Source organism: Diadema antillarum, unplaced genomic scaffold (assembly GCF_040938485.1).
Source record: "Diadema antillarum isolate AM-2024a unplaced genomic scaffold, OU_Dant_1.0 scf00000074, whole genome shotgun sequence".
NCBI lineage: Eukaryota > Metazoa > Echinodermata > Echinoidea > Diadematoida > Diadematidae > Diadema > Diadema antillarum.
Genome location: NW_027270963.1, coordinates 1992335 through 2110059, shown reverse-complemented (window position 1 = coordinate 2110059; position 117725 = coordinate 1992335). Strand labels below are relative to the sequence as shown.

General features: G+C 38.9%; 1 protein-coding gene across 1 annotated transcript; it reads right to left on the bottom strand.

The window, feature by feature from the left end:
* Positions 1-56931: 56931 nt before the first annotated feature.
* Positions 56932-115592, bottom strand: LOC139717286 (calcium-activated chloride channel regulator 3A-1-like). Its single transcript, XM_071628778.1, has 16 exons — positions 114390-115592; positions 76933-77191; positions 76559-76685; positions 71243-71394; positions 69873-69986; positions 68981-69151; positions 68243-68420; positions 67151-67272; positions 66003-66159; positions 64766-65034; positions 64139-64313; positions 61603-61787; positions 60088-60271; positions 59241-59357; positions 58491-58673; positions 56932-58137 (listed from the first exon to the last, which is right to left on the bottom strand). The coding sequence occupies exons 1-16, from the start codon at positions 114725-114727 to the stop codon at positions 57866-57868; spliced, it is 3003 nt and encodes a 1000-aa protein (XP_071484879.1). The 5' UTR covers positions 114728-115592; the 3' UTR covers positions 56932-57865.
* Between the last annotated feature and the right edge of the window lie 2133 nt (positions 115593-117725).

Genomic DNA, 117725 nt, shown 5'->3' with positions numbered 1-117725 from the left:
GATTATGAGGATAATATTTCTAGGAAGCCAATCTTATGATGTTAAACTGGAGAAGTTGTCAGGAGAAGAAATGGAAAATGGGATGGGATTTCAAAGGAAAGCGAGAATATTGAAATCATGAGCCAGACCAACAAACAAATAAACGACAAGTGCAATAAAATAATGGAGAAATAATGCAAGGTACTCCATAAAAGGGACACCAGATACAGAAAAAAAGAAGAAGAAGAAATCAAAAGAAAATGCGAATCGATGCAACCTTATCTGTTGCCTCTCTTGGTTTTACGTCAGGTGAAATCTCTAGGGCCGGATAGCTTGCCTACACGTATTATTCATTGCGGGTCCATTTCTCCCTTCATGTCATTTCTTTTCACTCATACGCGCACTAGGGTAGTATGCAGAGGTGGAAACATGTTAGAGTTTGCATACGATTTGGGATGCCGAGCCATATGTGTCGCGCACTTGTGAAAATTAACATTTTATTTATTTCCTGTCATTCATGTTTCCTTATTCACTGTAAGAATTTCTTTCCATAACGAACATGTATATGCACACATATACAGACATACAGAAAAACAATGACTCCATCTTTTTCCTAAAGTTGAATGGTATGCTTGCTTCGAGCAATCTTCATGGAATATGGCGGGCTGACATTAAATCTACATACATGTATATATATATATATATATATATATATATATATATATATAATTATAAGAAGAAAGAGTCTTTTTTAATACAAAATTTTCAGCCTGCTTCAGGCCTTCGTCAGTGTAGTGTATACTCTTTCTTCTTATAATTACAACATTCGAAATCCAACACGTGGAAAGTTCCAACATGAACATATATATATATATATATATATATATATATATATAATTCTTCGTTCAGGATAATGCCTCGGGTATATCACGTGACAACAAGGGATATGGTTTATTCAATTTTGGCTGCTAAGCCATGTCAGCCATGTAGCAGTTTGGCAATACTGATAGCATTTGATACCAAATATTATCTACGGATGATGTGAACTTATTTTCTTCAAAATGTGGACGCTAGCAAAGGTGGAGAGGTAAGGACTCCATCGTTTCGCGCAGTTTAATGTAACAAAGGACATTGATACTGGTGTCGGACATAGTTCTCCCGGTCTGAAAAAAGGTATCTTATCTCAAGGGATGAACATAGCTTAGTGCTAATTATGATATCCGCCGCTGCAGTATTATACCATAAACCAATATCTATATGATAAATCCCTGAAATGGCTTTAAAACGTCAAATCATGCCTTGGAAGTGCATATTTCCAGAATATAAAAATAAAAAATATGTATATACACTCAGCAAAAAAAGAAAGTAAACACTTTTTCGAGTTCATATTTTTCATAGAAGATTTTTATGCAAATTAATGTATTATATACCATATTAAAGGTAATTTAATTGCCTATCAAGCTAGTAGGTTAATACAAAAGGAAATCTCATGCATGGGTGAACACATTCGTTTTTGTCCTCCAAAGCACAAAAGTAAAAATTGCAAGAATTGACATGTTGCCTTTCATTTGCAAATGCCCTTCACGATAACAATGATAACAAAAGACCAGTTTAACACAATGAGAGACATTAATAAAATAGCAAAAATAAGGTTTTGTTCTCTTTATCTCTTTATAACCTCCATCAAAAACAAAGTGGGAAAGTAAAGGGGGAAAATAAGAATTTTCTGTCAACTCAAACTTCAAATGATATAGGGAGTAATATGCATAAACATGGTTAAATGAACATTTTTTATTTCATTTTTTAAAGAATTCATAACACAAATTCAAGAACTAAACATTATTGACAATTTTCTAATTTGAAAAAAGAAACAACTAAAATTTCTGCCATTTTTGTTAATTATTGCTTCTTTTCTTATTTCATTTGAATTTAGTTTTGACAGAAGATTCTTCATTTTCCTCCATTAATTTTAATCTTCATTGATCTTTTGGGCTTTAAAGATATCATAGAGATCAAAAGTTTATTTTCGCAAGTTAATTCATGTTGCTTTTTGTGTGAAATGTTTTGTTTGTTCTCATTGTTATATGGAAGAGCGCCTACGCATGAATGACAACTTGCTCAGTTTTGCAATTTTTACTCTTGTACCCTGGAAGAGAAAAACAAAGGTATTCACTCATGCGTAAAGTTTTCATTTTTGTTGATATACCGGGTTGATAGCCAATTAAATTATCTTTAATATGGTGTATAATACATTAACTTTTAGCCAAATATTATATGATAAACATAATCTCGAAACAGTGTTTACTTTCTTTTTTTGCTGAGTGTATATATATATATATATATATATAATACAGCTGTAATATGTTTCATCAAGGTAAATATTTGAATGGCATTTCAGATCGACGAGGACTTCTCTTTCTTCTTTTTTTTTGTGCCGATCTTCTCTTTGTTTTCGTTGTGTTGAAATTTTATCAAATAACAACACCCTTTCTGGGACAGTTTAGAGGCACGTCAAAATAAACAGGATAACAGTGGTAGATACAAAAAAGATAGATAGATATATAGATAGATAGATAGATAGATAGATGGCAAGAAAGAATGAGGAAGGGAGGAAGAGAGAAAGGGAAATGAGGAGGGAGAATGTAGGGAGAGGTATTGCAGATATAGAATGGAAGAGGCGCGCAATCTTCTTCAACGTTGGCGCATTCGTGCGTAGTGCCAACATGACATTTCGGCTCAGCGCAAAACATAATAAACACTAATGGCGAAGTTTGCGGTCTTAATTCCACACGCTCTAGTTGCGTCACTGACATGTGTTTATCGCTGAAAGGCTCGCCGTTCCCCTGTCTGTGGGTAATTCTATCCTCGATTCTAGCCACTAATGGGATCATGAATGTTTCGGGACGGTGGGGGTATGTCAGGATGCATCAAAGTAAAAGATAAAGGAAAGAACTGACAAACAAAATGTCAATAACTCGTCATTCAAAGACTAAGAGAGAAATGTCAAAAGAGTTTAAAAAACAGGCTACGGTCACATCGAGCTGACTGTTGTTTGCAAGCATGTGAAATATATATATACATATATATATATATATATATATATATATATATATACACGTAATATATTAAATACATTTATATACAGATGTGTAGAGAGATATAGATAGATATATTTGTAATGAAACCATGTCTCTTATAGTAAATTAGCAAAGACAAGAAGGGGAGGAAATTGGAAAAAACGGAAAAAGGATTGTCTAAAGTTCTAGCTTTTGGTGTGATGTGATCCTGTTTCATGCATGAGGCTATTAGGTTTCATTGGCGCTGGGCACTACTGAGGGATAGGGGTTGCTTTCTCTTATGAATAATCTTTGCACGATTATATAAGTAGTCAACCAGCTACCTGTATAACAAATGAGTGCCTCTGGTTTCTACCTCCGCCCTCTCTTCCCTTTTGAACTTCTTCCCTGTCCTGCTTGCCCCCCATCAGAGTCATTTCCTGAAATTCCCTGAAATTCTCATACGTACTTTCTGACCTGTGGAGAGAATGATGTTATTCACATCGTTCCTATAAGAAAGAATTCTAAATCTAAAACCTTCATCGCAATTTCAAAAAAAAAAATGCTATCCTTGTCTATAGTCTTGTATACAACACAAAGACGTACATTTGAGAAGTATGATGGAAGTTCTCGAACCTATAGGCCCGCTGTATCCAAGAATACAGACTCATATACACTAAAATATCGTAACTCTTGATACATAATCTAAACCTCTAAAGGACCAAGCTTAAAAAGAATGATAGTTATTGGCATTTTACATGTTTAAGACGGTTTGACGAAATTTGTGACAATTTCTTCCATGAAATACCTGCACCCTAAGTCAAACATAAATTCTACCCACAGACGTAACCCTATCCCTAATCATAATCCTCACATCAAACTAAACCTTAAACCTATCACAGCCATCAACCCAAAGTCCTGGGAGAAATTAAGACCAGAGCAATTGTCGTGTCAGCGCTTGAGACCGCCAATGATCAAGGCAAAGTTAACGGTTTCACCAAGGATGCATTATACCTCACACTTCATATGAATTGAGAGCGCCTTTATCGATCATTCAAATACGACTTTAACAGAGACTTAGCATTTCTCATCCCCTCGCATGGAGGAAAGCAATTTAGAGTCGCCCAGAGAATAAAACATCACCGAGGGGACGATTTGAAGCTATCTTGGATGGAATACCTAGACAGCATTTGAACTGCAAGAGTATGCTGGAAGAGTGCGTGTTAAAGTGCGAAACAAAATCAGTAACAGTCTCTTGCAAATGCAAGATACATGCAAGGCAAGTGATAAGATGAAATAAGATAAGATAATGTAAGAAAATTGATAACTGCACAACAAACAGGATGTCCCTCACTTTATCGCTCTGAACAGAGTAAACGAAACGGTGACATTTCCGTTGATACGATCTGAAATGAAAAGAAAGAAATTGTATCTCACAGCAACTTAAAGGACAAGTCCACTTTCGCAGACATGTGGACTGAGTGAATGCAGCAATATTAGTAGAGCACATCAGTGAGGGTTTGATGACCGACAACCCGTTAAAAAGTTATGAATTTTTGAAGTTTCTGCTCAGTCACTGCTGGATGAGAAGACTACTACAGCTTGTGATGTCACGTGTGTACAACGATATAAAGAAAACACATAAAAAATTACACATATTTTCACTTTTCTCGCAAAATAAAAGAACGCTTGACTTGCCTCTTTCAGAAGGCAGGGGGATTAATATCACCCTTCACATACGTCAGCGACAAGTTGAGGAAATGTGCACTTTTTTAACAAAATTAAAATTTGTGAAATTCTCTTTATATTTTTCTTATATCGTTGTACGCATGTGACATCATACATTGTAATAGTCTTCTCATCCAGCAGTGACTGTGCAGAAACTTAAGAAATTCACAACTTTTGAACGGATTGTCTGATTTTCCCCAAACTTTTACTGAAGTGTTCTAATAATATTGCTGCATTTACTCGTTCCACATGTATATGAAGGTGAATTTGTCCTTTGATGAATCAAGATTTCAAATGCTGCGTATGTTCCGTATACACCTCTCTACTCCTACTGACTATCATTATTATCTAGGGTATGAGAGGATAACCTTCTACGTATCATTCAGCTTGAGTAGGGTAAAAGGAGCAGCGATATTTCCGTTGATACCGTCTGTCATAAATGAGCAAAATAAAAAAGTATTTCACAGCAAATTATGAATCAAGTATACAAATGCTGCGTATATCCCGTCCAGTCTATCCATAACTATCATTATTTATCTAGGATTTGAGAGTGGCATTTAAAAGTATTTAGTCCCGATTTGGGGCACATATCTGCAGAGCCACTAATTTGTCATGTTGGTCCCATAGACGACTGCTTCAGATCTCCAGTCTCAAGCCGTTTTGAGTCAGCGCGAGTAAACTCAGTCCATAGCAGTTCTCTCTCCCTCTCTCTCTCTCTCTCTCTCTCTCTCTCTCTCTCTCTCTCTCTCTTCGTTTCTATCAGTGGCAGCAATCCAGGCATTCGATGAAACCGAAGGGTGTTTTTCTTTTCTTTTTGTTGTTGTTATTTTCCCCTCAGACATCCTGATATCTGTACAAATTGCTTCCCTGCTTTGCTATTTCTTTTATTTGCGTTTCCACGAAATACATCAACTATGCGAACAGGGGTTGTAACCGGCCTTTTCTTGCCTACTTCGAAAGCAAATTTGTTTGAATTGTCATCATGCACACATTTTGCGCGGAAGGAAATCAACAGGAATATGTTTGTTTGTTTTTTGTCCAAGAAAATGCAATGCCCTATGACATTTCATAAACATATGCTTTGATGAGAGACGTTAGTGGTCAATTGCCATGGAAAATCTGCTCTCCTTCCAATTTTACAGTAAAAGAGTCTTATAATATCAGAGTGAGCAGACAAATACCATAGTAACGATCAGTCTCATCAAATTTGCTCACCGTCCAGGGGCGGATCCAGAATTCCGTCAAGGGGAGGGGGAGGGGGTCGCAAAAGCAGTTCATTTACCACTTTCGGGTTTAATCAGCTGACAAGCAAGAAAAAAAAGGCCTCAACAGGTATTTTCTCGTGCCTCTTCTGGGTTTCATCAGCTGACAAGGAAAACAAGACTTAAGCGCAATACAATCGGCTGAAAAGGATGGCTTCTTTAAAAAAAAAAACTGAAGAGGGCCCACGCGCCCCCTTTCATATTTTTTCTTTTATTTAAAAAAAAAACGGAAACAAAATTAAAGCCCCCGGTGCGTCCCCTCCTGGATCCGCCACTGTCATCAAAATATAGTTTTAGAAACGAAATCCATCAATCCGTTTCTCCGATGTAACAGTTACAATTTCTACAATCATGGCGCTTCATCTATTTTGTAATGTGGACATAACAAACGGAGATTGATCAGTTATGATGGATGGATTAGTTCATAAGAGGATGGGGAAAATAAGGCAATGTATTCACAAACATGTACAATTCTAAGATAAAGAGGTGTTGCTTGACGTCAGTCTCTTCCCGTACTGATTTAATGTCGGCATAGAAAAAACAAAAACCAAAAGAGAATAAAACTCCTCGTGGCATTATAACACCAGTGACGCCAACTCAGGAGAAAGAGAGATAGAGGGGGATGGGACAGACAGGCAGACAGACAGACAGACAGACAAAGAAGGAGAAGGAGGGAGAAGGAGAGAGACAGGCTGTCAGAAACTGAGGACAATACGTATATCGCTACATAATTATGTATACATAAATTCGTCTATCAATCTAGCGCGCAATCTCTCTTCGTATATTCTATCATTATGTACTCAATAATACAGCGCTAACCACTAACTGTTTTCTTTGATGACCCGTTCGGGCCGTTACAATCTTTAAATCTGAAGTTTTGGTCGCCCGAAAAAAAGGTGAATATATATATATATATATATATATATATATATATATATATATATATATATAGAGAGAGAGAGAGAGAGAGAGAGAGAGAGAGAGAGAGAGAGAGAGATGAACATAAAGATATGAACATAAAGTAAACAAGTTGAGTAAGAGAGAGAGAGAGAGAGAGAGAGGCAAAAAGACATCATCCTGCTACTAGCCTCCTAGAGTGCCTTCGTCGTTTCGAAATGGAATTAGGTCAGCGGATGGACACATGTGCGCATAATCTGCCCCACAGATACCATTACTATTTTTTGTTTGAGGCAAGCCAACCACGCCACACGTCCGTGAGAGCACGAAAGGTTGATAGAGGATTTTTGTCACAAAAAAAAGGAACCACCACTAAAAAACAAAAACAGGGGTTGACGCTGGGCGAAGCGACGAATGCTGCTCTGAGAAAATGGACAAAATATCGGACCAATTTGAGTCCTTCGAGGTCCGCAAACTTGATCTACTTCACTCTAATATCTACAGCTTAGATACGAAACCACCCCAAGGGTGCTTCGAGAGGTTAAGGTGACAAGCTGAAAGGAGGAAAAACAACTGAATAAATATGACCATTATGGAAGAAATGCTCATTCCGATCAACAGTGCGCCTCGACGATTCCATGTCGTCAAATAAATAGTGCAGCTGTAGAAAACGGTTCAACGTACTAAAACAACTCCATCAATTTGTACAATTTTCGCGCCAATGGTCCCATAAGCTGCAACGCCAACGCGTTTTCTTCTGTTCTTCTCCACCATCTTTCCCTCAGGGGGAAATGTTTCTGCAACCTTTCCGTCGTTCGCTACAGTACTGTGAAATTCCATCATTCTCAGTGACGTCACAAATCGCCACCCAATCCGTACTGAACAGAGCTACACAGAGCAATATTACTTTCGACCACTCGGGAGACAGCCACAAATTCGTTCTAGAACATCATATCCAACGAAGCCACTAAACGGCTGTAGCGGAGACCAAGATGAAAAGGAGAAAAAATGTGTTTATATTATGTGGAGCTGACAGAGCAACAACGCTTTCGATGTTCCTATAGCAAGTTTGGTCCATTGCGGAAATTTATCAATAAACCAAAGCGCGACTAAATGTCAAGGTCAATAATATACAATGCAAGCGACTAAATACCATCCATTTTCCACTAGGAAAGGGTAAAAAGGCGTCCTTACCGTCCGCCCGCCTACGAACGCTAGGGGCGGAAATCAATAATATTGGGAAAGGCACGGTACATTAGTCGCGAATGTTGCGAACTTCACCTGGTCTTTGTTGGAAATATTGATCGCTCAGCTGGGTGTGTCAATATGGTAAACATTCCTTTTCCAAGAATTAATGCAGAGAGATGATAAGCAACAACAACAACAACAACAACAACAACAACAACAACGACGACGACGACGACGACGACGATGATAACAACAACAACAACAACGGTAGAAATTCACGCTATTCCGGTACGGTTGTTCCAAGCTGGAATATTTTGACGAAACTAACACTTAAGTTTTTATTGTCATGGTAATCCATCTATACCACCTACTTGCACAGAACATCTTGGATAAAAGAAAATCATGTGGAGAGAATTTGTTAAGTACTTCCTGAAAGCTTGGAAAATTTAATGCATGAACAATGTGTTTAATTCGTAGAAGTCGTAATGGTAAATGAGTGAAGGTTTGATTTTGGTTCCAAACGTTATCTGTGATGATAATCATAACAATGAAGCACTTTCTCAAATTCTATGATGATTTAATCATATTACCATCTCATTATGAATCACAAATTCAGTGATTGTTTAACTTTTTGACATATCAAAGGGACAACAAAGCAAAACATCTCACCAGAGGTCATTACAAAATCACCAACATTTCAACAGAATTAACGTATCAGATTGTAATAGTGTTTCAGCTCCAGATTACAAGTAATCTTGGCTCAAAACGCTTAGACATAAGAAATGATACAAACATAATATCATCTGCGAGCGAGCTACTCCAGAAGATTCACCCGTTTCCTGGAATAAAGACAAGTCTCTGTCTATAAATAATGCTTCTTTGACGCTACAGGCGAACAAGGGTCTTCCGCCCTCTACCAGGTCAGAAAATAGAAAGCAAGAGATCGTTCCATATTCAAGGGATTTACGGCGCTCTGCGGGGATTTGTAACAGCGACCGTGCTTTCGGGAATGATAGATACTTTCGTTTCTGGTTTAGGAGGCCCGCAGATTTCGTCTTCTAGAACTTCTAAGGTGTCTGCCAGTACTGTTCCTTACGCAGTTCTTTCCTTTCTCTTTTCCGCGATGAGTTTTAACAGACTGTGAGCTCTTCAGGCCTGTTTAATCTTTGTTCTTCTTTCACCACACTTATTTTTCCGGTACTTTCTCTCATAAGGCATTCCTTAAAGTTAGTCATTTTTTTTGGCTTACATGTTTACTTTGCGTTATTTCCTTGTTTATCCCCAAAGAGGTACAATTTACGTGATAAGAAATTCTCCTGCAACCCTTTTATCTGCTAACCCTGCAAAAGATCAGAGTATTGCATTCGTTTCTTGCGACCTGTGAAGCTCTAAAAATTCCACAAATTCTTCATTAATTTGATGTCCACTTTTAATGAAACGTAACTTGCTGTTTGAAGTCACGTGTTCATCACGGTCACTTTGAATACGGAGTACCTTTTCACTTTCGTACAGTGAGTCCGTAAGTGGACTTTGAAGTGTTCATTGATAGGATGAGCGAATAAATATAAATAGTGATTTGAACCTCTCTTTATGTCGTTAAACTTTCCAGGGCAATGCTTTGTTACAGCCATTCGCGATGGAAACACAATTACACTAATGGATTCCTATCCGAAACAAGCTGCCATGCGAGAAGTCCAGGAAAAAAACACAAACAAACTAAAGAGACACAGATGAATATCACATATTCATTTCATTTGCGTATTGCTCTTTTTTTTTCCATAAGCAAGTTGGCATTGTATCACAGCAACCTGTTGTACTGCACTCGTTCCTCAACAAGGCGCCAGAACAGATTTGTAGAAGAACGAGGAACCTCCATGGGGACAGAGAAGCCAGCAGGGAAGAAAAGTGATAGGCTGCCATGCATTACGCGTTCATTTTTCATATCTCTTATCACCTCGGTAAGTTGAGTTTCGAATTCATTCTACGTGGATACCGCAGGGAACCAATCCGATTCTCGTGACCAAGGAACCAAGGGACCCAATGGCTTTTAAGTTCTAATCGACTTTATGTTAAAATTGCTTTGATGAAAAGAGCAAAAGTAAACAAACAGAACTGTGAAAGTTTCACTAAAATCAGCAAAATATATTATAAAAAGCTAAGAAATGTCAAAGTTTTATATGCTTTCACTACAAGACGATAAAGGTATAAAAGTCACTGAGGTAAACTGTATGAAGTAATGATGCAATGACGTAATAAGTCTCACATTTGCTAACTGTTTGCTCGCATACATATTTTTTCAAGACTGCAGGGAGAAATTTAATTCTTCACAGCTGCTTCAGAGTTGTTGCGGAGTTAAAGCTGCAAATCAGAAGGACCTCATAGTTGCTGTATTAGGAACTTCTTAGGGACAAAAAGATAAGGGTTGTTAGGAGATGGCAATATCGTCTCTTTAACTTTGCAGAATATTTTTTTTTGGTGGGTTTATGACCAATGGCATATTTCCTGAAGAAATGTTAATTCAAATTTTGAATAATCTTCTGATCTTTGATTTGATATTAAACAAACATCTATTATTCTTATTGGTTGACTTAAAGACATTTCTTATGGTAAACCTGAACATAATAGCATCCCTAGGAAGTATCCTTCCAAGGACTATGTTTTGCCTATTTGCCTTAGTATTAAAGTGTCTGTCAAATAAAATTTTACTATTAAAGTGTTTTGTTTGACACACACTACCACGATTACCAACGTGTTTGAACCGGGGCCTCTCGATTGGGGATCCATAGCCGTGTCAACAAGGCCAAAACAACCAATGACGTAATGAATGATGTATACAGTAATGTGATCGGTGTGATTAGTACCGTGTTGGACATTACCTTCGGAAAGTTCCGGTATTAACACCTGCAGGCACTTTCTGTACCTTCATTTAGGTTAGAATCGTGCATGATAAAAGGATTACCCACGTCTTGTGTTTGAATGTTCGAATGATATCTCTGTGATTGAACTTGAGACTCTCTTTGCTGGAAGGGTTCGGAGACATGGAGGCACATACTACAGCAGGTGATGAATTTTAAGAAGAAGGATGAGCCGGACATATTCCCAAATAACGTTGCACCATTTACTGAGGTGATTTAGCAATCAATGAGCACATATCCAACCCATATGTATGACATATGAATAACAAGAAAGTATAGTACGAATAAAAATGCAGTCGTAGGTGCATATGCTACTGCTCTGTGCGTATGTGTGTGTGTGTGTGTGTGTGTGTGTGTGTGTGTGTGTGTGTGTGTGTGTGTGTGCGTGTGTGTGTAGGTAGGAGGGGATGGGGTTGCAGTTACCACTTTCTCCGGTTGATCAAGCAAAGTTTCTTAAGACACCTGGCCACGCATTGCCAAGGTGTACGATTAAAAAGATAACAAAAACGCGACTAAAACAAAAAGAAAGAAAGATAAGGAAGCCGGATGGATTTCCTTTCATCGAGATGATAATATACATCACCTCGGAAGCGCGCTATACGTAAGAGCAGTTGCCATGCCAACGGAGACTATACCCTGACAGGCTGCTCTCTCTCTCGTGAGATCTCCAGAAGCCTGGATCGAGATGGGCAGCAGGAGTGGAGACAAAGAAGGCTTTATGTTAATAATATGACAGAATACATACTCCATCATCTCCAACGGAAACCTAATGGATCAGATGATAATGACAAAACTACACATACAGGGAAAAACACACACACAAAACGTTAAAAATGTAGAGCAAATTCATGTTTGGTAAAAAAAAACAACGTGGTACATTTTTGCCTTCTTAAACACTGCTGCAACTTGGCGTTCAGGTCTATTTCAATCGTCGCGAACAGTTTCAGAATGTACGCACGATCTCTGACTTATGCCTGATGAGTTGACTGCAATATCAACCATGAAGTTAGCCTAATGCAATGCTTTTGCTGTGACTCTTTTCGAAAGAGCACCGTGATTTAATTTGCGTTCAAACACACGGCCTCTTAATTTTTAGCAAATTTCCACGGCAATCAGTCATAGACGTGGCACTTCGAACTGTTATGTGTTGACGTGCAAATATTCCCAATGAGCTCGAGTTCTCTACGTACTGTAAAAGTGGTTTCTTTCGCGGTGGTTTTATTTTCGCGCTTTTCGCGCTATGAGGTTGAACCGCGAATTTAACATCACGCGAAAATGTTTCGAACTCATTGCTTATTACAACGCTATCATTACCGACCGCGAATTTAAACACACGCGAAAAAGTCGGCACCGATGGAAACCGCGAAAGTTTTTTTTATGTCCTCATCGTTGTTGCTAATGGCAGCACGATTAAGTAGTCTGTTTTAATGCGAGTCTAAATAACCAAGAAATTTTGAAGGCGCTTTTTATAGAGAGCTTTAAATCGTTACAGATTTATCAATCTAATCAAGTCTACGCTAAACTTGCTGACTCACAGCATAGTCAAGGTGACTAATCAACTGACTAAAATTAATGATCCAGAATGCTAGATAGTTCATGAAAAGCGACAAAAATAGAAATAATTGAAATATGAAAATATTGGTTGAAAGTAGCGAAGCTCTCTTTACCGCCTCACATTTCTGTCATTGGATTGTAGAACTCGTAATATAAAAATTATCTATTTCAGTTAGAAAAAAGTTTAAGTGAACACTGGTGAAATGCATGCATATGACAATGAAAATATAATAACAAGTTTGGTTTCAAAAAGGGGGAAACACGGTTACGATTACACTGTCTCTTCCTGAAAAAAAAAAGAAAAAGAGAGATTTGAAACCGCTGGAAAGACTAAATAATTCAGCGGCTGCCATGGCATTAATTGTACATAGAGGATTTATTTGAGCGCTTCGTGGAAGAGGCTCTCTTAAGTGTTTCGTAAGGAGCTAGACCCCATTAGCAATTCCCTGCGAACAAACGTTAATGTAGTCCGGGCACGGGGAATCATATCCAATGTAACATGTCCTGTTTTCTACCACCATCAGGCATCCATTATTCAGGCGGTTTTCCATCATAAAATGCTCCTCCACGATTTCCCTGCGAAATTGCACAAGTTACCTTTGCGGTATACCAGGATTTTTACAGATGATATTTAAGTGTTGAGTGTATTCTTTCTGTTGCTGCTGTAATGAAATACCTGGCTTGATCTGATACTTTGCTATAGCCAAATAAAAATGGTTACTAAACCCATTATAAACTACAAAACATGTAGAATTTTTTTTAGAAGAACTACAACAGTTTAAATCAAGACTGACGTTAAAATCGGGCGTGAAACAAAGTTGCCCGTTTTCTGCTAAAAACTTAAACCGAGTTTAAACCAAGGTTTAGTCTAAAGTGGGTTTAGATCTTGGTTTACAGCGAAATACGGGCAAATGTGTTTAGGCAAGTTTTGATATCCTGAACGTCGTATTTCTTGCTTCCCTATTTCTATAGTGAGTAATGATTCTTTTACATGACTTTAATAATGTAAGAAAACTGTGTAATCTTGTAAAGGTTTTTTGAAGTAGGCCTATTGCATTCTTGGTGTTGAGGAAAGTAAATATCTTAGGTCCCAGTGAGTGACCAAACAAAGACATTTCAAGCAAAGTCGCGGATTATTTACAAGAAATTTGATACAACATAGTTCCTAACAATATTTCGATGGTCCTTGTACAGAACTTCAATGGTCAAACGCCAAAGAAAACCAAGCTTTCAATATCACAATTCTAAATTGTTAAATTATTTGAGAATTTGACACTTGGCAATGCTTGGAGCACACTTCATATTTCGCATCTCAGCAGAAAGAGTTTGGTACATGTAAAATGTTTCAGAGGCAAGGCAACTGATATTTCAATAGAAAAAAATTGAACAAAACTCGATTTTGGAAAGTAACAATTGCAGAGAATCAAATTTGGATAAAGACAGTGTAGCTTAATCGGGTTATTATATCTTATGTACATTAATAATTAACATATTACTGACAGTTGTTGCAAAGTATGATCATACTGGGAGGCTACATTTCTTTAAAACCTAACACATGTATAATATACATAGCAACGCATTCTTGAAACCATTCATATTTCCTACAAGGTTATGGGTATTTTAATACACAGTGGCTCAGTTCAGACTAAAATTAATTCTGATCTTTAATCTCTATGGCTTCTTGCCGATACAAGACGATAACGCATGAACGATGCGAGAAATACGCTTGATGGTAATCAACCCTTGCACAAAATAATTTAAAAAAAACGAGGAGAAAGTAACTCATTTGTTGGAAAAACAAAGAACGATTTTCCCGCTTACTTTTGAGCCATGGCGTGTGCACAAACTTGTGGGCACGCACGCGCGCAGACTCCCGTTAAAGTTCACTGGATGTCAACGTGCGAAAGGTGTTCCGGAGACACTGCAGCAGATAAACGAGCATTCCGCAAGACTCAGGAATGTGCACTATTGTGTGGGAGTGAGAAAAAACTACCAGATCTCAACTCCGACGCCCACGCCCCATCAAGGTAGGTAAGATTCCCCCCTGTCTGGAGGATAGCTTTATTCCTCATCTTACTCCCTGACCGAGGACACCCGCACAACAGACAAGCCTTAAGCGTTCCTCCCTGTGGATTCCTTAAACCCCATTTTTTTCCCTTTCTTTTGCAGAGTGTCGCGCCCACGTTTTCCGGTCTACGACGGCGATTGATCTCGGAGACACGCAATACATGCTCGACCTGTAGGTTATTTGCACTGACATTACACCCAATGCACCACCACCATCACCACCACAGACAACAACAACAACAACAACAACAACAACAACAACAACAACAACAACAACAAAACGAAAAACAAAGCGAAACAAAATTAGATTAATTTGAAGGCGACAAAATGCATGCGAAATGCCACGCTGTAAGCTAGGGGTAAAACACGGACCCTCTTTCACTCGGGATGCTCTTTGAAGGCGACTATTACCGATGAGTACGCCGACGCTCGGTGAAACAAATATTGAAAAAAGATAAGGTGAGATCGTTGATTCTATGCAGTATATAATTGAAACAAATTTTCTTGAGATGCATTACACGTTAAAGTGTAGAAAAAGAAAATAAAAGTCTAGGAATGAATCTTTCCTGATGACCAAGGGACAGAAAATTCAAAGTGGCTGTCTTCCATAGCGTGCCGATGCGTCTCCCAAATAATTTGTAACACCATCGAATCACACGACGACCAACGCCGATTGATTTATTTGATGAACGAGACGCTGGCAAAGAGAACCTCCCCAAGGTTCGTAATCAATTTCGTCCACACAGAGCTACCACATTATTATGGACGACAACAAAAAAACAACAACAAAGAAACAGAGACAACAATATTGTTGGCGCAATTTCCTCCGCCTTGCTTCGGAAGGGTTACATATCATTATCTGCATAACCAGCGACAAGTGTAGATGAGTTTCAGCGACATACCTCCTGAAGCCAAAAGCAGCCTTCCGCGATGCTACCACTCTATGATATGTCGTGACTGCTGGTACAAGAAGAATATACACCGTGTCTACGTTGTAGTATGAATGACAAGCTTGGGGCAGAATGGATGATATATGTTGCCTTCCTTGCCGGCAGAAAGACGTATGCGTCAATTCGGGAAGTAGCTATAGAGAAGTTGCCGTGAGGGGGTTGAGCGACGCAGCCATTATCTCATTGGCTTATCCTCATTATTTTTTTTTTTCAAACGTAGATTGCAGTGGAATTGGCCAAAGCATTTCATGACAGTGCTGAGAAAAAATGGCTATTTCTCTTTCAGAGTTTTTCGATCATCTTGCGGTTCGCCAAAAATCATTTCCTACCGACGGGGCACTTAGGTATTCTGTGTGGACAGCCCTTTGCGGTGTTTACACCAGTGTACGTGAAGATTGATAATTCGTCACGAATATTGGATGGTTTGGCTGCGTCACGGACAAAAAGTACAAAGACAACATCGTCCATTGCCATTCCAATATTCTCTTCTCGGTGCTGATTTGCTGCCACATTTCAAATAAATCGTAATGTGACGATAACAGCGTATTTCCACCTGAAACGTGAAGTCGTCAACAAAATGTCAATTAAACAAAGTCCGTGTTTGTTTGACTTTTTGGCTTGCATTACACAACACGGGGGCCCCCTATAAAATGCGATCTACGGCTGGCCATACTTTAATTGACATGTTGACTTGGAGAAAGTTCTCGATCTGCCGTTGACGTCAGCGGACGGTCGATGTATTCAAAGGTTGGCACGCGACATTCATGACTGAGTAAGGAATTATTTTCTTTGGTCAGTGTAGCGAGGCATTTGTGCGAGGGGCTCTCGGCGGTCGAGGTGCGATGATGATGATGATGGAAGCGCTGACCAATCGGTTCTTCTATCTGTGGTCACTTTTCAAAGTTTGCGTTACAACAGTGCAGGAACTCACTTTAGAGTGCCTGTATAGGTCGTGATACATTTTGTAACTTTGATGCCGATTTAAACTTAGTTTGAATTTCAACAAATCTATTCCAGCATTGGCGATCGTGATGAGTTACTAAATTAATTATTACATAATACTTTTAATCTAGTGTAGGATGAGAACATACAGCAGTGACTTTACAAATATGTATATACAGTGGACTCCGTTATAACGCCTACGTTCCGTTTTTGTAACAATTGACGACAGGAACTCCATTAATATTGGTCGTATTTTTTCACGGATAGTTTGCTTCTTTTTCCCCTCCATAAGTTGTCAAGTTAGTCACGGACACCAGCACTGAATTTGACGCCATGTCAGTCGCTCGAGACTGGCATGTAGTCATTACAACGCAATTAAACTTTTAATGAATGACGTCATCTTCGAGAGATCAAATTAAGACAAGACACCCACTGCGTATTAGCATCAATCCATACGAATTGCGATTAATTTTGAGTGAGGGGCATCGCTCGCCGTCACGTTCTCGAGTTTTCTGTCGCATATTCTCACATCTTGTTTACAGATATCTGAAACCTGCACGTCTGTCAAAAGTCAATTTCCTCGTAGCATGTATCTTTGTATTTTGTACTTCAAGCACTCGGCATATCTTCTCTTGTAAATTTCACTTTACTTATCGCGTCTGCTGGACTTTACTGTTACCATCACATTATCTAATCTTGATTATCTGTCACATGAGATATCGATTTATGTGTAAGAAATTGACGATATCCATATGAAGAATTTAGTTGCAAAACTAGTTAATTCCATTCTTGCTATTTTAAGATATTTGTGACTGTAGCCTTTAAAAACAAAGAAAATATGGGGTATTTTTGTTTATGAAGATCGTTCTTTGTTATGTAACAAGTGAGGTATCACAAGAAAAGCTTTATTTTGCTCCCTTTGAGTATGTTCTTAGTTTAAACTGTTTAAAAATGGCACTTAACCGTTATGCGACCAAATTCTTCATGAATAATAAACGTGAATATTACCTTGTATAGAACCATTACAGTTATGATGGACATAATATATCCTATCAAATTATATTTGATGACCTGAAAAGAGGAATGCACTAAACAGAAATAAAAAGGCAACTGTTCTGCACAATAATACACCATTTACATTGTGTACATGACGATACGACCAGGACTTTAAAACAGGTCTACGAAATCCATTCTAAATGTGGGTAATAATGCATATCACAAGTCCCAAATATTCTAGTGTATGTTGCATGGCACTGTGGACTTCAGACTTTGCCTTCATCATCTTTTTTTTTACTCCCAAATAGTTTGAATTAATTCACATTTAAGCACCGAACTCATCCAACTTGTCGAAAAACAGAAAGATTCTCTATATACAGCCTGTATGAAATATTGATATGGGTAACCCTTTCTGTGCCAGGGACGTTGGACAGTGTATACAACGCTATGGCCCGAATTCACGAAGGTGGTACAAATGAAACCATGGTTTAAACCATGGACAAAAACCATGGAGCGCCAAGTGTCGCATGGAATATTTCGTTACGAAATCAGTCATTTCGCCGATGAAATGATTATTTTGTAACGAAATGACAACATTCTATAACTAAATGAACCTAAACTGAACATTTCGTCCATGAAATGATAATTTTGTTAACGAAACGGTCATTTTGACGACGAAATGACCCGATTTCGTAACGACACTTGGCGCTCCATGGTTTTTGTCCATGGTTTAAACCATGGTTTTGTACCACCTTCGTGAATTCGGGCCATAGAGTTCAGGTAAACACCCAGCAGCGCATCGGAGACGAGTGGTCTGTCACGAGCCAGCTTCGTATTATGATGACTTATAGGAACATCTTCTTTTTGTTCAAGTTCAAGGGGAAATAGGGACTTGCACATAACAGTTTGCTGTCGTCGCATCATGCAACGTGAAACAGAGACAGTATTTTTTTTCCACGAAAGTCCACTTAAGATTGAGAGCACACAATCTTAGCCTAGCTATTAAAAATTGCAGTAATTCATTCACTCTGGCTACTTAATCTGATTGATCCACACGGATTTGCTGATGTGCATAATAATTTCTGAACTCTGGCCGTGTGTTCGAAAAAAACCCACAGGTTTTGGTGTTAATGTTGAAAAAATATAGAGAACATACACACACTCACCACACACACACACACACACACACACACACACACACACACACACACACACACACACACACACACGAACCACACTACAACAAACAGCTAGGTGACGTAATGTTCTCTTTTACAACCTGGGATTGTTCTGGGATAAGAAGACATTCTTTCCAGGACGTTCAACGTGACAGCAATTCTTTAAACATTAAACTTTCAATTACTAGCTCGGTAGTGGGGTTCTGGTTTCAAATTTGGTCTCGCCGCACAGGTGCAATGCCATCCAGTAGCTATATATTGCAGCCATTCATCGATTATTAAAGTGTAAAACAATGAGCTATCATTACAATTAGATGGATGTAAGACGGATAGAATTCCAATAAATCGATGGAACAACATCAAAAGATAACATCAGTCCCATGTATTTGATGTTTTCGTTAGTGGGTTGTATCAATTTGCCTTGACTGAAACTGCTCGTTTGTGTGGATGGAGTAATTACTCCATTGCTGCCACCTTTTTTGCTCAAAACTCCATTTATGCTAAAAACATCACATCTAGTAAACAAGGTATTTTCGTGTAGAATTCACGATGTCAATATCAATTATGCAAATTGTGTAAATTTTGGTTTGCGTAAATGATTTGCGTAAGTGTGCGTGCCAAATTTCGTTCGCCAATGGATATTCCAATGGTGACCTTGCGCTGACACAATTGTTTTAGTCCTTGGACAAAAGTTAAGCAGTACATTAGATTCAAATAATTCAAATTAGAAACTTTGCGCAAAAGCATGGCATTTATCACCTTCCTTTGTCACGCTTGATCTGATTAAGCACTTGGCTTGGATTAGAATCCAGGCCGTCGGGGTCTATTTTTAGCTCATGCCATTATTCATATCAAGCAGAATCGTGTATGTCAGTCGTGTGTTCCAAATAATCAATCACTAATTATGCGAGCTGGGGGAACAGCTTTAATTGACGATCAGCTCGAGACGTTTTGCCGGGAAATCCTGGAGAGCCCTGGACATCAGAACGAGTTATATTATAAATTGCAGAACTCGCCAGAGGATGCTTTCTGGACTGAAAAACGAGGTTGTCAGCCAGCGGAAGTGAAAGTCTTAGCCTTCCTTGGCGTTTTGCGACGGGGATACATGAGTTCAAAATATGTCTTAAATTTCGTTTTGCCATTGACAATATCCTACGTATGGCTAGCCTGTGTTCGAGTTGTGAAGAGACCGAAATTCTTGTAATATATTCAACATCAAGAATAAATACTATAAGAATTCATAGATTTCGCATCGTTTAGACCCTTTCAACTCCGTTGTTATTGTCTTCCCCTGGTTGGTTTAACCTATTTACCGGATATTACAAGAGGCTGCTCAACGTTCGTCTGTTGAGGTATAAGAGTCGTCTTCTTACCCGCCGTATTTACCACATCCACATGGCTCCGGTAAAGTTTGGATGGCCACTATTTTACATCTCAATAGGAGGACTAAAAGTTCATCGTCTCTGACGAATGCACTTTAACATTATCGTTTTGCTGAGAGGAGGGTATTATTGTTTCGAATCGTTGTGCGTGTGAGTCCTACGGGCACGTGATATTGTCAGTTCACCACCCCCCCCCCCATCCCCAATCCCCCATCACCATCCGACCCCCTGCTGTGGCTCTCTATACCCTTTGGTGAAGATCCAAACGGTAAAAGGCTCTACCTAGGACAGAACGCATATCTAGCTCACTATCTTAATCAGTAGTATCTTTTACAGCTTGAATGCAATTTGACTAACTTTTTCTGCTCCCGTCTGCATTTCATGAAGATGGAAGGACTTTAAACTACCAAGATTTGACACCCTTCATCCCTTTTATTATTTTTCCATAATCCCCCCTATTCTATAAAGAAAGATGACAAAATGACATAGATTGTTTTAGCAGATTTGACTTGCCGCATTCATATCAAAGCAGGAATGCAGCAGCAGTAACGGTATATGCGCGTTGAGGTTTGTTTCATGTTTCATCTGGCTTTATTTCTGTAATATTCAAATACCAAAGTATGGCCTTTGACCTTTGATTTCTTGAACTATGGCAATACATTGTACAAATACAGATTTATATTTAACACTTTGTCTGTTAAAGGGTCCATGCCGATACAAAAGTTTTCTTTGTTGAAAAAGAGGCGCAAACCGTCCTCTCTGCACGAAGCCCCTCTGAATTGATCTGTTCTTGCGTCTGCACCTGCACATAATACTTTAAAAATCTTACCTCTACAATTGTCACGGTATTAGAAACTATCGACATAACAGCTGTCTGTTCATGCTCTTCAGAAGTATTCTCAATGGCCTGTATGAAGGACAAAAGTCCCTCAGCGTTAAGATGATAAAAAGCTGTGGTTCTTTCCGGAGTTTGATATTACCCATTGTGCCCTGCATGCAGCAAGAAGTATGTGAGCACTGGCGCCGCCACAATGTGGAAGGAAGTGATTAGGCCAACTACAAAAACGGAAGTCTGATTTCATTAAACCTATTATTGATCGAGTTACTCATCTAAACTATAGTAAATGAGCTTACATTGCGAAGTTGAGTTGCTAGAATAAAGTAGCTGTCTGTCATAATTATGATTGCCAATCAAAGTGAGAGAGAAGACAATGCTATCAAGCTTTAAGTAGTTTTGCCACGTATACCTTCCTGTCAGTTAGAACGAGCTATATTACGAATTATTGGGCGGATGAATGTGATAAGCACGCATCTGTAGAGGATATGACACATTTACAGATGAACCAAACTGTATCTCGTGACACAGAAAACAGAAGAGGTGGACATTGAGGGAGAAAGAGAGCGAGAAAGCTATTAAAGGGAGAGATAACACATTAAAATAGTCTTATTTCCACATGCTGATTAATTCTGGGTGTAATAATTGATAACAGTATTCAAAATAAGCAACTACATGTTCAGCGCATCAGTATCTGTATCACTGACGTATGTTCAATCCAGAATAAGTTAATCCTTTAATGACTTGAATGCATCTAAGACTGAGTTATGGCATTTCTTATCTAATTTGCTCTTCCTCCTCCACCTTCCTCCTCCACCACATCACTTCGTTGTAAGTGTGAATTGCGTCTCAGCAGCTCGTCAACTTTTAAATTAGTGGTTATCATCGACAAACATTTTCTCAATGTCGGATCAGTACCTATTGTAGACTTGCCACATTTGAAACCAAAGCCATAAGAAATATTTTTACAAGAATTCAACATAAACTCCTGTAACAGTTCATGCCTTGTCCCATGATAATAATTTAATGGTGTATACTATGGCTACCAATACCCCCCCCCCAAAAAAAAAAAAAAAAAATCCTCGCTTACGAGATCCAATCACACCTATCTTATGCAAACTCCACTGGTTATCGGTTGAGAAACGCAGCATCTTTAAAGTACTCACAATGTCTTTCAGGGCAGTGAATAACCTTTCTCCATCTTACATCAGAGAACGTATTCACATTAATCCAGTTCGTTTCCTGTACTTCCCCTCACTAAATCTCCTGTCTGTACAATCCGTTAAAACCCAAACATATGGCAATAGCCTTATCAGAATCTGCCCCTGTTCTCTTAAATTTCTTCTCTGAACGAAAAAGGGAAAATACCTTTAGAGAGAGGGGGGACAGAGAAAAGAGAATATGAGAGAGAGAGAGAGAGAGAGAGAGAGAGAAAGAGAGAGAGAGATGGAGAGAGATTAAGGGAGAGAAGGGAGAGGGGGAGAGAGTGAAAGAGGAAATGCATATAAGCCCCCGTTCATGTCCCATTATAATATTTCAATGTTTGTTTGTTTGTTTGTTTTTTACTGTGGTTACCCCCTCCCCTCCCCTCCCCTCTTCACAATAAGGTGTTCTCTTAAGACATCCAACCACACCTATATTATGCAGACTTTACTGAGAAACGTATCATCTTTATGATACTCGGTGTCTTTCAGGGCAATGAATAAACTTTCTCCACCCTATATCATAGTATTTATTCACCAACATACCCGAGCTCGTAGCTTGCACTCCTTCTCACTAAGCGTCCTATCTGTGAAATCCGTTAAAACCCAAACGTATGGCAATAGAGCCTTATCAGCATCCGCCCCTGTTCTCTTGAATCCCCTCACTACCGATAACAGTCTTGGAAAATACCTTCATTTCCATCTTTACAGATTGTTCGCAAGACCCACCTGTTCACACACACTCGCACACAAAAGTATGGATTGCTAGAATTTTCGTTTGATTCTCTCAAAATCCTTAAACTATTTCATGGCTTAATAGCAATCATTTCACTTTTCACACACACACACACACACACACACACACACACACACACAAACATATATATATATATATATATATATATATATATATATATATGTATATATATTTGTCTATGACTTTTATCACTTGTATGTTAAGCGAATAGAGAATATGATAATTATTTTGGATTATAATTATAAATCACATTGATGATGATATTTATCATTATTATTGTTAATATTATCATTATTATTGTTATTATTATTGTTATTATTATTAGTAGTAGTAGTAGTATTAGTATTAGTATTGTTAGCATTATTATTGACATTATCATAATTACTATTATAATTATCATTAATGGCACGATCTGCAGTCAGCTATGATTCATACCTATGGTCTTCACAGACAGAGGGAGATCTACTGCTGATATGAAGCAACCGTAGGTATCACACCTTCCACTTCAACAACAACAACGATCTACTAGCCTTAGACGCGATGATCACGACTTTTTCGGCCGCACATCAGTATTATGAAATCATCACCGTTTTATTGTCAAGTCGTAGAAAAGAGCCGTTGTTTTCTTGTTTTCTTTTCTTTTCTTTACGGAAGATATAATATATGTAAATGCAACGGCAACAGCAGCAACAGGAGTGTTAAGTCCTATTCATAATCTTACAAATCATTAAAGTCCTCTAAGCGGGCAGACGAAAAGACTGCAGACTGCATGTTTCCGTTACCACTTATCCAGTTAAAATCAGTCGTATTCACGCCAAGTACCGACCGAGATTTGCACCTAATGGCTGGCGCCTAGGCTCGCCCGTTATGAAAGCCAGTCTTGCTCACTTTTTTTTGGGGGGGGGGGGGGGCGGGGGCGGGGGAGGGGGGGGGGTGTAAACACACCATAATGCGTGAGAGGCTTCACTTTAGTTTGATAACACATGGCGTCAAACTGAATTGTAGATTGCAAGATTCCCCATCATTTAATAAAAAATTGACAAAGGAAAAGAAAACCGCAAATCGTGTAGCGTTACTGGAGTGGTCCCCCAGGAGTGGTCCATTACGAGCGTGAGGTTACCAGTGTGTATGTGTGTGTGTGTGCCTCTTATGTAGGCCTACGTGCATACACTTGCATCGTGTTGATAGTCTGGTCACGTGTTTACGTAACTAGGTCCCACTCTAACCTGTTGATTGGTTCAACTTTGCTCGTCCCACTTTTCCTCAATCGTTCTCCTGAAACCACTCCTGGATAATGATGTGTAAATGTCGTGTATGTAACATGTTAACAACGAAAAAATGGTAAAAAAGAAAAGAAAAAAAAAAAACAGACGATAAACCACAAAGCGCAAACCAGAGATCATAAATCATTTCCACTCCCGTCGCTCGAGAACAGACACTAATTAGCAAGCGGGTGCTTTCTGCAGTGTGTCACCATACCGGGAGACTTAGGATTTTTTTTTCTCGTTCCAAAGATCGAATCACCGTTTGTATTACCTTTTTGTTGGCAGGCAATCTATGAAAATATCGAAACATCACTTATTGTTGTAACGCATACATAACTTATAAAAAGATCTAGAAAGAAACCTACTCACGTCTATTTCTTATATATATATATATATATTGTATATAAACATATGTATACATAGGGAGAGAGAGATTGATAGTTTAACAAAGAGATGAGTAGATACTTCTGGTATTTATGTTTTATTGTTTGCTTGTTGTTGTTTTTTGCAATGGTGTTGCAAGGAACATATCGTAGAAGGGAAGTTCGTGGTTTGCTGAGCTGTTCTTTCAAAAGAAACTTTTACATCCTTTTCTCTCTCCATTTTTTTTTTTACACCAATAGATAAAAAGTATCAGAGCCGCTGAGCTCCTTTCACGAATCATCTAACATATACTACTTTGGTTCGATCCATTTGGGCCAATATTGTGAATATTTCCTTTATTTCCTGACTTGCTCATTTGAAAATTTGCACAAATTAACTACAATTCTATATATAATTATATATATATGTATATATATATATATATATATATATATATATATGCACATATATATATTCATATAATTATATATGTTTAATTACACACACAATATATATATATATATATATATATATATATATATATATATATATTAATGTATACATATATATATATATATATATATATACATGTAGACGTGTGTGTGTGCTCTCATTTCTTGTATCTCTCTTTCTCTCTCTGCAACTGCTACATCGCTCCTCCCGTCCCTAAAACGTGATTAATGTGAAGAACAACATGATCTATTATTTTGCCCACTCCTGCCATCTTGTACAGACTTCATTCTGCAGGCTGGCTTATTCAGAGAAACACACAGTATTCGCTGATTACGGCCGAGACCCATCAATACGCCCTTACTGATTTATTTACGATGGTAATAATAATCACGATGAGATCTCAAGACTCAGCGTCTTGCCAAAGCAGGTCCGTGTCTGATGCGATTATCGCTGGCTTGATTTCCGCTCCGAAAAAAATCTATACACATTGAAGCCACTGTTTACCATTGGGAGCAGGGATTAAAAAATGTTCGAGTTATCACATTTGATGTATATGCGTTCCATGCCAAAGACCAATTTTTCAACTCTTGCGCTTTTCCGAAAAGGAGGAACAGTGAAAGGAATATCTCACACACACACGCACATACACACACACACACACACACATACATATATATATATATATATATATATATATATATATATACATATATACATATATAAATTGTTCAGTTGTAGCACATAGCATCTTACCATATAAACATTTCGCAATAAAGCAATAAGTATAAAGAGATAGCACTAATCTTCTCAATAAACCACAACTGTAGGCGGTTTATTCTAGAAACGATTTTAATAAAACTATTGTTCACGTTTTGTATACCTAACCATACATTTATTACACCGTTTAACATTTTTGCACTGGTTGTTTATATCCTTAACTCACATCATTTTAGATCTATTTTGAAGCACTAAGCTGGTTTTGTTTTTGTTTTTGTTTTCCATCTGCAAATGGTAAATAGTGGCTTTAAGCATTCAGAATCTGCGCAGGGAAGTTAATTAAACAACTGGGATTTTAACGACCCGTGCAGCCAATAGACAAACCAACACGACGAGTGGGGCCATGCAATAATTGAACAATTTTGCGTACAGGGGTTAATGGATTATTGGTGCCCCCATCTACGATTAGGCCATAGGTTAGAGACTACGTTGTGTATAAGTGTAATAACGTCATTTCAATCAGTTTTATTGATAGATCAATAATACCTTTCGTACAGGACGGACACACATACACACACACACACACACACACACGCACACACACACACACACACAAATACACACAGAAACCAACATGAACTCATATACACACACGACACTGGCCGTGCAGAAAAGTAAGCGTTGAATATACAAAGGCAAATGATTGTGAATAATGTCAATAATAATAAAAAATGATAATGCTAGTAATGATGTTAATAGTACAAACGATAATACTTTCACTTAATGACAATGATGTATAGAGTGAAGGAGTGTTGCTTTAGTAGGACAGATGAGCTCAGACCGAGTATTTCATGTAATGATTTTTGGTGGGTTTGAACAGAGACGTTTTTTGTTTATATATATATATATATATATATATATATATATATATATATATATATATATATATATAGAGAGAGAGAGAGAGAGAGAGAGAGAGAGAGAGATCGTTGATGACCGAACGTACGCGGTGCATCATTGTGGATAGCATAATGATTATAGTGAAAGAAATCAGATTTGAGGCGGACATTGCTCAACGTCCGCCTCAAATCTGATTTCTTTCACTATATATACTTTTTTATAATTACATAGAATGTGTGTGTGTGTTTATATTCATATGTGTGCTTCTATATGGTTTGCTTGATAGATACTGTACATGTTTTGTTTTGTGTTATGTAATCGAGCTTTTAAATTGTTTTAGCATGTATATTGTTATTATATAATACATATTATATGAAGAGATGATAATAGCAATAATAGTACTTCATTGGCAGGTAACTGCAGTGTACAGAGGATCCTGCCGTCACTGTCACGTATTATAGTACTTCACAACATCAATTGTTTACACGCGGGGTAACATCTTATCCAAGGGACCACGGGTGGGGCTTGTGTTTATAGCCCTACGTCACGGGCTGTAATATCTTAAAGTATAGTATGATAACACCAGACTAATACGCCATGATGATATCGAGTGGTGCAGATAAAAGAGAAACCACACTGGCTCGAGAAAGTAAATATGTAAAAAAAGGGAAATAATAATGTTAACAGCAATAAATGTTGCTCTAAGATTATAGTGATTGAGTAATGAAGGAACACTATTTTTCTGTTTTCTTGCATTTGTTTACTACCCCCTCCCCACAAAAACACAACAACAACAAAAGCAAAAACAAATGTGTCAGTGGTCTAGTAGATGCGCACTGCACGTCCAACGAGGTCCCTGATGGGCACTTTTCTATCCGGTGCATTAGTATAAACGGTAGGAAGCTAAGCACTATCAAAAGTGGAAGCAAGATAGGCTAATTCTACCAACGGCTTAATAAATTCTGTTGTAAAGCGTTTTGAGCCCCACGACACACATTGACTTAGTGGATATGTAAAAAAAAAGCGTTACATTGACACGTATACTGTCGTCAAAACAATACAAAATCAAACAAAAACCAAGCAAGAAATACAAACAAGAATTGTCTGACGAAGGTATCCAGGAGAGTAAAGATTCCATCTGTGTCTGGACTTCATGGAAGACACAGCAATGACAGGTTTGGATCCAAAAGACAGTGTCTTTGACTGCAAGACGGCACGAATGAGTGGATGTCTTTCTATCATGTCGAACTGCCGATTGGCACATAGAGTAGGTTCGATTTCACTTTGTCGCCCAAGCAAGAACTGACAGGCCATTAGGGTGTCTTGCTGACATGTCTTTATCAATTGAGGAATCATTTCTCAAGGATGGGGCAAGTGCAAAACTCTTCGAACACCTCCAGCGGAAGTGGTGACATCTTCGAATATAAATTGACAGATGGTAATAACCTGAGCCTTTCAAAGTATAAAGCCAATGGCAGAAAAATCGATATTATGTATAAAACAAATAATGAACGCATTCCAGCCACAAGGAAATTAATTAGTGTCTTAATGTCTGATAATGAGATTCCTGCGCTCTAATTACAGTTTAGATCTGATGAGTCCAGATTACCCTAATTAATTCATTACAACGCATTATTGTCAGGGAACGAGAACCAACACGGCCTTTACAGAAATATACTGTGATTGTCATGTAACACTTTGTGTCCATTCGTATCGCAGTGTCACAGCCAAATTTCGTAAAGAATTAGGATTTACACATCAGATTTCTTTCCTCCAAAAGTCGCAATAACAACATGCTTGCTCTGCACACTTTGACTGGTCTACTGAGGTTTCTAAAGTTTATTGTTCTATCATTATATAAATTCCTTCTGGCTGGTTCGCAAAGAAAACATTTGCCAAGTTTGGAGGTATACTATTATGCACGTGTAATCTTGTAGCAGAAAAAGAGTGTCGGATATGTGATCGAAATCCACAAAACAGAAAAACTGGAATTTGATAGAAAACGAAGTAGAAGAAGATATATTGGAAACAAGGACAAGAATATATCGAACTCTGTATCCTTATCTCACAAGGGTGTTTTCCCCCAATTATTCATCTAAACTGTAAACATCAGGGCTGGGATTAATGAGGAGAAAATGAGAAAGGGTATGGAGGAATTCAGTGGTTGAAGCTAAACGAATAAAACGAGTGGCAGGTAAGATGAGTACATGGATAAAGGGATTTGGAATCCGATTTTGGAATCTCTTTCTTTCTGGGAAATGGCTATTGATAACCGATTCTTGCCTAGATTGATTTAAAAGACTGCGGGTTACTGCACGTTCTGCGGGACGGTATATTCATGTAGTGGCCCACATTGTATTCGTAAATCAAGAAGGTCTGTAACCTTAAATTCAATATTTCAATTGAACTAAGTAGGATACAATTCTCGAAAGTTGTTATACAATGTCTTTAATTTCAGAAACATTCTCACAAATGAAAGATCCAGCGCAGGTCATGGTGCATATTTTCGGCCTCTCTCTCTCTCTCTCTTTCATTATTCTCTCTCTTAAGTTTAATTTGCTTTCCTCTCATCTCCAAAATCGCAAAACCTATCAATCTTTGTGAAAACGAAAAGATAATTCTATGGAATGCAAAATCAAGAATTGCAACATTTCATATTTGATGGAATCTGCCCAGGAATTCATCCTCAGCAAACATGACTACCTGGATGCTTTAAAACGATGAAAAAGAAGGATATCTATTAAAGAGTTGTAATTTTAAACACTTCTTTTGCATTTTCCGCACAAAAAAAAAAATGTCTGTTGAATCAATCGTACTGGTGTCATACAAACTGCACAGCCAATTCTTGATTGATGTTGATAATCAACCATAACATACATCGCATTCACGAATGAGGGATAAACCTAGTATGCAAGGCTTTACCGGCAGACTCACAAGCAGATACTAAATGACCCCATCCAGGCGTCTATTTACCATTATCGTGAATCGAGAGTGAACATGTCAAAGTGACACACAGACTTGAGCGTGCCCGGCTTTTTGATATCACCAAGGAGGTTTATAAGAGTTGGAGTTCCAACTGGCTGTAATTATTCAAACAGTTGTCAGATTTCCATTGATATACAAAAGAATTTCACAGGTGCATTTGTGCCTTTGATGATCGATGTTCGAAGCCGCCGTCTTGCTGAGCAATCTGAAGATTCATTTTGAACGTTAACATAATATTGGCCATATTTTGCTTATCTATTCATTAAATGAAATGAAATTTCACTTAATGATAAAGCATGTAAAACAAAAGTCAGTCCCGTGCAGAAATTTGTTCAAAAGTGTAAATCAGAGCTGTATCATGTGAAAATGTTTAAAACTGTACCATCCTGGAAAGCCGGTTTTATCACTTTTCCACTTAATTCCGACAAATAAAACTAGCATGGAATAATCTTCAAGTATGATTCTTTATTGATAGATATATCAGATTAGTGCCCGGGTATGCCCAGTCGAGTAATTTTTATCTTTATTTCAGCATTTTTTGCGCAATTTCTATTCGCACATCCTCGTGTCTGTACCACCTATCTTTTATAAGAAGGGATAGCGAAAAGTAATTACCATCACAAAGACATATCTTCCTTAGAAAGTGGCTGGTGATTATGCAATGAGACACGAGTCAATTGTCTTACTATCTGCGTGGCAGATCCTGTTTGACACATGCTTCAAATATTTTTGAGCGGCGGCATCGAACATCTAGTAAAGGAAATAAGACGGTTGTGACTCCATTCTCTTGAACTGATCTGGTCACTAACATGTTACCTTAGTCCCATCGAAGCGTTCGTGTGTGTTGTCAATGCAATTTGCAGAGTACCGTGGAGCTCTAAATGGCGTTAGCTTCATTATCAGAGGCGGATCCAGGAATTCAGTGAAGGGGGGGGGGGGAAAGATATTTCTGGTACCACTTCCGAGTTTAGTCAGCTGACAAGCAAAAAATAAAAGCCAATTTTAAAGATGGTTTCTTTAACAACATTAAAGAGGCGCACGCGCCCCCTTTCATTTTATTTTCCAAAAAATTAAAAGGGCGCGTGCCCGGTGCGCCGCTCCCTCCCCCCTCTCCCCTGATCCGCCATTGATTATGCCCCATATTCTTAAAAATTTATTGCAATTGATCAAGTTACTTTAATCATCATAATTCCGCAAAATAGGAATCCACTGATTTAGTGTTTTCGACTGGCATTCAATTTCCACATGCTTTGCAATGCAATGAATTTTTAATACGCTCTTACCAGGAGGCCCAGAGCGCTCACAAAATTACATTTTACTATTTCTTCTATACATACACTGGAGGCAATGCAAGTCTAATCAAAATTAAGTGATATCAAAATCCCCTAAAAAAAAATCGAAGCATCGAATTATCACATACGCCATGGTACACACAATAATTATGTGTAAAGGAGTTTATATAGAAAACAACAATAATAACAACAACAACAATTTACCAGATGAGGGACTTACTAAGTCCTTCGAAGGAAATGATTTATAACTATTCAAAATTTGCAATACTTGTTGTCATTCAACATCAATATTATTTCTGATGACGGTATCAACATATGAAGCGATACAAAATACAATGTACTATGAACCAATTACGAGGAAGGCATAACAGAGACAACGATTAAATTCAGTAGACTGCTCGCGGAGTAGGGGATTTCTCTCGTTCGTTTTTGAAGATTTTCAGCTTTTTTAGAGAATGGCATGATGTGGAAAACATGAACTGGAATCATGCAGTTTTTTAATGAATGGACACTCGCAAGTATCGAAGGAAAGAAAGGACTATTTACCGTTTGTATAGACCTTTTCGTGGTGGAAATTCCCGCAATTGTGATGTAACACTCTCTGTGCCCAGGTTCCGCTCCTGCCTGCTCAACATACGATGTGAAGAATTACATCGTCAACATAAACGCCTCGAACCAAACATATTCTATCAATTTCTATGACAACGCGAAAATTAACGTCCGCAAGGTAACGTCGCTGTCAAAAGTTCCCAGGTAAGCATAGAAACGTAACGTAGTCATGGACTTCATTTGAATAAAGTATTTTGTGCTTGCCGGTGATTCGTCACAATAACCTTCTCCTGTGCTTGATCATTCCGAAACATGCAGCATATCAGCCGAAGCGCATGCGCTGTGTCACATGTGTAGGACATCCAATTTGACGTGATTGAGCTCGAACACCTGATCCATTTGTCATCAAACTTGGGTTGCCTTGACACTTGCTCACTCACAACATCCACGCATCTTGTAACATCCGAAGTCATCCACCCCTCCTCCCTCTGTCCGTGTCTCTCTCTCTTCCTCGCCCAGGCCTCACCCAGTGCTCACCGCCCGGGGTGTGTTGTGGTACCAACGTTGTCGCAAGCCTCGTAGCAGCAGGTGGTGCAGCTGAGCGCGAAACACTCATCACATCCCCAGCGAGCTCATCAGTCAGGCAAGCGCTGATTAGATAGCAGTTACCATCGACATTAGCACTGCAGTACATTCAGCGAGGGGATTCTCCCTCCTCCTCCTCCGCAGCGAAAATGGCGCCCTTTCCTCGATATGTCCGCCAGGGACGACCAACCTACTTGTCACTGTCATGCTATCAAAGGAGTGAATAATTAATTCAGGGAATTCATTCGAGGGTGCGATTCAGTCCGCCACAGCAAGAAACATGGTCGAGTTGGATCGTGTGGTTTACACGGTCTCTGATAATCACTGTATCAGGGTGTGTATACAATCGTAACCTGGGAGAGGTACGTCTATACAATAAGGGGGAAATGGGAAAAAAGAAAGTGGATGCAAGGGAAACCGGATATGGCCAGCGATGCAAGACGCACATAAAGCAAAAGGTGAAAAGCGAGTTTCTTGATTCCATGATGAGGACTCTCTAGGGGGAGGGGAAGGGAAAGGAGGGGATTGCACGTAATACCATCCACCAAGGTCGAGTGATGGTAAGAGTAGAGTATGCTTTAAAATAGACCAAATGTTTAAAGGCATATATCACAATTTGCAGATGGCAGATGAAACAAAAACCCAGCCTTAGTGCTTCAAAATAGTTCTAAAATGTGAGTTAGGCGTAGAAACAACAAATGTGAAAAATTTGATCATTATAATTAATGTAAAGTATTGATGAATATACAAAATGTGAACAATAGCTTATGATTTTAAAAAAAATGTTTCCAGACTAAACCGTCTGCAGTTATGGTTTAGTGAGAAAAATAGTGATATTTCCTTATATTCAAGGCTTTATTGCGAAATTTTCATATGGTAGGATGTTTTGTGATACAAACACATTTGCATCAAATGTGATATCTCGAACATTTTTTTTTTAAATCACTGCTCCCAATGGTAAACAAAGCCTTTAAAGCCCAATGTCAATGAAAAACATGTCTCTCATGCAGTTTATGATTCTTGTGTGCTGTCTTCTAAAGCAGGATACAGCGCCTCACGTTTGCCTGCCGGGAATTACTGCGTCAATGACTCTGTAATGTTTTTTTAAAGGTTACCTGAAAAATGAAACATTCACTGATACCTCGAGAAGACCTTCTTAGTTACCTACAAGAATTCATCCGACTCTCGTCATCAAAGGAAACGTTTTATAACCACTTGCCTATGCCATGAATTTGTAAAACCTTGCTGCTTCGTCATACGTACTTGCGAAAAGAACCCGAACATCAACATTTCATCCTCTCTGAACATCAAGCGTTTGCTCAGCGGCTCCGACTATCCATTACCTATTGTCTTAGCCATCGACCTTTCACATCATGTTATAACGGTCTCTCTCTCTCTCTCTCTCTCTCTTCTCTCTCTCTCTCTCTCTCTCCTTATTTTCAGCACGAGAGCGACTTAGTGTTGGGGTTTGCCCGGGGTTTTGTCTAGGGGTAGTTGGGGTTTTTATATTTCTATTTTGTTTTGTGATTGAGTGGTGAGATTCCGCATAATTATGTAATACCGCATCAATTATGTAATTTGTTTCATTGTGCTTTGGAGAATGCATCCTACACAGAATTCCTCATTATTTTCAGCATTTTCATGTAGTCATGAAATATTTGTACCGCACGTATTAATTGCATAATTATGCAATTCGTTTATTTTACATTCTGATATTATATGCACATACTATCTGTAAAATTCAAAATTTTTATGTTTCTGTTGGAGATGTATAAAATGAATAAATCAATGAATAAATCAATGAAAAGGAGATGAAATTGCAGTTAACAAAATAAATGCATGCAGTTCAATGATGTTTTTGAGGATTTGACAGAGGATGCCACTTAAACGAAACTATACTTGGTATGTTTATTATATGTAGTAAATGACGGGAGATCTACATTACGCAATTTACAACTTTCCCCTTTTGTTCAGTTTTGATCTTTTCAATCGCTTCTAACCTATACGCACAGTCGTCTTATAGAAACCTCTTATGAGATAATGGTATAAAATTAACTTCATCATTTCAAGGTCATATTGATATAATCTTTATATACTTCAGACGGTCTATTTTCTTTCTCTCCCTCTCACTATCCATCTTAATATATGTTGAATATCTCTCTGTCTGGACATATATTTCTATCCCTCTCGAAGTAGAAAATTCTCATGCTCTATTTTTACTGGTGAGAATATTGATAAAGATTGTTATCTTTTGAAGTACATATTATACTCTCCTTCATCGCTCTACTGTAGAGACTAGTCCCCATCTGTCTATGACAGAAGGAGAAAAGAAGAAGAGGAAGATGAAGAGGAGAGAGAGAGAGAGAAACGAGAGAAGGAGAAGCTAGCCACGGTTTGTTTATCAAGGAAAATGAGGATGAAGAAAGTATGACGAAACGTAAGAGAGGAGTCTCCAGTTACTCGCGCAGACATTTTACGCTGCTTCACTTCCAGCAGATAACAGAAGAGATTAAGTGTGCTATGATTTCGTGTTCTGATATCTTCCTAATTGACGGCTGAGTGTCATCAAGATATTTGTTGTTAACGTGTTTGGTTTTTTTTGTGTGTGTATGTCTTTGGATGCTTGTGTGTCTTTTCCATGACAATTTTATGCGCAAATGTCATGGCAAATCCCCTTTCCCTCTTCTCGATCGGATAATAAAAGCACTTAACCAATAGAAAACCATTCGTTATCCCACATGCTAATCACAAATGTGTCGGCTGTTGAGTAGATGTGATTGATATGGAATGCAGTGACTGTGACGTCAGAGGGGCCTTGATAAGCTATTTGTGGGCGTATGCTAATCTAATGATCTGAAACTTAAAGGCTGCCTGAAATCCAATACCAATCGTGAGTCGATAATGACTTCTGCCAGCGTGGATAGGTCTTCAAGTCACAAATTCAGTAATTGATTAATTGAATTTATATGTGCAACTTTTCTTTCTACTCATTAAGTTTGTCATCACTACTGCAAATGTCGTTCTTGCCCTTCGTGACGTCATCAGCTGAAATAAGCATAACAATGCACAATAATAATAAAATGCCAAATGAAAAAAAAAAGACTAAAAATATACGCCTTGTCAAAACCACGAGCCCCAGCTCACAATAGCAAGACCGGGTACGTACAATACAATTCCAAACCTTTTCATGCCATGCTAACATTTCTGGAACATTTCCTAATACATAGTAACGATGATGGTATCATAGTACTCTCTTATGTGTAATTCAATGGCACCTGTCTCGCTATTGTGAGCTTGTGCACTAGTAAAGGTAAGATGCATACCATATTGAGCATCATAATGTTTTCATCAGCTGAATTTCCTCTTGATAAGATCATCAAGAAAGGCAAAAGAGTTGATTTTTTTTATGGGTGCAGTCTAGTGGATGCAGAAAAAATGAAAAGCAAAATGCTAAATAAATCCGCGAAAGATGTCTCTATCAAATATTTTCAGAATTTGCGATTTGTAGACTTTTTAACATCAGCAGGAGTTAACATGTAATGGATGTCAGGGGACCTTTAACTATATGGATTGATAATTTACTCATGTAAAATGTCAAGGCAATAGACAATTAGCTTCAGCAAGTGCAATGTACTTTGATTTAAACAAAAACTAAAAACAAAACAGTAGCCAAAGGAAATCACGTCTTCCTATCATGCCGGAGTTAATTTTTCTGGCTCACCTTTCTTCCCCATCTCATTCCCATCAGAATATACGTAATTTTGTGCATTATGACGTGATTAAAGTACAAGAATGCCATTGTTCGCGTGGGCAGTACATAAATGAGATCAACAAATCATAGGCCGCCATTTGCCCCGGCGGGATCGACCCTCGTGACATAAGCCGCTCTAATTTCGTCATGTAAACATTATCTCCCGGCGATCGCACGGGACACTCTATAGGGTGAAGTCGTGCATGGCCAAGTACTTGGAGCTTCATGGGTGCATACACACCCACGCACATACTAGCATGCAAACACGCACACACACACACGCACGCACGCACACAAACACACACACACGCGTGCACACGTACACTCACACACACACACACACACACACACACTCACACACACACACTCACACACTCACACACATGTACACACATTCGAATTTGCATTTATTCACCCAAAAGCGTTCGAACGATACCGTTTCACACCTGCATGGAGATGAACACTATAGGGAAATTTCCGTGACCAGCGACCAAGGCTCACGTACCGGGCAGGTATCGAACGCAAGATCGCTGACCTAAAAGCACGCGCGCACACACACGCACCCTCAGAATCAATGTATAATTATAATGAATGATTATAAAGTGTGTGTGAGTGTGTGTGTAGGTGGATGGGTGCGTCTGTGTGGGTGTGTGTGAATTCAGATGTTCTACACATTCAAATGCACACATTCGATAATACTTAGTTTACAATATGTATCATTTCTACGTATGTTTATATACTCTTTATAATTATCATGTACAAGTATTGCAATAGGGTGTACCTCACCCGACCAGCGTTTGCTTCTTCTAAGCGCTACCCAAAAGAAATCTTTGTAATATCTTACCACTTTTTATGCGAAATAAATGTTAATTGAATTGAACTGAACTGAACTGAATTGAATTGAATTGAATTGAATTGAATTGAATTGAATTGAATTGAATTGAACACACATGTACGTTATCGACGGGTAATGCAAAGCAAATTGCAATATGTGAGATTTTTTCAGATCATACGGCTTGTGCTGTGAACCCAACGGCTAATGTAAACCTCTGTGTGTGCCTAAATCTGCTTTTCTGCGCGGTTTGTGGGTGTGCGTTTATTAAGTACTTCAGTCTTAGTTTTTGCTTTTTTATTTCAAATTCACTTACTTCGGATCATATTCATTTTCCTGTTTTGCCACTTTTGAGTTCAAATGTGCATGGTGTATTCACTAAATATCTAGCTCAAGTTAACTTTTGAGTTGAACACAACTTAAAGTATTGACACGAACACACACAATCTATTTTACATAGTCATGCCTATGTACTTTCTTTCCGTTCTAAATTGTGGCGAATCTGGTCTGAAAGTGTCCTTGAAAATGTTAAAGAGGACTCGTTACTGATAATGCAATGCAATCATAGCCACGTTAGCATGAACATGAACATGCTAGACTCCAACGGGTTAATGACGGCAAGTTCATGTATAATTGAATCCCATACCCATTTCGGGCACTTGATAGAAATTGCCTGGCACGATTAGCCCATAAAGCTAGATGATGACACTGACTCCAGCGGGGTTTTATGAGACAGCCACTTGCGACAGAAACGATCAAATAATTATCCAAGCGTATTTTTCTCAGAAAATGAAAAAAAAAACAGCAAGAAAGAATATGTAGATGAAACGAGACAACCGGTAATCTTTGTGCATGAGCGACAAACTCTTGCGCGTTGCATGCAATTCTAGTCGTAGTCTTTCATCATAATAGAATTATTTCAGTGTTATAGTTGCTATCATGCAAGCAGATCAGTGTTGATGTCAGCAATGCTCGGGGAACAGGTGTCTAATTAAGATAAAAGAGGTTTTACAATCGTAAATGTAAAATTGACACACACACACACACACACACACACACACACACACACACACACACACACACACACACACACACACACACACATACACACACACACACACACACACACACACACACACCTGCCCGAGTTTTGCGGTGTGAAGAGAGCGGACCAGAGACAGTGTTTGAGACGCGTCGCAAAAAACGGATTTATGAACTCTTTCGGATTTCGTGTGGTACTTCTGACTGCCCTGATGAATTTAGGGCAAAGCCTCTGACGAGAAACTACAGATTAACCCTCTAGGTGCTTTGAGTGCCAATGGGCAGAGAGAAACCTATAGCATTGTACAAACTATCCGGAGTCTCCGGCACAGAAAGGGTTCAAACGTTGTGACCTCAAGCTTCATTTAATACTGTACTATTTGTATGTACACTGTGTGTGTATGTGTGTGTGTGCGTGTGTGTGTGTGTGTGTGTGCGTGTGTGCGTGTTTGTGTGTGTGTGTGTGTTTGTGTGTGTGTGTGTGTGTGTGTGTGTGTGTGTGTGCGTGTGTGTGTGTGTGTGTGTGTGCGTGTGTGCGTGTGTGCGTGTGTGCGTGTGTGCGTGTGTGTGTATTTTTCATTTGTTCTATAAAACAGAGAATAACGATTTCCACGTTCTGGTCAATATCAACACAAATTTTCTATTTTACTGACACTTTTCACTCTGAAGGAACGAGTGTGTCTATACCGGAGAGAAAGAAGAAGAACAACAAGGAGAAAAAAAAGTCCCGTTTGGTTGTTTTATAGTGCCCAGGCACCTGCAAAATGGCGACACAAGAATACTCCCCTGCTGTGTAAACGAAACGTGCAGAGAGAGAGGGTGCGGCTGTGATGCCCGTATCAATTGACCAGGGGTAATAACTGTTCGAAGTGCTGTAATCGATGGTTATCAACGCTTCTTTCATATTCATTTCCTTGCAGTTTGACAGCAGTTTCTTTTTTGAAGAATCGCCAAATGTGTGCTTTTAGTGATTTCAATTGAAAAAAAAAATAAACAAAAGATAATCAGGACGGACCAACGAAACTGGTGCATAGTAGCTCAAACGCAAAATGAGAATCATAGTACGTACGTACTCTCAGACGCCAGGTGAACATTTAAAGAGGTTCTTAGCGTATAATTATATTCATCATATTACAAAAAAGAAAGAAAGATAAGACCTTAATTCTGGAATCAGAGCTAGCTGCTTTTAGCCATGGAGACGATACTCCATTCCATATTCTGTTACCAATAATGATAATTGCTAACGATAAAATAACGATTTTTTTTTTGGTAAAAGCATCACAATACTTACTTTCATGGTGACACTAATTGAATTACCGAACTTTTGAACACAATAAGGTATATCTACAGAAGGAAATGTAATTACCACACTCGTGAAAATTATCTGCTTTCATGCACAAAATATGTTCACGATGTTATACACTTGTTCAAGCAAACAAAGACACGAATCCCCCGAAACATACACATACACGCGCGCTCGCACGCACACACACACACACACACACACACACACACACACACACACACACACACACACACACACACACACACACACACACACACACACAGCAGGATTACCCACATTTTTCTCTTTTATAATGTATTCCAGTCACATATCTGGCTCAGACATGGCCCTAAAGGTCGCCAAACCACTCTCCGCTCACGACTTCTTGAGTGTTAACATCATTTTAGAAGAGGGTGACAATCTAAACAATATGGCACAATTTAGCAAAGACATATTTTACGCATATCCCCCCCCCCCCCCCCCCCGTTTATGCATTTATGGCGGCGTTGTGAATTTTACCCAACGGTGGTTTGAAACCGCGTGTACGCAAGATCCCGCGACTAACAAGTTGGCGTATAGGGAGCCAGGAGGAACAGTGTGTAGGCGTTGATGTTCATAAGCCGGCCGGCTAGGTAAAGAGCGCCGAAGCTGGCTATTAACCATATCGTCTGGTCTGTGGTAGAGAAACAGGTTGAAGACAGAAATGAAGCTCAAAAGCAGGTCAGGACTCACCCGTAAAGACACGCCCGAGAGGCTCAGCTTTCATTCACAATGATGACTGCAGGTTGGTGGCGAGAACGAAGTTAAAGAGGTATAAACGACCAAACCAAACAAACGAAAAGAAAAAAATCTGGTTGGTTCCGCGAGTAGCTGGTATGGAAACGAGTAAAGCCATACAGGTTGTCTGCCGCCCGGCACACAGGTCGCGCAACATGAGCAGTGAAAGGAGGGAGGACGGAAAAGGGTACTGCCCTGCGCAGAAACATTAACAACGAGCTCGGCTGCGGGGTGAGCACAAAAACCTTTTCTTTTTCCTCCCTAAGGTAGTGTATCATCATGCTAAGTTAAAGTGGAAAAAGGGGGTAAAAAGTGAATGAGAGTTCGGATTCTTTTCATAATTTCGGAAGCACACTTTGCACTGGCCAATGACAAAATAAGACCACGAACACGGTGATGAATTCTGAGAGCATTCCAGGATCATATCGCGTATCAGTCTTTAAGCACTTTCTGTCACTAAAATTATCAGCAGCAGCAGCAGCAGCAGCAGCAGCAACAACAACAACAACATCAACAACAACAACAACAACAACAACAACAACAACAACAACAACAACAACAACAAAAAAGACGAACTACTTTGCTCAGTTAGAACTCCACAACTTTCTTATCCAGGTTAGATATGAATGTCACATTAATCAGTGCAGGAATATTCTGACTATTCTCTTCCCCGACTGGTAACAGCCATTTGCTATATGTTACTGTTACTGTTACTGTTACTTGTTGGTTTTTTTAATATATAGTAAATTCAGTTTATCGTTGACCAACTATCTATGGATAAATTCAAAATACAAAATGCAACATACAATCCCATCCGAGTATGTATGCCCATTTTTTCCAATCATGGCTACTATTCAAGTACCGATTAGTCGGTGTTTATTTACGTCGATAAAGGGTACTTTATCAATCGGTCACGATGTGAAATGCAACACCTTGGTATCCTTTCAAACTCTGTTATTGTGATTATCATTGATCATAAAATGTAAGGGACTTCATAACTTGATTTGGCAGTCGAAAAAAAAAGTAAGGAAAATGTCAAAGCAAATATTCGACATTACGTTAACTCCCAACGTCCATAGTATAAGTAACATCAACATTTGATTTTGAAGATGGAAGCTGACGAAAAACAAACAAAACAAAACAAAACACCCTAACAAACTCAACTCTCACGACCCCTTCCCCTTTCCATATTCGATCTTGGTAAATCTCCCTGTGATCCTAACTGTTTTGCATCACCTCTTTTTCTTCATCACTATTCTAGTCAACAGATATGCGTATTAAAGTATTTTTCTCTATGATCCCCCAGCTCAAGTGTATGTCATTCATGCAAAATTCATAATGACCAATTGCCTGGCAACGAAACATCTCCGGTGAGCTCGCGCGAGGACGCACGGAATCTCTATCAAATCCCACACGGAGAAGTGTCTGCGTGCTGCTGTCTCCCGGGCCGACCCTGGACGAATTTCTCTGAAAAGTAGAAGGAGAATTATCATAGAAATTACGGATGAAGGCAATATTTCTTTTTTTTTTATTATTATTCCTCTTGTTATTCTTTCCGAGTTGGGAGGTAACGTGTGACATCCTTTGCGATCGCTGAATTTCAGAGCGATGAAGAATTTATCAGTTCACGTCCCGCACGGGGATTAGCTCTGGGGGTATTATTTTCGCTTTTCGTCGTATACGCCACTTTACACGCATGGGTATCACGCATGCATGTGTAATACCTACACGTATGCTTGTTTGCATGCATGCATGTTTGTATAACTAATGAATGCATGTGCACTGTCGAGATACTCCTGTATAATACGTTAAATAATGTATTAACTTGCCATCATGGCTGTTTTGCAGTAATGATCCATTGGATCTATTGTATTCAGATCAGTTCAGACTTTCTAGTATGGCTATGATGCATAGTACCTGCCGCACAAAATTTGCAGATTTATGCCATTCTATCTAATGATGTCTAGTGAAGAAAACGAATAAACACACATATACACAAAAAGACCATGAAAATGTATGTGGTGTTTGTTTGCACATGCATTTTCATTACATTTTGAGGATACTTTACGATTATGATTAATTACATCCCCATCCTGTCCCCAGCCCCCCCCCCCCCTCCCTCTGCACATGTACCTACAACTCCTCTTTTAAGTTTACTTTAAAATACAGGTTGCAGATTTCTTTCAGGGTTGTCATGTTTTCAATCTTTGCCTTTTGTGTCAACTCCTTCAACTCATCAAACATTAAAAATCATTGGATAAAATACGATCTATATTGCTCATTGTTGTTGACAACCCTGTGTTATGTTATATCACGAAGTCAAAATGCACACTTAATACTTTTATAACTTAAATGCGTGTTGTATTTTTGCGGTCACAAAAAGAAATGAAATTGTTCGTGTTTATTAATCTAGCCCTATTCTATCGTTATTGTTCACTTGATTGTTGCCTTTCAGTTTTCGTAGTCACATTTGAATTTTATTTAAATAATTCGTTTCTTTGGAGTGTAGGCTACAAACATTTCACGTTGCCGTGTCCTCCACTCAAAACGTTACTTTATTTTACACTGGCCTTAACTTTGAATGCGCTGGTCTGTGACACCTGTGCGAAGTAGGTCAAAGGTATGCATCATTCCACCGGCACACAAACTGGCTTTCCAGAAAATCCAACGATACCTTGACAATGGAGGTATTAACAGCGCCCCCACCTTTTAAACCTAACAACCAGTGATTGCCAGCCTGTCAGTCGGAGGCCGAAGAAGTGACAAATGACGTATATCAACTACTTCGATGACTCCAAATCTGCATTGAGGTACCACGAACAAACGTTGAGGTCTGCTAAAACACTTCGTCAGGAGTCAAAAGTTCCATATTACTATTTGGAAATTTATGACAAATATGATGGGGACGATGATGAACAGAGACAATGATAATGGTACTGATAATCGTAATAATGATATTAATAATAAAGGCAATAATAATAATGATAATAAAATCGATGAAATAATGAAAAATGAAAATTACTACAGATGATCAATATATGATTTATTTTTCTCAATATGGGTTTTTACTTTTCGCCAGTCGCCGTACACACAGAACACAAGGATTTAACAAAAACGGAACCTGAAGTTATTTTTACATGCATAATGCTGTGGTTAATATTGCACTGGGTATTTTTGAATTTTAACTAGCAGACAAGGATATTGCACACAACAGCAAGTGAGCAAACAAGCGAGAACAGAAATCCTCACTATAGTCTTATTTACGTTTTACATCTCCCTGGCATTTTTTAATGAAATCGTGATTGGTAACTATTTAGTAGAGAGAAGCCCAAAAGATAAGCCTCTTCCTGCGTCGGTGGCATTGTATGTAAAAAGGCGGCCTGCCTTTGAAACTCTCCAGGGAGGGGTGCGGGGGTAGTTGATCTGATTCTGTGGTGCCTGAGTTAAACTGCAGGTAAATCCAGATTACACACAATTATATGGTGGTGATTGCGCAAAGGTGTTAGAAAATTTAAAAGGAACCCTACTGGGTAATTACCCTATTGTGTAGTATAATGCTCCTTTATAGAAGTAAAACAAAAAAATACCGCCAATGCTATGCAACGAGATCAAAGTGCTCTTGTTCTGTTTTAATAGCTAATGCTGATTCTTAACAGGTTTTAACATTCTGAAAACTACTTCTGATTCCGCTGTATCTTCTACTGTCGAAGTTGCACGGAAAGGTGTCTTAGACACATCTCTTAGATGGAGACAAATCACACGATGCAAAATGACTCCAGGGGAATCAGACGTTTAACATTTCGAGGAGACACTTTTACCGCGATGAGATTGATCGACGCCATGATAGAGAAGCCTGTAACTTTATAAACATTATTGTAACGAATATTGATCCTGAAATTCATCCTCGTCATCATGATAACGTTAACATCATGACGACAACATCTGTTTGATATTCAGGCGGCGATGTCAAAACTAATGATGATAATTGTGATAGTTTTACCGGCAGACGTAGTGAAGACGGAGTTGAAGTCGTAAGTAGAAGTGATACCAAGTGGTGGTGTGGTGTTTTAAGAAGTATAGTGAAATCAGTAAAAGTAGAAGTAGGGGGGCAGGGGAGTCATGTATACAATTGTTCGTAAAAAATGAACAGCATTAGCAGGAGTGACGAAAAGAAGAAGCGGTGGGGTCAGTACTGGTAATAGCAGTAAAAAAAAATATTTAGAACTTTTGCAAAGAAGGAAACAATGGAGGAAAGATGAATATAACAACACAAGGCACCTAACGCAGTGATATGGGAATCAACGTGGAGGCAGTGTGACATAAACCTGTCCCGAGCAGCACCCCGTATTCTCATATCTTCAGAAATCCTAAAAGTAGATATGTGATCTCTCTGTTCTCGTTTATTCCGCTGTGGGCTGCCCTCGGAGACTCTCCTCTGTGATTTACGACGAATAAATCAAACTTCGCATCCCAGCTGTTTGCTATTCAAGGGACAGGAGTCCCCGAAGGTGGCGCTTTATACTGAGCTGAGATTTCTGCTCGTCGAGCACACCCCGCATCGATTTCACTTCCAACTGTGATGGCGCCACCAGTGGCGTCACATCACCAATGGCGTCACAGTTTGACACCTGGACACCATTTTATGAAAGTTATCAACCCTGACGAGTTGTCAGACTCTGACAATTTCAGTCAAATTCTTGGTTTTGTGATTGGCTGAGGAGCTCTGGTCACTGACTGCTTACTATGGTTGTCAGAGATTGACAATTTGCCAGGGCTGACGACTTTCAGGAAACGGCGCCCTGTATAAGGAAACAGACCATCGTGAACCCCATCACTTAAACTCACCAGTAACACCAGCATAAATCGGGCAAAATTCATACAAACAAATAAACAAACAAACAAACAAATAAACAAAAATACAAACAAATTCGTAACAATGTCTCAAGCGAAATAGTCAGCAGTGTGTGATAGGATAGAGTACATCACACAATTTACCTCAAGTGAATGCATTAAAGCACATTTGGGATTGTCGATTGTATTTGTTGTTGATGTAGACCACCCAAATAAAAGCAATATTTGAGATGATGGCAAACCATAGTCTACATTTTAAAGAAGTCGTAAATAGTTTCAAAAGTATCTACATAAATGGAATGCCTTTAATTCTAGGAAAGTTTTCAACGACTTCTGTACCTGTACGTTCTCTAGAAAAAACATATGATTTGTCTCACATTTCAAGGCACTAGACGTAGATTTTGTCAAGTAAAGTCACGTGACCAACACCATGAAAGTGATCGATGACGTATAAGCGCGGAGTAGGGCTGAGGCTCGGAGTGTGCTAGTAGTTCAATCCAGCTAGGAGATCGCAGCTGCGGCGCATGCAGCTGCTTATTAGCATGCATGCAATTCAGTACAACTGCTAGGAAGGGCACTATTCGAACCATCACGTGCTAGCACGTTCTCCCTATGGTATACCTACTGATGAAGGGAGAGCGCTTGAAGATTAAAAGTCGTGCATTACCATCGAAATTATTTACACTTTTGATCTCGAAATATTCCAGAACAACTGATCATTCTTACTAATCGTGTCAGCCAGACAGGTTTCTTCAGCCATTCGATATATTGCAATCGAATTCAATATGGTTGAAGATGAATTTTGAGCCCTTCTGAGAATTTCGTTTTAGCTTTAATTCTGAATGATTTTGCTCTCCCAACAAGCAATTATTTCATGGGTCTCCACTGAGAAATTTAGATGGAGTTCCGAAATTAGAAAATGATTCTGAACAGCATGAACTATGAATAACTTGATTCAAGCAGGCCATATACAGTATCGTTTTTTGCAGTGCTGTCACATAAATGCAAAAGTTACAGCCAAAGTTGTTTGACCCCAATGTCTAGACGACAGATTGGTTTCATCGACCAATAGGGGGCAGTATTTAGTGATCAAGGTCAGAGCCGTAAATATATTATATAGCTATATACAGCTCTGATCAAGGTATGTCACTAGTTGTTTCTCCATGCAGGGCTTGTCAGAGTTTAAAGGTACTGTTTACCATTGGAAGCAGTGATTAAAAAAAATGTTCGAGATATCACATCTGATGCATATGTGTAGGCCAGTTGTATCACAAAACATCGTACAATTAAACTGGCAATAAAGCCTAAAATATAAGGAAATATCACGATTTTTCTCAACAAACCCTAACTGTTGACAGTTTAGTCTAGAAACGTTTTATTATACCTGTTGTTCACATTTTGTATAGTTAACAATGCTTAACATTGATCATACTGATCAACTTTTTCATATTGGTTGTTTCTTTCTATAGCTATTTTAAAGCACTAAAGCTGAGTTTTTGTTTCATCTGCAAAAGGTAAATAATGCCTTTAATGGTAATTAAGGATACTAGGGCGCCAAAAAAATGGTGCCGGGTGTTGTTATTGTTCATATTCATTATTATTGAATATCACCATTATTCAATATATTGAATAATATTCAATAATAATGAATATGAACTATAACAACACCTAGCACCACTTTTTGGTAGGTGCATATAACATAGTGTTACGTAGCGTTGCTTTTGTAGTGGAGATGCCAACATCCCGTCTAGGTAAGTGCTACAGTTTGGGGAGTCAAAATCTTATGCAATATAATATAGCTGTAGGAAAAATGCCTACTGTGGAGAACTGATCCTGGTGCCAGCGTGGACACACCATTGCGAGAGCTACCAGGGAGCTGGGGCTAGTCTTCGCGGTGTCAGCTAGATGTCGAGGGAAGGCAACCACGCTGTCGACGAGGACCCAGCTGGGACTGTGGTCGAGCCGTGCAGAGCAGACGGTGTCTGGGCCAAGGCAGGTGGCGCGGTCACGTGTGATACGCAACAAGGAGCTAGCTGAACAGCTGAGCTGGAGCGATAGTCTTTTGCCCCAGTCACATATAAACACGGATGCTCAAGGATCTACACGGCGATCCGGGGAAATCCGGGGACGTCCGGGGAGATCCGTGTTGATCCGGGATTTGTACACACGGTATCAACACGGCAGCTACACGGATAAGGCCGGAAGAGCGCGGCGTCTACACGGACAAACACGGCATCTACACGGATCAACACGGTATCTACACGGCAGCCACACGGACCACCCCGGATTGCTCTGCCAACACGGCAATCCCCGGATGACGCCGGATGTTTTTGACCTCCAAAAGTTGCCGTGTTGGCCTCCCGGCGTCAACACGGATCTCTCCCCGGATCAGATCCGGGGTGGTCCGGGGTGATCCTGGATGTCTATGTGACTGGGGCATTAGCGGGCACGACCAGCTAACCAGGGGTCAGCAGACTGTAACAGGGCGCCAGGTGTATTGCAGATCGTTGGGAAGAAGCGAATCACGACTTCTTAACCAGGGCCTGCAACATTCGGGCCTACTTCAAAGTCCATAATAGCAGTATTATGTTTGTCCACACCTGTGAATTGCAGTTTAACTTTGGGAATTGCAGTTTAACTTTGGGAATTGCAGTAATCCAGGTCGTGTTTATGAGTTTGTGAACGTAACCGCTTGGGCTCCTATTTATTTTGAAACCCTAAACACTGCTTAATATTTATCCTTACATTGGCATACCGTAGGGTCTATTCAAATCCAAATTTTGTTACGTCTCCGTAAAGCACCACACCCTGACGGTATAAATGGCCCGAATTCACGAAGGTGGTACAATCTTGTTACGAAAAGTTAACATTTCGTCGACGAAATGACTGATTTCGTAACGAGGTAGGCCATACGACACTTGGCGCTCCATACAAAACTACGGTCTTTGTCCATGGTGTAAACCATGGACAATGATTGTAGCACCTTCTTGAATTCGGGTCATAAGTGTTCATGCCCTTCTGTTGTCTCAGAGTTCGTTATACAACGTTCATTGGTCTAAAAAATCAAAGCCACATTGATTACGTGACAAGGGTTGTTTGTTCATTGTACACGATTGTATGGTTTGACATTACAGTGTATGGTATTTGTGTGTGTGTGTGTGTGTGTGTGTGTGTGTGTGTGTGTGTGTGTGTGTGTGTGTGTGTGTGTGTGTGTGTGTGTGTGTGTGTGTGTATGTACGTATGTGTATAAAAGACAATGGCTGGCTAGCCAATTCCACTACTTTTATTTTCCATAAGCTTAAAACACTCAATACTGATATGAAAATATGTATTGATATAGGTGCATAAGTGCATATCAGATTCACACTTTACCCAACTATACAGACATCGAGGTCAAATTAGTTCATGTTATCATCCGACTAATACTGCAAACTACACATGCCACACACACACACACACACACACACACACACACACACACACGCACACACAGAGAATGTACTTGTTCCTTTCTCTTTTCTAGAATACCTATGCAAAAGGAGACATTATTTGTATGTATACATATTGCATGCATTCTGCCTCCACACCTGCAACTGCACTGCACTGCATCTGATCACTCAATTTTTCCTCAAGCAGCCAAGAGAGTTGCGTTGCCGAATAGTCTTTTTATGAGGCCCCATCCTTTTTAAGTTTAATTGCTCACGATGGTGGTCTCCTGCATTCGCTTATCTCTGATACTTACTGGGAAATACTATGTATCTTATTGCAACCACGTCTAGCCACAGTTGCATTCTCTAGTCATTCGTAGTGTTACCCAGAGCAAGCCTAACAAAACAGGAGATTTTCCACTGAGGACGAGGGGGTTATCCCACTGAGATAGCATCCTGGATGTAGTTGCCATGGTAGCAAACATCATAACGTGCGATGACCAAGCACCGTCCATGTGCTCCTCCTGTTCTGGGTCCTTAATGATACCACTAATCGTCGTCATAGTCTCCTTCAAAATGTCTCGTCATAATAAATGATAGCAGCCCTAACATGCAAGTTTCAGGTCACATCACTTTCTTGGATCCGAGGATGACACTGAAAGTACCCCGAACTCTGTTTATTACGTCATTTCTCTTCCGAGCCTGAGAGGCATCTATGTATCGTTCAACTAGGACAATTTTCTGATGTCTTTTTTTTTCGTGAAAGACAAACAACAATAACATATTAAAAAAACAACAAGTTAACATGGTTTTTGCGTCAGTCTCCAGATTTGTTACTCTTAGTAGTATCAAACCTGTTTCCGTTTGGGTTGCTCGGTATGATGAGTTCTTTAACTTACTAGCTGCCACACCTTTAAAACGCTTTACGTTAATTAGTCATTCTCATGCTCAAGAAGCAGTTTTCTTTTGACTGGAAAAGTGGCCCCGACCATCCGATCATCTCCTTTTCTCCGCCAGTTTCTGCTACGTCATTATGGACTCCTTGATATTCCTCTTCCTTGTCTGTCTTATTCAAACATTATACCGTCTGGAAATTAGTATGATTTAATGAATGTGCAGGACACAGAACTGACGGATGATTTTGAGACCAATTTGACTTCTATTTCGGGACAGGGATAACGCGGCGGTAAAGGAGCCGCGTCGTTACATAAACTAGGCTTTCAGGAAGGAGTGCGCTTGGGCTTGAATAGACAATGAAGTGGCGTGTTGCCTGTATTTAGTGCGAGCAACACATGTCACTCCATCTTCTTGCCTTGCCAGTGCTATCAACTTGCTAACCTTAAGGGAAAGCAACAAAATTGAGTTTGAGAAAGCATTTCTTCCCCAGAGCTTTATTTACACTGTCAAATGAAACAATTTCCCCCTTGGAAAGTGAAATAGAAGACGAATGGAAAGACGATATGACTACGCATTGAGAAATAATTAGCCGTCTGTGCGCCGTTGTGCGTCGAACATCAGCTGAGCATTATGAATGAATCGAGGACCCCACAAGGCACCTTATCAATCTTACATGAAACCGAATGTATACCAGTCCTTTCACATCGCGTGTTCACATTCGTATTCTCACGTTCCCCTTGGGGGTATAGCCTCGCTCATTCCGGTAAGATACGCCGGGTGCAGGGAAATCCTGCGTAAATTATGAAAGACGTTGTGGTCACAAACACCTGCAACTATCTTTACAAACAAAAACTTAGATAAACGATTATTTTTTTTTTGAAAGATTGCAGAAAATAGTTATAAATTTGGCCAAAAAAACCACCGTATTACCAGTATTATCCAGATTTCTGGGGATTATTTATCAAAGGTTTTTGTTGCTTCTGTTTGCTAATGTTGCTTTTAATTCCACTAAGCACCGATGAATGGATTTCGATCGTGGATACCAAAAAAATAAAAACCCAACAAATGTTTGTCCATGCTATTAAGAGATAAAAATCCTCACTACTGAAAAAAAAAGTCTAGCCTTCACCCAAATTTCAGGCATCTTGTTAGTCTGTCTTGTTCAACAACAAAAATGCTGATCATGAGATCATAATTATCTGTGTTTATTCTTTCATAAATTTCACTGTCTAATCACGAAACAAAAGAAAACTAAACACAAAACGGATTTGCCAAAAATCAGCCTAACTGGAAGATCTGACGACAGGTGATATCACATTGTAGACGATACTGGCAGTTACACGACCCTCACTGAAATCAGCGTGTTGTCAAAGATTTAATAGTCAGAAGGGCAGTTTTCGTCAGTGACGTCAAACGCAGAAGTTTAGCCCAATGTTGTAAACAGAGAATATAAATGGCTTGTTTCCTGTCAAGATGTTTCACTTGCAACGCAGTGGAAATAATCAAGGACCTTCGAATTCTGTTTAGAGCCAGTCAGTTATGAAAGTCAGTGTTGAGGCGCAGAAACAACGAACCATAATAATGGAGGTTAGACTCCGATTTCTCAATGGCTACATAGGAACCTCTGGAGACGGTTAATGGGCGAGGCTTTCAAAATTTGTCTTCCCCCGTTTCTTTCCCTTCTCCCTCCCTCTCTCCCCCTATCCCTCTCTCTTTCCATCTTCGTATATCTGTTTTTTTCTCTTTATATATATATATATATATATATATATATATATATATATATATATATATATATACATATATAAATGGGTCGGTGCAATATAGTGCTAACCCACACTTTTGTCAAAATTGAGTTACATGCATTTGCATGATCCTTACCCTTCAATCTAACCTCCGTGAAAATATCATATTTGAATTCAACCAATAAGATGGTAAAAAATGCATGCATTCATGTTTTATTAATGTACAATGTATGGACTTTCCAAACATTCAACAGCGATTATTTCAAAATGACCATTATGTGGGTTAGCACTATATTGCACCGACCCCTTCATATATATATATATATATATATATATATATATATATATATATATATATATATGTATATATATATATATATATATATATATACATTATCTTATCTGTATCCATCTCTCTCTCTCTCCCTGTCACGGTGCTTGTTTGAAAAAAAAAGTCATGTAGCTGTGTGTACGTATCCGGAGATCTCTGGACATTTTGACTTTATCTTGACATCAGCTTTAGTGGGATTCAGGCTCTTGCCACCTGACACCTGCAAAAAGAGGAAGGAAGCAAGAAAGACGAGGACACACTAGAAAGACAGACAGACAGACAGACAGACAGACAGACAGACAGACAGACAGACAGACAGACAGACAGAGGGAGAACGAAAGAAAGTGAGAAAGAAATACAGAAAGGCAAAGAGAGAGAGAGAGAGGGAGAGAAAAAAGGAGAAAGAGGGAGGGGGACGAAGAGGAAAAATGCTACTGATTACTTTGAAGACACCATAGAGTGATAAGGAGATTGATTTTTGTCTTATCACTGCAAATTGTGAAAGGTCCGATGGAAGAAAGAACCTTAGAACAAAGCTGCCCTGTAGATTGTTGATTCTTTTGTGTCAATTTGTGTAACTGAACTATGTGCATGTGCGTGCCTGTACGTGTGTGTGTGTGTATGTGTGTGGGCTATTATGTTGTGCATGTTCTTGTCACACCCATTGTGCTATTAAAATTGAAGGCATGAACATGGGGTCATTGTCTACAGAATGGATTGATTTTCGGATCATAGTATGATTCCTAGGAGCGATGAAATCAACAATGCCCAGAATAAAAACAGTCCAAATCTGTTTTATAAATTGAATCTAATAAAATGGAATTGGTCGATTGCACCAGCCAATGCTCACGTGTATCAATTTAAATTGTCGACGCTTGTGATATAGACATTGTTTGGAAAACGAGCGTTCTCGCACATGTACATACAACGAACCGCTACGAACCAAAAGAGGGCGGTTTCGTACTATGGAGGAGTTTGGTTACCATGGGAATGAAGGCAATCCTTGAATCTATGCCCGTAATTTCAACCAATCAGAATCGAGCATGCGATAAATACAAAACAGAGAGAAATGCAGATAAAAACCTCAAACAAACAATGGATAGATGATTACAAGGTTAAGTTCACATAATACCGACGCATGCTCGTGCGCGTGATGTGAACGCGAGTGTTTAGTATGCTCTAAGCATTCAGACAAACAAAATACGTCTTCATGGAAACATCATAGGAATATGAGGAGAGGGACGAGGATAGAAGATGATATGTAAACGTGACGCAAATGGACATAAAAAGACAAGGTAATCAGGCCTGTACAGTGTATGCAGGATTAATCTAGATTTTCGTCTGGTTTTTTTTTTTTCGTACTTACTCTAACTTAATCGACGTATGGCCATGCATGATTCTAATTAACATGTATGAGGCCTCAAGAGACATGAAAAGAGATTTGCTAAAGGACGTTTCAGCGTTTCGTTGATTTTACACAGAACAAAAAAGAAAAAAAAAACCCTAAGGTCTTCTCACGGACACTCGGTTAAACGACGCTGTGAGTCAATTGCTAGCAAAACCAATGAAATTCATTGAATCCCGCCACCCGCATAGTCGAATACAATGTGTATCATTCAAAGTTACTTTGCAGAGAATACTGACATTGTGCCGTTGGATTAGTGCTCGGGAAACAAAATGCTGTTCAATCGGTCGGGCTTTTCTTGGCCGGGGAATTATGCATATTATATTGTGATTATTGTGATTTCAAGTACGACTTTTCTTGGCTATAGTAACTCTCCCCTAACCCCCCCCCCCTCGCTCAGTATCATCCTCTCAAAACTGACATTTCATTGCGTGCAAATGGAATATTGAAGACGATTGTGAGAAAGTCGAATGCAATTGTTCAGTAACGCAATTCGACAACGCATGAGTAGTAATACCATGTTTTTAGATTGAGGGGGGGGGGGTTGGGGTGGGAGGGGGATGGACCAATCACTTGAGGCAAGCAGCCACAGGAATGTAGACACTAACACTGTCAGATACAGGGGTTTTGACTTTTGTCCTTGCGGGTCTAGGGCAATTACCCCGTGGGCAATAACCCCGGATCCTTCCCCTGACCTTAACCCAAATCCTTATCCTAATCCTGAACCTAATCCTAACCCTAAACCAAAGTCTATACCCTAAACCTAACCCTAACCCTAATGTTTACTATAACCTTATCACTAACCAGTATTTAGCCGAGGCCCGGGGTAATTGCCCTCGAGGAGTAATTGCCCTGAAACACCCCTTACCTATTCCTTGTTACGCCGCATGCTGTACAGCGATGGTTGTCGATTATCGACAACCATCGTATGATTGGTCAGCAGTCATCTACTTGTTTCCCATCGATTGGTTGATAATCTATAGCTCTAGACTTTCTCTGATGAAAAAACAAAAACTTAGATAGTGATAGTCTGGAACATACTCGTGTTAAACAGAATGGATTTGAAGAAGAACAATATTTTCAAATCCATTCAACAGGCTTCTGAAACATGATGTGTAACCCCTCTTTGTTGCAAGTGGAAATAATTTGTAAAAGTAACAGTAGGCAAAAGACTGGTTAGGCCTAGTTGGATACCGACATTGCACGAACTGCGATAAGTCGCCTAGTGGGGTTCCTTGTTCCTGGTGTGGGGTATTTGCCTATTGGTCTTGAAAGTAACTCTATAGCCGCATTCACACGTACAAAATAGCGAGATGGTGATCGCGATCCTTATGTCGAGATCTGTATCCCGTTAATTCGCCTACGTGTATTTGTTCCATGTTTTACAAAGTTTCCAAAATGATGCCTCTCTTATGTCTCATAAAATTATGTCATTTAAACGTTGTTTATGTAATTGTATTGTATCTTTTAGTAAAAAGCATGTGGACAAAACAAATATCCATGATATGGACAATAAATGATTTAAATATATATATATATATATATATATATATATATATACACAAACACACACACATACACACACATATACATATATGTATATATAGGCCTATATTATATATATATGTATGTATATATATATATATACATATATATATATATATATATATATATATATATATATATATATATATATGTATACATACATATATCACTTGTTTACATATGCATTCCATTCTATTTTCGACATAGTATGTTACTCTCACAAACCGCACTTCGGAGACGTTTGCGTTTGCTGTACAGAACTCCGATGGTTTTTTTATTTTTTGCTGAATTCTCAACCCTTGTCTTTTTCTCTGATAGCCAACCATATCCCAGATGAGTTGAAGCCAGAAATTGTTGATTGGTCGCAAACCTGTCTGTATGGTAAAGACCTCAAAACTCCAAATTTACTAGTTTACAAGAGAGTTGCACAGCGTATGTTATCATTGTTTTTGTTGTCGTTTGGGTTGAGGAAATGTACACTGTATTATGGTCAGGGTGGCAATTTCCGAAATACGAGCACACTAAACCCCGATGCAGTCCTGATTCAAGCCCCAAATAGGCTCAGGGTCCACTTTGTGGCACTTTAATTTCTCCCCTAAAGATGAGCAAATACGTACGGGGACTCCCATTATGTTAACAGGCTAAGCAATTTCATTTCCAAAGTAAGTACCGCATAACGATCCACTGATCGAAAGAAAAAACGTACCCGTAGAAGAAGAGATACCAACCTAATGACCAATTCACGCAATAGAACTAGAGTAGAACTGACCCGTTTCACTAACGCTGTGCCGCGAGAAACTCAAGATGGCGCTCGACGCTAAAGGAGGAAAATACAATCAACGACAAGATGTTGAAGCAGTACGTAGGCAACGAATTGGAATGCTGAGCTATTGCCTGACAGCGGAAATCATCATCACTTGCATTGTCGTTGTCACCGTCATCCTTATTGTAACAATCATCATCAGTGTCGCCATGGCGACGTCAAGACGGTGCTGCAGTAGGTAGGCAACGAGTGGGAATCCAGCGTATTAGGTCAACCAGCTATCGCTCCACAGCAGAAATCATCATTGGCATTATTGTTGTCACCATCATCATCATCATAACCATCATTATCATCGGCGTCACCATAGCAAGCATTACACCATCACTCAACCTCGTTTTGAGATCATGATCATCCCATCGTCGTCGATGCCGTCGTCATGGCCACAGTCACAATACTTCACACGAGAGTATGACTACCATCCAGCTCACTAATCATTATTACCATCTCCATCACTACCACCACCACCACCTCCACCATGATTATCAACATCACCAATGACAACATGACCAACACCAACAACGCCCTCACTATAACGACAACATCCTATTCTGCTTACAACAACAACAACAAGAACAACAACAACAAGAGCAATAACTGCTAATAATAATGATGATGATTATGATAATAATAATAAAAAATAATAATGATAACAAAATCGACAACAGCAGCAGCAGCAGCAGCAGCAGCAACAACAACAACAACAGCAATAAGGACAGCAAAGACAATCACCGGCAGATTTTTTCCCCCCAAATATAAGGTATAGTGTTACAATTAAATCGTGAAGCAAAACCAAGGGTAAATTATTTCACCGTAAAATACACCATATTACGAGTATTTTTAGATATTTTTTATTATCTTCTTTTTCAGTGGCAATATCAAGCTTTGCGTTTAAATAATATCACACTATACAAGGAATGAAAGCACCACGAACATATTCATTACAATCGGAACAGTCACACTTACAACACACGCATAATAATCTAGAGCCTTTTGTGCTTTATAACTCTTAAAGAAGGGCTCCAAAGGAAACATAGTCGTTACTATCCTTTTTGTTTGCCTCAAACTACTGATGGACTGTAAATGAAAAAACAAAATTATACTGACATCACACATGATTTGTAATTGAGCAAATATGTCAGATAATTATGTCATTATAAATACCAGTGGAGGCACCCACAACCTACCATAGTAGGAATACAGTACTCGAGCATGGACTTGGAGTAGAAAAAAGAAAAAAGAAAAAAGAAGAAGAAAAGGAATTGATAACAAGGCGAGACAAAGTAGAATATTCAAGTATGACAAGACAAACTAGGGCAGTTCTAAGACCAGATCGGCCCATTTGAGAAATTATCCCTTCACACCGAGAAACGCAATTCACTATACCGGTATTTTACTACACTTGATATTTGTTGTCATTATCTTTAAATAAATAACGCAGAAACCTCACCAAAAAGTGCCCAACAGCTACGATAAGAGACAGCGTGACCCTGCGCAAGCGCCTAATTTCTTGTTTGCAGAAATGATTATCATAATGTATGACACATTCAGCTCCTAGGGCTGCAACGTAGTCATTGCAAAAAGACACACACAATATCAATGAGTGTACAGGATTTATACGCAGGCAAGGTAAGGCAATGAATATGATGCTCACAATGATAATAGCAATAGTGAAAAGAATGATAACAATAATAATAATAATAATAATAATAATAATAATAATAATAATAATAATAATAATAATAATAATAACAATAATCATTATTATTATTATTATTATTATCTTAATAATAGTAATAATGATGATAATAATAATAACAATAGTAATAATAACAACAATAATAAAAATGATAATAATAATAATAATATTATTATTATTATTATTATTATTAATATTGACAATGTTCAAAACAAAATTCAAGAAATCATAACAATCAAAACTGATAATAACCATAACTGCAATTGTTATTGTAACCACTACAATAATTACAAAAAGACGCAGACATTATACTTCCTGTATCACCTCAGACCGCACACAAAGAATGCGTAAATCATAGGCGCTGAAACGTCATGCACGTGGAAAGTATGATGACGTCATTATATGAAGGAAAGACTGAAGTGTGATTGTGCATGCAATGTGTCAATAGTACAGTTTCATCTCAATTTAAACGAAACGGCTCAAATTCGCAAGACATAAATACTTTTACAACTGCACAAACCCTATAATCTTCTTTACGAACAGATAATCTGGAAGTTATGTGGCTTGAAATAATGCGATGATTTTATGAAAAGGAAAAAAAATCCACACACAATAATTGTATGACTTGTTCCGCTATATGATCAGGATTGATAAACGAGATTTTCCAAGTTTATTGATGTAACGTGCTTATAGCTAACTTCATTTCTCTCTCTTTCTTTCTAACTTTCTCTCACTCTCTTTTACATTCAAAATAAATAATTAGTTATTACAAGAATTATGCAGAACAATAGCAATGCGTCTGACGCTTGCTTAGCTACAAAATCACAAGAAACTCAAAGGCTAGAAGTTTTGACACGCAGCAACATTTTCAGTTTCTTTTAAAGAAAGAGAGCGCTTTCATCATTACATAAAGCGTAAATTCCACAGTCCAAAAAGTCGTCTGAATGACATGAGATGATACATCACGTTTTCATGAGGACTATGAAATCGACCGTTTGCCTTACACACTTGAGGTCACGAATGCCTCCATTCTTTCGTGTTAATTTAGTTCTCCTTCTTGATAGTGTAAAGGTCACGTCATGTCATATCATGAACACACAGACAGACAGACACACACACACACACACACACACAGACACACACACAAAATGCCATATTAAACATAAGAAGGGAGATGGTGCCAAGTTGGTCCCCGAACAAGCTCGGTGCAGTTCGGAAAAAAAAAATCGAGGATCGACTCGGCATTGCTTGGCGAAAGTGGTAGTACTTTTTTCAGTGACACATCTTTTTCTTCACGTTCACTCAAGTAACACCTTGAGTTCAAGTAATAAACACAGCATCAGGTGTCCGTTTTGTCCAACAGTAATGTGTCGGGCAACAAAACATGCGCTCTTCTGCGCTCTCACTTATCGCGACAGTTCGAACACGGTGTCAGACCATCACAGCGGAACTGGTGGAGGCTCACACGCCCAGCGAGCCGTTGCAATGAGGTGCTGTGTAGTGGTATTTTGTGGGTGCCTTCCCTCGTTTCAGGTACACGATGACGACAATGACAATGATGATGAGCAGTAAAATGATGATGGACAGCAACACACCGGCAATCATGCCGGGCGGCCATGCGGCGCGTGACTGCGAGGCGGTCGGTACTCGAGTCAGGGTGACGAGGTTCGAACGGTCCCCGCGGTTGCCTACATCGTCGATGGCAATAATGGCCACAGTTAACGGCGTGTGTCCTGAAAGTGAAACACAAAATGACATTAAGTTCCTCCGCAAATCACATCTACATATCATCATAAACTTTGATGATAATGTGTATAACTATCGGAATGACAGTATAATGATACAAATGTAATAATAACTGAATTAGTGCTTTAGTAGTTAACTCCAGCAATATGCACAAAAACTTTCCAGATGCCAAAGCAATTACCGCCATTTTTCTCACTTGACACTTAAACTACTAGTAAGATATTAGCAGACTCTACCAATGTTAGATCTGTTTTCATGATAGTGATGTTCATTTATTCACATTATATATTATGTACGCTGATTAGCATACAAAATATTAACTTGTGCAACAGTAACTAACCTGGGTCAGACGATGTACTGCTCGAGTTGGAAAAATTGATGACAAATTGTTCCAATTTTCCTGCTCCAGACGGCATTGTGACGTCACCAGCAACGAACCAATGCGAGGGGACCATCTCGCAGGAACTAAAGTTTTTGCTGATTTTCGTGAAACTCGATGAGTAACGGACTTCATACCTTGTAGCTGCGATTTAAAAACAAAGCGATATTAATCCAGTTGTTATTATGAAATTGCATTGTTTGTCTCATTACAGCATTAGTAACTTTCAGTATCATCCTGTCACTTTCATATCATATACTAATATTTATCATATCATATCATATCATATCATATCATATCATATCATATCATATCATATCATATCATATCATATCATATCATTCCATTTCATAACATTTCATAACATTCCATTCAACACCGTACCATACTATAGGCCTATCATACATCACATTACACCACATTACACCACACCACATCGCATCACATCAAATCACAACACATCACATCACATCACATCACATCACATCACATCACATCACATCACATCACATCACATCACATCACATCACATCACATCACATCACATCACATCACATCACAAAACATCACATCACATCACATCACATCACATCACATCACATCACATCACATCACATCACATCACATCACATCGCATCACAGCATATCATATCTCGTCACGTCACGTCTCGCCACGTCACGTCATGTTAAACTGAGTAAAACGTGTCTCACCATTCCCATCAGTGAGATCGTCTCCAGGTGCAGTGAATGTTAGGGTCGCCAGGTCGCCACTGCCCAAATCTGCTGTCAGATCGGTGATTTGGCCTGGGGGATAGACATCCACAGATTCTACGAAAGAAGGGAGCGATAAGAAAAAAGAAAAATAAGGGAGAGGAATGTATACATTCATTAGCTTCCATATGTCAACACCGTTTATCACTGATATGATGGCAATTGCTCTCTCTTTAACAGTATCACTACCAAAACTAAAATCTTATTCTTTTCTATTTTTTTTTAGTCTCGAAATTTACCATCGATCATTTTGTCGTGCTTTGACACGAAGTGGAATGCTATCCACGAGATTGGTGATTCTGATGCTATTTTAGTAAGATTAGGTATTTCAATCACATTACCGAAAGCTGGGCGTAGAGGCACGCATAAACATCGGTACCATTATCACATGTGACAGAAGTAAAATCCAATGCTGCATTATCACAAGATAACTAATACTAACTTTTTAAGTCAACGTTTTGAGAATATTGATGATGATGATCATCATCATCCACAGCATTTGTATAGCGCCACATATGTGTACAAAACATTAAAAGGCGCAGATTCCTCCAAGAGTTAGCGATTGACGATTAATACCTGGTAAAAATTGGACAAATGCCATTAAGATTTGCTATTTGTTTCATTTCGTGTCTGAGTTACCAGCTCTAGTTTGTGTACTAGTCAATCATGGGTTAACTCTTTCGTTACTATTAGCAACCTGTGTGCACACAATGTCAATGTCTCTTTCTTGTCGTGGTATTTAACGACGATGCAGGAAAGGTAAGAATGATGGAGAAAATGCACTCACTATTTCCACAGACAGATACGCTGGTACACTCGAAACTGCCGCCCGTGATCTCTCGCTGGAATTCACCGGTAGCTTCCAGGATGACCGTCCTGTCGGGGCCGGGGAAATTAGGGTTGGTGGCCGCGCCATAACCGACCACGCCCCCTTTCAGCAGCGTGGTTTCCTCGCCGTTGCGAACGTGTACCTGATAACATACGGATTGTTTGGAAGACGTTGATTAAGATGCAGCATTACATGATTAACATCCAGGCATATCATTTGGTGCCCTGGTATACCAAATAGAAATCCGTCATTTTGTTGAAATATATATACATAATATTCATTCACTGTACCCCGCGTAAGGCCTCCAAAAATGGGTGACAGTCATTTTAGTGCTTTATGAAAGAAAATGTAATTGCAACAATGAGTTCAGAAGTGCAGCAGCATCAAAACGTGAGCACTGATCTACACCAATAATTTGCGGCACTCACAGATAGCAGCACATCACTCTGTCTCACCAATCCACGGAAGACGGAAAATATGTAATCGTGGGACGAGTTCGTTCGTTACAGTGATCTCATTCTGAACTACTGTTAAAAATTGTAACAAAACAAAAATATTTCCGACAAAAATACAGAAAGTGCTAATGTCAAAATTGTTTAACGGTTTGAAAAGTCATGGCAGATCGTCATTATGGAAGACTGCTAAAATTTGACTGCCATAATGGCAGTGTATAACTCTACATCTTTATGCGAAAAACAAAATGGCGCTAAACAACGCTATAACCCGGGATATGACGGTGTCCCAGGGTATGGCGTGGGGCGTCATTAATTGTAAGAATGAGAACAATTTAGTACACAAACAACACTGCACCTGCATCTTTAGGTCATTCCTACTGCCCCCAAGCCAAGACATGGTCAAGCCACACAATGTGAATTTCTTGGCTGTCCAAGATGTGGACTATTACGTAATGATGAAGGTGAAGACTATTACGTAACGATGAAGGTGAAAACGTGCGGAAAGGTCAGTTTTTATGCCATGTTTTCTTTTGGTTTCTTTTTTGTTGTTTTACTCGTTGAAATTGTTCTTTTGTAGATTGGCTAAAGGTCATAAAAGTCATTGGCTAAAGTCACAATGCAGGTAGTGAGATTGTATTACCGTCACTGACGATCAAGTCCGCGATATAATAATATTAATTGCATTTATATGGAGATTTATACGGGTGTTTGTAAACGCACTGGTGCTATTCATAACGAAAAGAAAACTAGAAAACACAATAACATAAGGACAATGCAAAACCAAAATAACAGCAAAAAAAAAATACATGTGTTACAGTGATACAATAACTAATAACTGACTGTGTGTGCCTCCAGAAAAAAAAAATACAACTGATCAAAAAGATGAGTTTTGAGAAGAATTTCAAATGATTTAATAGATGAGGCACTCTGATTTTTCAAATAATTGTGCTATATGAAATTAATATCTTCCCTATTATACCAAAAATGCTGACTGAAGACGAAGAGAATTGTGCTATACCTCAACGCCGTGACGGCCGTGGCCCAAGAAGTTCGTGAAGTAAGCGGAATATATCCCGTCATTCTTGTTGATATCCGCCCCTAGGCCGTCATCCCGCGGGACTAAGGTCACTGTATCAGCCGCGTCACTCCCGGAGTTGAGCCTCACCACAGCGTTGACTTTTGCATTGATCACTGGCGTATCGCCTTGAATCAATAAAAAAATGCGACGATGAAAACGACATTGAAAGTAATTGAACAATTTGAGGTACATAGATATGTAATATCAAGAAGGTTCAAGAGAACTAGCTTTCCAGGAGGGTACAGTTATGAACACTTTCGCATTATACAGTTCTGATGTACACTTTTTCATTTATTTCTGGACGGGATTGACTTTTGTTTTATATGCTTTATCATTTAGTGCGATTTCATTTCATTTAATACATGAACAAGCAGAATATAGACAATATGTACTATGTTAACGTTCAAAATGAATCCTCCGATTACTCAGCAAGACGGCAGCATCGAACATCGATCACCAAAGGCACAAAATGATGCACTTGTGGAATTCTTTTGTATATCAATAGAAAACTGACAACTGTTTGAATAATTACAGCCAGTTGGAACTCCATCTCTCAAACCTTCTTGGTAATATATAGACTTATATGTTATAGATCGACGAGTGACTAGCGATTGAGAGAGAGATATATAGAGATATGTGTATGTGTGTGTGTGTGTGTGCGTGTGTGTGTATGTGTGTGTGTGTGTGTGTGTGTGTGTGTAATTACGAACATGCACGTGGTGATGTGATACACGACTAATGTGCGTTGTGATTACAGACATTGAAATTATGTAATATGGTCAACGCTTAAGATATCCTTTCGTTACTCTCTCGATTCAAGAAAAAAAAAAACCCGCATGAATGCACGTATTTTTCTGAGAATTACTTTAGCTGACATCAATCTAATAAAATCAGGTGGCACAGACGTACGCCCACACAAATGGACGTTTCGTTACGCATGAAAGTTAATCGGTTCTTTGAAATGAAATGCAAGAATGAATACGAGTACCAGGATATTCATCGTTGAGGTTTTTTCTGGATCTGAAAGAGTTTAGATGACATGCGGTCTCTAGCACTTTATGCGAGCAAAAAAAAAAAAAAAAAAAATTGAAGCAAATAACATATGCAAACTGTAGCAATTCACTGCGTAAGCTAGGAGCTGTGAGATGTGTTTATTGAAAATAAGCATACAGCATATCATTAATCGCGGCAATTGGAGAGCACAGAGCAACATTTCCGCGAAAATTAGTCGCCGGCTTTTCCTCTTCCCTGTCCCGCAATATTCTGCAAAAATTTGTCGATAAACATACATCACCGTCATGCCGAGCATTGAATAGTGGCAATTATGTCAATTTTGTTAATAGCAGCAACAATGATTATCATGATTATTGTATCATCTACACATACAAAAATGATATGAAGTGCCGCATAGACAGCAGGACAAAGGAGAATACTCTGCACTTTGAGAAAAAAAAACTGGAACATGATAAAATGCATATTCAAAGACAAAAAATTGCATTGTTTACTAAGGATAGACATTTGAAATAGTGAAAATAGCATGAGCAGAACCTTAGGATCCCCGTGTAAATTCGTGGGGCCTATATGTTTTGTATATAGATAGATATATAGATACATAGATAGATATATAGGTCGATAGATAGATAGATAGATAGATAGATAGATAGATTGATAGATTGATTGATTGATTGATTGATCGAGAGAGAAAGAGACAGGGAGAGGAAACGAGAGTAAACTTGACAAAGAATTTGTTCACCAAGTTGTGGCTCAAAGCCCTGTAGAACATGTCATAATAGGGGTGAGATACATGCTCATCAAAAAGAAAGATCATTGAAAGAAAAAAAAACTATCAATTCCTCTTCAGACATCGCACTGTTGTTGCTATCATTTACACCATTCACAGTATGTATATTACGATCCCAAGTGTCTTTGCTAGGATGTAGGAGGGAAAGATTTTTCTGCAGCACAGCCTAGTGCGTGAGATGAAAGCCCACGGTGGCTTTCGAGTATATGCCACGTTATGCCTCTTTATTCCAGATTATTCGAGATTATTCGAGATAAACAACCAGGCAAGGGGTGAAAGTACCAGAGACATGCTATGACGCCACTCGGTCGTGCATTCAACCCTTAGCTTCGCGGTGACATGACAATTGCTCCTGCGACAATATTGCTCCGGGTTTTTTTTTCCTCCAAGGACTTAGGGTTAGGGTTAGGATTGTGATAGGGTTTGGGGTTCAGTTTGATGACAGGATTTGGATCAGAGTTAGGGTTATGTTTAAGGGTAGAAATTACATTTAGGTTAGCGTACAAATATTCCATGGGAGCAGAGGATTGTCTCCGGGGCAAATGTCATGGAACCGGCCTCGCAGCTCTCTCTGTCTTGACAAACTACTGGTAGTCTCAAATAAGTCGCTCTGTGGGTGGAATATAGAGGTCTGACAAAAACGCAAAGGGAGATGACTGCTACAGCATTACACACCTTGTTGCACGAAGACGTAGAGAATCTGTCTACTGGGAGGAGTGATCTTGGGCACTGCCCAGTGAGCCTTGGCCAGAATGGGCATAGCCCCCGGCTTGACACGAGGCTGAATGACAATGCTAAAATCGTCTTCTGAGATGCCTTCATTCGTCACGTTCAGTGTCCATTCACCGGCCTTGGAAAAAAGAAAACCCCCGAACAGACAAATAAACAATTATCATAAAACGAGATAGCATTCATTCGACAGAAAGACAATATGTATTGTTCAGAGTATCAATGCTTTATAGGCACAAAAGCAGAAAGATACTGGCATTTCGGAAACTATAGGAAGTTTTAATCGTTTGTTTCTACGTTATGTGGTATAACCTTCCATCTGGCTGGAGTACCTTATGTTTGTCTTTAAGTGCATTTAACATACTCAGTTCAGCGTCACGTTGAAATTCTATAGAGCCTTGCTAGATATTCTTAATGGTTTGAATTTCGTTCATATGACAGGAGATTAGACATTGATTTCATTTTCATTGTAAATGTGTGCTGCAACACACATTGTTTTTCTCTTCCCATATGGAGAGGGTAGTTTTGTTATCATTATTGTTAGATTTATTCCCAAAAAGAATCGAAACTCACCATGACTTGATCCTGATCTAAGTTGATTTTGATCTGCTTGTATCTTTCGTCAGTGGTGTACAGCCTCGAGAAGGAGTCGACGACCTCTTGGTTCGGTTTGGTCAGCTCGAAGGTGATGCTGCGTGAACGTGTGGTCCAAATGTAGGCGATAGTGATTTTTAGGCCACCCGTGAGGGCGTCCTCCAGGTAAAACTTGTTGGTGAACGTCTCGAAGACGGGAATGGACGTAAAATCGGCATCTATCACGGCGGAAGTGACTTGGGAAGCAGCTGTTGAATAAGAGATGAAGCCACTTCATATTCATCTTCTCATTTACCGCTTATAACATAGCCTTCACGAAAGGCTCTCTCGGCGACGACGAAAGCGAGCCGAAGAAAGCCGAAGCAAGCCGAAGCCGAGCAGGGGCTCTCCTCTCGCTGTTGGCTTGTCGACCTTCGGCTGCTTTTTGCTGCAAGCAACTACAGCGAGAGGGCCTTTCACGAAGGTTAGTTTTGACATTGCTTAAAGCCTCATAAAGGTAAGAGTTTCATCACAAAACAAGTTTACTCCATTCTTGTAATTTTTAGATATCTGCAATAAAATTAGCTATAAAAAAGAAAGTAATAAGAAAACATGGGATATCCTAATATTAACGTTACGAATATTTCTCGTTCTCGATATGCAACAGGGAAGGTATCATTGGAAAAGTGTTATTTTGCTCTATCTGATGGTGGTCTTACTTTGGAATGTTTAGAAATGCCTTCTAACCCATTTTGTGATCGAGCTCTTCAAGTGGTGTGAAGTGACACATCACGTTCATAGTGTTTATCAATCGGAATGGACATGGACCATAGCTTTGATATTCCTCTAAAAGTCGCTTTCAGGTAATTTGCCTCCGACTTCTTTCTACTCGTTTAGATTTTGAAAAAAATGTTCCCCAATGAGAATCTCACAAACTCTTCATAACATACGCAACTGTTTACAAAATCATGCTATAAGGTGACTGCTTTAACGTTTTACACATGGAAATTACAAGTGACTGAACAAAATTGCGACATCTGCACGAATTCTACAAAGTAGCATTTCAAAGGAGCATTATCATTATCGAAACAGCCTTGTTCTTAAAAGAAATCCAGAATCTAAACGTTAGCAAAGGGAATAAAAAGTCTAAAGCAAACCTAACAAAGACGCCTCTGTCATTCACGTCTTACTGGTTTGAATCCAGAGTAATGACCTGTGGTTCAAAGCAAAATTTTACCCATTTGAGCGGCAGCCGCCTTGAAGAAAGACAAGTAGATCTCGCTGGAGCGGTCGGTGTGTGAGAAGGAATCCCCGCCGGTGTGTTCGGCCAGCAGCTCGAGGGACTGGTCGGCCTCGGCTCCCACTGCTACAGTATTCACCGTTAAGTTGGCAACCTTTGTAGTAGAAATCAAGTGGGTACCTCAGATTATTAAAGAATTCCAGAGTAGGGGAAATGGTTAAGGTATGGATTTTACGGAAGGTGATATATAAAGGCAAGTTTGTATCTTAAATATAGAACATAATATATGAGCAAACTATCAAATTTTTGGCATGGTAAAGAATTGTAAACACAAAATCCAAAGCCCCAAATGTAACGATGAATATGCAAGGACATCTAAGATATTCAAAGAAGAAATCCTGTTCAAACGAACGATTGCAATTATTCTACGTTGTAATGATTCCATGTACTGCGGCAGAAGCCAGGAAACAACAAATCAGTAGTGAGTATCTGGGTTGATACAGGTAACAACGAACTGCATACATCTTTCTGACAACGGGCCCACTGAGATAAAAATCGCAGTGATTATAGTATAAGGAAATCAAGAACAGAATGAGATAGATCGATCGCTATATATGAAGATAAATAGATAGATAAAAGAGAAAGGTGGTGGTAGGCGTGATGAGAGAGAGAAGAAAAATCAGAGACTGAGTATGGACAGGTCATGTTGAGTACGAAAATGATTAGGGAGGTCTCATCTCCCTGATAAATGCTTAGAAAATCAAAGTGCTTTATATCTTCAGGCGCGCGATCGCGCGTGCGCTTGTGAATGGAAGAGCACTTCCGGCATATATAGGCTGGTAGACTTGCAACAACGGTACAAGCAGGGAAGCACGTTGCATATTGACCAAGGCTATGTGGACTCTTAAAATGGAGGTGCGGAATTCAAATCCTTGAGGGGCAATCACATGCCTGGGCATGATGTTTCACCTAAAATGGATACCATTACTAAAGATTGAAAAAGTGGGTAGATCGCATAGGCTCGGGTCTCTGTTTTAATATGATTAATGACAGGGCTCTCGTGAAGAGCAGATCTTAGACTGATGGTAATATCCCGCCTGGAAAATAACAACATAAACAAAAATAAACAAAATTCATATATTCACCTCTCCTATGACATCTGTGATATAGGGATGAGAATTCTCCTCGCCATCTGTGATAACAATAAGAGTGCTTCCCGACGGATCCTTCTCACTTTTCTTCAGCTCCTGAACAGCCAGTTGGACTCCTGGAACACAGAAATTATCATTAATTACAGGGATATTAGAAGACCGTTTGGGATCACATATATTTTAATTGAGCCAGTGCACACATGTCTTGAATTTTGCCGATATTTTTTTCATACTTTCTACGGAACTATTACCAAGGGGGGGGGGGGGGGGGGGAGGGATACCGATCGACCGAAGATGTTATTATGTTTATAGTATCATATTCAATTCAATTTGTGATAAGTAAACAAACACACACACAAGCTCTCCCACCGACACACACTCCAAACTTTAATAATCAAAGGAATCCATTGCACATCATTAGTAGTTTTCTTCAAGCTTACAAACCTACATGAACACACACACACACGCACAAACCCCCCACCCCCCACACACGCTAGTATACACATACCAACACACCGTCACATTATGTGGGTGCATTACCGTACTTAAAAAAAGAATTGGGAACATACTATAGTGTATGCCATTAGTACTCCTCAAGATTATAAACCTACATCGGCCTATAGGAACTCGGGTTTATCGGCCCTTTGATCTGTCGGACTTTCGTTCAACCGGACCTTCATTTTATACGGCTGGAACCGTAACCGTAACAACAAGCTACTAGTATTCAGTTCACCCGTTTCTTTTATGTAAATCCACGCATATCATCCCGATATACACACATAATACACAAACACTATTTTCTACAACAACAACTACTACTACTACTACTGCTATTACTACCACCACCACCACCACCACCACAACAACAACAACAACAACAGCATCAACAACGACTTCAACAACAACAACAACAACAACAACAATAACTGAAACAACAAGAACTACTGCTACTACTACTACTACTACTACGACTACTATACAGTACTACTACTACTACTACTACTACGACTACTATACAGTACTACTACTTCTACTTTTGCTACTACCCCTACTACAACCTCTGATTGATGTGGCAGATTTTTTTACCTCTGCCGATGCTCGTTCGCCCATTCACTTCTTTGGGCAAGCTGGAAACGAGACTATCTCTTGCGTCCGTGGAGTCGATTTCGACGATGTGATGGAGAACGTGGGCGTACTCGTCGAAGCGGACGATTCCAAGCCGTGAGCCCAGAGGCAACACGTTCTCAATGATGTTGGCTGCAGCCTGGAATACAGATGATACCGAAAAGTTGTATCGTTGATGTTAGGGAAATTCCGAGAAAAAAAAATTGGATTCATTTCATTTCATTTCATTTGATTTCATTTGATTTCATTTGATTTCATTTGATTTGATTTGATTTGATTTGATTTCATTTCATTTCATTTGATTTCATTTCATTTCATTTGATTTCATTTCATTTCATTTCATTTCATTTCATTTCATTTCATTTCATTTCATTTCATTTCATTTCATTTCATTTCATTTGATTTGATTTGATTTGATTTAATTTAATTTAATTTCATTTCATTTCATTTCATTTCATTTCCACTTTCATAATGTCTTCTTTTCCACCGACATCCCGCCCACTTCTTCGATCAAAGAACAAAAACCAAATTTTTAGCCGTAACTCTGAATGACATTCAAAGAATGAAGCCATACATAAGATTTCACTTGGAAAACAGTGTAACCATGGCAACGTATCGTACTTTTTCTGTATTATTATCATATTGTTTTCTTTCATTGGGGAATTATCATCAGTTTTCTTTTATCGAGGAGTGTCTAACCTGCTGCAGAAGGACCAGTCGCTCGCCTTCCATGCTGCCCGACGTGTCCAGCACCATGACCGTGGTCGTCTGGGGCTTCTGGCGGACGATGACGAACTCGGGCACGGTGCTGTCGATGGGTTTGGGATCTAGGCTTTCTGTACCGGCGAAGTCCGGGTGGGCTCGTAAGACCTGGTCCATGACAGGCAAATGAACACACAGAGTAAGTGAACCATTTCATAATGTTATAGATAATGAAAATCATATTAATGATATGTGATCTCCAACATTTCAAATAAGGTTCGTTTTCACTCTTCTTAACCCGTTCCATACTAAATTCTGAAATCCCCATAGACTTAATACACAGGCAATTAGGTTTGTATTGGATACGTTGTTAAACGGAAACTTCCGTCGTATAGAGATTACCTAAGTCGATCAATCAAATTTCTTTAAGGATGCACTGTAAAGATGACTGAGTTAAGATTTGTGATGATCTGCATGAAATATGATAGTGAATAAGTACACAGGTTACACACCATCATTAGGACACGGATATATCATGTTAAATTAAGATTTGTGATGATCTGCATGAAATATGATAGTGAATAAGTACACAGGTTACACACCATCATTAGGACACGGATATATCATGTTAAAAAGAAGCTAAGATAGAGCATTGCAGACGAAGAGGGTGACCAATATCACATTCACCGCATTTCTCGAGATCCAAATTTAGCGGCTTATCTTAACAACTACAACAACAACAATAATAATAATAATAATAATAATGATAATAATAATAATAATAATAATAATAATAATAACAAGAAGAAGAAGAAGAAGAAGAAGAAGAAAACAACAACAACAACAATAGGAGAATGATAAATGTCGAACAGATGATATTATGACGTACCTCCCAGGAACTTCGCTGGTTGCATTTCGTGTTCTGTTCGTTCGGTGCCATGGGATTATGCGCGACTGTTCCAGGTACCCCAGGCCTTGCGGGATCATCGCAAAATTGTTCATTCTGCCTCATGAAAAGAAAGAAAATAGAATTATCGGGCTGTTTTCGACGAATTAACTACAAATCAGAATTGGGTGTACGCACTTTCATGTCCTTTAAACTGGCTCTGGTAATCACTATTTTCTTAACTTAGCGGTTTTATGATTTTCCCTGATATAAATTACTTTCTTTTCACTGAGAACTGGCAATGAGACAAGTGAACTACAAAGAAAGAAAAGGGCAACGCTCAGTGTATAATGCCACAATTATTTTTCCAGCTCGTCATGTGAAAGAGATAAAACATAGCTAAAGTGCTCTAGTTAGCGGTTTTATGATTTTCCCTGATATAAATTACTTTCTTTTCACTAAGAACTGGCAATGAGACAAGTGAACTATACAAAGAAAGAAAAGGGCAACGCTCAGTGTATAATGCCACAATTATTTTTCCAGCTCGTCATGTGAAAGAGATTAAACATAGCTAAAGTGCTCTAGTTCAATGCAATTTCCATTTAAGAATAAAACTACATGCTGTTTGTCATTAATTTTACGTGTGCTATTCTCTGGAGTGGAATGGCGAGCTCATTATTTTCAGTTCAGAGAAGGGGGAGTTACAGCAGCGGAGAAGAAGCGAGGAGTTGGGAGAATTTAAAGGACAAGTTCACCTTCATAGACATGTGGGTTGAGTGAATGCAGCAATATTAGTAGAACACATCAATGAGAGTTTGAGGAAAATTGGACAATCCGTTAAAAAGTTATGAATTTTTGAAGTTTCTGCTCAGTCACGGCTGGATGAAAAGACTACTATAGCTTGTGATGTCACATGAGTACAACGATATAAAGAAAGAATAAAGAAAATTCAACATATTTCCATTTTTCTCGCATAACAAAAGAACACTCGACTTCTCTCTTTCAGAAGGCAGGGGGAATAATATTGCCCTTAACATACGTCAGTAGCAAGTCGAAGAACTGTCCACTTTATTCAAAAAGTAAAGTTTTGTGAAATTTATTTTCCTTATATCGTTGTACGCATGTGACATCATACACTGTAGTAGTCTTCTCTTCCAGCAGTGACTACGCAGATACTTAAAATATTCGTAACTTTTGAACGGATTGTCCAATTTTCCTCAAACTTTCACTGATGTGTTCTACTAATATTGCTGCATTCTCTCAATCCGTATGTATATGAAGGTGGACTTGTCCTTTAAAAAAAAAAAGAGGAAATGTACTGGGAAAAAGTCTGCTGTATTATGCTGTGTTTGCATCAGATTTGCGTCACTCACATTTGACATGTACTGTTTGTACATGATGGAGGCACTGTAGGCCGTGGATTTCATGTCGTCGAAGAACGTGCATTTTGTTGAGTCTGGCAGCCCGTCATTGTTGAGATCCGCCTCCCCACACGGCTGACCGGTGAATCTATTCCTTATTTCACCTGTAATCAGAATCCATATTTAACAATTTCGGTGATAACTTAATGTCGTTGACCTTGAATGCGAACAGGTCGCGGTTGGTACTGACAAAATTTAAAAAGAAAAAAAAATGTTACAGCCAAAGGCACAATTGAATGGTTAATCATATGAATCAGAGCTCAAATGTTTCATCAAGTAATACAAACGGAAATGAAAACTACTTGAAAAGATAGCAAGTTCAAGATTTGCTAATGTCGGTCGTTTCTACCGTCAAAAAGTGTAATCAATACATTCCCCAATGTGCTAAGTTGCTCACAACATACCAGTCACAACGACGACGATAATAGTTATGTTCAGACGGCAGGCCCTAACCTCGAGGTTAGGAAACCTCGAGGTTTAGCTCTTGCCCCCTAACTACGACGTGTGTCCACACGACGAATCTTAACCTCGAGGTTACGAAACCTCGAGGTTAAGCTTCTGCCCCCCGTAACTACGAGTGGGTCCCACTCGATGTTAAAACCACAAAACCGGAAGTTTCAGCCCACACTGATAACAAGGCGTCTATTTCTTCTTTAGTCCAACCCTGTCGGACTCGCTTACAGGTACTCTTTTTCTCTGTCATGGTATGCAGCGATAGCACTGCACTGATGACTTTATGCCTTTATGAAGATATTCGTCGAAAACATTTATTTAGCGTCGGAGAAGAATATAGAATACAGTAGCGAGTTCGACGTGTTCAGTTTCAGAGATCAAGCGCATGGGAAGAAAAGATGATGTTGTTGTGTCGTGCGTCATAGGTTTTTCACGTGTAGTGTATTTGTGGTGGACGTTTGGGAGGTTGACCCGGAAGCAGAGGGAAATTGTGGGGGCTGGAGTTTACGGCGAGGTCACTCTTAACTTCGAGTTCGTTGTTTTTTGTGTCCACACGGTGCTTAACTACGAGTGGGGACCCCCCGCGGCTCGTGGTTAGAGCGCTAACCATAAGATTTCTCGTGGTTCGAAACATCGAGCAAACCTCGAGGTTTGCTAACTACGAGTGCGTCTTCACGGTCCCTAACTACAAGCTCTAACCTCGAAGTTTCCTAACTTCGAAGTTAAGGGCTCCCGTCTGAACGTAACTACGAGTCATCGGGACTTGTAGTTTATCGTCAAAGATTGAAGTATTACATAATCAAAGAGATGCCTCACAATGAACAAAAGACAAAGTGTAAGTTTGATGTTTGAGGTGTGGATTGGACGTTGAAAAACTATACAGTCGCACCCGCTGCATGTATGTTGTTTGTTTGCTTGTTTTGTGTATATATATGTGTGTGTGTGTTTGTGTGTTTATTTCTAGCACAATGAAAACAAATCATGAAAGGCCCTGAATCATCCATGATATGAGCAGTTGTATCATGACAAAGTAGTTTCCTTCCGAGACCATGAAATATTGGTACATGAAGCAATAAGTGCATGTCAGTTCCATAATGAACACTAAAATCAATACATACATAATCATTATTTTCGTTGCATTCATAAAACTGTTGTCGTCATCTCGGAAGTGAATAAATATAATGTTAATGTACGTCACGTGGCAAGAGCAACACAACTACGCATACAGGAGACGCCCCTACAGTCGATACTGTTTGGTATCGAGAAGAAAGAAATCAATCCCACTATAAAATGGTCTCTATGAATATTTACGATCAGATCAAGTGGTCTAAACGTAGCTCACAGCTCATAGCAAGAAGGAACTGTAGGTCTATGATGAACCATATTTTGTGTTGTCATTACCGGTAAGATATACATGAACAAATATATATATATATATATATATATATATATACACACAATTTATTTATGTATCAACGTGCAAACAATCATAATCTAAAGATAGATTATTCTATCATTACAGTTTGAAGAGTCTGATAAATCTTATCGCTAAAAGTTTTACACGTTTACATTTATCTATGAGCCGTATACATTGACAACTACAGGTCCAAGGCAGTGCAAATGTGTTTTGACTTTGTTGATTTGTAATACCCTGATCATGCTATACACTGTATGTCATGTAACAATTCTACTGCTATTTTCTTCGGATTACTTGGATCCAACTAAAAGAAGAACTTCTAAACCAAAATTCTACCGATGGTAACGCCTCTCAATCATTTCCAAATCACTGATAATTATGATTAACAAATGACATTGGAATGCACCTTCTCTAAACTAAGCATAACTTACATGTTTCCACGCAATATTTGTTTTATGAGACCACTTTGCCAATAGATCCTTTCAATTCTAATGTCGTCATATAATGAAAGTGATACACTCTGCAGCCTCTTTATTTTGGATTAGGTGGCCTCCGAACATCACTAACGAGTTATTGATGCACCATCGTGACCTTCACGGCCGATGATAATTATCACAAGTGGTATCTCAGACTGGTGTATATAAGCATAGGAGCGTGGTCTCATCCACGGAAATTCGCCTACTCAATAAAGTCTTAGCCAGGGAGTAATCATATTACGCAATGCAATATTCCATAAATGAAATGATGACGATAGCGTTACCTAAAGTAAGTCTCATAAAAGTATGGCTCGCACGCAAGTCTTCATTAAATGTGGACTTTGGAAATGACTAAAACAATTTAATTTAAATCCATTTGCATCAAATCCTTTCGGTTTGATTTTTTACACGAATTTTGACGGGAAATACAAAATTATTGCATGCGTTGCATAAATTACATGTAGATTCATGGGACGATGACATTACAGTCTCATAAGACTAGTTTTGAGGTTGCGACTGTTAGCGCTGTTTCATGAATATTATGGCCATAATATTCTTCCTTTTTGCGGTTTTATATATCGTTTTCATTTTATTAACTTTTTTAACTTCACAGTCATCTTCAACATGGCTCGAAGTTTGCTAATTCGTATTTATAACCCTTTGTGTACTTTGAGTACTGATTGGCACAGTAAATCCTATAGCGTTGTACACACTAGGGCTTTTTACACTTGTGATTCTTAACCTCGGACTTTCTCTGACCCAGGACTATCGTTAGTCCCGTACCAATTTTTTCAGCTTTTTACACTCGCCAATTAGTCCCGTACTATCTCTTGTCCGGGGCTAAGGAGAAAACAGACCTTTTTACACTCGTATTTCTTAGCCCCGGACTTTCCAAACCACATGAATATTCATAATTACGCTGTGTACTGTACACGTACACGCACGCTGCGGCAGCACTTGATTGCCTCGTTTCTGATTGGTCAGTGAGGGTCGGACTTCGTCTCCGTCGCTTAGCCCAGGATTATTTTTTCGTTCTGTTTACACTCACTTGCTTGGCACCGCAATTGCGGTGCTAACCCCTGCTATTTTGCAGGGCCAGATAGTACCGTACTATCGGTGGGGCTAGCCCACTTTGGCAAAAACGAGTGTAAACAGAAAGTGGGCTAAGGATAGTCCCGTACCAACGGTGGGGCTAAGGCCCCCCCCCCCCCCCCCTTAGCCCCACCGTTGGTCCGGGGCTAAGCAAAAATTTACAAGTGTAAAAAGCCCCACTGTCTAACGTACCTGGCACAGAAAGGGTTTAGGGGTGGTGACCTGCATTCTGCGAAGCACCGCGGAAGTGTTGTGGAGATAGGGTAGCTTGAAACTATATGGTTCACGTATATGCAATACATCATAACACTGAAGCCACGGTGTCCAAGCTTAATTACGAGACACCACGCATTACATTGCGTTTTCTAAGTGCAAAAGGTATTGTCAGTACAAGCCTTTCCTATTATTTTTCATTTTCACATAAAAATTGATGGACAACATATACATGACTGTTATTGTGTACTTATGAAGGAGGCACAATACTCTATTACAGGGCAATATCTAACAATGATTGGAAAGGGAAAACTTTCTTGGTTTCTCGGGTTTTGATTCATGGTTATCATGAAAGTTGTCCTTGCTGTCATTTCTTACGTGACACGCCACACAACGTTAACTACCAGGATTGCCAACATTATCATTCCTCAGGATAGTGCTTAGGCAATTATGTCGGTAAGATAAAGCTTTCTTTATCTATAGAAGGGAAAACACAGCAGGGAAGGCGCACGAGCGGTAATGAGCACAGCCAGTTTGGGCCTTAAGATAATTAGCGCGGGACGTTGATTGCGTGATAATCACCACGCACACACACGCACACGCACACACACACACACACACACACACACACACACACACACACACACACACACACACACACACACACACACAATCATCAATCTCTCTTTGCCATCGGATGCATCCGGCTGATGTCGAATGGTAACCCTCGTCGATTGCCTCTTCTGACGAGCGCTGCAAGGATGTATACTGGAGAACCCAAGCAAGGTTCTAGGATGGAGACGTCTTTAGAACGCATTTGCCCTGTGCCCGTTTTAAATTACAATTCCATTCAACACTTAAGTTCACTTTAAGGAACGGATTAATTTAGGGGGAAGATAGGTCTGTATTGATAGATAGATAGATAGATAGATAGATAGATAGATATATAGATGGATGGATGGATGGATGGATGGATGGATAGATAGATAGATAGATAGATACATAGATACATAGATAGATAGATAGATAGATAGATAGATAGATAGATACATACATACATACATAGATAGATAGATAGATAGATAGATACATACATACATACATACATACATACATACATACATACATAAATAGCTAAATAGATAGATAGATAGATAGATAGGTAGGTTGGTATATTTTTTTAAAAGCAGAACGGTAGGAGCTTAATCACAATCGGACATAATTAACATGAAAATTACTGAAGTATCGTTTGTTTTCACAGAATACTGACGTCGATTGCAACCCCATGTAAGTTTTTTTTTTTTTTTTTACCTCTGCAAATGCGCATGGTTTGCGACATCATTTCTGTAAGTAAGAACATCTTTAGTAAAAACACCATAAACCGGAAAGAAAATTCTGCATCCCGAGCATATATGCGACATCCGATTCTGATGAAACTCCTTATATGAAATATATAGGTCTCAGTCTGCTGACTAATATCCGCGAAAGAAAATTAATATAGCATATTCAGTATCCAAACATCCCTAAAAGTGCCTGAAAAAAAAAAACCGAACAGCAACACAGAGGTTCATACATGTACAATAATACTTTGTTTTGTTAACATTGCTAAACCAATACCTGGAATAGAAAGGACACAGCGAGTCGCCTCTATTTGGCCGGTCTCCGCATCTCGGTAGAACGGAGCATATCTCGGGTACTCGTCGAAAAGACCCCATCTGTAATGCCCCCACTCGTGAACAATTACCTGCGAGAAACCATTGCACAAAGAATAGGCAATGAAACACTATACAGAGCACGAAAAATGATATTTTTAAAAATCGTATGATGTTGCGCATGTCTCATCCTGTGAAGAAAATAGATGGAAATCAATCCAAAATACATACACTTTAGATAATTATACTTTATGTTTATGTTTTGATGAGCCACAGTACGGCAATGTCTATCTCCTGGCTTGAAATATTTTGTTAATTAGGGAGAAACCGCCAACAAACCTTATTTGGCGTTCCGTAGATGTCATGAAGGGCGTTGACCCCGTCCTTCCGGTTCACTATGTAGTCCGGAGTCAGGCCGATGTACTCTCCGGGCAAGCCGCATCCAGTAAACTTTTCCGTATACGGAAAGTTTTCATTGGCTGGAGCTATCCTGACGTCACTGGTTTCGTAGCGTTCCCACGTTGCCGTGGAGACATCGCTCGTGTTCAGCCAGGTCGCAGGGATGAGTATTCGAATGCTCTTGAAGTACGCTAACGACCTGCCATCAAGGAATGTGAAATGAAAGTGAGACCAATAACATATTCTTAATTACCTTCCTCCTTTTCTGAATAGTGGGGAGTTCTTGACATTCCAGTTTTTCTTTTCCCTTTTCTTTTCTTTTTCATTTTCTTATGCACATGAGTTTTGCTGCTGTTATTATCATTCACAACGAAAATGTATGCTCAGTATCCTTATGAAGTCAGTTTCGAATGAAGTTCGCGAAGTTTTGTATTGGTTTCACAATTTTTAAAGATCGTAAACAACATGTTCATGCTTTCAACATGATCAGCAATTGATGGGGAATATGACTATAAGAGCTTCAAAGTGACAAGTATTGTTCGGTTGGAAAGATAGGAAACCGGGAGTTGACAGAAATGAACGCAACAAAACAAATAAAGACGACACCCACATTCCACACATTCTACAGCGTAGCTAAACCTTTGACATAGTAAAATACACGTAGTATTGGAAGGCGACTGGTTTTATTGGAACAGGGAATGACACTTTTCACACAATAGGATTGCAGTTTATGAAGACGAGTGATAAATAGCAGAGAGAGAGGGAAAACCTTTATATAATGAGGCTACTCTGCAAAAAGCCCGGGGCTGATGTGTAGTAAATGTGACATGTACCTGCCGCATGTCAACTAAGCTTGCGCTCATGACCTGCATGTGAACATAATTTGTGTCATAAAATTTTGACGGCCACATATTAACGATATCCATGTTGAAGGGCTACAGCTTCAAGGCTACATCTTGACAGCTTGTGACTATGATGATTATGAACATAATCCCAGGATGATAAAATAGAAAGTGAAACGATTCTTTTGATCAGTCATGTGCGAAATATTTTGGCACAAACCATAGAAATAATATCATCTCCGGCTGCGTAAAATCAGTCGCCTTGTAACACTCCGAGTATATCTGCCGTATAATAGGTTGCGTTCGCACTCACGCCATATCAAAAAAGGAACCTTTGCAATTCATCTGTGCAAATCAAACAAGAGTAGGTTCATGTGCTGCGTTTCCTACTGAACACATCTACCTCTTAATAGGAACAGTTGCATGTAAGTTATGCATGGTGCAAGTTGTGATGACAAGAAATGATTCTATGCACCATCAGTCCGAAATCGTATGTGGGGCTTCAACAGCAAGGGCAATCACGAGCAAGGGATGGGGGGGGGGGGGGGGGGGGGGGTAGGGCGAGATAAGATTTCTATATTGTGAAGTTTGAACAATAGCACGTTTAGTGTAATATAACCAAACACTATGAAAGGTCGCAGTGTTCCATTCATGTGACAACAACACTTGTTTGATTGTACCTTCATTTTCTTGTTTGTTCGCGGTTGCTGGTTTTGTGCTCCTTTCAGATACAATGAAGGCCTATTAACACTTGTGAGCCCATAAGGGGTACAGAAAAAGCGGAAGATAAAGTTTTAGTATGGCTTTGCATTCATGACAGTCGGGTTTCTGTCTTTAGTTTGCCTATGGCGACGTCAGGCAGTTGTAAGAGCTCGTCTGCTAGCCTTCGATTCAGTCTGAGCGGTCCTGCCGATGAATGGAGTCCGCATACCGCGCCCGCAGTGTGGTGTGTACAAGAATTGCAAATTTCGCGAACAAGGTACGATACTATCAGTCAACAGTCAGGGAATATTAAGTAGTGAGACAAACAAGTGCTTTTCTGTCCTCGTGTAGAAACGGAACAAACTACGTGGCTTTTTAAAGTCCTACTGTTAACAAAGGTGGGAATTGCACCGCAAACGTTGAAACAATGAAGAAAAAGGAGAAACAGAGATGGATAAACCCGGGATGCTTCGCATTCTTTATAGCCGTATGTAAACATTGCGACACACTTACGTCGCATTGTGATCTTGTGTTATTAGATCACAGCTTCCTAACGCACTGATCGGCCACAGAAAAGAAAGGTAGTATTTCAAGAACGAACGATGAGTTGGCCTTTTGCTCTTTTTTATCACTTAAACACGATTCGATTCAAAGTAATTACATACTTGTATTTAAAGTGAAATACTTAACTGATTGTTTTTACCACCCTGCTCATAAAAGTGAGCGATCGTAGGCCTGTTCCAGGAATGAACGCGAGAATACATGTGATCAATTTATCAAAACATTGTGGTGTTATTTCCTGCTTCGTTTTGGGGTATTCTTGTTGTTGTTGTTGTTGTTATTGTTGTTGTTGTTGTTGTTGTTGTTGTTGTTGTTGTTGTTGTTGTTGTTGTTGTTGTTGGGTTTTTTTATTTAAAAAAAAGTATTTTGAGAATAATAACATGGAAATAAAGGGCGCCGGAAGGAAGTTAATCATTTCAAGTGAAGTGGACCGAGATACAAAGGTAACTCAGCAGACAATTCTAGAAAAACAACGCCGCTTAGTTTCATCTCGTCTCATGTTTTCAGCTTTTTACATTCAAAGAGTTTGAATGCTTAATGTGGTCAGGTTGGCGTGTCGCGCAGCCAGTCAGACAGCCGTGTCTTGTGTCGTCTAGTCGGTGTCGAGCGGCTTTCTTGTAAATCACTCACTGTAGCGAAGTAGCTACGTGACTCTCTCCCTCCGTCGTGGATCATGCTTGCACATTAATTTTAGATCTTATTTGTACCATCGCCCGGGAGTGTCTGGTACACAGTAGGCCTATCGCCCATTATAATCATCCCTCCTCCACCTTCGTTAGAAACAAAACCGTGTGTTTAGTCATTTATTAACTAAGATTAAGACGTTCACATCAATCAAATTTAATGTGCGCTTCTAGCTCGTATAATCAAAATGCGAATGTGGGTGTGCCCAAAATGTGTACCGTATTATGCGTTGATGATAACCAGTCAGACTGATGCACTTATCTGATGCCACGTTAATTGAACGACACGTGATCCATTATTCATTAATCAAGCAAATGAGTATTTACACACTTTATCCCGAAGAGTACGGCAATTTGCATAAAATGCAACCTCCATTGATTACAGCAACAAGTCAGGGAAAATCGGGAAGAAATCGGGAAAATAACAACATTTAAGACACATGCTCGGGACTCACTGACGCGCCGTGATATGGACACCTATTAAAGATTGTTTTCTACGTCACAATTTAATGACTGTGAATCGTTAATTATAAAAATTATTAAGTATTAAAACATACGATATTCTTCTGCTCGCGGAATTCTGTTCACCACTATCCAACTCGCCAGAGTGACGCTTATCACCTTCCACGAACTCGAACAGTTTTCGCTAAAAACACAATTATGTATACAGGTCCTAAATATTGGAATGATCTCCCAACAGAGGTTAAAAGCTGTTTGTCATTATCATCCTTTAAGCGTAAACTCAGACAGCATGTATTGAATAGCTACAACACACAGTGCACTAAGATTCCTTTTTATTATGCTCATGGCTGCTCTGTTATATTACTCGGTTGTTGCCATGTGAACAGACTCATGCATATACATTTTAGTTGCATGCTCTCTCAAATTCCTTCCCATCGGTGTTTTTCCTTCCACTCTAGTAAGACCTTGGTCGTGTCGAAAAGTTTCCCCTCCTTTCTTTCTTTCCTTTCTTTTATGCGTCAGTGCAGCTGGCTGGTATATCACATATAGGAATTGCAATTGAATCATGTTCTCCATTTTTCAAATCTTTCCCCGTGTCTATGGAAGCCGGAATGTTTAAACCCTAAAATTATATAGTACTTAAGTATTCACGTCATTATCACTCCCATGTCAAAATTGCTTTTAGAGCAACTGCTATAGTGTGCAGCATGTGGTTACTTGTTCTCATTTTATCACACACATAAATACATGTGAGAAGAATTTTCTGAGCCCCGAGTAATAGTCATTCTCTTTTGTTTATCCTCACTTTTGGTCTTAATTGTACCCGTGCTCCTCATCCTGTTCCCCTCACTAGGCTTTTGTTGGGACCTACACTCAACAAGCTTTGCTTTTTAGTGGGTTCCATCGTATTTCTCTTCGCATCCTTTACTTTGATTGAAAATGACACATCGACCGTTATGTATTACTTTTGTATTCCTATTTTTTCATGTATACAGTTGTATATCCAAGCTGGACATTCTGTATTATATTTTGTTATATACCATGTATTTTCCATCGAGAAATGCGAAAATAAATTGAAATTGAAATTGAAATTGAATGTTAGTGAGTGCACATCAAAGTTCACGTATAAGATGCATGGCAAACTTTATCAATATACTAAGGATTCTGGGATTCTAATATCTCTCCTGGTTTCATTAATCTAATGTTAACATGTTGCTTTTTTCACTTCGCAGTGACCCAGCTGCATTTACTACGTATCCTTTTTAGGTCCTTGTTAATACAGTCAGACTCAGAGAGGGTGGTACGACTGTGTGTACAATGGCCAGAAAGCGTTTGGGATCCGCGAGGAGGCAGCTCAATAATAACTAGAGATTGTAATTTGTCATCACTGACAAATTAAGGTGATCCGATTTTTTTTTAATCAATGATTCGAGTCCTGATCGTAATAGGCATGACAATACAAGTTTCATCTGTGTTTAGAGACATTGGCCGTGTGAGGTTTGGATTCTCATTTAGAAAAGGGAGTCATATCTGCCATCTTTGGTACCAATTCTGTATACACTGAATAACGAAGATACAGCAACGAATACATATGACCTTTGACCCACCTTTACACTCCCAAGATGGCATCTGAGGAAAAAGTGGTTATTTTGTGAAATGATTCTTGCGACATCGTCTATATTCGTGTGCAAAATATGGCAAAGATAGGACAGGTATTCACCAAGATGCAAAATGCAAAGTCTTAGGTACAACATAAAATCTGGGAGAAATTCACCGAAGGGTAAGTGAGAGCTAGTGCTCGATAAAGAAAAGCATGTCGATTTTCACATTAAAAAAAAATCCCTCCCATAGAGATAACACGTCATAACGAAAATACAGAAAGAAGTACATATGACCTTTGACCTCACTTTGCACACCCAAGATGGCGTCTGAGCAAAAAGTGGTTATTTTGTGAAATGATCCTTGTTACATGGTCTTTGTGTGTGCAAAATATGGGAAAGATAAGACATGTATTCACCAAGATACAGGATGAAACATTTATGACCTTTGACCCTAATTTACATACCCAAGATGGTGTCTGATCAAGTAGTTGTTATTTTATGAAATAATGTACGTGACATGAACTAAACATGTGCAAAATATGGGATTGATAGCCATTGTTGTTGTTCATCTATTGCACAGAAAGTAGTAGAAAGAAAGAAAAATAAAGAAAAAAATATGTTATTTTATAGAAATTTGAAGGAGAAGCATAAACAAATCAGAAAAAGATAAAGTTAGGAAGGGAGATTAAGAATAACTAAAGAAAAAGAAGAAAAAAAGTGTTTAAAAAAATGAAAAAAAAATATTGGCAGGGGTGAGCCTCGAACCAGGGACCTTAGGATTACGAGTCGGATGCGCTATGCAATGACCTATTTCATGCTCCATAGGCCCTGTGTATTAAGCAAAATGACGCTGCATCGAAGCCACGTGCCATTTTCAACCAAGTTTTTCGACGTGATGCCGACGTCGTATGAAAAAATGAAGGGCACATTTACGATAGCCCAAAGTCTCAGCTACAACATACTAAAATCTGGGAAAAATTCACCGAAGCATAAGTGAGCTAGTGCTCGAAAAAGAGAGTCATGTCAATTTTCACTGCCAGAAAAACTGCTCTCCCATAGAGATAACACGTAAACTGGTCAAATTCTACAAGGATACATTCAATCCATTTTTACGAGGCGATGACGTCATCCAATCAAAATGTTGTTTTTACATTAATGAAAGAACATTTCATAAGCTACAACATACTGAAATATGGGAGAAAATTGGCAGAGGATAAGTGAGATACGCTCGAGTAAACTTGTAATTTGATGACGTCATTTTGAAAATTTACTTTTTTTACTTTATTAAGAAATTTGATATCTTTTAATCATTTTGTCAGCATTGCCTACCCATGAAATGACATGTACAACTCATCAGCTTTCAATATATGTAAAGAAAATGGGGGGTCACCGTCCATCCTGACGAGTAAAATCGGATTTAAAATTGGCAGTTTTTTGGCATAGTTGCACTGTATATCGCCATTGACGCGCGCGCGGAATTTCAACTTTGACGGCCCCGTATGACGTCATATTGAGTCGGATTGACTTGAAACGTGGTATAAATATTCCTTGACATTTCAGACATGCGATCAAAGTGAAAAAACTGGAAATTTCAATTGCATATGAGCTGTGCGTGCGTATATGCGCGCGCGCGTACGCGTCCGTCCGATTTTTTCAATTTTTCAAAAAATGCTCCAAATGGTCTGAAACGTGTGCAAAAAAATTTTGAGCTCGATTGGAGCATACAAATATTTCAACGCGCGCGTACGCGCACGTTTTAAGAGAAAATATGAATTTTGAGAACATGAGTAGAATGCGCATAACTTTAAATATATGTGACGTAAATTTCATTGAAAAATTCTATTTCATTAATGAGATATGATTGAGAATGTGTTTTCATATAATGACGTCATAGTGACGTCACGGTCGACTGATCACAATGATACATTAGATTTGCCGTCTTTGGGACATGATGCATACATGATATAATTTTGAAATTGACAGGCAGCGGACTTTCTGAGCTAACCTCTGCACAACTTTTGAGGAGAAATAAAGAAGAAAAACAAAGAATCCGTACAGATACAGAAGGTGATCCGAGAGGATACTCGGATCACCTAATGATGGAGGGGAACAGAGGAGGTGTAACTGCACTGGCAGCCACACCTATGGTGGATATAATATAAAGCCAGGCGAAGAATAAGAGACGTTTACCCGGAGAACATTCTCTTTGGTGTACATTCTTTTAAACCACACATACCATATAGACTCCGTTCATATAGCGAGCTTCGTTTCAATGCACCATGCAGAGGATGTGGGTCACTGAACTCGCCGAGAATGAATGTCCGTCTGAAAATGATGCAATCTGTGATTTTGTTTCTCTTTTAGACAATAGTTTTCCCTATTACAAACTTTGGCATTGCTTAGAAAGAGAAACCAAATGCTGAAAGATAAATGGGGCTACCAAACTGAAGAGGATTGCCCACAGTCATTCTGTGGGATTGCCCAGCACTAAAGCGGTAACAGGAACTGCGGACTGAGGTTTGAACCGGTTCTTTGTAGTCTTGTCCTTCTATTCTCAGAACTGTTCTTCAGGAGGGAGGGAGAAGGGGGGGGGGGGGGGACAGCGAGATAGAAAGAGAAACAGAAGTGTAATCACTTTTCAAATGAATGCCCATTACATTCAAACCATAAGCACTTACCGACGGGAGCCTCATAAGAGATCAGTTACGCATAGATCGGAAATCAGCTACTAGTATTGAAACATATTGCGACATCGAACACTGAAGTTATTGACAGATCGGTATGTGCGGTCAAGACGGACCAAATACCGGGGCGCGTGCTGGTATGTATAAGGGAACCTCGCGTATAAGGGAACCACGCTTTCATTCTACACCATAGGTTACGGACTAGTAATAAAAGTCATCTTGGCAAAATTCAGATTCATTTGCACTGATAGTGTCAATACTCGACAATATTATGATAATGTAGATACACAATATTGTAAAGATATCAGCGGATAAACATCACTTCTGACGATTAACTTGTTAGAAGAAAATAATTATGAATATCTGCTGTTCACACTATACAGAAAACGCACTCAATTATATTTGACATAGTCTTGAAATTGGTACGGTGTATGGACTGAAAAGAACCGATCCAACGTTGATTCGTGCTTTTTAACTTCCGAATACTTATAATAACAGGGAACTTTTTGCATTCGGGAACACGAACAAAAGCCACATCTATTGTCGAACACAACAAATACTGCATCATTGTATCAAAATACATTAAGAAAATGGTCCGCTCTACTGACGTAGAGTCTACTCTGGTCTGCTTTTATTCAAATACAATCATCGTTATCAGTGTGATCATTTTGAATGATATGGCAACAGTCTCCTTAAGACTTGGTTGCTATTTCTCTCCTTCTGAGAGATACCCACGTGGTGCTACCCCCTCACAATGACAATCTACCTCTCAGTGACCTTGTCTCATACACGCTCAAGGGGGTTCCTCTTTTTGAAGCATTAGTCAGCTATTGTGGTTATGGGACACTCCAGAAATAACCATGTCACATGTCAAACCCTTCTTAAACTATGTGACGTATATGCTGCAGACGAGTTTCAATCTCTCCGCTATCAACCTGCTCCTCATACGGCGAACTTCAATATGGTGGATCCCCAGCTCTCTGTCTGGTTTTATTTTCTTTGTGCATGACGCTAATCTTTAGATAGTAACTAGCCTCTAAACATCACGCGTCAATGATATTTCATAGGAGAACTTCCCACTGGTCTTAAATAAAAATAGATGGTTGTTTTGTTTTTCTCTAACATTATTCCGGTGTCTTCTCACCATGTTAAAAAAGGTACAAAACTATCGCCTGAACTGCATGCGTATAACAACCACCTTGAAGAGTTATAGTTTCTATATAGGCTGAAATAGACCTCTTCAAATGAATGATGATGCTGTTGTTGTTGCGTCGAGTAATTTGTATTGCAACTGATTGACAAATTGCCTTTCATCGACGTAAATTATTTAGCATTTCAGGGTAATCGCCATAATTACAAAAAAAAAAAAAAAAATCATGAGCATACGTAATCGGGTGGGAGTATAAAGCAGGGAGGTGGAGGAGACTTCCACCTTCCTGTATAATTTCAAGTACCAATCATTCAGTGTTTCTGAGTAATTACCAAGACCGAAAAAATGGCTATCATGAAAATCACACTGATCAATTCAGTGCTTATATTACGTCGACGAAGGGCAATTTGTCAATCAGTTGCAATAATGGGCCTCTTGCTGTAAACATTCCTTGTTAATAGGTAGATTCTAAACTCCTTCCTTTAAGAGTGTATACTCATGCTTTTCATTGGTACACCTCGGAGAAACGATTGAGGAAAGTTGACCGTATTTAAGCATTAATCGAAGATTTTTCATCCTGCTGACCAAATCAAAAGGCTCTGTCAGATTGTTGATGCAGTGACATTAAAGTATATTTGTATTCAGGTACCTGCATCATCATTATTATCTCTCCCTTTTTTGTCAGTGACTGGTGTCTAAATAATTGATAGCATGATCGCTCTTACAGATGATATTATCATTATGGATGATGGGATGGTTTCTGCATCAGACTTACTGCATTTACAGGCAAAGGATATTCCACTCAATCATGATACGAAAGGCGGTTACGCCTGCGCAAGAGTTTACGGATACACAATGGAAACTGCTTTTATAGCGTCATCAGACTGGCAAGAAAAATTACTGTTCAAATGCTTTTGACATCCATAAATACATTGACACATCTGTTTGTTGTTATTGTTTTGTTTCGACATTTTTTTCCTTCAGACGAAAATATTGCTAGAATATAGCGAATACTGAAGAGAACAGAATAAAGATGTGGGCAAGGTCTGGAAAACGTCTATCATGATTGGACTAGTTTGTTTTTTTTTGCCTCTGAGTTCAATGGTTTTTCTTACAAGATTTCTGTTTGACAGAATGGTTAGGGCAACAATCGACAGTGGAGAAGGTGGTCTTAAATCTTAAATCCTTCTTTTTCTGAAAAAAAAGAAGAAGTCATTATCAAATATATAGGCCAATATGGTTTGGTTTGGGTTCGTCTTGTACAATTCCAATATCATGGAGCTGATCACCAATCTTTTTTTTTTTTTTTATCATCATCTCATCCCCAAGTATACTATTTTCATTTACAGGAATGGAAAGGAAATTGATCGACTCCACATACGTAAGAGACCAGACACTTTCACTCGGCAAGGTCATTACGTTCTCCACTTAGGCTCTCATTTCTTTTTACAAACAAAGACTACGAAACCATGCCGTGACAAAACACAGTAATCCATCATATATATTATGTACAGACAAAATATGAAGAGAAGTGGTCGTCACGCACTAGAGTATCATGAGCCTATTCATGGAGAGACATTGGATCGTGGATGCTGCTTTTCATTTATCCATGGAGGTGTTGCGATACTTCCTTGATCAATCTGTAATTCAATCGTTCAGTGCGTCACATAAATAGGCTACCTACCAGTACAGCTCAAGTGGTTGAATTTCCTATCATTTCAGGCCAATATTTCCTGAAATTATGAATTCTTGTCCATATTTAGATAACTGTCATTACCTGAAACATGCTCTGCAGTGATCGTGACAGCTTCCATTGCTTTCACATTTGTACATGTTCCGCTCTGATCGAGAGTTTACTTGATGCTGTTTGATAACTAAATAAAAACTCACGTAAATATCATTTTGTGGAGTGCGCTGTAAGTTTCATCGAGTTAACTATCTTGCTTGTTTCGGTTTAGAATCATAATCATCACTTCGGATAAGTAGATTTATAATGGAACACATTCCGTACAGCTCACTCCCCCATCTTGTCTCACTCTTTCTCTCTCTTTTCCTCTCTCTTCCATCCTTTCTTTCTCTCTTCTGTCTGTTTCTCTGTCTGACTCTCTCAGTTTGTCTGTCTGTCTGTCTGTCCCCTGTCTGTCTCTCTCTCTCTTTTCCTTCTCTCAATTAGAAAGATTGAAGTGGTATCCCCGATGACAGATATATATCCTGCATAATATGCCCCCACGAGTTCATCTTCCACCGCAGAGATGAAATGCGCGCATCCCAAAGTGTGCGGCGGGTTGGCATGGGTCATCAGCAGGAGGTCTACTGGAAATCCCCCTCCCCCCTCCCCCCCCCCCCCCCCGCCCCCAACTGGCAAAGATTCCATCAGACTTCGTAGAAAAGTGCTGAAATTACACTTTTCGAGATGACATTGTTTACGGAAACACATGTTTTAAAAGAGAAGGAGCGTTTGACTAGTTCCCCTGCGAAAAGAAAAATAGGTTCAACTTGGCATCTTTTGCCACACTGGGAGCATCTTCATGTGTGCAACTTTGCGCCTTAAAGATCAGAAAGGTGCAAATTTGAACGTATTTTCATCCGGTGAAAGGTGGAGGCTTCACGGAACGAATCGCACGGCAGAATGTCTCGACCATGAGACATTCTGCAAACAAGCATGATTATACTGTATTACTTTCAAGTGGCATAGCAAAAATGAGTATTACTGCTTTTTAGAGCACACAACCAGAGGTGACATGGACAACGTATACACCGTATTTTCTATACGTCCTCAACACTGTAACCATGGAGGTATATATAATATTAATATAGCTCAATGCTGTAACCAAGTAGCTACAGCACAGGTCCATGTTATAACGCTAAACGTTCGTTCATGCACTTGTAAGGAATTTGAGGTTAGGGTTACATGTGTGCCACTTTGTCAGATATTTCAGTAAGAACTTTGTAATGAACCCCAATTTCCTGTTCTCCCCCTCAACGGCGGGATGCACGTGCATGCCCTTATCATCGACTGGCAATCAGTGAGTGGGGATGATGCGGCGCGCAAGTGATGCGATAGCTTTGCCCCTGTGCCCCTCGAGGAAAGAAAAGGGAGAACATGGTGGGTTTATCTCCCCGCGATTTCGACGTCCCCGCCGACTATCATAAACACTCGCCCACGCTCGAGCGAGATGTATTATTGTGTCCATCACCCAGGCGTGTCTCGGTGGTTCGAGAACGACCGATGTTCACGACTCACGTGAGTCACCGCACATTAGTAGTGAGCACGCGAGATGGAGGCGCATTGGTACAGCATCCGCCCACTGCGTCCTCTAAGCACATAGTCTTTGGGGGGAAAATAATGAATGATTCACAGAATTATTTTCACAGGTGATTTCATTATGTTAATGACTCGAGTGTTACTTCTACGGTATTCAATCACTTACACACAAGGCTGGTTTGATCAAGGTATACCAGGCTCGCCTTTATACCGCCTTGGTTTGATGACACTGCTCGCAATATAACGATTTTGTTCATTGCTGTAATTAGTCACGTGATTACAATATGACCAATTACCCACCAATATCTACGTAGATCACATAATACAATCTTTTAACATATCCTTTTTGCTAGAAATATGAAAATACGGTGAATTCTTTATTATGATTTCTTCATATCATTAAACATACTGACATCACAGACTGAAGAAGTCTTCTCTTTCATGGCGTTGGCCGCACAGAAACTTTAAAAGATCATAACTTTTTAACGGATTGTCTGATTTTCCTCAAACTTTCCCTGATGTGTTGTACAGGTATTGCTGAATTCACACATCTGTTCGGCTGAAAGTGCCCTTTAACGGTAGAACCGTTACGGATTGTATTACCACGTGTCGGATGCACAACATCGCTGGCAGCATGTGTAATGTATGTCTGAGTCCGAGACATTAATAATAAGGCACACTGGATGCATGTCACGTGATGCGCTCACATTCTCAGAATTCCATTAACAATGGCTAATCATGTGTGGATATACCTCTCAGCATTTTGATCCATTGTTACTCTACATCCTGTAGCTACAGGAGAGAGAGAGGGAGAGAGAGAGAGAGAGAGAGAGAGAAGGAGAGAGAGAGAAGAGAGATGGAGAGAGCGTGCAGAAAGAAGGAGATGGAAACAGACCAGGGTTACTGATAGGGGAGGAAGACAGTCAAGGAAGAAAGAGTGGAGGGAAATAGGGGAAGACAGGCAGAGAGATGTACAATTTGCTCTGGAATGACAACCACACAGCAAGCGCCAAAAGGCTCATAGGCTGTACACTGTGTCGTGTATTATTACTTTCATAAAGAGCTTACTCCTCTCAGAAGACCTCAAGGTATGGGCGAAAGGGAGAACATGAACTGAGCGATGACATCCTTAACTCTCCCAGAATCATGACATCCGAATAGCATTGACATCCCATGCGTGAAAGGTGTCCACGGTGAGGAAAGCGTTAAACTGATGACACCCATTTGGTATCCCCCTCTTGATGGATGAATGGTGTTCTTTAGCGTCTGGTTAAAGGGTTAAAGGTCGCTGACATGTGACGACAATACCACATGCAATGCTTGTTTAGCGAGATGCTGCGGGCGACATTTTACTCGACGCGACGATCGTCCTCGTCCATCCCATTTCATGGCACGAAATGGTGTCGATATCCATCTTGAATTTGACCGAAAGATCGGTCTGTATTTTGTCGTCGGGGATATAATGTTCCGTGGAGACTGCGTCTGGCTTCACGGAATCCCCTCCTTGGAGGAGAACCGTGAATGTTAAAAAACGATTTAAAAAAAAACTCCTCCAGACAGAGGTATTTTTCTGTCTAATCTTGAATGTACTGCCCGATCTATACACCAGACCCCTCCCCCCGCCACAGACACACACAGAGTATAGAAAGGCAGTCACTACTCTTACCGACACGATCAAACACTGAACCTATAATGAGAAATAAAACGGGGTGAGAGAGTACAGGTATTAAAAAGAGTCGGACATGATTTGATTGCATCTACCGATCTTACGAAGTATATATATTTTTTTCGGTCTGATGAAAATATATTAAACAAGTGACATTTCAGCTGTTAAATGCAATGAGGGGAGGATAATGTTCATCATTTTATCGTTTGAGTAAACAAAAACAAAATGAATGTTTGGTTATCTCATGGCAACAATAGTACACTTAACAGACCAAATGATTCTGAAATATGGACAGATAAAGGAAAGGAAGTTCAAATCATTATGTCGAAAGTGAAAAGCAATTAAATTGCAAGTCCTGTCACTTGAATGATGCTTACAGGTTACTTTCGATAGGATGTCCGATTTATCGCAAAGTGGGGCACCACTCGCAATTGCAGATTGTCACGACACGCCATGCCATGTGGGGAGACTATACGCGCGGAATCCTCATAGATAGTAAAATAATAAATGTCTATGCCTAATCTGGCTTTATCATTGTGGAATGGTAATTAGATACAAAGAATCTCCGAAAAATAATCTCCGATTCCGGCGGACGATCCTGTTAGACAGTCACGCTGGTATTCATGATGACAACAGCAAGTAGAGAGAGGGACGGGGGGGGGGGGGTTGAAAGGGAGGGGGGAGAGAAAATAAAGAAGTACTTCGCCTGATGAAACACAGGCAATGAATCGAAATGCCTAATATATACGCCAAGCTTTCAAAATAGTACGATGTGATTGAGGCTGTGAAGAGAATCCTCCGTCCAAACATTCTTCGTCTTTACAAGGGTTAGCAAAAACCTATTCCATCCTATACTGTCGCCAGACAAGAGATTGAGTAGTTTTAAAGGAGAATCTCCGCACTGCATCAAAGTTACATCAGTTTACAAGAAGGCACATCTAAAACGAGAGCAGCCAAAAGAAATCATCAACACTGATCAAGATCGGATAAAAATACTTATGAGATAAGACTCATATAAAGATTTCACATGAAGGTTTTACGAAGAAGTGATATCGGTAACAATCCTGTAAATGGGAAGAGCTGATGATGTCATCGCCTCACCCGTCTCAAAATAGCGCGCACCACCAATCTTCTCTAAACTTTCCTATCTTTTTATGGATCTGACAAGAGATTATTATGTCCCCTTTGTTATATTTTTCTACTATTTCAGTCTTTCTTCAAATCAAATTCAATAAAACATTTCACGTTGTATCTGTATTATTTTGTGTACAATGCAAATAACACACAGTTGAAATGAATAAAAATTGAACTGAAACCCAATCCCAATTCTATTCAAGCGTAACGTCTCAGTGGGCTAATGGATAGGCAGACTGTGTGTGTGGTGCGGTTTGTTCGTCAGCTCAATCAATATCAATCACCTCAGAAATCATTATATGAATTACGAAGCATGCAGAGACAAAGTTCACAACCACAAAAAAGGAGCTGAATGCTCAAGAAGTTAGTATTATATCGGTCGGTACTCCTTGAAGTTAATGATCTGCGCGAACATAAGAGTATAATCATGTATGTTTGCTGTTGTTCTTGTTGGTTACAGATCACAAACGGAAATTGAGATGTCCGCTACATATGTTAAAGCTACATGACGGAACCACTCTAGTAAAGTTTGCTTAGAATATTAATTTAAGATTTCAGATGGCTTGGGGTACGACCAGTCACATAACACTTCGTAACGGATTCCAACAGGTTGACTGGCGGAAGTAGGGATAATCAACGCTACGCCAACTACCCAGAAACATAACCCTAACCCTATAATCAGGGAGGTTTACTCAGCTCCCTGCCCTAATCCTAGTCCTCACATCAAACTAAACCTAAAACCCTGCCACAACCCTAACCCTACCCTATGTCCTCGGAGAAATTAAGACCGGAGTAATTGACGCAGGAGCATATGTCGTGTTACCGAGAGAACAGATCAATGACCATGCACATGAATGTGTTTTTGTTCTATTGGTTCTTCATAATATGAAGTAGTATGAAGGTCAAATGTTATATTCATTCGGTATGGAGTCTAGCTCGTGAAATTCACAGCTATATCAATACACATCTGGACGCAAGAGCTCAAGCACATTTTATGTTTTTCCGTTAAAAAAAGAAAAAGCCAAACCGAATACGCAATACGCCGGGACAGTTCTCATATACCATGAAATCAATGAATTACAAGCTGACGACAGATCGAATCTATAGCGGAAACCGATCTTACTACTGGAGACGGGACAATTCCTTCTAATCTTTTCGAATCAAATATCACATCCCGCTTTTCCCTCTAATACATGGCGAAGAGTGAAGGGTGGAGGGTCGGTTACTTGATTATATTGTATACACAAATACACAAACACACACACACAAGTATTATAGTGACCCCCGTCATTATGAAAGCCGTGTGGAGTCGCAGATCGGTTCTTTGATTTTTTTTTTTTTGGTGGTCTTTTTAAAAAAGAATATCATGATTTTTGGTCTCACGTGATTTTGTTCAACCGTCTGCAGAAAGGTAAGAAGACTGTCAAGCAGATGAGTAAAGACATAATCAGAAAGCCGCGAATTTCACACCTACACAATAAGTCCTTACAAACAATCATATTATGGTAACTTGCAGTGTGAAGATAAAACAGGTTTCGAATTCCAAAGCGTTTTTACCCTTCGAAAAAAGGCTGCGTGATGGACGGATAACCGCTTGAAACTTCTGCTTTCTGAATTTAAGATATCAAATCGTTTTCCAATCATATCACCTTATTTTCCAGTTTTGGGGGTTATTCTTCATTCTGCTCTCTGCTACTTAGTCAATGTAAATTGGTATGGGTCATTGATAATGTCCATGTAATTTGAACTTTGTTCGTACTCCGCTTGATATATTAACTTCCACTGACTTTGCTGTCACGTCCGTCTGCCTTTTCTTTCTTATTGAGGTTTGCACCATCTGGCCCTGTTTGTTGATGTTATGCTACAGTTGATCTATGACAGTGTCAAAACAGCTTCCTATAGTCTCTCTGGTGATCGAGTTTCGAGGGTAACGTAAATCAAACACGTTTGGATGATACGCATCGATCACGTAAAGAAATACACGTATATGATAACATGTACGGCAGTTGAACTTCCTACCTATTAAAGTAAAGATCATAACAGTAACACAAGAGTGTTAAGCCATTGCGTATAGATCTATAGGGTCTGGGCCCTCCTTAAAATGTTACTCTCAGTATTCATTGTCAACATTGGAATGATTATTGCCTCTTTAAATGGAATGCTTGCCAGAAATCTTCATCCTTCCCAATTTCTTTAATATTTGTCGGTGGGGAAACTACGGGCAATCGGATGCGAACGCGGATCGTGATGATACACCTTGGCCAGCAGGCTCGACCACGATGCCAATTGCACATCACGGTGATCGCTGCGTGTCTAGTTTTTATGGTCGTTTATATCAGCATCGATAAACAAGACCGACTGAACTAGCAAAGCTGGAAGACCTATAGTGCCAGCGTTGGGATGATTCAACACTGAACTTTCTGTACGCAATATCATAAACCCTACCTGTAGGGTCTATATGACAATGCCATCACCGTTTGGATGGGGTTGTCGTAAGACAGACACCAGTCCCCCACCGTCTCTCTCCGATACCGAGAATGCTTCCTGTAAAAATCAGTAACACTTTATACCTCATAACGTGAAGTGTAATTGATATTAAAGGACAAACTCAGACAAACAGTGACATTGTTTTCAAAATGTCATGTAAAAATTATTAAGAAAGTATGGAAGGCTGACATGGGCTACAATAGAGATGATGACGTGACAACCTTGATTATCATCGACTGAAACCTACATCTCTTACCTGTTCATTATTCTTCTTAAAGGGGTTATAAAATCCTTTGCACCGAACAGCTGTATAGGGTGATATATAGTGATGATCGACCAATGGAGACTCCCCCCGCCCCCCGAGAACAAGTGTTAATTACTAACTTACTGGAAACGTAACTGATATCTCTTTCCGTACAAGCCAAGAGGATATATCCAAAGGGGATAATGCATCGGAATCTTGTGCTGGCAGCAACCGATATTTTACTATTCCATGAAAACTTCTGAAACTTGAGAATTCAAACGTTTTATGGTTGGTTTCTGTGAAACTCTCACCACTCTTTCTGGTCTTATGATACTCTATATGATATGACTTCAAGACACTGTTAACCCTATAAAGCCCAAGGGGGGGCACATTGTGCCCCCCTACCAGATTTTCATTTGCCACTCCTTCGCCCTTTATCCGATTTCAACCAAATTTGGTGACTTTTCCTAAAATCTTATTGCGAACATTTTGATATATAATTTTGCTATATTTGATGTTGCTGGTTGCCATGGTAACCATAAACTGACAACCATGTCAGTCAGATTTTGCATCTTTTTTCTGTTCCCATTTTATTTTAAAGCATTACAGTGGGTGAAATGGGTGTTTCTTGGCTGAAATTTGTTGAAGGAGCAAAATCTGAAGTAATTATGGTCCTGGAAAGTTTTTCTTATTATTTCCTTTGTTTTTTTGAGACAAAGGCATAAAACAATAGATATAATAGAGATAATTGAAAAAAAAAATAATATTTTCTAAAGATTGCCCTTCTATTTTGTGTTATTTTGATTCCCTCACCCAAGTTATGCCTCTAATATCATTAGTTTATCATATAATCAATTTGCAATCTTGAAATTCCACTATTATGCAAATATGAAGTGTCATAACTATACATGTACCCATCCGAAACATTTAATCTAAGGTCTCGTAATGTATTATTATGTTGACATGAATAGCGCCCCCATCTGGTGACCTTGAGAAATTTCAACCGTAACAAATAATAAGATTCCACTTGCTTATCATTTGTGACAAATATGAAAATGATTGGTCTATAATAAGACATATATAATGGGGATAAAGAAATTATACAGAAAAATCATGTTTTTAGCATATTTCCTATGTATTTCTTCATATTTTGGAAAATAGCGCCCTCCATGGGTGACCTTGAGAAAATTCAAATGTATGGTCATGTAGAGTATGAGTTACTCTACCCATGTGCCAAATATGACGATGATACATCAAATAATAAGAAAGTTCTATAGGGGGGGGGCACAATGTGCCCCCCCTTGGGCCTGCGAGGGTTCAAAATAGCTTGGGCTTAATAGGGTTAAAGGTGGAACAACTCCCTTGAGCGGAATTTACTCCCCAATGTGCATTCAGTGATTGCAGCAATAACATAAAATATACATATACGTTTAATTTAAAGAAAATCGAACGCTACGCTCAAAAGATATGAATTATATAGATTTGGTCAAAAACATCATTGGCGGATAATAAGGAGACAACAGCAATTCGTAATGCCGCAATAGTGGAACGATGTGAAAATGATCCACTTTACTTTTTCTATTTTGAACGTAAAATCACGATTTAAGAGATTGTCCTTTAATTTGCTCCTTCCGAGGGAAAATTGAAAAAAAGAATCTATTGTCATCCTATAGTCACACTTGTACTCACATGAATGAAAATCATTGCTTGCGAGCACTACGTCTATTGTCTTTAGTCCATCTATCGCTTATATACTCCCACCTTCCCAATCATACTCACCTTGTTTTCTACTCTTCTTTCATCTCTCCTGGATTTTCGCTGTTGTTTTCCATGGTATCTGTGCATATATCTGTATTTATATATGCATGCTGTTTTTTTCCCTTTCCCATTCCCACCAAACCAAATGCACAACCTTGAAATGTATATTAATTCTTTTGCTTGTTTGTTTTACATGTATATTAATATTTAAGCATTACTGGGGCCCCTATTTATAAGCACTGCTTCTCCTGGGGTTCCCACCATCAAGTTTAATTGTTTTCTGCTTTGTTTTTGTTTGCTTTGTATATAGTTATGTATCTTTGTGTATGTTTTTTATTGTATACTCCTAAATTGATGGTGAATAAAACTGAACTGGACTGAACTGAACTAAAATACTCCCAAATTTTCCAGACAAAATAAATGTTAAGGATAATATCCTCACCTACTGAAGAAGGCATGGAAAGAACTCTTTCATGATGCCACAAAAATGGATCTGTGGATACCTGTCCAGAGGTCGACTATTGAGACACCAGTCTTCTCCTCTGGAGATGGATTTAAAATTCTTTTAAATGGATTGTCTGATTTTCCTGAAGTTTCACTGATGTGTTCTACTCATGTTTCTGCATTCACAAAGTCCAAATATATGGTTGTTTATGGGTGTGCCTAAGCCATCGACCTGTTCCAAAGTTTGATCGAGTATTGTTCGGGGTTCACCTGGCACGCACTCGATCTCTCCCTTGCAGCAAGTGTTGACCTGAACATGCGTTGACCCCTGTGAATGAAGTTCAAGGTACACGTTGGCAGCCTTATACGATAATCCCTAATGGGCCGCCGTGACGACACAGTAGCGAGGGGCTCACGAGCTATACGTACGTTGTTCCATAATATGGACAAGGGGGGGGGGGGGTGTTATCGTTACAAGTCTCCTAAAGTCCCATACACCACTCCCCGTTCTTCCATAGCAAAAGTAACCAGAGGGAGCTTTGAGGAATCGAGACAGGAAAGTTTTCATAAAAATATGATACGACGCACATACACCAAGCCCTTTATGATCGAGACATTTAAAATTTACTCATTGTTTTCCGGGGTGGGAGGGGGGGGGGGTTAAGATATCACCTTATACCAAATATCAGTCTTGGATCTTGTTTCCTAACCTCAAAGGCGAGACTTACATTTGTATTCAGAGAGGTGTGAGACGTCACACCCACCCTGGTTTAGCGCTGCTGTGAAGGTTACCTAGGGTTATTTGCCCAAAATTTGGACTTCGCTTCAGAAATACACTTCGATTGTATGCGACCAACTACGACCAACTACAGTAACAGTGCATGTCCACAGATTTACAATCTCCAACAATTCACCTCCGTATCTGTATTTTCGATATATCAATGTCACTCTGTGTGCGTGTGCGTTTCACAGAATGCTACACGTAGACTTATCTTTTCGGCATTCAAAGTTTATCTTTTAATTTTCCAACCAGACAAGTGACAGGGTTATTTCCGTTATTAAGACTGACTTTATTACATAACATCCTATGGGGAAAAACAAAGTCCAAGAGCGTTAATTTTCTATACCGGCTGCACGACATTGCGGTGTAGTGTGTGGTCCCCCCTTTTCTTTATTACCACCAGCTCCGGTTTGGAATTAATTTTCCAAGAATGTTACTAATGGCTGTGTTATCCATGACATTCAGGCAATGTCTGTATGATTTCATATCACATATTAAAACCACATCCGCTAATTAGTCCTGGTTGTGTGTAGATATATGACTTCAGCTTTGTGGTGAAACCTAAACATCTTATAATCCGCACGGTGACATGTGCTGCATACAAATTGCCTCTAATCAAACAATATACATCTCATTTATTATGCAGTATGTAACCTTCGTGAAAATAAAACATCAAGGAAGAAAAAACAAATTAAGATTTACGTAATAAAAAAAAAATTGACCTCATCGCTTGATTTGTTTCTGAGCCTGTATGGGAGAGTTCAAAAATGCATTGACCATCAACGTCAACAAAGTGTGACCTTTGCCTGCGTTATTTCTTTGCAGTTACTGAAATATGAACGTGATGATGGTAGCGTAATATACGGCGAGTATCGTGCGGTGCGGTGAGACAGCGTCAACAAGTGCGGATAATACTACTGGCCGCATCATGGCTGTATTTGATATCAAAAGCGGTACATGTATTAGGAAAGCAAAATGGTATATACTAGTATGCAATTTCCCCTCACACGGTGTGACACAGTCAATGTCATACTCATGAAATTGTTTGGACAGTGAAAACTTGATGTTCCATTCCAAAGCAATATTCCTTTTTACGAAACGCTGTCTAGTACACTGTATTTTGATACATTATGTAGACAAGCATCTCTGTTATGAAATGGAAGGAATCCATCGTGATATGGCGTTTGAGGCGCCACTTATTTTTCATTGAGTAACATAGGCTTACAGTGTCTTCTATTAAAAGCAGTCCGCCAAATAGCACAACAGACACAACACGCAAACACACACACACACACACACACACACACACACACACCAGATACACACACACACACACACACACACACACACACACACACACCAGATACACACACATTATATTATCCAGTGTGTCTGTGTCTGTGTTTCAATGCTGTGAATGTCATGTCTACATTTTTCATTTAACGACGTCATAATAATGATACAACAAGTACAACGTTACCACAGCAATGACAATTGGCAGTACGAATAGGCCTACGTGCTAAACAAAAGGCGCCATTATCTGGGCGTGGCACGTCTATCACACGACTGGTGTCGACTTTGAGAGAATAAATATCTCAGTATTTTCACCATCTTTATTGCGATTCATTGCCCAAATTTAGTGTACGAGATTATTATTCAATTCAATTCATTCAATTCATTTATTTTCATTCTTCTTCTTTTTTCTTTTTCAACAAAAACATAACACAAGATAAATCAGGTTTTACATCATAAACAAAGAACATTTGTCTTAATTAATAAATGGTATCAATAAACATAGGAGCGCATACTGGCAAAAAAAAAATAATACAAAGTCATGCTTCAGTTGAAAAAAAAAGGAAGAAAGAATAGAGAGGTCCACTAAAAAGCAAAGCTTGTAGATTGTGAACCACTCATAAAACCTATAAATTACTTATTTACAAACACTTGTGACGAATATAATATACGACAGGACGGGACAAAACAGAAGAAACGCAACAACATGACACAACTTGCCAGAATAGATGAAAAATATGGAAGGAAAGAAAGAAGAAAAGAGAGAATGAGAGAATACCTACACGCTGAATAAGGGAAATGGAACAGAGGATGGTAGAGAATGTGCTTCATAGAGTTGGTGCTGCATGCAGCTGAGCAAGGATTGTAATGGCTACTTCTTTACGTAATAATAAATTCAGTGTTTGAATGATTGGTGGGTGGATGATGAACTCTGAGGTTAACAAAAACTATAGCTGTTAATGAAAAAAAAAAAAAACATGTCAGGGAGGATTTAATAAAAAAAGTTTCAACTTGCGCTTAAAAGAATACAAAGATGGGGAATTTTTTATTTCACAGCTCAGTGAGTTCCAAAATCTAGGACCAGTGTATATAAATGTATTCTGAGCCAATAAAGTTCTCAGGAGGGGTAAATGAAACTCATTAGATTGTCTAGTGGGATAATCATGAAAAGACTGGTTCCGTGGGAACATTGAATTGAAAATACTGGGAAGTGCATTTACATTGTAGTTAAACATAAACTGACCAAGTTGAAAAAAATACAAATCTTTAATTTTCAAAATCTCATGTTTAATAAATAATGGCTCTGTATGGGAACGTGGCGAGACGCCACAAATAATACGAATAACCTTTTTTTGTAACAAAAGTAATTTATCTAGTAAGTTTTGATGGGCACTACCCCACGCTAGGAGTCCGTAATTAAGATAAGGTAAAATTAGAGAAAAATACAACGTCAACAAAGAGGACAATGGAATATGAAACTTGAGTCTATTAATAATACCAATATTGCGTGAAATTATTGTACTAATATTAGTAATATGCGGCCTCCACGAAAGTTTATCATCCACTGTGATACCAAGGAATTTTATATGAGGAACTCGTTCTAACAAAGTGTTATCAAGAACAATACCTGTGTCTAAATCTTCTAAAGAATTACTAAAAAACATATACTTAGTTTTCTGAAGATTAAGAGATAATTTATTAGCTCTTATCCACTGAGTTACTTTTTTCAATTCGGAATTAACTATGCGTACAAGAGTATCTGGATTTTGGTGAGAAAAGAAAATATTTGAATCGTCAGCAAAAAGTATAAATGAGAGTATGTCAGATGATCTACAAAAATCATTAATATAAATGATAAAAAGTAAAGGTCCTAATAAACTACCCTGTGGGACGCCACATTTAATGAATTCTAAACTCGAGCTGTACTCGTTCAGAGATACATATTGTTTTCGGTTTTGTAGGTAACTCCTGAACCACTCCAAGGCCTTCCCGCGTATTCCATAATGAAACAGTTTATAAAGTAATATTTCATGATTAATTGTATCGAAGGCCTTGGAGAAGTCCAGGAAGATACCAATAAGATGAGAATGATTATCAATTGTGTGCGCAGCGTGGTCAATAAACTTTAAAAGAGCATGAATGGTGCTATGTTTCTGACGGAACCCAAATTGAGAATTTGTAAAAACATTATGCAAATTCAAAAAATTAATTGTTCTCGTAAATATCAATTTTTCCAATATTTTAGATAAAGATGAAAGCAAAGAAATAGGTCTATAATTACATATATCAGAATCATCTCCTTTTTTAAATAAAGGGAAAACCTTGGCTATTTTCATAAAATCAGGAAAAACACCACTTGATAAGGATTTATTGAAAATATATGAAAGTGGGTCAGCAATTGAAGATATAATCCCCTTTAAAATAAAATTACTGATGTCGTCATAACCGGCACTTCGCTTGTTATTCATTGCGGTAACAATATCTATTATTTCATATTTTGTTGTTGGAACAAAAAAAATAGAACTGGAATTGGATTGACCTAAAAATTCAGAAAAATGTATATTTGACTGCGGTATTTTTTCTGCCAAAGTCTCTCCAATCATTGAAAAATAAGAGTTAAAAATATTGACTATATCATTAGGATCTTCAAAAACTTTATTATCATGTCTTATTTTTATAATTTCTGATTTCTTTTTTGATACATTCATAGCCTGCTTCAACACCTTCCATGTATTTTTCATATCATGTTTATATTTTTCTAACTGAATCATATAATATTTTCTCTTTTCCAACCGTATAATCTTCGTTAAAATATTTTTATACGACGTGTATTTATATTTTAACTTCTCAGTTTTTTTCATTTTGAATTTATAATATAACCTATTTTTCCTATTTATTGAACGAAGAAGAGATTTTGTAATCCATGGTAATTTGGGGGACGTTTTATAATTAACTGACTTTTCTTTTAATCTGGGAATATATTCATCTAAATGTCTATTAATTATCCCTGAAAAATTCTCAAACGATACATTTATATCATCATTATCATAAACACTAGACCAATCAGCCCTGTCTAGGTTAGCACCAAGACTAGCCAAATTTTCTGGTGTAGCTCTACGTCTGGATGAAAAAGAATGAAACTTATCAACACAATGTTTAAGGTCAAAACATGCTATAATGGGGAAATGATCAGTAATATCAGATAAAATTATGGAAGAATTTAAAATCTGCACGGAATTAGTAAAAATATTATCAAGGAGGGTGGCGGAATGATTTGTAACACGAGTTGGCTTCGAAATTAATGGCAAAAAAGAAGCTGACAAAAACATTTCAAGAAATTCTTGAGATGTATTATCATCATTCTTAACCAAATCAATGTTAAAATCACCCATTATGAAAATATTTTTATTAATAAAATGGGGTTTTTTTAATAAGTTTGATATACAATCCAAAAAATCTTTAGGACTTGAACTTGGGGGTCTATAAACAATACCAATCATAATGTTTTTACTTTGCGGAATGATTATTTCCACAAACAGGGACTCTAAAATATCATTCATGATATTGAATTCATCACAAACACCATATTCAAATTTTTGAGATAAATATAACGCAACTCCACCACCCGTCCTGTTCCCTCTGTTATTAACAATAAAATCATAACCATTTAATGCATACGGCAAATTATCATCAGATGATAACCATGTTTCAGATAAGCCTATCACTGAAATTTGATGTTTATTTTGGTTATCTAATAATATCTGTAATTCATCAAAATGTTTATTAATACTCCTTATATTCAGATGTAACATAGAAAAAGTGCATTGTGAAAAACTCTTTGTAAAATCTTTGAATTGATCAACAGTGACATACTTAGAAGGAGTTGGAGTTAAGTCATGTTCAAAATCAAAAGCATTATATAAATCTTTTGAAGATGCGTTAACATTGTTGGCAATAAAATTATCAAAAAAAGCAGACGAATGTAACTGAGTACGACTTAATTCCGAAGGGAAGCGTCTAAACAAATCAAAGAGTTCATCATCATCAAGGGAATCAAATGCTGCATTGAGTCGATTAGCCATAAGGAGAGTCATAAAGTATATGAAGGCATGTCAACTGATGAGTTTGTAAAGGAATGAAATATAATGGCACAAGGGAAGCACTAACAGCCCCGGGTTCACGGATAGTACAGCGAGTAGGCAAATTCACATGGAGATAGATTTCTGGCAACATATACAAAAACATAAAATACATAAACAGCATAGGAAAAGAACATAAATTACATAAACAGCATAGGAAAAGAACATAAATTACATAAACAATATAGGTAGAAAGCGTACACACAATCAGTCAAAGTCTGTAGGAGAACTTTGACTGGACCAGTACAAAGCATGTAAACGGACATAGAAATAGCTCCCGAATTTGAACAGATTTGCTGTTTGTAGGAAATAGTTATGAATATTGTCTAAAAAAATTATTGTTTTGTAGGATGAAAAAAAAAAAAAAAACATCTGTAAATTCATTCTGTATATCTCACCCTCGCTCCCGATTCCACCCCCTCCCGGTGTTCAACGCACTGATTGCATGTGTACAAAAACTACAGTTTAATTTGTAATGATTGACAAGATGGGAAAAATAGTGGAATTAAACGCACTCGCGTGTAAAAGGAGCAAAAAATAATCAAACAAACAGAGTGTTTTGATGAGGAGGGTGAAGAAGGCGAAGGTGGGACAGACAAGTATTTCATAGGCATGTGTTGAAAAAATCAGCAAGAAAAATGCTAAGGCTGTTTAAGCACATACAATTCAGTTTTTACTGGGTGGTTGAATTTTCGTGCAACCAAGGCAGGCTAACGACCGTCAAGTTACACCCGGCATTGACTTACAGAATAAGAGAGAAAACAAATGCGTCATGTTACATGACAGGCAGAAAAATGAGGAAAAAAAAAATGTGAAAACAGTCCACGTGCACTGTCACAAAACAAGGAGGAGTATAATATACACAGGGATATACACGGGGGTATACAGGACTGGTCGGATCAGAATGTAGATTGAAATTGTAGCTAATCTGAAGTACTGGTAAGTAGCTGAGGTGACTGCCCTCGATTATGCCATTGGTGAACGTACATGAGACAGTCTTGAAAATTAGCATAATCCATTCACTTCATATTATTTCGATCAATATAACATCACGTGTGCTGATGAGCAGAGCGTTGCATTATATACTGTATTTCAATACACAACCTTTATTACGACAGTATTATGCTATAGAGTAGCGTGCTGATAGCATCTTGGGTATGAGTGTATACGCGCTTATGACAAGAAGCAGCATGTTGCTGCCAATTACAATTATTTCGCTGCTCCTGTTATAAAATCATTTTAATACAGGAACTGTACAGTACTTGTTGAGGTGATGTTTCATGTTTATAATTTTTTTTTTTTGGTGGGATAATGAGAAACCTCTTATGAAATATGAAAGAGCATGTAATTTCAAGAAGGATTCAACGTTTGTTTGATGAAAATTGGCCTTGAAATGGCTGAGATATCCCCCCAAAAAGCGATCCAAATAAGATTCACAGGCCACAAGTTTTATTAGGATTTCTTTGTTTTTCCTTGTTTTTAGATATCTCAGTCATTTCAAAACCGATTTTCATCAAATAAACTTTTGATTCCCCTTAGAATTATATGCTCTTTAACATTTCACAGAGTGGTTTCTAAATATCTCGCAAAACGTTACAAGCTAAATCCTCACCTCAACCAGTACTGTACAGTCCCTAATACAAACACACGGCACATACACGCATACAAGACAGTGACACTCTAGCACATTCTCACCTAACGAAGTAAAACTATACGTAAATGCGAGGGTGCTATCATGTTGTGTAGTTCTCAGTCGGATTTGAACTCCCTCTCGCTTTAGCGATTTACCACACACAGCTTATATAATCATGCCGTATTGAAAATTATTATGACGATGGTGTGGAGAAGGGGGAAGACTCTGAAAACCCTCGCGGGTGCTTGCTAAAGCTGACCTGGACTATTAGATTCCATGAGTCATACATTTCTACTTGTGGTTGGCTGTCCTCATTTTTCGCAGTCCAACAGGCATCGTAAATGCAAATTATTCATTTCCACCCCAGGGAACTTCCATTATACCTGATGCATATGACTTTGAACTGTAGTTTACTGTCTTTTCCTTTGGTATCGCTGAATGCGAAGGACAAAGTTGCTGGAAGACAAAAGTAGACGGGGAATTGTAGGGAGATGATGATAAAAGGGAGGGAGGGAGAGGAAGAGATAAGTATTTGAATTGTAATAGCTCAGTGATCAACAATAGGAGTCTAGGTAATAAAAAGGCGGTTGGGAGTTTTACAAAGAGAGAAAAAAAAAGCCCTAACTTTTGTCGGGCAATGTTTGCTTCATCGAGCTATTTCATAAATACATCCTTTTAGGTCTAATTCATCACACCAAACAAGGTGACCTGTTCGAACTCGGCTGGCAGAGTATCCTCTGATAAACAACAATAGTGCCAGCGACAAAAATCGAAAATAAAGGAAACTATGTAGGTACCTAATGGGTTATTTGCAGGGCACTTCTGTGATAGGCGAACTATAAGCTAAAAAAAAAATGATTTCTCAAAAACAAAGTAAAACAAAACATAATGAAATGAATTAAAATTGCGACGACGGTGTGATGATTCAACTCCAACAATTGTTCCCATGAAGCTAACATACTTAGCTTTGAGCATGACGGGACAGGTAAAATAGCTGGCTGTAACAGCTGACGTGGTATAACGTGGCAAAGATCGTGCGCGTATAGTTCTCATGTTCTATGATAAGAATACATATACATCTTTGTGACGTGACGCTGTATAAGACTGACAGTTCATATTAGCTTCACCCCCCCCACCCCATCCCCGTCCACTCTCCTTCAGCAAAAACACTGTTCACTTCTGTGTTCTGACACTAGCATAATATCACCGGTTGCATCTCAACTCAACATGACACTCACGAACGAGAATAGCAGTGGCCACATCATGAATCACCACAGGAAGCAACGGTTGCTGATCTTTTTATGTATAAATCTTTAAAGAAAATTTAATGATCAGAACGTTTTTACTCCTGACACTGATCTTTCTGATTCCAAAGTGTAATCATGCTTGGAGTCTTAGCAGATGACGAACGATGGCTACTGATGATAGGGAGAGATATGCATGCATTGCAAATTCGTAGTCTCAGAAATATGTCAAAATTACAATGTCGTCAATACCTTCATTATACGAATCAATAAAAGGTTCATTCGTCTGTCACGTGCCATTTCCGATCGATACTGTGGAATTCCTCAGTTCATTTCAACACACTTGCAACATTGTGTGAAAAATCTATTTGAGAAAATCCCCACAAAAATCAACATTGATACGACACGTTTTTATGCATGTCGTGTTTGCCCAAAACGCATATACCGGTAACCATGCGTCACTTTGCAATATTTGTACGTCAGGGTTGCCCGGATCTCGATTTGTCACGACGCATTTGTCTTTGGTAGCTCAAGCGAGAAAACCATGAACCTCCGAACACCTGCACTTCCTTTGGACTATGTTGCCCCGATATTTCGGAAGACACGGACCAGTAAAGCCCACTGTTCAGGAGTACAACTCTGCCCGCTGCATTGTTCTTGGTAATGTGGAGATGATATCAAAGCTCAAATATGTTCATATTTTTTTTTAATATATAATACTTTTGGCATGACACATGTATTACACAAACAAAAAAGGTGAGAAAGAAGGATTACTTCATATGCTAAGAATGGTTGTCAGGTTTTCCGTGACTTCTCTGGATGATGGGCGGAGAATCTGTCTCAAAATGAGTAAAATAAGAACTATATTATGTATGTATACCCTGAGTAAATCTTATATCAAAGTAGATATACTACTTGAGTCAGAGACAATCCATGAAAAAAGAAGAAGCAATAGGCCTATGTATCACCTAATTCAGGACAATTAGACATGCCTCGAAAGTAATTACACCGTGGTACCGGTGCATAGGCCTACTAACAATAAAAGGAAAAATGAGTTTTCCTGTTGTCACTTTTTCTCTCTTTATCATAATCATCAACGGTATCAATTTCCATAATAGCCGTTATTGTATACGGAATTGTTACTGTTACCACATTATTACCACCATAGCATTCGTCTATAACTAAAGATGCTATCACTGTAAGTTGGAGTACATCGGAATATGAATAGATATTATAGTAAATAAAGCAATGATGAAAATTATAATCAACATAATCATTATCCTTATCACTGTATTACTCACCTTCTTAACATGGAAGGTATACTCCCGCAAGTATACTATCTTGTATTGGTCCCGTCCCCCTCCCATCCTGCCCCCCCCCCACAAAAAAAAAGGTGCAAAAAGACAGCAAATAAATAGAAATATTAATCTTGCTTGCTTGCTTTTTAATATCAGACTATGCAAAGCAGATGATCACCTTTAAAGAGGAAGATAACAAACTGGGAAAGGGGGTGCATCAGTAGAGGGGGAAGGGGGTGCATCAGTAGAGGGGGAAGGGTATATCATTGTGGTGGAGATCTTTCCAAAACTGGTCCCAGTGTCTCCATGAAGAATCAATAATTTATCCGTGCCGTCAGTGAAGTGTGTGTGATCTGCGGAAATATAGCTGACACCCAGTAGGCCCTTATTGGCTCAGTATGCTTACACAACCGACATTCACTCTATGATCAGCGGAGTCAAGGCGCTTGGGATCTCGGAGGGCGGAGGGAGGGATATCGCGTGCTATCAGTAAGGTCATATCTAGTTTAGTATATCTTAACAATCTATGGAGTCATCATAGATTATGATTATGGCTGTCTTCGCCAATGCACATTTTTCAAACCTCCCCGTAACGTACATATCATACATGTTTTTAATCACAGCTCTATTCTTCGTCCATTCTTTTCTTCGTAGACAACTATCGTCCCTTTAACAGATTGAGGACACTCTTTTTAATAAATGGCTTGGGTGAGGGGTTCGTTTCCCAGACAGGGGAACGATAAGCCGGGGGATATTAAATTGCCCCGAAATGAAATACTGCACTATTATAATTTGGCGTGGTGGATCGCTTCGAAAGGCGACTCGACCTCGGAACATGGCGAGATAATAACATTAAGTCAGACACACACACACACACACACACACACACACAAACATATATAACAAATTCATAAGAATCGGTATGACTCAGATTAAAGATTGTGCCTCGACAATGATCCCTGCATTACGCTTTATATGAGACTTTACATGCAAAGATGTGACACAAGTTTCTTTCGCTTAGTTTTATATATGAATCATAACTTATGTTAATTTCATTGTTATCTCTTTTATAGTTATTGTCACAGTTTCATCATCACCATCATGATCCGGGCTGATGGCCCGAAAAAGAAATGTAGTGCCAGAAATTAAAAGAAATATAAAATTCCATTTTGAATCTCAACTGCCCGATCGGGCCACGAAAAGATAACCTTTTTGGAAATTTGGTGGCCCGACATCAATTTTTAGTGGCCCAGGGTCACCAGGCCACCGCTGATGTCGAACCCTGTGTTATCACTATCATCATCATCATCATCATCATCATCATCACCATCATTACCATCATCACCATCATCACCATCATCATCATCATCATCATCATCATCATCATTATTTCAAGAGTATATTCCAATATCGTCACTTCCAATTAAATAATTTCTTTGCATTTGGTTAGCCACAAAAACCTCAAGATGTACAATGTTTAATAAGTTCATATAAGAAGACCAGCTATTAGCATGGTTAGTCAGATTATTTTTTCTCTCAAGCCTTGTTTGTTTTTGTTTCTGATTTCCTCATGCTTTACGATGTTGATGTTCTACTTCTCGTGTGCGCAAGACGAAAGAAAACAAAGTCGAATAGACTTTGATCCGAAAATCTGTGTGTATATTATGCAAACCAACTCTGGATATACACGCACACACAGTAGCAGTCTAGATTCAACCTTTTCAACTTTAATGTCAACATCGTAATTTCTGCCTAATCGTTTATTGATTCCCCTTTTGGAACCACAATCAATTATCGTGTGAAAACATGGTTGGGAACCTCGGTCATAAACTATACACACAATGGAATAATTAGATATTAGCTGTTTGCGAACTGACACTTTCATCTTCATGATCCTGCAGGCTTTAATTTCCAAAACAGAGCCAAATCTGGACTATAGTTATATTTTGAATTAACTGGCAAAGTATGTCAGTCTCGTGACCTCGCAGCCACGCATTGGTGTTTCCTTTTTGCGTATTATGTACGAGTCAAAGGCACAAAGTGCACTATAGTTACATACTTATACTTCTCCATTTACCAGTGTTTACCAGAAGATATGAAAGCCACACGCAAGCTTTCTGATTGCCGGAAGAAAATACCCGTTATCACCAAAGTATGCATAAAACTTTGACTAACCCAGCAGATAAAAAGGGAACTCTTTGTAGCTTGTTTGTTAACACTGGCCTGTTTTACACAGTATGGACATGAGTTGTGCACATGTGCATACCTACTGCGTACGTATTTTACACTATCAATGCAAGCGCAATCATTTTCTTATTCACGAAGTAGACCATGAGTTAATCCCCACGCGTTGTATGTAAAATTCATGAGCGTGGTTCCCGTCTTTTTTTTTCTTCTATTGATTTCCAGAGAAAGGGGCACTAACGACAATACTGAGATATCAAATGAGTGGTCTTTTACCAGACCATGAAGAGGTCCTTACCAAACCATAACAATTGATAAAGAGTGGTTAGAAGTGCATAAACGTATTACGTAAGAGGTCGCGGTGAAGCAGTATATTGCAAGGATCTCGGCAAGGGCAAGATGCTTTCATTCAGCCAGTTTCAAGGACTTGCGAAGTCGTACACAACGTTGATTGTTTAAGGCCATGCAGTGTGGTGAAGCACGGACCTACAGGTCCATGGGTGAAGTCAGTTCCACATGAAATAGTACGTATGAGTTTGATGCAATGGTGACGTAAGGAGTTTACACACAGCCAATGAATCAGAGGAACAAGATTAACATCTGATGCATATCATTTTGAAATTCCCTGAAATATGTATAAAGTGCAACCTGTTTGCTTCCTGACATTGTTGAATCTATTAGGTTCATCATGTACAATTTAATCCACTTGCTTTGTATTACAAGCGTATCTCTTCTTTGTTCTGAATAGAATAGAGTTTGAGTTTGCATTTGAATCATATGAACTTCTAATCTGAACCTCTAGCTTGCTTGCCTTGGATATCATATCATATATCAAATCGTTCATGCTGTCATGAATTTAGACTGAAAACCCTTAAAAGTGACAAACGAGCACTTGAATTATATACGTGTATTTTGTTCAGTAGGGCCTACTTACACCCGTGAATTGTGTCCAATACGAGCAATGTGTACCAGCATTTGTGTTTGGACTAGTTTAGGAGGTAACCACGTGAACAACTAACGCTGTAGAAACTGTCGCCAATTTTGTCACGCCATGTACTATTCAAACTCGCTTAATAGCGACCGGTAATACGCTTATTAGATGCTGAAATATTCTGTCAGTTCTGTTGTTGTTTCCTATCTAAACTCGCAATCTGAAGGGAAATGACCATGATGATAGTTGGGTGTTTCATGACCGGTCTGTATTGATTTTTTTTTTCTTTTGATTCAATTTTTCGCTGTGAGTTGCAGCTTCGGTATATATTTCATACTTAGTCACTGTAAAACATACATATAAACAAACAATCACACACAGCCATGTACTGTGATATACAGGATAATTTCACAGATTGCTTAATTTCAAACTTTTTTTTGAGGGGGGGGGGGGGAAGTGGTCATTTTGGAACTTACATAGCACGTTCAGCCCCCGTCAATCACTTTTGCGCTTTGATTGCACGTTTGTATTTGGTGATTGCGTAGAAAATGATAACAGCTCGATTATTTCAATCGTTCAATGAATTTCATTTGTCGTTTAATCTTGGAATTCCGCATTATCAGATGTAAGTTAACATCAGTTTTTGTTATGTTATCATGACTTATAAGCAATTTTTAATCACAAACAATGTCTTCTTCTGTCGTAAACAATGTAGTTACGGTTGATACTAGTCTTACCATTTATTCATTCTCTTTATGGTGATAATTAGAGTCCAGAGCTAACGGGCATCCACATTTTAAGCTTAAATTCGTTTTAAGATTCAAAGGAATTTGAATTTACGAAAGGTGTGCCCATTGCCATTGGTGAAATACAAACAAACAAACAAATGATTTATTCCATTTATTTCTTTTCACTTACATGATTTTCATACAAGGAATGGAACGAAAACAACGCACACCATTCCAGCGAAATCGTGCAAACGGCATGCAGAGCCAATTATGTTATGATCGTATCGATTTTTACTCAAGTCAGTAAATCCATGCTTGTAGCGTATTGTAGGAACACAAAGTTTCTTGATTTTCTGCCCCCTCTTCTCCGCGTTCATGCGAATCAAATTTCGTAAAGCAAATAATTTTGTTCTCACTTCCCGAATCATTATTGTACTTTCATCACATATACCGCCGTGCAATAATGTCAAGAATTTCATCCTCTAGAGTTTCGTTTACTCAAATAAACAATAAATTCAAAAAGAAAAGGAACATCCTTCGAGTATACGAAGACAATATGTCTACGGGAATATCCCACACATGTGAAAAAATACTCGGATTGCGAAAAAAAAAAATCAAAAGGATATCATTCGTGCTGATGATTGCACAACTAGGCTACTGCTGTGAGTGCGTGAAGCGTGCCTCGTTATCCTTGACACACACTATTTAGTGCAAGAATGATTATTATTACGTACACATAGGATTATTGAAATGACGGTGATGGTGATACAATTATACAATTGGAATACGAAAAATTATAGAAAGCATAAATGGGATGAAACTTCACAGGAATGTACAACAGTCTGTCTCAGTATAAACACAAAGGTCTGTTTAGAATTGGCCTATGGTCACAGTACGAGAAATATTATGGGACCTACATGGGGTAAATGAACGTGAGTGGACCAAATTTGCCAAATCTACTTTCCGTTCACGTTATAGCTACAAATAGCAGTTAACCTTTCATGACCTACAAAGCTTTTTTACCAAACTTTTTTTTCTTATAAATCCGATTTGAATGACCAACGCACTGTTCCATTCGTTTGAGATCGCCATGTCATTTACAAACATCGAGTACAGTCCCTTTGTTATAAAAGAGAATTCTTGGAACTTATTGAGCTATAAGCCTCTCTGTGATGAGATGATGAGATTACTAGTACTCTGAGATGGTTCGTAAAATTTCAGTCCTTCGTCTGCGTGATCGAGAAAGTCTCTCACTCTTCGACCATTGCCAAATTTCCGTCATCAATACGAGGGTCCGAACATGATTTTTTTCTCCCCCCCCCCCCCACCCCGAACTTTTTCTCCTTTTTTGCATCCGTATAAACAAAACCATGCAATACATGTCGCCAAAATGTGCCAAAATTCAGAATAATGTTATTGATTCAATAATGATAATAATAATAACACAGTGCTTATATAGCGCATATCACTACCGTAGTGTCTCTATGCGCTTTAAGGAAGAGGGATGAAAATAGAAAGAGGACATGTAGTGTAGAATGTATGTACTATATAGATGCAAAACCAAACTCATTCATAATACTTTTTAAACAGAAAATTCAATGTCTTGAGAGCAGTTTTAAACTTTAGCACTGTGGGAGCTTCTTTAATATAACAATGTATAACAATGGGTCAGCATGTGATAATGTGTCCGTCGTTCAATATTAAAGTTTCCTCGATAAATACGTAGCGTCACTGTCATCACTATTTAAGCAGATGAGTCAACGTATCTGCATTATTATGAAGGGGCGATTTTGGGCAGAGGGATTTTACCATTATCCAGATTACGGACGCGGACTTGAGCACTTAAACCCCTTGGAAGGCCTAAGGAAAATGGGGGAGGGGGGCACATTGGCTCGACAAAAATCAGCTCACCACGTTCACGATTCAACATCATAATATACAAGCGTATAATTATATACACCGAAAATATTCCATTCCATAAACATCTATAAGTCACGACTTCAATTGCAGATGCATCATGTTCATATGCTCCTACTGTAGTACAACAACGCATACTTTTTGTTTGCTTTAAATTTTGTTTGAGGAGTTTTAAGATTCCATTCTTGTTTTTAAAAGTGTAATTTGCTGAAATATAATTTCTGCATGAAGCTACTCATCTGTCAAATATGCAAGTAGGCATTACTGCTTCACTCTTAAAGAAAACCAGTGCTTTAAAGCCTCTGATAAGATTTGATTTGATCAGATTCCAAGATGTACAGAGGACACTATCGGCACTGTGACAGTACTGTACCAAGATTGAACATGGAGGTAGTCACTATTTTCTTTAAACCACTGATATTGAATTCTATTCTTTTAACAATCTATTGAAATGAAGAATTGTAGGTATTGGAGAAGTTACGGATCATTGCTGGATTGCTATTTTAAATGATCTACGAAGGCTGATTTTTTATTTCCAAACATGAGGATTCTTATTTCTCCCTTATATCTATCCCAGCTGCAAAATGGATTGCTTTTTTGCCCTCATTTTGTCGAGTCGGAAGCACTTAATAGATTGCCCGGAGCTTTTGAGTGCCTTCGTGGGCCAAAAATTTTAATCAGACGAGACATGGCAAATTGAAGTGTGAGAACCGTGCCAAATGTAGTCCAGGGTCCTCTACAGAATAACTTCCCGCTCTTTGTTTCTTTTTTTTTTTCCTAAAGGTAATTTCATGTCATCAACTGTCAACGTTTTGCTGTACTGTACTTGACAGCTTAGTTGTGGGAACCTACATACTGACATCGTCCTCTGACGAGTTATGCAGATGAATATTGAATGATTGAATTGATTTGTTTTACGTGACCGCTATAGTATAGGGAAGCATTGACTGCTTATAAGCAAGCAACATCGATCGGGACCCACAGTTTTCAGTCCCAAAGTGAAGGACTATAGGCAGTGAGGATACAATGTCTTGCCTAGGGGCACAACCAATGGGAAAGCCATGGGACTTGGACCAGGGACCTTGCGATTGATAGTCCGTGGTCTTATCCACTTAGCCACAAAAGATCGTAAGTACAGGCACGCACATGCACTCTGCAGCTGTGTGGCATTATAAAACCACAGTTAGATTCGAGAACAGATTTGCATATTGCAATGAGGGCTGATGAGAGCGGTATAAGCAGGGAGGTAGAAGGAAGCAAGTGACACCTTCTGCGATTATTGATAAAATCATCCATCTCATTCTCAAGAGATGGGGGAGGGAACTAGGACATTGCATCTAAACATGGTTACTTATATACTTTTTCTTTTTGCTCCTGAAATAATCTTCATGAAGTTGTGCAATTTTTCTTAAGATTTAGCTCTTTTTACTTTGAAGCATCAAACCAAGGAGGTTCTCTCACACCTCCTTGATCAAACTAACGTTTCGATGTTTGCTGTTTCCACTCCTACACTAATTTTTAAGAGCCCTGTGATAATGAACACCTTCCGCAATTAGGTGAACTGACCTTGTTGCTCGGTACATGAATTCCGACGCCCCTGTGAACGATTTCTTCAATTCGTCGATCAGCATAGGGAAGGCATCTTCCGGAAGGTCTTCTCGTATCGCGATCACAAGATTCCTGTAGCCGCGATCGCTCACTGATAATGTATCCACGTGGGTAGACCCAACGAATTCCTCTTTAGGTCTGATGATCTCCGATTCACTTTCTGTTGATAAAACGCTCCTCGGTAGCGCTAGGAGTGAGAATGCAATCCATATGAGTAGTACTGTTGATGGGATGGGAGTTCTACCAAGGGGAGTGGTTCTTGATATGAATATCATATTGCGCAATCTTAACTCCATTGTGATGTTCCTATATGAACGATAAGTTGAATTCGGACACCTTTTAGATTTTGAGGTCTGCGGACTTACACAACCAGTATTTCAATATGTCACAGCTCAAGAACACCACCAAAAGAACGAATGAGATGTACACTTCAATTTGAACAGTCTTATTGATAACTCCGTCGTTTGTTACATCATCGTATCAAAGGGCACCGCATTTATAGTCCATCGACAAGCATTGCTCCACAAAAGCGGCATTTTTAGGAACTCAATCGGAAATGTAATCGTCTGATGAGGAGCATGAGTAATTTAAGGAGAATGAACAATGTCGGTTCAGTGCACGTGGGTGCTTTTGGCGCTCATCAAACCAGCTGCCTTGTCCTCTGTTTACATTTATTCAATTGCAGTATCGTAACAATGATGAGTCTGTACAGTCAGTGATCAAATAGGCGTGTCGGATTTCACTCTACACAGTCGGTAGTAATTATTTTCTCGGCCGATGGTATCATTCCCGACGTTGTAACACGCATGTACCCAGTGCGAGTTATAATACGTCATGCAATCCTAATCTAACAAGCCATTTGCACACGAATGAAAAAAAAATACATGACAGTATAATCGTTTCTGGGCACGCGAGCGATTCAAGTTGTTCCTAAGGACTGGTAACGCAGCACACAGTGTTCTTCAGAGGATTTCATCAAAAGCACTATGACATGGGAAATCCCCTCGGGAATACAGGAGAGAATAGAACATCCGAGATACCCTACATCAAGATGCTGATCCACAATGGATTTAGCGACGGATCTCAAAAACAGTTCCGCTTGCAATTTATATCCCAATAATCCGTCCTCGTGTGTGTATGCAAAATTCCACGTTGCTGTGGACAGACCCTTTTTTCTCCGCGGCTAGACACCGGTATACTGTACTACCATGGTACCACGGAGCACTCGTGCATGGTACTGGAGTAGGCGACGTAACCGTCTCAGCGTGGTCTTTTCACAATGCGTTGACTGTGCGGACTGCACGGCTATGACGCATTTTATCGACCGTAATTGTGTGTACACTAGCTAAGTGTATGACGCATTGTGATCATAACGTGCATTTCTCTCTTCTTTTGTCTCTTCCCCCGCCCCCCTCTCTCTCCTCTACTCTCCTCTTTTTCTCCTTCTCTCTATCATTCTTCTCTGTTGAGTGCACTCTCACAAAGTCCACAAAGGGCATAATAACGAAGAAATAGTATGGGTCCGATACTTTTATTCTTGCGAAGCATAAGAACGGAATTCTCTCTCGTGGTGTGATCTCATATTTCCACTCCCTTTAAAGGGGCATTCCGGACGATTTTCATAATTTCACATCATGTAGTACATAAATCAACAGCTCCATGTATAGATCCATGAAATTTGTTGTGGTCCTTGAGCAGAGAAACCAATAAATTGAAAATCTTAAACAAATTACACTGGACAGTGATGATGACATCAGAGCCTCATATATTTCAGAAATGTAGCAGTGTAATTCCATTACAATACCGCTTGCTCAACAAGTTCACCTGCGAAAAATCCATGCATACCTTCTTCTTTTGTTCTGCTTCCTTGAGCCCCAACTCATGCATTCTTATGGTGAGGCTGTCATGTCATCATCCTTGTTCATTCCAATTCATAATAGATTTTGAAAACATTCTCATTACTTATCCCAATCACTATAAATTCTGAAACTCTGTACTCAGTTTGACTAATCACAGTTGTTCAAATGTAAAAGTCTGAAAATCATCCGGAGGTCCCCTTTAAAAAAGAAAGACTGAAATATCAGAAACTTTGTTTTAATACCACAAAGTGAATCAGCGTTTCTAGAAGCACCACGATAAGTTCAACCAACATTAAGTGTTTAAACCAGGAGAAAATTGACAGTTACCTGAACCTTCGTCCCTCAGAATGATATCTTGCTTAGAATGACAGTTTGAAGTTTGAAGTTTAAAGTTTGAAGTTTTTATTAGCAACAACATTTGAACATGTACATTTTCAATCATTGTATTTACATCATATATGAAAAAAAATACTTATCTATTACTCCTTTACAATAACATGATTAAATGAAGACATTTGAGATTTAAATGTCATACATGTAGCGTAATTCTACAAAGTTGTTGTTGTTGTTAACAAGGAAACCAAAAGTTAGCACACGTGCTAGTCGAGATTGGTCACCTTGATCTTCATACTAAAAGCTAAACACAAACGAAAAATTATTACATGGTTGGTTGAAATGGCTGTTAATATTTAGGACTAAATACAATGTACATCATATATTATATATTAGTTACACTTATAAATTTGAAGTCATTCAATATCTATGTATATTGACATTTACAGTGTATGTAAGTATATGAATTATATATATTATAATTATATTGACATCATGAGTGCGAAGGTTTTCTAAATAGAATGCTCTCGTCGATGAGGAATGTATAATAGCTTTATTACATAATAATGATATTTATACATTGTGCATGTAACATGTGGAAGATACGTAGCTAATTTTCTGTAATATAATGCACAAAACAGCAATTTGTATAGGATTTGATGGTGGCTGTTTTTAGTATCGCTCCTTTGCACTGGCTCACAAAACTCTCTTCAGGTTTCTCATCTGTATCTATGATAAACAGTTAAGTGTTTTTATTTTCTTAGGATCACAACTTCATAATTTTCCTAATTTCTGTCCCGTTTTGATCAAATTTTCACTGTTCTGCTTGTCAGACTGGCTGTTAACTGATACAATGTACCAGGGAGGTGGAAAGCCCTCATTCCACCTCCCTGCTGATACGGAATTCCCCTACGTTCATGGAAAGATAGTGACACGTTTGGCTTGTGTGGACGACGAGAGATGGCGCTAGTCAACATCGCTCGAAATTCACATTGTTACTGCTCCCAGTTAAACAACTTGACGTGTTACCAAGCCTGTGACATATTATTGTCGATCATCTCAACAAACTTTTCAAGTGGTTTCAGTTCTGCAACCTAGCTCA

What these genes read in the sequence shown, in the direction of transcription:
- LOC139717286 (XM_071628778.1), bottom strand. Translation starts at nt 114,727, where the DNA reads ATGGAGTTAAGATTGCGCAATATGATATTCATATCAAGAACCACTCCC. An exon ending in ACAAACAGTACATGTCAAAT is followed by an intron (nt 69,987 to 71,242) that starts GTGAGTGACGCA and finishes TTCATGAGGCAG; the next exon opens with AATGAACAATTTTGCGATGA. An exon ending in GGCGGCTGCCGCTCAAATGG is followed by an intron (nt 65,035 to 66,002) that starts GTAAAATTTTGC and finishes CTTATTCAACAG; the next exon opens with CTGCTTCCCAAGTCACTTCC.